General features: G+C 47.5%; 3 protein-coding genes across 7 annotated transcripts; 1 reads left to right on the forward strand and 2 right to left on the reverse strand.

Annotated features, from left to right (window-relative positions):
* Positions 1–18828: 18828 nt before the first annotated feature.
* On the reverse strand, positions 18829–94107 carry USP10 (ubiquitin specific peptidase 10). The gene is made up of 14 exons (XM_027620326.1): positions 93987–94107; positions 59645–59713; positions 52419–52479; positions 46386–47426; positions 35801–35892; positions 35162–35271; positions 34689–34744; positions 34354–34457; positions 31891–31990; positions 30777–30954; positions 27981–28146; positions 24966–25110; positions 23122–23187; positions 18829–19857 (listed from the first exon to the last, which is right to left on the reverse strand). The coding sequence occupies exons 1-14, from the start codon at positions 94005–94007 to the stop codon at positions 19670–19672; spliced, it is 2397 nt and encodes a 798-aa protein (XP_027476127.1). The 5' UTR covers positions 94008–94107; the 3' UTR covers positions 18829–19669.
* LOC113936755 (ATP synthase F(0) complex subunit C2, mitochondrial) lies at positions 51478–52105 on the forward strand. Its single transcript, XM_027620327.2, has one exon. The coding sequence runs from the start codon at positions 51521–51523 to the stop codon at positions 51944–51946; it is 426 nt and encodes a 141-aa protein (XP_027476128.1). The 5' UTR covers positions 51478–51520; the 3' UTR covers positions 51947–52105.
* A 23366-nt stretch (positions 94108–117473) lies between the features above and the next one.
* Positions 117474–138860, reverse strand: KLHL36 (kelch like family member 36). Of its 5 annotated transcripts, none has more exons than XM_027618668.1 (5): positions 138750–138860; positions 128246–128324; positions 122200–123273; positions 120483–120640; positions 117474–118255 (listed from the first exon to the last, which is right to left on the reverse strand). In XM_027618668.1, exons 2-5 carry the CDS (start codon positions 128306–128308, stop codon positions 117700–117702), a joined length of 1851 nt encoding a protein of 616 aa, XP_027474469.1. In that variant the 5' UTR covers positions 128309–128324; positions 138750–138860; the 3' UTR covers positions 117474–117699. The 5 variants fall into 5 exon arrangements, with proteins under 5 accessions (XP_027474469.1, XP_027474467.1, XP_027474468.1 ...); XM_027618666.1 differs by lacking the exon at positions 138750–138860 and adding an exon at positions 130849–131004; XM_027618667.1 differs by lacking the exon at positions 138750–138860 and adding an exon at positions 130643–130690.
* Positions 138861–144179: the final 5319 nt, after the last annotated feature.

Below are 144179 nucleotides of genomic sequence, written 5' to 3' on the forward strand. Positions count from 1 at the left end.
TAGTGATCGAGTAACACTTTCCAGATGCAACGCGGACAGTGGCCAGTCTCAGACTCTGCGTGGTCTGGGAGGTCCACGCAAGCCATGCCGGTGCCGGTGGGCTCTTCAAGTCCTCGTGGCCGTCACGGCACCCCCAGTGCCCTTGAGCGCCTGCAGCGTCCTGGTGGACAGCAGCCGGCCCGCCACCACCCGGGGAGCCTGGACACGCCTGCAGAAGCCCTCACCAGGCTGGACTGGCAAAGGGGCCGAGGCTGCGGGCAGAGAGCCCAGCGCGTCCTTGCTGTCTCCCCCCGAGCTGCCATCCTCTGTGCATTTCTCACTTCCTCGGGACGGGACAGCTACTCAGAGGTGTGTGTTGACCTTCTGCAAAGGGCGAGTGAGGTGGTGCCAGGAGCAGTAGTTAACTTAAACCTGACAATAAGCAGAACCCCAGTTTCTTATCTGACCTCATCTCCGTTCATGGGAAAGTCTCCAATCCCAGGTCCATGGATGTGCTATCCGGAGCCTCTCACCGCTGTGTCTCCCTCCGCTCTCCCCTTCCTGAGATGCCAACTGGGGTCGGGGGTGGGGTCCTCACGGTTTTGATGGGGGACAGCCCACCCCCGGCCCTCCAGATCTGTTTATAAGACAGGAGGCAAGATTAGTGTCCTGGGACTGCCGTAACAAACGACCACAAACTGGGGGTGCTTAACACAACACCCCCAGTTTGGGTTTACTCTCTCCCAGTTCTGGAGGCCTCAAGTCCAAAATCAAGGTGCGGGTAGGGCCATGCACTCTCCAAAGGATCTAGAGGAAAATACTTCCGGCCTTTTCCAGCTTCTGGTGGCTCCAGGCGTCCCCTGTGGCCACATCACCCCAACCTCTGCCCGCCATCCTCATGTGGCTTCCTCCTCTTCCTATAACGACACTCATCATTGCATTCAGGGCCCACCCAGGTGGTCCAGGACAAACTCAGCTTGGAACCTGCTACTGACTCACATCTGCAGACTCTTCCCAAACATGGTCACATTCAGAGATTCTGGGAATTAGCACTTGGATAGATCTTTTTAGTGGCCCCACTCAACCAGGACAGCAAGCGTGGGCTCACCTCTAGCTGGTCTTGACCCTAACCAGGCCATACCAGCAGCTAGGGCTTACGCCACCACCCCCCGTCCCCCTGCCGTTGGAGCTGGACCACGGTGCACGGGGGTCTCCCCTCTGCATCACATATCGTGGGGTGGCTCTCACTACCCCCATCTCCTGTCATCTCCCCACTCCCTGGCTGGAACCGGGAGGGAAGGATTTCCCACCTTCTTGTGCCGCAAGGATGCCTCTTCCGTGAAGCGCTGGATTTTATCTCCTCTCTGGCTGGTGGTCAGCTCGACAGTCAAGTTCATCAGGTGTGATTCCTGATGCCCAAGTGGGAAGGGAGCTGAAAGAACTTAGGAAACTCTTCTTTCACCCACTTCAGCTTTCAGGACTCGATAAGGACATAAAAGCAAAACCCACGCTCTTCGTCTCTTGCTGAGCTCCTGCTAAGGAAACCCAGTCCCCCCAAGGCAGAAGCAGCCTCCGCTGAGCGGAGAAAGGGTCATGAACCTCGAGACACAAAAGAGGAAGGCAGAATCACGTGTTCTGAAGACCTGATCCCCTTCCTCTGGCCCCCCTTCTCACCAGCAGGAGGCCTCAGGGGCAGTTTTAAATCAACCCTACAAGAGGTCACCTCTATATACAATAAAGCGCACACAGCCTGAGTTCTGACAAACGTCTCCACCTGCGTAATGGCAACCACCACACTGGATGTTTCCACCGGCTCGTGGCCCTCCGGAGTCGACCCCTAACCTCCCCCAGCTCTGCCAGGTCTCGAATGTCAAATAACTGGAATCATATGGCGTGTTGAGAGCTGCTCTTGATCTTTCCCTTCCCCTGTAAGAGAGCACATTCAAGCCTCCAGCTCATCAAGCTTGGTCCATGAGGAAAGACTTTACAATAAATAAAAATTCACTGACTTGTATGTTAAAAAAAAAAAAAAAACACCTCAAACCTGTTTCACTAAATTGTTGTAAGGTTTGGATGCAATCAGGTGTAGGAAGTACCTGACACTTACTTAAAAGCTTATAAATGACAGCCGTCATTATTGCGCCTGCTCTTTGCTCACTTTGCAGCCAGAAATATCATTGGAAGACCCAAGCCCAACTGAGACACCTCAGCGCTTACAGACCTTGGCTGGCTTCATTACTGGTAGCTTTCTGGGATCATCTCCCTCTCCTGCAGCCAACCCCTTACCCTGCCCGCAGATGCTTACACCCAACTTCCTCCTGCCCTCTGAACCCACGGGGGCCTTTTGCACCCCTGGGCCTTTGCACATGCTCTACCCCCTCCCCCTGGGGAACACCACCCCACTTCTTAAGACCCAGCACAAACGCGACCTGCTCTGTGAAGATATGTGGCTGGTGGGCTGCAGCTGCTGACAACTCTGTCTTCCTTAGCATCGAGCACTTCCTCTTTCTGTGCATTTATCATGCAAATTACTTTACTCAGCCGTGTAAGGTAAACTGAGTCATCGGTCCCAATTCTTCACCCTGCTAGACGACTGTTCTACAGCCCCATCACCTTGGGGCTTGCCATGGCCTTCTGGTAGGCAGAGAGTACTCTTCACCTCTCGACTTTGAATTTGGCAGTGTGACTTGTTTTGACCAATGGGCTTCTGCCATGGCCACAAGGAGACCATGCCCCCCACGTGACCCTTGGAGAACTGGGCACAGAACTAAGATGTGTGGAGTAGAACTGGATCCAACCTGCAGCTCGGAGGCAAGCCCTGCTGAACCTGGCCTAGACCGGGTGACCCCACTGTCCTCACTCTCAGCTGAGCTGCACACCTGGGAGCAAGACAGAGGCACAGAGTTACAGGTGCCTCATTACTCAGCATCACTATGCAACAGCTGCCTGTCCCCTCACCTCTTTTTATGACAAGCATGTGTAAGAAACCGTGTCTCACCCCCTCTGCCTCCTGAGCACCAGCACAGGGCTCACAGTTGAAGGGGAAGATGTTTTAGAAGGCCTTGTGAAGTTACCCATCACTCATTTCAGCCACTGGGAAGGAAAGAGAGAACTAGGAGATCTAAGCAAGATGGGCCATCCCTGGGATAGCTCAGGGGTTAAGACCACAGGTTCTGATCGGTGGACACCCCAAGCTTAATCCCAGCAGCTTCCTTAAGGGCCTGAGCCTCATAAAGTAGGGCTAATAACAGTGTGAATCCCAGACTGTTGTTGGGAGAAGTAGATGAATTAATGTGGGTAAAGCTCTGGATAGGGCCTGGCACACTGTCAGCCCCAAAATGATCCCTAGAATTGCTATGGCAGAGAGACTTGCAAGCTCACCCAAGAACTGCGCTTAACAGTGGTAAGAACTAGAAAACTCTAGTTGAGAGAAATATCCTTTGGCAAGGGCAGTTTTGGAGCATGCGATCTGCAGCTTCCAGCCTTAGCACAAGGGAAGGAAGGAGAACCACAGGGAAGGGGAACAGAGGTGAGAACGTCATTCCCGATGACCTAGTCTCCCCCAAATTTCCAGAACTCTCCACTTTGCTCCTTTGATGATTCCAATCACAGATACCACAACTGTGAGCTTAAGGAATAAAATGCTTCTGGTGTTAAATGTACTCAGTTTCCTAATGGTAACCAGAGGCAAATCCAAATATGCATCGTTACTGTTGACCTTTTCCTTAACCAATCTTCTTGTAATTGGTCTTGTTATTTTAGGGAAAACCTCTACTTCCTATACATCCCTAATGAACTTTCAACTTTTCAAATATCTCCAAGCAAATAATACAGACAAATTGGAATCAGAGAAGCCATGCAATTAATCTAAAAGAAGACAGGAAAAATGAGACCAAAGTAACAAAGAAGAGATGAGACAAACTGAAAACAAGGAGCAAGATGGCAGGTTCACCTCCAACTATGCTAGAGTTTGTATTAAATGTAAATGGTCTAAACAATCAAACTGAAATGCAGAGGTTATCAGATTGGATAAAAAGGCAGGGTGCGGTGCACCTGGGTGGCTCAGTCGTTAAGCGCCTGCCTTCGGCTCAGGTCGTGATCCCAGGGTCCTGGGATCGAGCCCCACATTGGGCTCTCTGCTCCGCGGGAAGCCTGCTTCTCCCTCTCCCACTCCCCCTGCTTGTGTTCCCTCTCTCGCTGTGTCTCTCTCTGTCAAATAAATGAAATCTTAAAAAAAAAAAAAAAGCAGGGTACAACATATGTTACCTATAAGAAACCAACTTTAGAAAGCGACAGACAGGTTAAAGGAAAGGCACAGAGGGCGCCTGGGTGGTTCAGTTGGTTAAGCGACTGCCTTTGGCTCAGGTCATGATCCTGGAGTCCCGGGATCGAGTCTCGCATCGGGCTCCCTGCTCGGCGAGGGGCCTACTTCTTCCTCTGACCCTCCCTGCTCTCATGTACTCTCTCTCTCTCAAAATAAATAAATAAATCTTTAAAAAAAAAAAAAAAAAAGGAAAGGCACAGAAAGAGGTAAGCCCACCGACACACATTGATTGAGAGAAAGCAGAGTGGTGGTATTAGCATCGAAGCCGACCTCAGAACAAGGAATATTTCCAGGGATGAAAAGGAACTTATTATAATGATAACAAGGCCAACTCATTAAGAATATATAAAATCCCTATTTCATAATGGAGCTTTAAAATACATAAAGCAAAAACTTGTAAAACTGAAAGGAGGAATCAACAAATCTAAAATCACAGCTGGAAATTGAAATTTCCAAATTAGCATTTATTATTGTTTATGAAATATGATGAAACACTTAGGTCTAAATCTCACAAAAGATGATCGAGACCTATATACCAAAAACTGAGCTGCTAAGAGAGATTAATGACCTAAATAAATGGAGAAATACATTGTGTTCACAGACCAAAATCTGAGGAACTCGAATTGATCTTTACGTTAAATGCAATTCCAATCAAAGTCCCAGCAAGTTTTTGTGGTTTTTTTGACAGAAATTAATGAGCACATCCTAAAATACATATGGAAATACAATGATCATAAAGTAGTCAAAACAACTTTGAGAAAAGCACAAAGTGAGAAGATTTACACTGCAGCTCAACACTGTAATTACAGGACAGGGCACAAGGCTGTGTGGTACTAGTGTGAAGAGAGACAAACAGGTCAAATGAATAGAACAGAGAGTCTAGAATCAGATCCACATGTAAATGGTCAAGTCTTTTTGCAAAGGTGAAAGATATATTTGATGGGGAAAGGAGAGTATTTTTGACAAAAGGTGCTAGAACGATTGCCATGTGCAGAAAATTAACCTTGATCCACACTTCGCACCACACACGAAAGTTAACTCCACCCACTCTCAGACCTAAACGTAAAACCTAAAACAATAGAAGAAAACATAGGAGAAAGTCTTTGTGACCGTGTGGTTAGGCAAGGATTTCTTAGATACAATATCAAAAGCACAATCAATAAAAGAACAGACTGATAAACCGGACTGTTCAAAGCAAATACTGTAACAGTGCCTTGTGGGGCTTACAGTGTGTGGACTATAAGAGCACAAAGTCAGGGGGCGGGGTACGTGGAAATATACTGTTGCAAAGGCCCTGCTTTTTCTGGAGTAATTCAACAGTAACCCTAACTAGGTTGCAATAAGTTAAAGATGCACACTGAGATCCCAGAACAACCACAAAAAATGATGGTTCTTTCCATGGCCCTGGGGGGTGGGGGGGAGGGAAGTTACTGAAATATACTAGGCAAAAATACAGGAGAGCAGCATCATATCAAGGGTATAATCCTAAATATATAAAGAAATCCTAAATATAGGGGCGCCTGGGTGGCTCAGTCGGTTAAGCAGCCAACTCTTGATTTTGGCTCAAGTCATGATCTCGGGGGTCCTGGGATTGAGCTCTGCCTTGGGCTCTGCGCTCAGCAGGGAGACTGCCTGAGGATTCTCTCTCCCTCTCCTTTTGCCCCTCCCCCTGCTCACACACACTCTCTCTCAAATAAATAAATCTTTAAAAAAAAAAGAAAAAAGAAATCCTAAATATATAGAAGGAATATAAAAAGGCCAAAAAGAAATATGCAGTCAGGGGCACCTAGGGGGCTAAGTCAGTTGATCATCTGACTCCTGAGCTGACTCAGGTCATGATCCTGGGGTCCCAGATTCGAGCCCTGTGTTGGGCTCTGTGTTCAGTGGGGGGGGGGTCTGCTTGAGGATTCTCTCTCTCTCAAAATAAATCTTGAAAAAAAAAAGGGAAAGAAATGTACACTCATGTGGATGATGATACTATGGGGGTAGTTCTTTTCTTCTGTTCCATGCCTAACAAAAATGTTTACAGTGAGCGTGTATTACTTCAGAGGGAAATGTGCCAAACAGGAAAATGAAAGAAAAATGAGTGGGAGGCACGAGGAGAACAAAAACAAGAAGGGAGAGAGGACGGGACAGAGGGAGCGAAGGAAAACACATGGAGGGGATCTTGCAGAGCAGAGAGAGGAGGGAGAGGCTGGTGGGGCATTTGCATGCAAGCCAGGAGCCTCCCCCCAGCACCCCGCCAAGGCCCTGTTAAATGTAGGACGATGGCTGCATCCCATGAACTTGGAGCAGAAGGAAATCCCCCTGTTAAACAGTCCACATCTAGAGTTGCACAGTCCGTGCCCACTATGAACCGAGGACAGAAGGAAGCATGCTAACTATTTACTGACCGCAACCAAATCGACCTCTGGCAGCTGAACAAGTGTGTGAGCAGCGGACGAAGTGCACACACTCACAGCCTCAGTAAGGTCAAGGGGCAGCCACCTGTGACCTGTTCCTGAGATTCATCCAAATGACGGAGTCGAGGAAATTTCCGGTTCCAACTCCTTACAGTCGGATCTCTCTGAGTCAGTGTTGCTGACCGAGCCTGTGACGGGTCAGCGGAAGGGAAGGTTAAAAAGTTCTCATGAGTGACGTGATCTTGCTCCATCTGGAGAAAGAGCCAACTCTGGCGGGGAAAATGGCAGCTTTCTCCACAGAAAGATGTCTCCAGCTTCCCAGAACTCTTCATCAAAACGGAACACCATAAACGTACTAACATTTCCCACCAATAAATTAAAGTCATCCGAGCCCAGGCTACTTTGCTTCTATCTGAGGTCACTGCGGAGTGCCTGCTCACATGGAGGCAGATGGGCCGATGAGTCAGTAGGAAAGGGGAGCTTGGTCACCAATTGAAATTCTGGAAGTACGTCAGCAAAAGGTAAGCTAGCCTGCTGTGTTTACCTGGGAGACTTTGGAATTTTATTATTTTTTTTTAATCCTGGCTAAGAGGCACCATAAAAAAGGGGCTGTGTTTGAGTCTTTGCCATAGCACTTCCTTGCTGTGTGCCCCAGGGAAAGTCACTGCCCTTCTCTGGGCCTCCCTCCTCATGCCTGTAAATGAGGATACTAAGCCCGATCCACCACACAGGGCTGCTGGGCAGACACATGAGAGAATCATCAGGTGCTTAGTAACTGGTGAGTGCCCAACGGTCAGGATGCAAGTCTGTGTTTAAGGAGCAATGGCGCTTACTATTAATACTAAAAATAGAGATTCCCAGCTGTGCATGCTTGACCCAAGGGCATTTGCTCCCTGGATGAGTCACGCTCTGTAAGCAAGCTCAAGGAAGGAAATAATAAAGGTGAGAGGCAAAAATCAATGACATTGAAAACAGAAAAATGGAGGAAAGCAATGAAACCAGAAACTGGTACTTCAAAATGACCAGTAAAATTTGACAGACCTCTAGCACGACTGACCAAAAAAGAGAGAGAGAGAGAGAGAGGGGAGAGAGAGGAAGGAAGACACACAAAACCAATATCCAGAATAAAAAGGAGCTATGACCAGACCACACAGACACTAAAAGGCTAATGAAGTTAATAGTTTGAGCACCTCTGTGCATATAAACTCAACAACACAGATGAATGAGAAAGTTTCCTGATAAACCACAGATGACCAGAACTCATCCAAGATTAGACAGACCATCCAAGAGTCCTCTATCTACTAAAGAAATTGAACTTGTCGTTAAAAACCTTCCAGGGGCACCTGGGTGGTTCAGTCGGTTAGGCATCTGACTCTTGATCTCAGCTCTGGTCTTGATATCAGGGTCATGAGTTCACGTCCCATGTTGGAAAATAAAAATTAAAAATTAAAAAAAAACTTTCCAAACAAGAAATCTTCAGGCCCAGATGGTTTTACTGGTGAATTCTACTAAATGTTTAATGAAGAAACAACACCAATCCTACCTAGCGTCTTGTAGGAAATAAAAGAGGAAGAAATCCTCATCAATTCATTTTATGAGACCAGTATTATTCTGATACCCAAACCATATGGAGACAGTACAAGAAATGTGTACAGACCAGGAACATAGACACAAAAATCATCAACAGATATTAGCAAATTGAATCCAGCAATATATAAAAAATATACCATGACCAAATGGTGTTTATCCCAGGAATGCATGGCTGGTGAAGTATTTAAATTTTATTTTTTAAAAAAGTATTTACTCAATCAGCATACTCCATCATATTAACAGACTAAAAAAGAAAACACACGTGATTGTATCAAAATTGAGGAGAAGGTGCAGAAAAACATATGACGAAGTTCAACATCCATTCATGACAAAAATGCTCAGAAAACTGATAGAAAAGGGAACTTCCTTAATTTGACAACGGACATCTACAAAAATCCCTTAGCTAGCATTGTAACTGATGGGGAAAGACCAAATTACCTCCCTTAAGACTGGAAACAAAGCAAGTATATATATTCTTACCATATTCCTTTGCTACATTTTACTAGAAGGCCTAACCAGTGAGATATTCTAAGAAAAGGAAATCACTAGCAGACAGACTAGAAAAGAAGAAAAAGAACTATCCCCCTTTGCATACATCATCTTCTACGTAGAGAATTTTAAGTAACCTATAAATGAATGATAGAAATAATGAGATTAGCAAGGCCACAGGATATAAGGTCAACATATAAAATTCAATCATATTTCTATGATTAGATAACTCATAGCAGAAATAGACAACTAATAGCAGAAACCCTGAAAATAATACCCTTTACAATTGCTCCTCCAAAATGAAATACTTAGGTATAAATCTAACTAAACTTGTACATGACTTGTAGGTTTCATCAAGTGCCAATGAAAGAAATAAAAAAAGGCCTAAATAAAGTGAGAGAGATACTGTGTGTATGGACTGGAAGATTCAATGTAATTAAGTTGCAAATTCTCCCCAAACTGATCTCTAGGTCTTGACACATTTCCAAACAAAATGCCAGCACACCTTTTGTAGACAGAGGCAAGCTGAAACATGTGGAAAGCAAAGGACCCGGAAGACAGAAAATAAGTTTGAGAAAGAGTAAGACTGAACTCACCCTGCACAGTCTGCCCTTCTCTGGGCTCTCCCAGCCCCAGCTCCTGTCCTATGACCCGAGCACTCATGCTGCATCCTTCCTTCCCACTCCCTGGGCCCAGCATCCTCCCACTGACTGTGAACTCATCAAAATGGTCAAAATTCAAAGTTGTCCAAATTCTCACCTCCTTTCACTTCTGATCTCCCCGCAACTACAAACCAAATTTAAAATACCTGGCATGGAGTTGGTGCTCAATAATGGTTTGAAGAATGAATAAATACACTTGAAACTGACCCAAGATCTGATTCTGGTACTGGTTAATAGTGACTTCAGGCAAGTATTTTTTGGGGGGGGGGGGGAGGCTGGTTTATGATGATGGAGAGATTGGGCAGCGAGACCCTCAGACCCCATCTGTACCAGTACAAATCCTCAGTACAGATGTCTCCTTAGCCATTTACAGTACTAAGAATAGACTGGCAAAGCCCCTATAGACATAGTTATTAAGTATCAATTAGGATTCAGGCTGGAACCATCCAGGGTTTGGAAAATTTTTCAGATTACTTTCCAAGTGTTTGATGAAACCCCAAAGATATTTTTCCCAGGCATGCTTTCCCCAGAAGTTGGAAACCCATAAGTATTTAAAGGAGAATTTAATCCTTAAGTTTAGCCTTTGTTTGTGCTGAGCTCATCCCAACGGAACGGCACACGATGCCCAGGAGGCTCGCACGCCCCGTATTTGAAACGTGCAATTAGACACTTGCGCTTCGGGATGCACAGTGAATCCCATGGTCCTTCTCAAACCAGGACTTGAATTCCAAGAGGGTGTAGACTTGGCAGATGTGCTCCTCGATTACTGGAATCAAAATAAGCCCCTTGGGTTGCAACAAAACCAAACTGCAGGTCTTGGAGAACCAGGACCCTTTGTCTTCAGGAAGCGAAGAACAGGAGGGCTCCAGCCATCCTGGGCTGGCAACTCAAGCTCAAGACAAAGTATTTTAAACTTAGAAAGGAAAGGGGCACCTGGGTGGCTCAGTCAGTGAAGCGTCTGCCTTCAGCTCAGGTCATGATCCCATGGTCCTGGGAGGGGGTCCCACACTGGGCTCCCTGCTCAGTGGGGAGCCTGCTTCTTCCTCTCCCTCTCCACCTGCTTGTGTGCTCTCTCTGTGTCAGATTAAATAAATAAAACCTTAAAAAAAATTAAATAACCTTAGAAAGTAAAAAACACCCATTGGGGAAAACTCGGAATACACATACAGATAGATTTTAAAAAGCAACCTACAAAGACAAGCAGTGGTGATGGTTTTAGATGAGGGTATTTGCTTTCAGGGTTTTGTCCTGGGCTTTGGGAACTGGCTCTGAGGGTGGCAAGTGTGTCTCTGAAAGGGGTGGTGCAGCTGCCTGAGCATCGGCATGGGCCCCTCTGGGAAAGATGCAGGCACAGGAGACAGGTAGGGCTGCCCTCCCGGTGGGCAGCGGGATGGTGAGCTGGCCAGCCTTGTCACTCACGCAAACTTCATCCACGGTAAGTAGACACCACTCTCTGCCCATCCCCCAGAGGCTGTGACACCAGGGTGGGAGCCAAGCAGAGGACAGACAAGCTATGGACCAAATGTGGGGACTCTGCAAAGCCCCGCTAGCTAAGCTTCATCTTCCTTGTTTTCGAACGGGACAAATCCTGCCCCACCACCCCTAAGGATTAGGAAGATGTGTGTCAAGACTCAGTGTTACCTGGTTAGCCTGGCATCTGATTACTCAGCACGCCTTCAAAAAATGGTAAACAGGAAGAAAAGGGTTTTATGTTGTTCTGAGCTATGAGACTTTATCCTTTTGAGAATAACTTAGGAGTGGACACAGCATTATTAAAACTGGCACACTCTGGATATATTCCTGTGACCTTAAGTCCTCCTACTGTGAATTTCAACACAAAGTGGCTTTGAGCACATCAAAAGTGTTGCATTAACCCTGCAGCGCGTTTAAAATCGGGACAATAGCCCCCACGACTGGCATCCTCTCTTATGGCAGGGAGGAATAAAAATCGGTATAACTATTTTGGAAAACTGTGTGGTGGTGTCCACAAACGCTCAACACAGGCCTACCCTAAGACCCTGGACCCTGCACTTCCCCCTCCTGAGTGCACACCCCAGAGAAACAAGCACACACATGTACCGAAGACAAGGAGACTCTACAGAGCTCTGGGCGCCCCTCTGTCAAAACACATGCACCCATACAGAGTGGTCCGGTTACACCGTGGAATATTACCCAGTGATGAAAAGGGGCAAGCGACTGGAACCAACCACCGTGTTGGTTAATTTTAGAGAAATAACATCAGTTAAAAGAAGACATGAAGAGTGCATACCCTGTGATGGCATTTATAGGAAGTCCCAAACAGCAAAACTGTCTCCGGCAGCAGTCCTCGGCCGGGGGTGACTGAGGCCATGGAGAGAGAAATGTGAGGGTGTCACAGCGGGAAGGGGTTCTGGAAACCAGATGCTAAGCCCCCTGCGATGCACAGGATGGCCGGGCCACAGAGGCCCCACGTGTCCACAGTGTCCAGCATGAGAGCCCCGGGGGGCCTTGGGGAGCTGGAGCAGCTCAACACATCCACACGGGTGTGTGAATAGGCAAGAAGCCACAGAGCGGCACATTTCCAGGCGATGTGCTCTGCCGCGAGTGAGCCCTCCCTCCCTCTCCAGTGCCACACAGCCTGGCCGTCGCCCCCACTTAAGTAGGACGGGACATTTCAGTCAATGTATCACTTTGACTCAAGTGAAATTAAAGGGCTTGGTTTTCGGGTATTCCAAGGCAAACACGAACCATATGAACATGCAGACTCACGGTAGCCACTTGGTTCTGTTTCTCAATATTTTCCAAACCACGGCCATCGCAACAAAGCACAGAAGCGTCTGGAGTTGATGCTCCCCCTCCCCCCAAGATTTTATTGCTCTGGCACCATTGCCCGGGAGAGCTCATCATTTCCGTGAAAGGGGGGCCTGTCCCCCATTTCCTGCTCAACCAGCCGCAAACCTGCTCAGGGGTGTCCACGCTTGGAGGGGGGGCGGTGTTGAAAGACCTAGGGTGGGTCATCTGCTCAGTGGGCCGGGAGGTCACTTCAAAAGGGCCGGCTTACAGCGCAAGTCCTGAGCCATGACTTAATCCCATCCAGTCCGGGCGAGAGTGGGCCAGCGATGCGCCTGCGAGACCCCACAAGGAGGTCCTGCGGGGGCCACCACTCCAGGAAGAGAACACTGAGGCTCTGACCGGGGAGCCGTCTGTCCCATTAATTCTCATTTTTTTTTCAGTGAATTTTATTTTCCCTTTGATTCCTATTGTATACGGCCACCGTTAGGACTGGCACTAACACACTGAGAAAGGTTTGGTTGTGGGAGAAGAACACTCAGGAGTCGGAGTAAACGTGGGTTCTTTGGGCACTGGGGACAGAAACGACTCCATGCCCCAAGAAGAAAAATCAGGCAACCACTTGCTTGTGAACAATGAGGGTGCTTGCGGGCCAAGGAGATGGACACCTCCAAATTTCTAAAATCAGTTTCTAAAATGCAAACCATTCTTCAGACACTGAGACTTCCAGAATTCAAGTAAGCTCTGTTTCCAGGAGAAATCATGACAGGTGAGGCTCTTACCTGCAGAGATTAGGGGATTAGGGCTAAGGAAGCCGGTTGCAGCGGCTGGGGGCGAGCACCACAGCCCAGCACTATGACCCGCGGTCATGGTCAGCGCCATCTCACGGAGGGCCAGGCTGCCCCAAGGTGCCCCCGGGCCCATGCCCCTGCCAGCCTCGGTGCTCGTACCCCTCTCCTCTGCCCTCTCTCCTCCCCTGCATCTCCTCTCCCTTCCCACAGCCTCACCACCCCTTCTGTGCCCTTAATTGGTCCCAAAACAGAATTAAAGCACATTTTAAAGTGCTGTGTTTATAGAATGAAATGTGTGCTTTCTTCTTGTCCTAAGTGTTGCATTGAAAATCTTTATTTATTTGGAAACAAGTCTTTGGTTGCTCCAAATCTTAGGTTGGACTAGTCTTTGGTTTATTTTTCCTGTACTCTAGTGACTCTGAGTTGTTTTTTTTTTTTTAAAGTCCCCTTAAAGCTATAAAGTAGACATAAAAACAAAACAAAACAAAACAAAAAAAACCCAAGGCATGTGTGCAGCCGGCCCTTGACTCTGCCTCTGAACCAAAGAAAGGCAGTGGGGACAATACACTTTCAATGGAGTTCAGGACGACTTCCCTGAGACAGTCTGTGATGGGGTTGCCCACCACCCACTCACGCTGGTTTTTTTAGTGGAAATCAGGCCGCAAACGTCTCTCCACCCTGGTGGGCCGTAACCAGGCAGAAGAGCCCGCCCAGCTGTCTGGGTTGAACAGAAGCATCCAAAATGGACAAGATGGCAGAATTCAAATGAGGGACCAAGGAAGCAGAGTCAAAGTGGGAGGCAGGTCAAAGGCGGAAGTGCAAAGGTGAGTTATGAGAAACGAGGCCCCAGCCAGCAGCCCTGCAATGACACCAGGAAGGCTACCAGCGTCTGGGGCTGCTGACCCCAGGGCCGTGCTGGGAGAGCACATCTATTAACCTGCCTAATCCTGTCCCTGATGCAACGTGGCAGTGTCACCCCTGGCCATTTCCGACCAGATGCTAGGCCAGCTTCCCAAGGTCAGCAACTGGTTAGTGCAAGGGAGTTTGGAAACAGGCTGTGTGGCCTCAGTACCCTTTCTATCATCGTTACTTTGCTGCTTTTGTTTTAATTGCTACAAGCATGGACAGCTCATGCACATGTTCCCTTCCATTTCGCGGCAATATCCACGGGCCTCTGCCACTCCAGTTTACTCCTGGGGGCTGAGCTCAGTAAAGCAGGGCAGGCCACAGGGACGGGGCCAGGAGCACCTGCACACAGCACAGACTGGAGCCAGCCCCACTGGTGCCAACTCCCCAACCACACAAGGCAGATACAGACATACTCAAGGCGGCGCCAGAGGGCCAACCGCCTGCAAAGAACTCAGAAGCAGGCCTGGTCCCCAGCAAGTCTGAGCTACCACAGACATCTTAAATAGGAACGAAACGAAGCCCTGGGCCAAAGGAGAATCTGTGTGCCTGAGAAGGGAGGGCAGGCAGGGAAGCCAGAGAGAAGTGCTGAGGGCACAGCAAGCAGGAGCACCCAAGGGGGACCAGAGAGGACGCTGTGGTGACTTGCTAGTCCTGGCACCCAAGGGGGGGTCCCCGTCGGCAGCCCAGGTGGCGGCTCGATCTAAGTCTGCACCTCTTGTACTGGGTGGCAGGGTGCATTTGAAGCCACAGGAAATGGGATAGCCTCCTAGAAAGCACATGTTTCTCAATGCCAAGTTAATTACACCTTTCCAAAATGAGAACACATCTTCTGTCACTGCATCACCCGCTCGGAGGGCTCACGTGCGGGCCTCAGGTGGGAGGGTGGGCATCTGCTGGGAAGCTGGGGCACCAGCTTATTCTCCGGAGCGCACGGGAGGACACCGCTCCAAGCTGCATGTGGTGAAATAAAGCAGGAAGCACGTCCAGCCCCACAGGGGTCAGAGGCTACCCAGACAGCCGTCAATAGAGGACTCCCTGCGCCAACACAGACATGCAGCTCCGGTGCAGAGGTGAGTGACTGAATGAGGAGAGTCAGTGCTCAGATCAGAAAGGGAATCCACATCTTACACGAGAGGCTTTCAATCTTTTTTTTAAAGCAGAGTAATAGTTTTTTCTTAAATCACATAAAGAATCCCAATATTTTCAGAAAATACACGAAGAGGTTTGCTTTCTTTGAAGGACAGGGGGGAAACCCAAGGTCCATTCACCAGACCCAATCCCAGAATCTTGGGTGATCCCGAACACTGAAAAAACCACACAGATGGCCAGGCAGCAGAGACCAAAACACCTTCTGGGTGCGTTAAAATGCTAAAACAAACAAAAAAAACAAAAGCAAACAAAAAACACCCTTGTATTAAAAAAAAAAAAAAAAGACAAAAACCACAGTGTTGAGGTTTCTCTGGTTCCCAAATGTGCCGAGAGCAACATGGGCATTCCTAAGCCCGAAGCTACCCCAATATTTTACTTGTTAGAAAACAAACAGGAAACTTCTCCAACAAATGATAAATAAGACAAAGGGCAAGCCCTTAAACGGGAATCTCAGAGAAAGTAGTTTATAAACAAATGAGAATATCTTCAGCACTATCACTCGGCGTGGAGTCCTAGAGTTGGAAAACAGCACTGCACAAATACCACGGCCGTCAGGACCGAGTGCATTTCCTTTCATGCACACACAGGGATTTAAAAGCGTGCTTGCCAGTTATTTCTCCAAGGAAAGATCACTTGACAAAATGCTCTTGTGTTCAGCAAATCAGGACTTAGCAAATGATCCCAATCACAACCAGCGAACGGCAAGAGACAACCAAGTCTGAGAAACAGAATGCATGTGCAACTCGGAGAGAACCGTGTGGAACAAATCCTCTGGAGGAAGGCCCCCTTCTCCTCCCCCCACCAGCTACCCCAGGGTGCCCCTCCTGTGGGGGGGGGGGGGGCACAGACAAACAGGTGAAGGACTGTACCAGGAGATGAAGCACTTGGGTGCTGGTTCATCGTTTACTCCTCAAAATTCATAACAAACATCCCCACAGAGTGAAGCTGGGCTATGAGGTCAATTTCAGGTTTCAAGCAAATACATTTTTCTCCAAAAGATATAAATAAGATGGGAAGGGCTAGTCCAGAAGTTGAATACCAACACTTAAAAAAAAAATCCTAGGAAGCAAGGGAAAAGGCTTGCTTAAGAAAAGCCATGCCTGCTTAGCAATGTACTTGACTGGTTTTAAAGGAAAAACACGATGTCCAGTGTAGAGTTGGCTGTGAGCAGGTGGTCTTGCTGGTCACTATTTTTTTAAAAGTCACATTTTTAAATGTTTTCCAAGTCCAATGACCCTCAGGAAATTGGTGAAATGGGCACGGTCTTCACTAGGGACAGTCAACGAGCCAGAGCGGTAACAGGAAAGCCGGGGGCTATTCTGTCCGGTCCTGAGGAACTAAACAGACCACGAGATCCATGTATCCACACTGATAATGCAACTCACTGATAATGCACTTTTGTTTGACAGCTGTGCAGTACTAAACCCACCGGTTTATTTGCTTAACCTAAAGCATCCCACTCTGATTGCAATCTTAAGCTTCCTAACCAGTTGGCCTAGTCAAATGCAAGCAGCCTATGGGAGTAATAAACAGAAATTTCCACGAAGGGAAAGACAGAAGATGGTGCATCTGCTGATCACAAAGTTCCTGCTCATGGGACCCACGAATCAGACCATGAGGATGTGACTAACTGCGCTGAGAAATGAAAGCAGAATGCTTCCATTAGCCACTTGGGCAACTGAACTGTGTATTACAAAAAGGGCAATGAGATGACCACCATTTCTCATTCTGACAGGGTGCACTTTCTCGGCTACTGGGCAAACACACTAACCAGATAAACTTCGGTACATTCTTCCCTGTAAGAGAACTTCCAAGTCATGTTAGTAATCATTCACACATTAAAGAAAAGCCTCCCTGTAATACACTTCCAACAGTTCCCTAGCATTCACATTGGTTTAAAAGAGGCCTATAAAGACAAGTCATATGCTAATGAAGGAAAATCACTTAATCTCTATCCCCAGCACCAAGGTTAATGGTCCAAGTTCGAAGTGTAAATGACCTACAACCTGGTTAAGAGTCTATGAAACTTACAAAAATACTAAACACTGCAGCATAAAATACTGAACGTTGAGTTCAAAATCTCAAGAACAGATAACACGTGGATAACAATTCACTTGGGACCCTAGAAAATGTTGGATTTGCTAGAATGATCTTGTTCTCTATCCAGGGGCCAATTATTCACTCCAGGGACAAAATGATAACTCTTGATTCCGGGCTGACGTCCCCTCGTGACATACTCTGTCTGCAGCCGGGTGTGCTGATCCAAGCAAAGAGAATAGGGGAGCTCCACCTGTCTCGTACACTTAGGATCGGAGGAGGTAGGTGTCAGGTGTGAGATTACACATGCCGCCTCTTTCAAACAAAGTTAGCGCTTATCTTAAAGGACATATGCACACAAAGGGTAACGGAGGAGCCCTTTGCTGGCTACCAGAAGGCTGAACTGAGAAGTCCGGATTCCCATACGGGGCAGCAACCTCCAGAAGGAATGTGGTATTGCTACACAACGCACACGGACCAAGATGCCCAAGGCCCTACTGGACTAATTCATCTCTACCACTCTTGAGATCTTTCAAAGTTTCTCAATACCTCAGTCATTTCCAGTGGATTTTGGCCTAGATGAAATGTATGCCTTAGCAACCTAAAGACTGTATAGAAACCCGTCAATGGTACTTGCGGGGACATTTTCTCATCTAGATACATAGGATGTGTTCTGAGACTTGGAAGCAGGTACCAACAAGTACGTTCTTTCACCTCCTGTTCCAGATTCCTGTGAAAAGGCATTCTCAGATCAGAGGGCCTTGTTCTTGAGAGGGCACCCAGTCTGACTTACAAGGGACAGTCCAGCGACAGAGCCACTGACCCTGCTAGGGGTGAAGGACCAGAACGGGTTAGAGGCTAGGTGTGTACTGGGACAGGTAAGCCATTCGCACAGCAAGGACATGACCTGGATCACAGTATCACAACCCAGAGCTCAACGAAGTGCTCCAAGATAGAGCTCAACGTCATCGTTGGCTGGGTTATTGCTGGTAGGGGGCTGCTTCCCCCAAAGTGAATTTGGACTCCACACACCATGTGTTCCTAAAAGCCGTACGTTGTTTTAGTGAGAACCTAACTATAACTTGTAAGTCAGCCAAGCCAATCAGATTAGGGTGACAACAGGTGAGTGGGCTAAGTGGACAGTGTTAGGACTGTGATTTTAAGAGTAAGCTATGAATGCGGGTGGCACAAGGCAATGATTAAGAACACCAGCTGCTCAAAGAGGACGCTTGGGGTTAAAGGCTGGCTTGTCTGCGGACCCCAGTGCAATACCATGAATCGTCTGCATGGGCCGAAAGCGGGGGCCCCCCAGGCACGAGAGCCACCAAGGGGGGGCCTGACGGCACATGGCCCCTCTCCTCCCCATCTCTTCTTTCTGGGAAGGCCTCCTTTCCACAACCCAAGGGGAGTGCCTGAGTCGCTGCTGAGATGCCCGAGTAGCACGACGTTCAGCTGTGATCTGAGGCCGCCATTCTGGTGATGCTGACCGTGGTGGGGGCCAGGAACAGCGCAGGGACACTTTACCTCCCCTGTTCTGCTACTGGAAGATTCAAAAACTCCATCTCCCCAAATGACTAGTAACTAACATTGGAGATATTAAACGAGTACAACCCGAGTCTCGGTTCATCTGGTTGGAGGGCTCGCTGTAATTCTGGGGGTGTCCTCGCACCCCCCAGAACTCCAGCGACAGGAAGAGGCAACTGCAGTCAAAGAAACACCACACACAGCTTTAAACCAACTTTGTGATTTTTATTGATGGGTGACAACTTCTGTACTCCTAGAGATCACTAAACTGTGTACAATTAGAGACGCAGCATTATAGAAGAGCAGACAGCAGAATTAAACAGAGCGACTTAGGGAAATATCAATCTTCATTATTTTGCCCATTGTTCATTACGTGTACACAGAAGCATGAATGCAATTTGAAATCTTTTAATAGCAATAAAGTTTACAATCACCCATCTATGTGGACTAACATCTTAACTCCAAATATCTGATCTGCATTGTGTACGTAAGCAGCTTCTCATCGCACAATTATTAAAATGTATTTTTCCTGTTAGGAACCAGCAACTTATTTTTTGTATTTACGTTTCTTTTGAAGTAAGAACTATTTCTTCTCAGATAACTGGCTCATTTTTATCGTTTATCAAAAACTAAAGGGTGGGAAGGAAAGTGTGATGGATTAAAAAATTTATTTTTTTTAAGGAAAGATAAAATTCATTTTCACAAATTTACAAGTGTTGCTGGTGCAGGATTTATTCTACTAAGCAATTAGACTGGGAATCAAATGCAAGTCCCCTTTCTTACTCAGGAATCAGCATTATTTCAGAAACACGGGTTTTGTGTATTTTCTTAAATCAAGCGACAGTCTGTTTGAACCGAATGATTTTGATTTGGAAGGTAGACGTGAATGTGAACTGTTGCGCACAAACCCCGAGGCGTCTGCCTTCCATTCCAGCCCATTTCTGCAAAGGAGAAAGAGTTTCTCTCTAGAGAGCCACTAAAGAGAGGGAGGAAGTCAGAGGGAGTCGGTGTCTGCAAGCGGGCGTCGGGCACACACACAGGCGGCTACAGCAGGTCCACACGGCGGTAATACAGGAGGTAGGCTGTGCGCTCTGCAGTGGGCTTCACCACCTGGTACTGGTTGATCACCTTGACTGCCTGGTCATCGATGCGCAGCCAGCCGTTGAGGCCGATCTGGAAGACATCCGTGGTGTAGTGGCCGCCCGTCGCACTGCTGCCGTGGTGGTAGACCACTGCAAGAGAGGCCCGCGGGCGCCCCAGTGAGAGAACCGCACCCCAGCAGCCAAGGGCGCCCGCCTGACCGCCCCCCACAAGGCCACTGCATGTGACACCCCTCACCGAGGCAGGCGGGACACAGAGACGTCACTACACAAAGCTATATCACATAATCAAAAACTCCGCACAATTTACAAGATAAAGTCACACGCGTGTATCTCAATAATGTTTTTAAAATGTTTAACGCCTCACAAACACAAGAGACGCCAGCTTGGTGGGGCTGTCCCACATGCCAGCCCCTCGGGTGAGGACTGCCCACCATTTCGCGTCCACTGCTGATGAGAGCACACAGGGACAGAGCGCGAAAGACCCCCCAGCCCCCACCGAGCCGCCAGCACCACACACCCCCAGAAACGCCACCCAGAGACCCAAAACGCTCGTGCCCTTGAGCTAGCCAATCCTACTTCTAGACGGCTCTAAAGAGAGCATCTGAATCTCGGACAAAGAGGTCATAATGGTGAAAAAACAGAAAAACCTAAATACTTGTGCTAGAAGGAATAATTAGCGGATTATATCACAATGAGATGGACAGAGAGAGGGACTGGGGACATAGGAATATGCCTGTGGAAAAAACAATGAAAAACCGAGAACCCCAGCATTTCTGTGATTGTCATCACAATGAGTGGACCCCACCGTCTCGGGAGGGACAGCAGGGCTGTGACGTGGGCTGACTGTGTAGCAGCCCCACTGACACGGCACTAGTCATCACCCTTTTTCCTTTTAAAAAACGTTTTAATTTTCTATGTCTTAACAAATAATGCCAAAATAATAATAAAAAAATACCACTTGTTACCTACTTAAAAAAATATCCTGCAATTCAATCAAGAAGCCTTAGTCAAAGGCCTAACACACAGACAACCGTTGGAAGCTGCCGTCAAGTCATCGGAAGACACCAAAGGCTGCATCCTCCCCTCCGTGAGGAGGGGCACCAAGAGGCCCGGGCAGCAGTCAGGAGCCTGGGTGAGGGAAACATCCAGGGGGCCAGCAGTGCGGCCAGGCGAGCTGGGTGCCACCACCAGGGGCAAAAAGGACAGTCATGTGGAGAGGCACAACACTTGGGCGGTGGGACCGTCACCAGGCTCTGGTGGCAGTGGTCACTCCTGAGGAGGACCCGGCCGGTTCCGGGCCTGTGGCCACTGCTGGTGGGAGGACAGCCCCTCTGGCAAAGCAGCCTCTCGGGGCTCAGAGGACGCCACGGCTCTAGCCCTGGGCATCCCCATGACAAACACGACTGGCCACCCGAGGGCGGACGACTGCAAGCCGACCGGGCAGGACACCAGCAGCAGGACCAGCACAGGCGCTGCTGGTCACAACGGTCAAACAGCCGTCAAGGGCGTGGACGAGGCTCGACACAAGCAGTCCCTCTGACCCCAAATCTGCTTTAGGGCTTTTGTTCTGGATTTTCCCAACACCTACGTGACTTGGGCAAGAGTTTATATAAAGCGACCGATCAGTGGGATTTAAAGAACCTGTGGTCTAACTCATCTGTATTTCCTTCCAGACACCTCCATTTGAAAACCTCCAGAGCAGGCACGGCACACGGCTGGGGTCTTGGAAGCGGAGGCCCGGTGACCAGGAAGGTGCACCAGGACTGCAGGTGAGCCCCTGACTGAACGGGCCTGGGCAGCACCGCACTCATTTGCTCTCTCGGTCCCGCAATCAAAATCATTTGCACCAAGTGCTTCCTTACCCACATTTTACAGAAAATTCCAACCAATCGAATCCAGTACCCTCATTTCTGAGATCAGAAGCTGTGAGAGGAGGAATCAGGAATGCAAGTGACAGCCCCAGTTCAGATGCTGGGCCACGGCCAGCAGGCGGAACAGGACCACACTGGGGCTCCTTGAGCAGGAGACGGGGGATTCCTGCACCTCGCCCTGGATCATCAGCCTTCCCCGGCAATGGCCTCAAGGGGTAGAGCGGCAGGGAGGCAGCAAAGCAGCACTTCGTTTCCCCCTGGGACCTCGGTGCCAAGCTCCCTGAGTGGGCCAGACCCTAGAGCTCCTCCGGCCTCAGAGGCAGTCTGCAGAGCCTGAGTGCCAGCCAACGTGGCATGGCTTCCATGACAAGGCAGGGCAAGGGAAGGGCTAGAGACACCACAGGAGTGCGTGGCCACCCTGTCAGGGGAAGACCCATGATCAGCTGCCTTGGGGGGAGAAGACAAAGTCAAGGGCAGAGCTGCAGGAAGATAGACCCGACTGGGCCAAACCCCTACCAGTGCGGCACAGGCACCTGACCCACTGATCAGGACCCAACCCAACTTCCAAAACACACAGGAGGGACCGGCGGTTGCAGGGTGAAGCCCAGCCATGCCACCGTGGATCAGAGTGGAGTGTGTGTCTCTCAGAACTTGGGTTTCTTGTTTTGGAAGATGGGGACACCACCACACATCTCTCAGGATAGCTGCGAGGAATAAATGAGATACTACAAAAAAAAAAAGGTACCTAGTAGAAAGGTTCAATAAAAGTGTGAGGGTCAATGAACGGTCATGTTATTTTAAACTACAGACAGGCTCACCAAAGCCCACACAAAAGGAAGGATAACAAAGGAGTTAGGAAATTCTAATAAAAAAGGCCAGAAAGTACACACAGTCATTGTAAATGGTGACTACCAAAAGAGACATAAAGCCTCAAAGGCCCAAAAGACTCAGGCTATAAAAGAGGAAGGACGGCAGAAGGAAGGACACAAGGGGCCAGGAGGTGAGAGGTGTTAGGGCCCCCAGTTCTGGGGGGCCCTCGGAGGGCTCGGAGGGCTCTGAGCCAGAGTGTGGCGGCCCAAGAGCCCAGGTGAGCCAGCGCACTGCGGGAGATCATCCGGCGGAGCATGCGTGCGGGACCCGCTCTCCTAACCTAAGCAGGCCGCTCCACAGTACCACCCTGACAGGCAGCGCTGCCCGCAGCTGCCACGACAGCCGCAGCAAAGGTTGCACCCTCAAACTGCCAGCCTGGTGGCCTCACACTTGCCCCTCTGACTCAAGGACAGATACGATGCTAAACAAGGACTGGATTCAACTTAGAGCCAAAAGGACATTCTGTCAAATTTCAAGCACCGGATGTCAGGACAAACACACATTTTCAAAAGGTATGGACTTAGCAAGCCCCATGGGGACAGCAGTAGAGAAGTCTATTCTCTGTATTAGGTGGTATTATAGCCAAACTGTGCTTGGGCATAAGCCCTTTTATCACTGCTTTAGTAAGGAAATGAGAGACAAATTTACTTACCTGCAAACAGCCTATAGGTTCTGTGGCATTTAAAATTCTTATTTTTAACCCCTGGAGAAAGCAGTTCTGAAAAACAAAATACCGACAGCTGCAGTCTATAAAAGCACTTAGAGAAAGGCTCAGAGCGACAGAATCAAAGAGGGGACGACAGCCCCCATGCACACGCACCACCTGGCAAAGCAGGAAAACGAACCCACGGCCTCCCCTCAGGTACGCAGGCCCTGCCCCTGGGGGGCCAGTTGGGCAGTGCAGCCACGCACGTCACCAGCAACCAGCGGGTGCAAAGAGAGAGGAAATACACTGAGCTCACCGAGCTCACGCTAGAAGCCCCTTAGAAGCAGATATTCTAAACACTGGAAAAGAAGAACACTGCCCACTTTGCAACAAAACAAAATAGCCCCAGGAAACCTTAGAATTAAAACATTTTATTCGTCAGTCAGACCAGAAAACTTCCACTGTGTGAGAGTCAGATGGTCTCTCCCAAGAGGCACTGGTCCACCAGCTGGGCAGGCGGGCAGCCCTGTTCTCGGGGCCCCGGGGCGACCTGAAGGAGGAGCGCGCCTGCAGACGGACCCGTCACCGCCGTTACCGCCGGCCCCTCTCATCCCCCACCCACGACCCCCACCAGGGCCTCTGGTTCTCCCTTCGCTCATTTCTCTTTCTAGAAAGCATTTAAAGTGGCAGCTGATATAAAAACACATATAACCAGCAAGAAAAGATCTGTAAGTAAAATCCATGTAGTCAGTCCAAACGGTTAATCTGGGCATGAGGGAAGATGCAAGAGTACGGGGCACAGGATGCCCACTGGGCTCGGTGCGTGCTCCCCATTCCCTGACAGCACAGATGACTCAGCATGTGGTTCTCAGCTGGCATTTCTTACCCTTTCTGGTTCTCAAACGGGATCAGGAAAACACGCTGCCTGTGAACGAAGCAGCTCCACGTGTGAAGGTGGGAGGGGCAGGAGCCTGGCCCAGGGCTCAGAGCCGCCAGCTGCAGACTGGCTGCGGAAATGCAGCGTCCCTGCCTGGGCTCAGGTGAGGCCCACTACCCCCAGTTCTGGAGTCACCGGGCCCGGGAAGGAGTGGAGCGTGGTCGTGCTGTGTGGTGGGGACGCGAGGGGTGGGGGACGCGGCAGCTTCGTTCCTCTGCAAGACCCAGGGATGATGTCCCACAGCCTCTTTCCCGTCTTCCACACTCCTCACTATTTGGAGGTCTGCCTCCAGCTTGTTCCCCATCAAGCCCAGGACTGCATGGCACCTTTTTCACAAATCCCGAAACTTTCAAGGAAAGTTTTCCTTCAAGCTGCGCTTTTACCAAGACAAGCTGAACCTGGTGCTCTGGGCAAAATGCGTCAAGGCTGCTGAGCCCCGGTTACCTGCAGAGACTTGTGGCTGACAGAATGCCACAGACCTGACCCAGTGTCACTGCAATGAGAGGCTGGGAGGAACCCCCAGGGGCCTATGGGCAACATTCTCTCACTTCACTGAAAAAGCTTACTTCACCAGGCTGGGCGGGAGATGTTAACACCTAGTATAAAGAAAATGATTTTGTACCACTAATCCATAAAACGTTTCTAAAAAAATGATGCTCATTTTGATGGACAAAATCTCTACTTTTCTAATCTAGTAAGATCATATGGTTTATTCATTTTTGCCTTTATTTTTCAAGAGCTACTTTGGTGCCAATTTTAATAGAGGTCTGTTGTAAACGAAGAAACGTAAAACCAGAAAGTCCTAAAAGAGAACTTCCTTACTCTCGACATTATACAGAAATACTAAGTGCCAAGTTCACAGATTCCCGGGACAACCGTCACCATGAATGCTTTCGCCCTGCATGTTTGTTACCTTTACTGATTTCCAAGTCCACAGGATATTCAATATTTTTGATGAGCTTCTGGCATCCACCAGTCTTCTCGTAAACAAACCGTTTGAGGTGCAGCACCAGAACAGGGGGCAGCTTCTCCAGAGTCACTCTGCGACTTATCTCCACCTGAGGCACAAAGCAGAGCAGGACCCACGGCACCTTACTTCACGCAGCAGCAGACGCATGTCTGTCATACAAGGACCCTCTCTGAGAGCCGACGGCCCGAGGGTGCAGGACAGCACTGCTCAATCCTTGCTGAGTGGAGGGAGCTCCTGAAAATCTAACTTTCTGCTAAGAGGCCTTTTGAGAGCTACTAACACTCCTCTTAGAAAACGGCAAACATCCCTCTAAACACAACTGCAGAAGATCCCATGGATCCCTGAGCCCATGTGTGAACTCCACATTAAGAACCTTTGCTCTGTGACATTCATGACGAATTGGCACAAAAATTAAAAAGCTAAGTGTCAGGACTTTACATTATGTATGTATTAACATGCTTTTCAGTAAGTCCTACAGCATTAATCAAACTGAGGCCAGAGTGTTTCTCAACTTAAGTGTTCTAAATAACCCAAAAGCCATCTCTTCTAACCATTAGTTTTACAAGTTTCAGTTTTATCAATTTATGTGCTCCTTATATGCTTTCACAGGTCTAACAAATGCTGCTTTTCATTAAAACGCATCCTCACAAACAATTCTTATTCCCTTTATTTACTGTTCTTTGTACTTATAAACCCTTTGATGCTTCCTGTATTTACATGAAGAATACTTCTGACACCAATAGTTGTTTGAGTCACAATCCAAAAGATTGCACAGATAAGAAACCAGGAAAGCTTTTGGAAGACCACACACCCATCTGGGTGGGGGTGTCTTAATGGGCACCTGGCTTCCCATCCAGACTCTGACCCCAGGTGTGGGACCACCCAACACGCCTCCAGATTCCCATCCTGTGTCTGTATCCTGGTGTCTCCACACCCAACAAGAATGTGTGAACGATGGAAAAGTGTGGCTACAGCTCAACAGTTAAAAACCAGGACTCTGACAAGTGGACTCCAGCTTCATCTGTGAATCGAGAGTTGGACCAATGTGTCTCTGGGATGCTTCTCAGTGTTGGCAACCCAGGATTCTGACCTCAAGCTTTCAGGCAATTCATTAAGTGACTAATCTGAAATTCTTCCATGTGTTTAGGGTTTCCAGACAAACTGAGACACACTTTTCTTCGTCCAACAAAACCAGACCTTTTCTATACAGCAAGTATTTTGTATAATCATATTTTCCCATGGACTTTCATTGTGTGTTCCCACAGCAAAAAGTCTTATGACCTTAAAATATAAATATATTAAACTAGGTATTCTAAAAAGTAAGTTTAAAGAAATCACATTCCAGAAAATGTGATACTTGCTCTTTCCAGATATCCCCACCCCATACGAACTGTCTAAACTCTTCCTTTCTCAAGTATCTGCTTTTCTGAGTGTTCTTGCTCTTGATCTGGTAACACACCACCACCATCACGGAGCCGGGACAGTGAGCAGTTCCATTTTCTTCCTCAAGGCTCCACTGAATTGCCTCTTCTTTCCTGCATCCTTCCGCCACCTGCCATCTAGAATAAGCCACCTTCTCCTCACGCTCTCCACCTCTATCTCATCTGCACCCTCCCCAAAGTCCACAGCTAACTGCAGCAGGAGCGAGATGAAAACCGCCACGTGAGGGGGCTTTCCTGGCAGCCCGGGAAAGGTAGAAAGCCACCTGCAGGAGGAGAGCCCAACAACCCCCACGGGTGTCCACAGGAAAGCAAGTGAGAAGAGAGGCACAGGGACCAGGACAGCGACGCCACCTCCGGAGCCACAGCAGCCACACAAACCAACCTCCCCCAAAACAAATACCCACTCTTTCTCATTAAGTTCCACCGCCAGACTCAGCTTATTCACTTAAGCCAAGTGCCAAGATTCTGTCTCTCGCTCCTACCACTTTTATTTTTTAAACAAAAGCGCCCGTGGGAAGCAAGTCAGAAAACATGGTGGAGGATTAGGCATAACTACGTGTGGATCTCCCAAGAGGCTGGCTTGATCAGTCCAAGCAGGAGGCCCCACATGGACCGAAGGGTCTCCACGTCCTCCTCCGCTCTGCTCTCCCAGTGTGAGCCACCCAGCCAGGGGAGGACCGTTGGGCTCTGAAGGTGCTGGCAACAACCACTCTTCGTGCACCTTCAGCTGCCACACAGTCTCCTTACAGCAAGCTCCCTAGGGACACAAGGGACTGTTCACACAAGCGCTGCCCCTAGCTAGCCTGCAGTGCCCTCCCGGTACGTTTTTCTGCATTCACCAGCACCATCTCAGCAGAGAAGACCCCCATCGACCACAGAGTGGAAAACAGGCGTCAGCTGGTACATCTGGACCCCAGGGGCCAGTAAGCTCTCCGAGAGCAGAATATTCTCCCCGTCCCCTGACTCGGCTGACAAGTACACCCCATGAGGGTGTACTTCCCTTGACTGCGGAACACTAAAAGACTCAGGCTTTTATCCTTTTCAGATCAAATGAAAGACCTAACAGACATGAAAACAGCTACTTTCTATTCGCTGATGTCCCTGAAGACCTACCATTAAATGCAAAATAGCTATGTTTGGAATCCCTTTTCTCTCCTAACTAATCTCAGGAAACTGTGCTCTATGACAGGGATGTAAAGAAGCTATCTGGCCTCTGTGAGAGGTAGTACTGATTTTTTTCCACATCGTGATTAGACTACCAGAAAATTAAATGTAGCTCAGGATAAATAATCCCAATGATCATTACCTCGGGTTACATGGTTTAGAGGTAAAGGAGGTCAATAGGAGCATCTGTTTCAACCATTTCATTCTAAAAATGTGGAAACTTTTAGTCCAAAACAGTTAAGCAATGGGGTTAAGAGGCAGAATGCAAAAGCACTTTTCCTCGCTCTTCTGTGCTCTTTCCACCATGCCAGAGTGCCTCAGCACAAACGTTCAACATCAACTATTAGTATACCTCTTGTTTGGTTTTTGTGGTATAACCCTGGACAGATTCTCTTGCGACCAAGCTCTCCAATGCATCCTGGACTGTCCGGATCCTGTCAGACTGGATGTCCAGCTGCAAGGTGAAGAATGGCTGCAAAGTGGCCGACTCCTTTGAACTCTGCTGGTAAACCACAGACCTAAGAGGCAGAGACAAAAACAGAACACTGTTAAGAGACCACTCCTTCCCATTCTCCGTTAAGATGAGCCAGCAGGAGAAGAGGCATTAACTGAAAACGAGACTGCTCAGAATCATTTTCAGAAAACCAGAGAGAACAGAAACGACAAAAATATACTGAATTTAAAAATAATCCTGCTAAATACCACCTCCTAAGTGTTTCTAGCAACTATCCACCAGCTGATCACTCTCCCAGCACAAGCATGCTAGAAGAAAACATAGTTCATCTTCCCAATTCCTTCACCTCCACTCCAGACTTTATTTCACACACCAGTCAGTAAATGTGCCTATCCTGCCGTGGCCTCGAAATGCTGACACTCTCCATTTTCTCAAAGTATCATAGCCTGTTCTAATAAAATAGAGGAAACCCCAAGGTAAACAGAGTATTTTTAATGGCACTTTTCCCCTACAAAAATGACTTACAAAAGAAGAGGAGTAGGGTGTGTATAATAAAAAATAAGTTAACATTCCAGGAAACAAGGCTACCTACCACCCTCAAGAAGAAGGGTGCCAATTCAACCTTGTTTTCTTAGCTGGATTTTCATTTCATTTTTCTTTTTCTAAGTTTTTCTGAGTAAAACTTGTGTGCTCGGCCCATCTCTCATTTAGCCCCAGCAAGGAAACATTCCAGGAGCTCAACAAGGAATTCCATTTCTGCAGTCTGAGTGACCTAGTTTATGAACAGAATCAAATGGGTGTGCGTGGGTATTGAGGCTTTATGGAGCAGACGCCGTGAAGAGCAAGCTGAAGGGCGTCCTGTTCACACGCTGCTCTCCTAAAGCGCGGTGTTAGGATGCACCGTGACGCGCCCTCCCTTCGAGTGTCCGGACGTGGGAGCAACAGCCACTCCGCTGGTTCCGAGAGCAGCAGTGGGAGCAGAAGGTACTAAAACTGGTGAGGGAATCAAGAGGCGGTCCTCTTGACTCCAATATCCTGGACTTTTTACTCACGTGGCTGAGGGGAAAGGTGAAGAAAGGTGCTGGTTTTTCTGGGGAAAGTGAAAACCCACCCAAAGAGGGTGAATTTTAAAAGAAAAACCTTCCGGCTGTCTGAACAAGGAAGCGCTTCATGATGGCTACTGCACACAGAAGTTTCCTAAATTATAAAAAATAATTCCTATCTTTGCTTTATCGTTTCTCAAAAATATCAACAATCAATTTCAACATAAAAAGACCACCGAGGCTAGAGGCCTGGCAGAGCCACACAGGCCAAGCTAGAAATTTCTCCAAAGTGGATTCTGGTTTTTCCCACTGGTTATTTTCAAACATGTGTAGGCTCTTCCGGAATGTTGGCCTCAGTGGCCTTGCAATTTTGATACTCTACCTATGGCCAGGTGTGGCGCTGCTATTATACCCACCAGGCTGTTCCTTCAGCCTCTCTCCCATCCCTAAGGGACCAGCCCACGAATGCTAACATCAGAGGTCTAATGCAGAGCTAAGGGCACAGGACAGCCTCCTCTCACTGCTGTCACCTGACCTGGATCCCTGCTTCCCTTCCCAAAACGGCCCAGCCCAAGGAATCGCATCTGGCAAAGGCAAGTTACAGCGGGAGCGGTCAGGGGCTGGGCGTTTCCCCAGAGCACACCTGACCACAAGGCTGACGTGGGGAGAGTCCAGAACAGAAAGGGGCCCACAGGCTCTAGCGCACACACTGAAGAGCACAGAAATGACTTGTTCAGGGTGACAAGGTGGCATAACTGGCTTCTGAATCCTGTCCGACACAGCAGCACTGACTGGCTTGTGAAGGAGCCAGAGGACATGCTGAGGTTTTATTAGCCTATTGAAAGGGGCTCAACCTAAGTTGTATCAGAGCAGAGAAAGACCCAACTAACTTTCCATGCCTTGGAAAGGGCGTTACTTCTTTTGGATACAAAGTATTTGGGACAAGCGAAGACTGAGTCTCACTAAAAAAACCACCCTTGTAGGATACAACTCGAGGCCTTCCGAGAGGAAATCCTGCCCTAACAAGGCCCTCTGGGACTTGGTATGACTGAACAGCCTTGGAAACGGCCCCCATGCTCCTGAGTCCCACATCACGGTGGTCCTGAACAGCTCCAAACGCAATCAAATAAAAGCCTTCTAGAAGGACGTCATGAAAGAGCAAGGAGCAGCTGGTTTACGGGAACTGGGACAGAGGAGGGGCCCAGGCACTCTAGGAGGTCCCATGTGCCCCTTTACGTAGAACTATCTCCCTCCACACTCCCTTACCTTTCTAGCGCCCTTGGTTCTGGCGCCTAATATTCCTCCAGTAGACACAAAACATGTATTTCAACTTAAGTCTTTCTCTTCCTACCTAGGGGTGAGCAGCTGGCCTGAGGGAATGCACTGCTGACGGAGTGAGGGAGCAGGGGTGACCGGCGGCCGCCGAGCCCTAGGGGCCAGCGCCCTGTGCCGAGGGGCCGTGCGGGGCGGGAGCAGGGAAAGCACTAGGCAGGAGAAGCATAGAGAAGTGCAGGGACAGAGTGGGCACAGAGGCGTAAAGGCAAGCCATCGAGTCCAAAATTTCTTAGACACGTCTTATACCTTCCCCCTTCAGTAAAACGGCCAAACCCTGAAAAAGGCAAGCACTAAAGTATTCCAGAAAAGCATAAACCTGATGTGTCCACCAAAAATGCCAGTGATTGGGGTCTGAACAAACTCCGCATGGCGAGTGACTGAAGTCTTATTTCTGGGGCCCACTTGCTCCCATTCGTCCTCACTTCCTTCGCCTGGTTCTTCCTGCTCGTCTTCATTCACTAAGTGGCTTTTGGGTCCATTGGAAATGGTGAGTTCTGAAAAGGAGACAGTTCACTTAAACTACCACCGGCAACAATAACAGCAAAAAAATGTTTTAAAGTAAGGTTCTACATAAGCCACCTGCACAGAGTTAGATTTAAAAGTGAAATCAGGGTGTGTCCTACATTCAGAACAAATGCAGCACGTACATCCGCTGGACCCCTGGTTGCATGAACCACCAAAGACAGCATGCTTAGAACTGAGAAATCTGAAGGTGCACTGGAAAGTAGGCATTACTGTGTAATCAAAGCCAGTTTTCCTAATTCGATAAGGGGCTTTGGTCATGCGGGAGAATATCCTCATCTTCAGGAAATGCATGCTTTGGCATTTAGGGGCGAACTGGTATCTGCAACTTAATTTGTGTCACTCAGGAAACTGTGCTTGGGGACAGAGAGACAAAGCATGACATGTTAGCAGACGCAGAATCCAGCGCTGATACAGGTATTCACCAACTATTCTCCCAGCTTTTCTGTATGTTTCATCATTTTCCTAATTAAGAGTTGAAGGGAAAAAAGCAAAGGTTCTGGATATATTTTAATTTATCCAAGTAGAACATTCGCAATGGCCTATAAAGTAAGCAATGTAAAGATACCAGACTCGCCCTAGTGAGAGAGTGACTCGAAGGGTCAATGACCGGGGGTGGGGGAAAGCAACATACTACATGAGCAGGTGACATCTGTTCAAAAGGAATTTTTTTTTCGAAAGATTTTATTTGACAGAGACAGACACAGCGAGAGAGAGAACACAAGCAAGGGCAGTGGGAGAGGGAGAAGCAGGCCTCCCGCCGAGCAGGGAGCCCGATCCCAGGACCCTGGGACCATGACCTGAGCCGAAGGCAGACGCCCAACAACTGAGCCACCCAGGCGCCCCTCAAAAGGAATTCTTAAGGAAAAGTTCTCACACAGTTTTGTGGCAAATAGACCACAACCTACTTTCATTATTTGGTGATAGGAGTTTCTTTAGGTTCAGCATTTCCTCATGAAGTCCATTTAGAATGAAGCCTAAGTACTCCTCAGCATCTTCTTGTCGACCCTGAAAAAGCCAGACGTGAGCACATTAATTTTAACTGATCACCATGCAAGGACTGCAGGGAATATTATACCTGCATATTCACACTAGGTCTCCTCTTAAATTTTCAACAAGATTTAATGTAAAGTGTTTCCCAAAATCATATGAGCTCTCCTTTGGACCACTGAAATGGGTAGGCTGAGAGGAATGAGGATGGGGGGGCAAGTACACCTTTATGTCTGAGTACAGAATGAGTAGGGATTTTTATTTATTGGGGTTTTTTTTGTATTTTTAAATTTTCTACAATAAATATACATTACCTATCTGATAAAAAAAAGTTATTTAACAGTTGCTCTCTTGTTGACATGAAATAGAAGAACAGGAACTAGAGGTCTAGGGCCACCACACTGCACAACCTCAGGGGCTAACGGTCACACTAGGAGTTGTGAATAGCAGCCCTGTGTGTCTCCTTCTATTTTTGATGATGGGCAACTATAGAGGAAAGGACCCAAATTATATGTGAAAAGCTCTATTGATTCAAAGATTTAGCTAACAGTTGTATACACACACACACACACACACCAGCAAAATCATTTATAGATGAGTCATGCAACAGTCACTTATTTGTCTTATAATCTTGGGATTAGTTCCCGTTTCATTCTTTGGAGAATAACCACATGTTCCAAGGATTTTCAAAGTCGTCTTCTTGCAGTCTCCGGGCATATGTGTTCCACACAGGACTGCAGCTCTAAACAGACAGATGTTCAGAGTTGAGTACGCCCTGCGTGTGTGGAAAAGGGCAGAAACTGGCTAGCTCAAGATGCAGAAAGAGTTGACAGAGCAGGCACGAGGCTACAGTTCCTGGAAAGGCCTGCTTGCTGGGTTGGTCCCTGGTTGGCGTCTGGGAAGTTGGATTTGGGGAGGGATCCCCCCCCCCCATTCCAAGAAGTGAAAAGGGACTATGCCGAAATGGCGCAGTGTGGTTTATGGTGCACACCTGCTTTCCCTCTGCAAGTATGGAATTTTGGTTTGCGCTAGGCAGAGGATGCCTACGTGACCAGCCCTTGGTAAAACCCCTGGGAGTCTCCCATGCACTTCCACAGCAGACATTTTCACATGTGCTGTCACACACTGATGCTGAGAAATTAAGTGCGTTCTCCTGCTGCACCGGGAGAGGAGTTTCAAGGTTTCCCATGGATGTCTGATCTTGCTTTAGTGTCCCTGCACTAAATCCTGTGAGAACAACAGCTTCTGAGTCCTGTGAGTCCTTCCATCGAATCACTAAATCGGAGGGTGGTGTGAGGGACCCAACAGAGCCAATATTCATGTAACTCTGAAAGACACCTCTCTCCATGAACATAACTTCGGAGCAGGATCTCGGTGGGGCTTGACCACAGGATGCCCCCCTAAAATTCACTGCTTTACCTCTGCCTCCACCTGAGCTGGACGGCCCTCCTCTGGCTTCTAAAGCATCGGCGTCTGCATCTATTTTAGTACTTCTCTTGCAGGTCTGTTTCCTTGGATGATAGATCTAATTCCCCTATCGGACAGGTGAGGTCTTTGAGGGCAGAGGGCACAGTTTAATCCATTTCTGCATTCCTAACATTCTGTACCTTTCTCACTACCTGGGAAACGTAAATTTCAAGCTAAGCACCAACAGCTACAACAGGAGCAGTAAAGCATCCCCGGTGGTACCCCACTACACTGTCCTGGCCATTCACCCTTCCTCAGAACAAGGAGCTTCAGTATTGCTTTACTCAGCTTTAACGCAATTGTTTTGATGATTTTTCTTTCTGAATAATTTCCCTAAACATCATTTCAAATGCTTATACTGACTCATCACAATCTCTACACAGACCTCCTTGGCCCTCGGTCCCATGCCTTCAGGAGCAAAGCGTATGACCACAGATGTAGATGAAAGAGGCAAGCAGCTACTAGAAACGTGTGAGTATGATGAAGACCTAGCTCTCCTGAAGGCTGCCCTGATTCCACGCACAATGACCAAACTCTAAGAGGCAGCGCAGTGATTAAGGAGCTGACTATAACGCCAGGCTCTGTACTTAGGAGCTGTGTGACCTTGGACAAGGATCTCACTTTTCTCAAATGTAAAGGAGACAACCACACTTTACTCACAGGGTTAAGCAAGCTAACATATGGAAAGAACTTACAAGAGTACTTGGTGCACAGTAAATGACGCATGAGCTGGCCCTGATGATACTTTTAATATTCATTCAAGCAACTGACCCCGTTAACAGGCCCAGATCTACTGAAGACCCACCCAACCCCAGCACTGACAGCGCAGAACGAGCACTGAACAGGCAATGGTATGGGCACAGATCGAAGCAAGAGGCCAACTTTCTACGGGCTACATGAGAGCAATGCCAAACCTTCTCAGACAGGCTCGACTTGATGACTGTCAGAAGTCTGTAAATATACGTAGGTTCGAAAGCAGCTCCAGGGCGGATATCTCTCACGATTTTATCCCCAAGAGCTGCAGTGGAAACAGGACACAGATTTTCATAATGAAAACCAAGTCAAGATGATGAAAAGCAGCATGACCAGAACTCCCCTCCACCCGCACGCAGTGCTGAGAAGAGCACAGGTGTAACATCTCGCATTTTGAAGACATTTTCTTTCCAACAAGACCGAACTTATGACAGTCAGTCATCTTATCTCCTAACAGTCCATATGTAATGGGCATGAAGACCTCATTTTTACTCACCTTGTCTGGGTTTTGGAGGTACTGGCATATTAGTAAACTCATTCATTAGCCGAACACTATAAACATGGGGGAAAACAAAAGTTTAGTACATTTCTTTTAAAAAGACATACTTTTACTAAAGAGCCTCGATGGCTAAGTAGAGTATTTTAGTATGAAGATGGCAAATTTTAAGTAACCAATGCTATAATAGCTAGTGAGTTCTTCAATCTTTTCTCTGTAAGGGTTTGGTACATTTTATGTAACATACACACACCGGTAAGCACTACACTTACGTTACTGAATCTGAAGAACACAAACAATGCTCCGATTCCATTTCTGGTTAACTTCCACATAAAAACAACAGTACATTTTAAAAAAATAAAATTATAGGACTCACTTGCAAGAAATTAAGAACCTTGCTAAACCATTTGAGTTCAAATTATCAGAGGTGTAAAAACCCAGCCCATTAACACATTTGTAAGCACCTTACTTACAAGCTATCTATCATGGGTGTCGACGTACAAGGCCTTTGCACTTTTGAATAGAGAGGAATGAACTTCATCAGGTGATACATCGGAGGGCAAGCAACCAGTGCCTGCAGTGTCTAAGTATTGGCAGTAAGGAAGTGTAAAGGAAATGAAACAGGCACTCCAAATTTCTGAAAGGTACATTAAACCCAAAGCATATAAAACTAAATAAGCCAATGACACTGAAAGACTTACATATGTAAACATAAAAAGGAATAAACTAAATAACCATGAGGATAACTGCCCTGTGACTTCCACATAAGGGTTTACTCTGCAATCAGCATTTACATACAAAAACTTGATTCGACCAAGATAAACCAATTAAAACATTTCCAATTGTAAGTGGACACGCTGCCCCATTCATCAGGGCCATGCTAATGAAAATAAAAGTCGCCTGATTCTGTCACTCACCAGTCAACAATCATCTTTTTTTGCGGTCAGGAATAACTCTGTTTATAAGCAAGGTAGGCAGACTAAGCAAGGAACCAAGTTCTTGGACTCAAACTTTAGGGGAGAGGCCCCTCTGCAGCTGCACGAAGTCAAAGGCACGGGAGGAAGAGAGAAGTGCAGCCAGCCGGCCTTGGGGACAGCACTTGAGAAGGATACAGCATTAATGTAGCACCAGTTTCCTTTATTGATCAGCCCACGGGGTTGCAATGACACTGGTTTATGTATTAGGGTTACATTCTCCAGTAACTCTGAAAGAGTGAAGAAGCATATTTAAAGAAGTTAATGACATCTAGTGAATAACATGGAAGTAAATTTATACTCTGGCGGAGTGATAAAAACCCCTTCGAGAGACCACATATCCAAAGAGGAGGCACATTGTGTGGAAGCTGCATGCTGTCCAACACCAGGTACGATACCTAAGGATTAAAAATTTTAAAAAGTATCTCCCCCCCCCCCCCACCGGAAAGAACACCAACATTTATTTATCTTTCTGTGGGAATGTAACTGCGGAACACAACAACTATTTTAACAAGAAGCAGAAAAGACTGAGATACATGGCTAACAGAGGTGAAAGAGATCTGAGAGACACAGGCTTCTCCCGGGCGCGCTGAGGGCGAGGCGGGCCTTGCTAACAGTGCAGGCCCTCAGACACCAGCTACGGAGGAGTCCACAGGCAGAACCCTAGCCTCAGCCAGTGGGAACCCCCAGCACCTACTAGGGCACCCAACGCACCACAGTGGGCGATCGACCACTGTTCAGTGAGGGACAATACTCCTTTTCGAGACAACTGTCTCATACTAAATTGTATTTTTCAATAGAATTCCAATTTATGGAACGTTGGAGGACGGAATGCCCTTACTCCATTTAGAAACACGTTTATCCCCAGATTCATCCTCTGACATCCCTCTTCTCTACAGCCTTCAGAAGATGTGAATGCCATGTTCATATGATGCTTTAATACTTTCATTAAATGCTTTAAATATTTTTTCCAGAAATACTTTAAAACAAGACAAAGTCTCCCATGTCTCATTATGAATCTTGTACCAGTGACAGCTACAAGTTATGGACACCTTCTACACTCAACAAGCACTTTACAACTTACGCTTGTAAACTGGCTGCACTTAATCCTTAGTAATCCAGGAGAACCACAACTATCCCCCTTTCACCAGTAAGGAAACGGAGTCTCGGAAACGGAGTCTCGGAAACGTTAACTAGCTTGCCTGTGATCACTCAGCAGCTATGTAGTGCAGCCAGGGCCTAAAATCCATGATCTGTGGCCATTCCACACTGCCTCCCTTTACTTTTAAACTGTATACCAGAAAAGAAAAAGTAAGTACGTGTACATGTGATGCCAGCATCCATCCAAGGCATCACTCAAACAAAAGTAGCTTTTCAATTCCAAAACACAGCTGGACTGGGAGGTCTCAAACTTAAGCATTAGCTGAAGAAGTTAATTTGCAAAATTCTAATGTCCGCATGCACACACATACACACACTCCCTCCCTCCCTCCCTCCTCTGAGAGTAAATGCCCTCTTTCCTCTAACTGAGGAAGCACAGAGAATAATTTTCCCATTTATGAAAAGTAAAGCATTACAGGCTCAAAAAACCCCAATGGGATCTATTCAATTAGTCTGGGCTTATAAAGCTCTTCTCATCTGTCTCCTACCATGGGGCACAGTACCGGACTTCAGTGCGGACCACATCAGTGAGAACTGAACTACAAGCTCCACGTGCAGCCCCCCCAGCCCAGACAGTACGAGGCATGTGGTGAAACTGTGCTGGGGGGCCGCATCTACACTGTTCATAATCATCCTCACGACCCTATCAAGGAGACATGGTTATCCTCCTCGCTTTACAGGTGAGAACACAGAGGTCCAGACGGTTAGGGAACTGGTAAAGGCTGTGCACCCGAGCAGACATGGGACCCAGGTCTGTACTCCCTCTCACAAGGTAACAGGCTCCGCTCTACCACCCTTTCACTCAAAGGTTTCTGTACTAACTTGCCTCACGGGCTTGAGACCTCCCACTTACAATGGAGCTGTCCACTTGTCTCTGACGCATGTTGCCACAACAGTCCACTCTCTCCAGTGTGTGCCAAAGACTGGCAATTATTTAATATAATTACTCCGTAAAAAAAATCTGTGCATTTTCAAATAAGCATCAATCCCAAATGAGTACTCTAGCATGACCCTGTGAATCTTTGCCATAGCACTTTTATATCTACAGTCATATCAAGTTTTTATATAACCATGAGACTCAAAATCAACTGCCCTCCTACCACAAGGACCTCTTGTTAAATGACCCGCTATCATTCGCTGAGCCCGGCCTGGGCACTGGGTCCTGGAAGCACAGAGGTGACTAAGAGGCAGCCCTGCGGCAGGAGAGCTTATGGCCCAGTGAAGAAGGGAAAACCCAGTGCAGGCTAAGCTGAAGGGGGATCCGTGGAGGGGATGCTCAGCCCAATCCATAGACTGGAGAAACCGTGAGGTGGCCAGAGGCCAACGACAGCAAAGAGCAGCTGACACCACAAGGGCCCTGGCTGGGGTGATGGTGCCTTCCATCCGGAGTAGGTTTTTTTTTGTTTTGTACAGTGATGAGATCACAAGTTTAGTTTCAGAGGCGCTGATAAGAGGTACCCAGATTACACCAGTCAACAGTGTACTTACACCCATAGAGCAGCAAGTAACAGATCTACACACACACACACACACACACACACACCAAAACTTGGGGCTGGCACTATACATCCTGACGACACATATGTCAAGAGGAGTGATGTGTCAGGAGTCCTAAGTACCAGCCATGTCTAAGGGACAAGCCAAGAAGAACCTGTACCATCTAGAAGGACAGGGCAGTTTGAATTCGTAGTGGAGGTGGAAGCAGGTTCTAGGGCTCCAAAGAGGGAAGCACAGAGTGGAGCCGCCCGAAGCAGGCCCGAGTGAGACAGGATGGGGTCACTAAGAGGCTCACAGGACTGTGTGAGGGAGGGAGCCGGGAAGGGGAGACTCACCACAGTTTATGGTGGGGGAACACAGGAAACAGTAGCCTCAATTTCTTCTGATGATAGGAAAAGAGCAACATCTTCTAGGGTGGGGGTAGGGGCAAAGACGGGGGGGGTGCGTAGTTTAGGGACAGTAATCCCTATTTAGTACAGACACTGAAGGAAAACGGAAAGAAAATGACCAGGGACTGAAATATAAGGTCTGAAACTTCCCTCCCACGTTAACTGTCTCAACAGATTCAAAAACATGTTTATAGCTGGTCAAAAGTACTTTGAATTAGTATCTTATGAAACAAAAAAAAATAACTTATGACAAGGCCAACTCCATTCTCAAGAGGGAAACAGGTGCAAAAATATCAAGAACTAACTGCTCTAAGCTCCACAGGAAAACACATCTCCTCTTAGGTTTGTTACTGAGCTACATGCCCAGAATAACGCGCACACCTGCAGGGTGAAACACTCAAGCCTACGGAATCAGAATATATCCAATTTAAAACTAACCAGTAGCTGACTTCTTTCCATCATTTATCTGGGAAGCAGCGTGTACTGGTTGGACAGAAACCTTTAGTTTCTACATCAACCCTTCCCTTGAAGCAATACCAGCTTCTGGCCATTGTTTTGGGTTCACTTATTTTAAGGAACAGGCAGGAAAAAAGCAGTTTCACTGTTTGGTTTCTACAATCTTAAACTCAAGTCTCTCAGCATCACCTAGTGGTTTGCTCAATAACTGCAAGTAACAAAACATTCCAAATAGCCATCTATCCACAAAATGAACAAGGCCAAAACTCAGACACACAATGTGGAACAATATGACACTCGGGACATTTATCAGAGAATGTACTGAACTAGCTTCAAGTCTTTAACATTCTTCCAAAAGAGCCTCTGGTACAGGGGTACCTGGTGGGTCAGTTAAGCGTCTGCCTTTGAAAGGCTCAGGTCATGATCCTGGAGTTCCAGGACTGAGTCCTGCATCAGACTCCCCGCTCAGAAGGGAGTCTGCTTCTCCCTCTGGCCCTCCCCCCTCTCATGCTCTCTTGCTCTCTCTCAGTCTCTCAAATAAATATTTTTAAATTAAAATAAATAAATAAATAAAAGAGCCTCTGGTACGGGGCGCCTAGTGGCTCGGTCGGTTGAGCAGCCAACTCTTGATTTCACTTCTGGCCGTGATCTCAGGGTCCCGGGGATCGAGCCCCGCGTTGGGCTCTCTGCGCTCAGTGGGGAGTCTGCTTGAGATTTTCTTTCTCCCTCTGGTCCTCCCCCTGTTCACTCACTCTCTCAGTGCTCTCTAAAATAAATCTTTTAAAAAAGAGCCTCTGGTATAATAGTCATAAGTTTGTAGATTAGTATCTTTATAGACTCAGAACATGCAGAGAACACTGAACAATCTAGATTTTCCTTAATCATTATGGTACTATTCTAGAAAAACTTTCTCTACACTGGAAAGTCTTACATAAGCTAAAATAGAGTGTCACTCTGTCGTTAGTGTCTTCCAGCTAGCCTAAACACTACTCTCAAAGTAAGACGGACAGACTAGAATGGAAGCAGCCTTCCCTGAAGGCACCTAGAGCAGGACATGGCCTTCCTCCATGGCAGCAGGCACCATGGACTCCACCTTGTATCAGAGGTGTGCAGCTCCTTCCAGGCAACTCCCTCACACTGCTCACTGCTCTGCTGAGTCCTCCCTGGCCAGGTAACAGAACTTCCAGGCCTTCTTTGTCCCAGCCTCATCCTGCCATCCCAAGGTTCCAGCAGATCTCCTACTGGCCCCTGGACCCCAAACTCCTCTGCGAATGATTACTGCTCTTTCTGCTACTAAGAGGAGACATCTGTGCCTGCCCTTATTCTTTAGACGACACTCATGACAAGGCCGATCATTACTCACTGACCCGAGATAGTGGGCGGCCTACAAAAAGTACTTATTAAGAGTACAGGGGGTGCATTAAACACCTGGAGACTAAAGTTGTTGGTTATGGTAAATGACTCCATTCGAGCTTATTAGAAATGACCCAGGGAACTTTGAAAGTCATTCTTCGTTCACAAAGCCTCCAGGTGCCCCCATGAAGGAGACAAGAGCCCAGGAAGACAAACCAGACAACCAGAGTTCAAAGCCTGGCTCTGCCACTTCATTCCGCAACCTGGAACGGAAGACCTCTCTCCTCCCTTATAACAGAGCCAGCAAGCCGCACCATTCCCAGCTGCAGTGAAGACACGAAACAATGTAATAGATGTCTAGAGAACACCTAGCAGGACGGCCAGCTCATCACAGGCGCTAATAATCCTTATGAGAAAATGAAGAACTGGGGTGCCTGGGTGGCTCAGTCGGTTAAGCATCCAGCTCTTGATTTCAGCTCAGGTCATGATCTCAGGGTCCTGGGACTGAGTCCCGTATCGAACCCGTCAGGCTCTGTGCTCATGGCGGAGTCAGCTTGAGGATTTCTCCCCTGCTCCCTCTGCCCCTCCCTACCACTCACTCTCACGGGATCCCCCTCTCTCTCTCTCTAAAATAAATAAATCAGGGGTGCCTGGGTGGCTCAGTCGTTAAGCATCTGCCTTTGGCTCAGGTCATGATCTCAGGTTCCTGGGATTGAGCCCCACGTCGGGCTCCCTGCTCAGCAGAAAGCCTGCTTCTCCCTCTCCCACTCCCCCTGCTTGTGTTCCCTCTCTCGCTGTGTCTCCCTCTGTAAAATAAATAAATAAAATCTTTAAAAATCAATCTAGGGGAAAAAACTGATGTAGATGGGAAGAGAAAGAGAAAGAAAATTTATGGGAAACTTTAAGTGAACCAACCGTTTTCAGTACTCTAATAAGTTACATTACTTAAAGTATAAAACATTTTGTGACTATACATAGTTCTATTTCAAAAGATATAAAAGCTTGTAAAAAATATTTTGTCTAGGATTTTCTCTTAAGAAGCAAATATCGAAACAATATCAAGTTTTGGTTTTGTAACATAGCATATATTGGGCCTTTCCCCCTCAAGAATTTCAGTAACCATAAACTGAGCCAGACACCAATATTTGACAAAGTATGTCAGTGTGCTCCCTCCTCTTCTCCCGCCTAGTGAAACACACACATGCGCACGTGCATATACTGATAATCCTTATTCTTGTCCACAGTCACCTGTCACTATTACTGAATCCTGCTGCTATAATTCAAGTGAATTATTCTGGACTTGCAGACAAGCCAGGATGATAACTGCTTTTAATGTTTTGGTATAACTCTTGGCTCCAGTTCCATTTACTATTGTATTCCTATCCTAAAGTCCAACAAGCACTGTAATTACTGAGGTCAAAAGCATTAAAGCCAGGCAGGGCGCTGCCAAAGGACAGAAGGCAGGGTACTTCCTGAGCTTGAAGCTCGAAGACTGACCTGTGCTGCAAGCAAAGTCATCACTGCTGGTTCTCTATCTCACCTTCTTTTAGGACAAAAAATCAGAAGTTGACTGTAATAAAACTTCTCCAGAGGCCTTTCCAATTCATTATTGTCCATGTGACTTACTACTTAGATCCACTGAGACAGCAACCTTAGGGAGGACGGCCTCCTCGACCCACCCTCTCACACGGCCGGTGGGGCTGCCCAGAACAATGTAACCAGAGCCGCACAGAAGGCCAGAATGACTCCATAACACATGAAAGGTACAAAACTGAAACTGGTGTCTTCACTTTCGTAACAATTTAAATATTAGATGGCTGAATTAAAATTCAACTTTCTTATGAAATCTGCCAACGTACAGAAAACCCTGAGTGGTTAAACAGCCTTTCTCATAATTCAAGACATACACAGTAGCCCACATATGTTGCCACAAATCATTCCAATGAAATGATTTACAAACTCAGTGGCAACACTTGCACTGTGAACTTTTAAGTCAATATAAGGTAGGATTATTTTTACATGTACTTTACGCATCAAATTTTGTTTTCCTAAAATCGGATATAGAGGTCACATTACCATTTAAGTCCTATGAAAATACAAGGTTAAGAACTCTCCTTGATTCTTAAGGCCAAATATGTGGCCTGTAATCAACATTCTGATGCTGCTGACCTGCTTTTCTGTCCCCTTCCTCAACTACCCAGAACATCCTGCAAGTGTTTCTGTTTTCCTCCTTACCTCACTTCTAGCTAGCTTGGCTACCTAATCAGGTGGAGGACAGCAAAGTAACCAATAAGTACCGCTGTCTACTGGCTGTAGCTGTCTACTGGCTGTAAATCAACGTATGCTTTATAACTGGAGGGGTCTCAATTCAGTTCTAGAAGACAGAGACATCATAAATACCAGCAAGAATAAACACACACTGAATCAGATAGGGACCGAACTCTCCACGCACAGGCATGGATTCCTACAAACAGGTGCTATACCTTTTCAGCTTAGGGTATGCTACATTATCACTACCTTTGCTATTTTGGACAATTTGAAAAGGAAATGAAAAATATTTAAGAAAACATTTACCAAAGAAGACGTTAAGTATAAATATAAGCCACCAAAAATGATCACAAGGTTTGTATTTGTTTACATTTAAAATAAATACAGACACAGGAATTCATTTTTCTGAGCAGATCCAACTTATAATGATTTTGTTGCTCTCTAGGAACAAATCTTCGATATAAAACTACTGTGCAAAATCATATATTAAATAGGTTTTGACTAAAACTCGTAATAAATGGTATGACTAGGTGTTTCAATTCCCTCACAGAAAAGATTTTTTTAGAGCTGTCAAAGACCTCAGTTTACTTCGTTCTCTTTCCACTGAAATTGTGACTCATTTTATGTGGGCCTTCAGCCTAGTCCTTCTCCTTGCCCACCATTACTTCCACTCCTGTAAAACAAAATACATGGATGCGAGATTTTGAAAGCAAAACATAAAATACAAAGTAGCTCTTTTTGTGATTCAAAAGCCTTTGATACAATTTAGGTTTGGGATATGACAAACGTTTCTTAGTAAAAACCCAGGAAGGCAAGCGTTCATCACAAGGACACGTGTGCTTCACCGCAAGGTCACATGCGTGGCCCCGGCTACGGGTGCCGGCGATCCCCGTGCTACCTGCGTTCGTCACACTTACTCTCGAACGTGGACAAATCTAGTATTTTGCAACCACTTTCAAATACAAACTACTAAGATTTTCAAGTTTCTTGTTCTCATCTCCTGGTTCAGTTGTTCCTACTGAAAAGTGGAAAATACTCCCTCTCCGAATGACAATAACCACTCGCTGAAACAAGGACCCCTCTGCAAGTCCATGCAGGCTTCTGTGTCACTGCCTACTTCCCGCGGGGCTGGGCAAGGCACTCAGCACCTCAGGACAAGTCCTCTGCCCTTCCAACTCCTTAAATCAGAGTTTACACTTAAGAAGAAACAGCCAATGGAAGCAAAATGTTGACAGTCTAAACCAAGAAAGTGAAAGCAGAACCCGCTAAAGTAATGGATAAACAGTTACAAGTAATCACGAGCTGGCTGTATTTCCGTTCAAAATGCCTTATATGGTGTTCTTATTCTTTGTTTACAGTTGGTGTGTCCTATTTTGTATTTCACTGGTGGTTATACAAAAATTAGTTGGCATTCATGAAGCACAGACTTAATGATAGGGCAGAGAATGCAGAAATGTGGACATCCAAAATAAATGAATCTGGGCTTAAAAAAAAAATCAACTGTGGATATTGATATTATTCTAAGAATTCAAAAAAACCAAACTTGATGTCTGAAATGCTCCCTCTTTCCCCATAGTTAATAAATATAATCAACAAACATAAAAATTACTCTCTTAGTAGAACCAGTTAGATGCTCATGCTAATTCTAGGAAAACCAACATCAATCAAGAGATCTTTTAATGGAACTAGAATCTCACACAGTTAAGTGCTGTTTAAAACAAGTGAGCCTACACTTAAAAGCATGCCGATTCAAGGGAAGTTTGTGGTAGTGGATCTTACTTATAACAAACTGAATATAGTTCATCATTTTTATAAAGTAAACCTCTACGTAGGAGAATATGACAAAGAGGAAAACTTCTAAGCAGCACCACTTCACCTAAGTTGTGTGTGATCCCAAGAGTCATTTAGTGTCGGCGCCGCTGCTGCGTGGTTTTATAGGAAGCACCACTCAAAACTGTCAGCAGCTACGTTCCAGATTTCTAAGGCTCCATAAAAAGGCTCAAAAGAATGAAGTATTTTAAAAAGAACTACAGTTTTGCTCAGATAAGTAAAACATCTTCTTAAGTGGACTAATCATAGGATTAAGGAAATAAACCTGCTGGGGAGGCACTGCCTCAACTCACAAATACTTGGACTGTGCCCAGCAATGCTCTCCCCCGCCCCCATACGAGTAGCTGAGAGCCTCCACAGCAGGTTACCTGCAAGTGAACAGATATGAGCAGGTGAGATTTTAACAAATGTACAACATAGCAAACTATGTATCAAACCACCTTTAAAGTCACAGGATTAAAATGTTTCAAAACATTCAAAATGAAGTTTTTCTTATTTTAAACAGTGAGAAAATATCCTAGAAATGGGAGGTTTTTAGGAACAGAAGTATAACACCTTCATAACTTTGAACTTAGAATGCACATTTTTAAAAGCATCCCACTAATGCATTTCTCATACAGAGTTTAAAAATAAAACTTTTAACATACTGATCTATATGAAGGTTTACACCACCTTATCCTGTGACAGCTTTCTCTTGCAATGAATACATTCCAAAAGTTGTCCACCTAACTTTAAAAAACATATATATAAAGCCCAAAATGACTGGCCTACCAATTTTCTTATTTCAAGAGAACTCGAGGCACCAAGATTATTCAAAAGGATGTGTTGATGGAACTGGGACCACTCATAAAAGGGTGTGTACTGTGCAGCTTGCTACTGGAACTGATCCTCATCCTGGGAACAGATGCTGTCAGATGCTCCAAATGCTGAATCAGTACGTTTCATATAAAGCCTAAATGAGACAGCTTATTTCAACTCAGCTAATGAGGCAAGAATCTGAAGAGCTTGCTGCTGAACCTCTTGGTGTGGTGAAACCGGAAGAAATACTCTGGCTTCTGAGACATGTATACAGGTGCACAGTCTCTGCATTTCTGACTTCCTAGTTTAACTTAGAAACAACTGCAGATTATGCAGCTATTTTTACTGAAATCCACCCTCCTTCTGAGCCTGAGTGCTCGAAACAAAGCATAAACTTGGGCCTAAATTGTTGCAGTTTTTCTTTTCCTGTCAACAGCTAACCTTGGTGTTCTACAACTGAGTAAAATCCATTTACTCAATCCAAAACAGGCAATAATAAGAAAAAAAAAACCCAAATGCCTTCTTACATCCTCAGAAATACAGGGCAGAAACAGCGCAAAGTGAGTCCAACTCAAGGATTACAAAGCAAAGGTGAACAACAGCTGTGACACGGACAGGACAAGGGCATTCAGCCCCTCGCTGGAGCAGAATTACTGGATCAAAAGGGAAGGACGTGGAAATGCCCTCTGTCCACAGAGAAGGACTGGTAATAGACATGGAGTGTTCACTTAACAGAAAGGTATGAGCCCCCCAACCCACCCGCATTGTGAAGTATCATTTTATTTCTAGACAGAAAGCATTTAAGGCACAGACAGTCTTGAGAAATTCCTACTGACACACAGGTCACCAACTACTGCTCTGGGTAACAGTCTAGCACACAGTTTTATCAGCCCAGACAGCCTCAAACTTATTCAACAGGAGCAGAGATCTGCTCCCACCTTCACTTTCAACCTGTATCTTCTGAACTATACCTGCAATCTTTATGGCTACGGGATCCTCTGAAACTGGAACAAGCCCTTCTTTGACTTCAATCTGCTTTTCAGAGACCAGGGGAGATGTGGCGGGAGGGGAATACTTAGTTTCCACAGAAGCCACGGGCGAGGAGGAAGAGGGCTTAGAATCATGAAACAGACTGGCCCATGACTTAGGCTGGCTAGCGGGAGCGGTGCCCGCCGCAGAGGCCGGGGCGTCGGCAGCAGGGGAAGCACTCTCGGCTTTAGCTGGGTCCGAGTCTGTGCTTTCCACAGTGTGCAACTCGACTCCATTGGCAGCTGAGCCCTCACCGGAGGATTCAAGTATTTGTCCATTAGCAACTCCAAGGTTTTCAGTAGTATGAGTTCCCATGTAAGGCTGAGCCACCGCTGTCCTCAACAGGCTGTCCCTGCCAGTCTCTGCAGGGAGGCAGGACTGTTCCAGGTCAGCCCCATGGCAGCCCTCAGGCTGCCCTGCAGTCCTGGCATCACTGTCGAGGGCTCCGGGGAAAGGCCCACCAGGCACAGCGTCACTGACGAAGTCCATGGAATCCTGAAGGCTGTTGAAAGTCCTGCGTGTCCCCGACAGGGGCACATCGCCCACTAACTCTGCATCCTCTGAGCCTACGCTGTTTGGGACTGCTGGATTGGCATGGCCATTGACCAGGGCTTCCGTGGGAATACCACCCTCACCACCATCCTTCAAGTAACTGTAATATCCTGGGGGACGTTTTTTCTTCTTTTTACGCTCCCTTTGTCCAAGACCACCCGCGACACCATCACTTTCTAAAACTTCCACCTCTGCACTCGAACTGCCATCCAGGGCAAGAGCAGAGCCTGGGTACTGGCAGTCAACAGAGCTGTAGGTCACTTCTTTATCTAGGTCATCAGGGGTCTTTTTGGAAGTTGTGCAACTGAGAATAAATTCAGGGGCCTGAGGATTCAATGTGCTTGAAATACTGTAGTTGGGAGTTCTCGGCAAAGTGTCATTGGGTTCAATTACTTCATTAACGCCAAATTCAATTCTCTGATATTCTTGTCCTGTTTAGAAAGAAAATGATCAGTAAATATGGCATTAGTTAAGAACACAGCTACACAATCTATAAGAGTCTCAATAATTTTCTTTTTGAAGGTAAAACCTTAAAGTCTTCTAATTAACACAGCTATGACATTTCATTTCTGTGACAAATAATTTGCCAAAAATAAGTAGTGACTATAAAACCGTATTTAATGTTAGAGCTATGAAAACCAGAAACCGGTCTTCATTTTCCACTCTCCGGGTAGCTAAGGGAGACTTTCAGAAAGTAGAAATTTAAATGAAATTGTAATAAAAAGCAAATAATATTTTGCCTGTCTAAAAACACCCCTCAATGAAATCTGACTTTATTGGCTTACTTTCTGAGACTAGGGTATAGTTAGTTATTTTGGACAACTTAAAAAGAAAATCATGACAACTAACTTAGGGATTTAAAGTCACTGCTATATTTATGGCTTCCCTAATTAGTGTAACTTAGTAATTCAGAAAGTATGCATTATGCCAAGAGTTCATCCTCTCTCTAAAAGAGCTCTTCAGAGCCATGCTCTCAAATTCTCCATCTCCTGACCTCCTCCACTGACAACCTCAGCTGCAGTCTGCAGACAGCCTTGCATGAATGCACGTAAATGTGCGCTAAATGAACTCATAGTGGATCAACTCCAAGGCTGGTAGACAATACTTCCAAAAATACCAAAGGACAATTAGGACTGCAAACTTTTAAAAATTTCTTTGGAACCCTTCAGTACTTCCTGCCAACTGGCTAGCGGGAGTATAGACCATCTACACATTCCACCCATCCCAAAATGTACATTTTTTTCATAGCTCACATTTCTGAAATTAGGTTAAGTTGTAGAATCGGCTGCATCTTTCAACAGATGTCAAGCATCAGTGTCATCTTATATCTGATGAAACAGTTATAAACTCTGAAGTTACGGAAAGGACACATGCCTTTTCACCTAACTGTAATGCATAATTGAAGATCTCTCTGAATCTAGCACAAGAGGCCAACTTCTTCTCAAGACATTAAAAAAAAAAAAATCATACTACCGCAAGGACTGTGCTCTACTACAAGTAACTTAATATTTTTCACCTTGGAAGTTTTTCAACAAGCAGCCCCTAAGAGAGGCCCGTTATATGCAAGGTAGTTGGGGACAGGGTCGCCACCAGTCTCCTAATTCTTCATCTGCTTTGTGATTACACCTGGGAGGCGGGGGATACACCTTCCCCCCAACAACAAAATGTTCCTGAAAAAGAAATACTAATGATGGCTATACCTAACAGCACACTTTCATATAAAGTCACCAAGATGAGCATTTGAATCCTTTGGCCTCTGAGCACTGGTCTTTTTTTCCTTATTTTGAAAAGAATCACCAAAGAGAAATTAATTTCTCTATTATTACACCAGAAGTAAACTGTCCATTTTGATTTGAGGCATTACCTATTCCATGACACTTGAAGGGTGCAATGCCACTACATGGACTGACATGGATGTACTTGAGGAAATGAAGAACACTCCACAGGGGGGAGGCTACCCTTTGGAGACTATAGTGTGCAATGTGAAATCAAAACAGACATGCGTTGTGGCATGCAGCCTGTGCGAGAGTTTAATTATTTCCAATAGATACAGTGCCTTCCACATTTCAATCCTTAATCTTATCGTATCACAGAATATTCTAGAACGTGATAGGACATTTCAATATACTAAGGTTATTACCAAGACATTCAGCCCGTATAGGGTCTCACTGTACCACTGAAGGGCAGAGAGTCCTACCCAGAACAGTTCCTCTTCTTATCCACAACACGTCTCATGGACACAACGTGCGCACTGCACTGCACAGCAGAAGAGTCAGCACGAAGCCCAGTCTGTGGGCTGAAGGAGTGGTGAAGCCTGCAAACCCAGGCTTGAAACAACAAAGTCGATGGACTGAGTGAATGGGGCCTCTGTGCTCAGGCCACGCAGACAGTGGGCTGTTGAGAAGGAAAACTAGCTCAAATAAGACAATGCCATCCCAACACGGCACTCTGCCAAGCGTGCTCCTGCAGCGCCCAGGGTGCTGGACAGGCCCCCCAGTCTGCAACGCTCGGGGGCCCCCAGAGACTGTCATGCCCTCCAGGTCTGAGAACTGCTGCTGAAGTGGCCTCCTCAGCTGATTTCTCCAATTAAGAGAGCACCTAGCTGTGTGCAAAGTGATTATCACAGAGGGCACAAAGATTAGTATGGCCAAGTCCCTGCCTCAGGGAGTGACACTGACCAGGAGAAAACCACCCTGGGCAGCAGCTGCCGGGGCAGAGGAAGGGCAAGACAAGGCCCGGACAGCTGCGCAGAAGGAGTGCTTCCAGACACAGAGAGCCACGGCCAACTTCAGTCGGAAGCTACAGAGAAGTCAGTGGGACCGGCAGGACAGCTGGCGGGGCAGGGAGTAGAGGCTATTTCCAGCTCTAGGATCAGACTAAAAAAAAGCAGAAGTATAGAAGGCACGCTGTGATGAGGAGCCCCTGCAAAGAGCTTCCTGTAGCTGCCTACAGCGGGAGGCAGAACAAATCATCCTAAATCGTTCATCCAAAACCATACTGAAGGTTTACAACACTCCAGATCCTACGGTGTGCGGCTGCTGAGCACACAGAAATCGATGATTATGATCTCTGCCACCCAGAGCCGAACTCTGTCTAAAGAGGGAGGCAGACCCATTACTGGACAGCGGGACAGGCACTGTAAACGAAATAACCGTCATAGAAACACAAGAGAACAGAAAAGGCCCCAGAGAAATGGGATTTTAAGCTGGCCTGTCACTGCCAGCGTGAGCAGGTGGCAAGATCCCAGCTGTGTTTTCGGCAGATTAAAAGATGGACTTGAGAGGACAGACAATGGAGAAAAGGAGCCACGAAGCAGGAAGTAAGGAGACAGGACAGCCCAGAAGGAGGGGTGCGGTGTGAGCCAGGGAACGAGAGGGGCTGGAGAAGTAGCCAAACTGCAGCCCGGGCCCCTGCGAGGATGGTGAGGCCATGAACCGAATGAGAAAGAAAGGAATAACACGAAAGGGGAAAGAACAAAACATTTTAAAGCACTGAGCAGACATCCGTAGCATGCTTACTATGTGCAAAGTACTTGGAGAGAGAAATCTGACAGACTCGGAACCCAGCTGCTCTGAAGGCTGGGCAGCCAGGGAGGGCGTCTGGACCCCTCCAGCTCACTCCATTTCGCTCTTGTCCAGAGCCACCACTAGAACTGCTCTTTTTTTTTTTTTTAAAGATTATTTATCTATTTGACAGAGAGAGAGAGAGTGCGAGCACACAAGCAGGGGAAGCAGCAGGCAGAGGGAGAGGGAGAAGCAGGCTCCCCACTGATCAGGGAGCCCAATGTGGGACTCAATCCCAGGACCCCGGGATCATGACCTGAGCCAAAAAGCAGACGCTTAACTGACCAAGCCACCCAGGTGCCCCTAGAACTGCTCTTTCCCTCAGGCCCCCAGATCACAGTTTCCTACAAAATGCTAAGAATGTTAGATACTATCAGCTCTCTAATTATACTGTATATAAAAAGTCTGGACACGTTCTCCAAGGTTTATGTTTAAATTATAATGAAAACCCCGATCACAGGTCTGACCATGCTAATGAAACAGGGAACCAGGCCCCTGGCTCTCAAAGCAAAGGGTCAGCATCTGCTTCTCCAAGGCCAGCAAGGGCCTTTAATGATCCAAACCGTACACTGGGCCACACAGATCGGACCTGCGCCCCGGCAACCTGCAGTAACCAAAAAACCCACCATTACTCAACCATACAAAATCACTGCATCTCAGTAAGCATCGTCCCCAGTAATGAGCTCTGTGTCTGTGACAGAGACCAAAAAGTAACAGACTGGGAAGTGAAAAAGTCCTTTGACTTCCCGAGAGCATTAAGTGACAGACTAGGACATAAATGTAAACTGTAGAACAGATCTGAGCTGTCACTGAGCCGTGCAAAGAACACATTCTCAGAGAATCACCAGCTCTGGGCCCAGGAGCCTCGACAACCAGAAGAAAGGCCACTGGAGAACTTTTACAAAAAGCACTGGCTAGGCACTGGGAGGAGCTCTCCAGCCACAGCCCCTCATCCCCTGAAAATGTACGCCTGTGCAAAGTTCGTCTCCACCCCCTTCTTGGTCAGGAGCACCTCTCAGCTGTTGAGCCGATCACTGTCTGCAGTGGTGCTAAAACCACCAGAGACACTGACAGATGAGAGCCTCAGCAGCTTGGCAGCCCCAAGTCCCCTAACCTCACGTATTCCTAACCGCAGCTTCCAAACCAGCGCCATTTCAAGGGACATCGACACAGCAGCCAAGTTCATTGGGGCTGGGGCTGCCACAGTAGGGGTGGCTGGCTCTGGGGCTGGAATTGGGACTGTGTTTGGGAGCCTCATCATTGGTTATGCCAGGAATCCCTCTCTGAAGCAGCAGCTCTTCTCCTACGCCATTTTGGGCTTTGCCCTCTCGGAGGCCATGGGGCTCTTTTGCCTGATGGTGGCCTTTCTCATCCTCTTCGCCATGTGAAGGAGTCGTCTCCACCTCCCATAGGTCTTTCTCCCGTGTCTTGTCTGCCCTGTATGTTCCTTTTCCTATACCTCCCCAGGCAGCCTGGGGAAAGTGGTTGGCTCAGGGTTTGACAGAGGGAAGACAAATAAATACTGTATTATTAAGAAAAAAAAAAAAAAAAAAGCACTGGCTACAAAAGATACACGTGTGCCACTGAGAATGGTCAAGAAAAAACAGGATCAAACAACTATTTCCTTAACTAAACCTTGAACATCTGACACTTCGAAGCACAGAATATACTTCATTAATCAAAATGGTTCAGAGATTAAACATGCTATAGTTTATAGCAAAAACCTCAAGCAGTAAGAGAATGTTTATTCGAAAAGTATGAACCAGCAGGAAAACATGACTTCCAAAGAGACTGCCCCCTCCCCCACAGCACACATGGCCAGAAAGCACGTCAGAGAGATAAAGGAGAGAACCAGCTTACCATCGGGTAGTTCATCTGTAGCTTGTGTGCCACACAGAACTGTTCCATTGTATGGAGGAAGCTGCACAGGGAATTGGAAAACAAATTTTAATTCAACAAAATGTTAAAACCCAACACATTCTTTTTCATTAAAACTCTTTATCCAACTTTTCTCATGACATTTTTTAAACAAAGTAACATACATTGAGACAGTAAAATTAAATCACCTTCATTTAAGATAAAAATACCATAGGAATCGTTTTAAATATTGTCATTAAGATCCAAAAATGAGGCAAAAAATAAAAATAAAAAAGATTCCAATGGACGTGTAAGTCAACTACAATAAAATGCCACAATAAACCCTTCATTTCGTAGGATGTGAGAGACTGCCCACAGATACCAGAGCCACTGTTCTGGGCCACTAACAGAGGTGAGTCTTAGTGACCGCATGCATGTTACCCTCGCAGCACTGCATGTCCGCACAGCAGGGCAGGCCAGGACCGGGCCCCCGGGAAAAGTGCAGAGAGCCCACAGAGAAGTCTGGGAACCACGGCTCCCTTTTTACCACAGTGCCTTATGTAACTGAATTAATGGCTGAAATCACATTCCTTGTTTGGGAGAGAGAAAGCAAAATGGCAAGTAAATGACCTCTTTGTAAAAACCAGGAAGGTATTATGAATATTCCCAATTTTTCTTCTTCCTAGCCATCCCGTAATATTTAAGAACTGGAAATGTTTCCAACGGACACACTGGGGATGAGAAAGTTCGGGATGGAAGGGATAAGGTAAGTAGACTTAAAAGAGAGAACAAAAGAAAAAAGCCATGACATCCTAACACAGCACTTCTCCAAGTGTGCCCCCCACAACACCTGGGGTTCCCGGATGGGCCCCGCAGTGTGCGACGCTCAGGGGCCCCAGCAATTCTCAGGCTGGCTACGGTCTGGGAACTGCTGCGAAAGGGACCTCCTCAGCTGATTGTTCCAATTAACTCTTAACAAGTTGATTCAATGATCACAGTAAAGAAGTTCTCTCCCCCAGGGAATGAATGACAAGTAAGAACCTAAGGAAACAAAGGGCAGTTCAAAACGAACTGAAGGCTTGCAGGACCTGAGAGCTGCACGTTTGTCCACTGGGGGTCGCCCCGTGACCATCATGCTGACGCAAAAGAAGCCATTCTGAGTGCTGCCAACGGCTACACCTGGCCTTGCACCTGCAGCACAAAGATCAGTCAAACGCTCGCACACGGTGCTCCAGCATTTACCGTTGGCACAGACACATGGAGCAAAAAAGGTGCATCTGAGAACCAATTTCAGGTTCATGTCCCCCTGCAGTCACAGAAGAAGTTTAGCAAACTCCCAGATGCAGAATACCTTTTCTTTTTCTATCAGTGACACCAGGGTGCCCCCTGGTGATGGAAATCTATACAACTGTGAGACACTAAAGTGCTTGTTTTTTGTTTTTGTTTTTTTTAAATCATGCTGCAGTTACACAAAATGTGGTTAAGTGGTAGAGACAGGACCTGAAAACAGACTCCCCACCCCAGCAGACCCCACAGCAACACTGCCATTTTCTGTTCGTGTTTACAACATTTATTCAGAGTTACTAAGCTGGTAAGAAGTTAACCGTGGGGGGGGCGCCTGGGTGGTTCAGTCCTTAGGCGTCTGCCTTCAGCTCAGGTCATGATCCCAGGGTCCTGGGATGGAGCCCCGCATCGCATCAGGCTCCCTGCTCGGTGGGAAGCCTGCTTCTCCCTCCCCCACTCACCCTGCTTGTGTTCCCTCTCTCACTGTGTCTCTGTCAAATAAATAAAATCTTTAAAAAAAAAAAAAAAGGTAACCGTGGGAATTAGTGCTATGATGAGTTCAGGTACAAAAGGGGTGTGTGTGTATCTTTTTTACTCTATAAGCACATGGCACCTTTAACTCAACAAACCTGTCATTTATGAGATACTCCCTAGTCTGTGGTAAATGTGTATTTATTACAGACAGCAGAATGAAACTGTAAGAACTGCTCAAAGTTCCCTCCTTAACTATATAGCTACTTGAAAGAACATTAAATTATAAAATCAAAGCAAAAAAAAGTCTCACACATGAATTCAAGGCGAGCAATGTAAAAAACTGAAACCTAGTTATATTAGATACAAAGTCCAATCACCTTGGTCTGAAAACAGTGCTACCATCTTGTGAAGTCAGTACTTAGGCCCTTTGATTATGAAGGTAATATTTGAAACAAATACTGTATGATATCCCTACCTCTGGAATCTAACAAAAACCAAAACACAAAACTCCAATCAAAAACACGAACAGTGCCTGGCACCAGCGAAGGCTGAGGAAGGGGGCAGGGGAGCCGCGCACGGGATCAGGACTTCACTTGTAACCAGCAGAGAAACAAGTCCGAGGGCTCTAACGCACAGTATGGGGGTTACAGACAGCACACCTTATTATAAACTTTAAGCATGCTAAAAAGCCAGACTTTAATTGTTCCCACCACTAAAAGAAATGGTAGCTATTAAATGCTACAATAGCAATCTTGCAATAGAAATGTATCAAATCAGTATGGCGTACACCTTAGACTTACAGGATTTTATATGTCAATTATCTTTCATAAAATAAAATGAAATGTTTTTGACACCGCCACTATTTGTTCTACTGTCTAAAAGACCCTCATGAACCTTAAATCTCTCCTTCGAAATCCCACGAAGAGGGGCACCTGGGGGGCTCAGTCGTTAAGCATCTGCCTTCAGCTCGGGTCATGGTCCCAGGGTCCTGGGATCCAGCCCCACATGGGGCTCCCTGCTCAGCGGGAAGCCTCCTTCTCCCTCTCCCACTCCCCCTGCTTGTGTTCCCTCTCTCGCTGTGTGTGTGTCTCTCTCTCTCTCTCTGTCAAATAAATAAATAAAATCCTAAAAAAAAAAAAAAGAAAGAAAAGAAATCCCACAAAGACACCAAGCCACCAAGAATAACAGCGCACCTGCAGCTGAACCATGCTATCCTGGGCTTGTGTGTTCAGTAACACATTAAAGTGTGCATGTGTTGCCTCAAATATTGAGTTCTGGAAGTCTCAAGAACAATGAGCGTTCTCTCCTTATTTCTGAACACTAATGACATGATTATCACTGGGGTTCAAAACATGCTTATTCAATAAACTATTTTTTCCATTTGGAGAAATTCACCTTTAAATCACAATGGCTTATAAACTAGGGCACAGCTTTAGAAAAGATACGTTACCTTCAAATTTATACTAATATTTAGGACCACAGGCAGAAATCAGCTGAGGTTGTCTCTTCTGATTCTGTTAAACTGCTGACCTATCTGGCCTATGGCAAGCTTTCAAACAGGCAAACTAAAACTCAGCTGAGAGGATCAGTGCTTTAGCTGAAAGGTAGAATGTTTTTACATTTTAACACCTGCTGTTTCTCAAATTTTGTTTTATCAGTTCTGGGCCCCAAGTAGAGAAAAAATGTTGTATCAAGTTCCCAGCAGCCGAAGAAGTATATGGACACCAGGGAGGAGTTCTAGTTCGTGCCAGGGGCACAGGGCAGGGGAGCGCTGGTCGGGGCTGCAGTCATTCTCAGTGAGAGAGAAAAGGCCCAGCCACACGTCACAGTTCGGGGAAGAGAATATCACGCCCACACCCAATGATCCAGCTACACATCACCCCATGAAACAGCCTGTGTCCCATGTGATCATATTATTAGATACTCCAGACTCCTAAATTATAATAATTACAATACTGAGAAAGATAGCTTGGCCCAGTCACGTTAATTTGCCTGCACTTCCCTTTTGTAGGTTACGGAACCGACCATATGTGCTTTTGATAGACAACATCTGTCAATGCATTCTCAAAAGCAAAAATACAGAAGACCCCAAAATAAGCAAAACTTAAATTTCTGGCTATAATTCATTCTGATAAGACAGAGCCATTATTTCTGCAATAAGAAGTCTGACATAACTTTACCACCAACACCGTCCCCGCTACACTGGTTACCCACTAGGTACCCCACCATACCCTAATGACTTCCCAGCATTTCCGTGAGGTAAGTACACATTCTCCGTGCTCTCGTTTAAGAAAGCACAATGCGACGGAGGAACGGCCCAAGACTGCCCAGCCTGCTTACGTAGCAGAGTGAGGAAGGAGCCCAGCTTCCTCAGACTTAAATATGGTACCTCTTCCACTTTCACATCCCAGGAAAACCCAAGGTTTTATTCTGACACTTACTTTCAAACAGGCACTCACAAACCCCCACAAATGCACACACTTGAGAAAAGTTTTTGTAAAACACACAAGTTGGGCTTTAACATTTTTTAAAAACCGTAACCGCAAAGAGCACAGACTGTCCCCTTCCTGGCAGGTGTCTCTGTATCTTACCATGATTTGAAGACAGAAATGATTTAAAATTCAAACCATTAGAAGAGTATATAGAGTAGAACTTCAGTTAACACTAACGCTTGGGAAATATGGGATCTGGTTATGTTTTGCCTAAATAACTATTGTTGTTTTTTGGTTTGTTTGGTTTTTTTTGGTCAGGAAACACTAAACTTCAAGCCTTATTCTACAGAATCTAAAATGCACAGATAACATTTTATTGCCTTAGGAAATATATCATACAATTTAGCTTCACGGTTTCCTGGCTCGTATCTTTATATTCCTTAAAATCCTGTTACCATCAATGAACGCAAAACAGACGGAGATGGCATGGAACTTGATTTACTCGTTTTTTAAAATAAAACCTGATACAAGCTTTGTATTCTTTGATTTCCTCCCTTTTCCTAAAATGAAAGAGGAGAAACCAATAAATCTCTCTCCCGTCTGTGCAGGTGAAATAACGCTTTCAACGCGCTGTCATTTAATCCTTTCTCCACAGCTCCAGAAAGAGCCTAGAGTCAGAAGCCAAGGCAAAGCGGGAAGGACCGGCCAAGGCCACAGGCAACGCTGGCCCTGTCGCTCCAAATCTAAGGAGTCAGCCTCTCCTGCTCCAGTTTGAGAAATAAAAGAACTCCGGGCAAAAACACTTCACATGAGTTCAAACCTACCATGGACATTAAGGGATCTAAGTGGCTGGTTAGGTCTCATTAAAGTTAAGTACAGTTTTACTTGATTCACACCTACTCCGTCCCCCACCCCCCGCCCTTTCTCCTCTTCAGTGCAATTTCAACAGTTTTCACATTTACAATACGAATATGTACAAATGTTCCAGGTAAGCTTTTATTAAACTAAAACGGATACCATTACTCACATTGAGAGTGGACATAAAAGAAGACCTGAATGGAGAAATACACCAAAATCATGTTTAGGAAAACTAGCATAGAGATTCTAATTCTCCTATAAATTAACCCATAATTTTAACACAATTCCAACTGAAATTTCAATAGGATTCTTCATAAAACTTGACATGCTGCTCATAAATTCCTAAGGAAGAGTTGAGGATGAAGGAGAATCAAAATACTTCTGAATAAGTATAAGAGGGTATGTGCCCTCCCAGAAGACGGATTATAGAGTTGCAGCCATTAAAACGAGTGCTAACGATAGATAAAGCAGGGGGCCACAGCCACAGGGCACTGCAACTAATGGCCCAGCGCTCAGCGGCATGCTGGGACCACTCACTCCTGCCTGAGAGAAGACAAGTCAGAGCCCCACCCCACAGACACAGCAGAGTCCGTTCCAACTGCATACCCACTACAGTGAAAACAAAACCTTAAAGCTTTTAGAAGAAAACCAGTGTCTTTATTACCTCAGAGAAAGGAAATATTTCTTAGAGATTTACAAACCATGAGGAAAAAAGCCAATACATTTGGCATTAAAGTTAAAAACGTACTTCCTTTATGCAGCAAAAGAAATAAAAGTGCATCATATATGAAGTTTAAAAGCCCTCATGCTAGAAAAAGATACCTGTAACATGCAAAACCCAAAATTATTAATCATATAAGCAATAAGAAAAAGACAAGCCACTTAATAAAAAATGTGGACAGGGGAGATAGGGTTAATTCACAGAAGTGGAAATCTGTATCATCAACAGGCACATGCAAGTAATGAAACAGTTCTCAAGTCTGTCACCTGGGAATTGTAAATTAAAACAATGAGAATCCATTCATACCCAACAGACTAACAAAAATTTTCAGTAAGCCTATACTGAGAATAAGCAACAATTTTTTTTCTTCAAACGAGATGGTGAGAACACTCATGCACTGCTCACGGGGATGCAGACTGCTAAACCGCCTCGAAAGCAGATCAGCAGTCTCCAGTAAAACTACAGACGCTTACTCCTTGCAGGCTGACCAGTTCCATTCCTAGGGCCATATCCTGGAGAAACCCACAGAGGCACGTAAAATATGTTTACTGCAACATTTTTTTAACTAAAGACCTAAATGGTCCTCGAGAGGAAAAAAGCCAAATGAGCTGTGACAGTTGTTGATCGCTGTTCTATCAGCAGTACTTAGCAATTAAAATTGAAGAACAAAAAACAAAACAAAAGAGCATAGATAAACGTAAAGAATATGTCAGTATGAAACAAACCTCAAAATGATGACTATACAGTTGACCCTTGAACAAGAAGGGTTTCAACTGTGCAGGTCCACTTCACAGGCAGATTTATTTCTATAAACACAGTACAGTACTATAAATGTATTTTCTCTTCCTTATTATTTTCCTAACATTTTCTTTTCTCTAGCTTACTTTATTCTAAGAATAACTACATAATACTTATAACACACAAAATGTGCTAATCAACTGTCCATATTATCAGTAAGGCTTCTGGTCATCAGTAGGCTATTAGTTAAGTTTTGGGGGAATCAAAAATTATACACAGATTTTCAAATGAACTGGGGCTGGCGTTCCTAACCCCTGCATCGTTCAAGAGTCAACTTCAGTATGAAACCATTTATCATTTAAACCACGTAAAACATGACGTTACTATCTGCTGATACCCATGCATGTAGTAAAAGGTGAAAACCATAGTCAGTAAACAATACCAATTCAGCAGAGCTGTTACTTCTGCGGAGGGAGAGGGATGAGATGGGAGAGGGGTACAAAGGAGGCTTCAACTAAATCTGTGATGTTTTGCTATTTATAAATACAGCAAAACGTTAGTATCAGTCAAATCTGGTTGGTGGGTTTGGGCATTTCTCCTATTAGTCCCTGTACTTTTCTGTACATTGGATTTATCAAAAAAGCATAAATTAAAAAAATCAAAACTAAAATATAGCCATTACTTATATCTACACATCTACTCAATAAAATGTTTTGTCTTACCTCAACTGAAGAGCGAGGAGTCACAAAGAACTGATTGAATTCATCAGGGCTAAAATCTCCAAAAATATACTGGAAAAGAAAAAAAAAAAGTCACTGATCACATAAAATATACAATTTATATACTTTCAGGAAAAATGCCACATATTATACCAATCCTATGAAATGTGTAGGCCAGAAGCCCCACGACCCTTTCTTAATTAAACAGATCAAGGGTCTGCAAAATGGAGATTTCCAATTACCAACAAGAAAATACTACTTAGCCTTTTCCATAAATTGTCAGAGAACACTGAAATCGATAAAGCTTATTTTGAAACAGGCCAATTGAGTACACCAAACGTGTAAGCAGAGTCCTGCCTGAAGAACGTTCTGGCTCACAGACACTTCAAGGTGTCCCATTTACCCTTCTGCGGACTCATTCACTGCCTCCGTTTCAGTGTTCTCTGCCACATGCAGTACTGTAAAGCAGAAAACGTGGTTCACACGAGAAGACAGAGTAATCCAAAAAAAGAAAAATGTTAATGATCCTGATGAATGATCTTTAAGATATGTATGTACCTTTTTATCCTGAAATTTCATTTAAACATGATGTATAAACATATTATTGAACAGACAAAGTCTAGTTGTAAACCCTCACTTCCCAGAATTCTGAATGTTGACTTTATGGAAAAACAACTGGTTCAACTGCATGGAAGCAAGTTTGGCAAGTGCCTAGCAGTTCATATTCTCCCCGGAGCTTTAAAAACTAAGTCATTGACAAGAATCAGTAGGACTAGATTTCTACAGCAGAGAACCGCTCACTAAATTATTCATTCATCTAATCAATAATTATTTAGAGCCTACTAATGCCATGCACAATGATCAGTACTGGGGATAAAAATGGAAAGCAGAGTTGTGGCTCCTCTGCTCAAATGGGGCTGAGTAACCTGCAGGGAAATGTATAAGCATGTGATTCAAAAATAACCAGTAACTACATATTATATATTTGGATAATGCCTATTATTATCGTAAATGTGAATAAATGAGAACTAACTCTCACAGCCTATTAGTAAGACTGCACCAGGGACTGCCTGGGTGGTACAGTCAGTTATGTGGCCGACTCCTGATTTTGGCTCAGGTCATGATCTCAGGGTCCTAGAATCGAGCCCCAGGTTGGGTGCCAGTTCAGCGGGGAGTCTGCTTGGGATTCTCCCTCTCCCCCTCTGTGTGCACGCACTCTCTCTCTTTCAAATAAATCTTTAAAAAAAAAAAATCACTGATATTTAAGGTTTATTTATTTATTAATTTTAGAGAGAGTGTGCACATGTGAGCAGAGGGAGGAGCAGAAAGGGAGGGGAGAGGGAGGAGAGAGAATCCTAAGCAGACTCCCCGATGAGCACAGAGCCCTATGGGGGCTTGATCTCAGGACTCTGAGATCATAACCTGAGCCTAAACCAAGAGTCAGACACTCAATGACTCAGCTGCCCAGGTGCCCCAACGCACGAATATTTCAAGGGAAAACACTGCTGGAGGGCTCTTTGGCAATAGCTAGCAACACTGCAAATATGTATTAAAAACAAGAACACCATCACATAATACTCACATATACTCGTAAAAATCCACAAGGAAACTGTCCATTGATAGTAACGGTGAAAATAAGCAGAGTCCCAAAACAATTTAGAAATCATCGTCTGCAATACTTTCACTGTGAACTCAGACCCTCTTACCATTTCCAACACCAGGGAACAAAGCCTGTATTAACTGTGGTCAGGGTAATAGCAAGCTATGGAAGGGAAGGTATCCCTCAGTGAAAGGGAAGCGGAAGGAAGGGTGGGGTGAAGAGACGACATGGCTGACCCGCCTTCTTTTACAGCCCCGCTGCAGAAATCTCGAAGTCTACATATACAACTTCAAAATTCACTCAGCAGGAAAGGAAAAGACAAGCCATAAACTGGGAGAAAATATTCCCAACAATACCAAATGCTGACGAGGATAAGGAAGGACAGAAACTTTCTACGTGGCTGACACAGATGCAGAACGGTATAGCCACTTTGGGAAAGTGTTTGGCAGTTTACTACCAAGTTATCCCACACCTACTCACTCCCCCAAGAGAAAGAAAGACCTATGTCCATGAAAAAAACCTGTGTGCTGATGTTTACAGCAGCTCTATTCATAATCACTAAGAACAACCCAAATGTCCATCAAGAGGTGAATGTGCGGGGCGCCTGGGTGGCTCAGTCGTTAAGCGTCTGCCTTCGGCTCAGGTCATGATCCCAGGGTCCTGGGATCGAGCCCCACATCGGGCTCCCTGCTCCATGGGAAGCCTGCTTCTCCCTCTCCCAACTCCCCCTGCTTGTGTTTCCTCTCTCGTTGTGTCTCTCTCTGTCAAATAAATAAATAAAATCTTTAAAAAAAAAAAAAAAAGAAATTTTAAGAGGTGAATGTGGTACATCTATAAAAAGAAATGCTACTCAACGGCTCTCAAAAGTGTCACGCTAAAGGAAAGAAGTCCGACTATAAAAAGCTACATGTGGTATAATTACATTTATGTAACATTCTATGGCAAAACCACAAGGACAGAAAACAGATCAGTGGCTGTCAAAGGCTGGAGAAGGGCTGATCACAAAGAGGCACAAGAAAACTTTTGGGGGTGATGAAATATTCACAGGGGAAGCCTGTTGGAAAAACAGTAACCATCTTAATTGCCAAGAAAACACACAACCCGCTAAAACACTAATGATTTCAGTCCCCATACAGGAATGGACATGGGAGGACAGTTGAATGAAAAGAATTACTGTTAAAAATGAGTCAACGCAGCAAAGACAGGAAAAAGAAGAGAAAGCAAAGAAATTCTAATCTACCCTTCCAGAATTCTGGCCGATGAAATAAACCCAGATAGCCATGACAAAGGAGCTAGGAGGGGCACCTGGCTGGCTCAGTCGGAAGAGCATGCTACTCTTGATCTCAGGGTTGTGCGTTTGAGCTGTATTGGGCATAGAGCCTACTTATTCAAAAAGGGGGTGGGGGAGTGCTATCAGAGAACAAGGAAGTGTTCGTGCACATCAGAAAGTTATTCAATTTAAATTACTAAATTTAAAAACTCAGGTCTTAACAGTAGAATCAGTAAGACTATAAAGCAATGAAGCAATGTTTTTAAATTTCCAAGAAAAAGGTATTACGTCTGCAGAATTCTTAAGCATTTTGTTTGTTTTCATAGAATTCTATTCTACAGTTAAGATTACTCCTCAAATAACAAAAGAGAAATAATTCTCTGACATCCACACACCTTTCTGTTGGGGGATGGGTGCTTAAGAATTCCAGAAAATGAATTCAAGAGATACAAGAGTTGTAAACAAAGAAGCAGGACCCAAGAAACTGCTGATACTGCAGCTGTGAAGTCCAATGCAGATAGTAAGAGTCACGAAACTGGATTCCTGGTGCTTAATATAAATAGTAAAAACATCCATTTTATCTTCTCTTACAAAGAAGGACCCCTATTTTATTTCAGAATGTAGAGAAGACATATAAGGATGAGAACTGGAGGGTTCGACAGGATCATTAGTTTATTTTCTTGAGGCATATTTTCTTCCTGGGTCTGAAAATAAAAACAAAACGCTCAATTAAATCACACTTCTAAGTACACATTCTTATTTCGGTTCACATACAATCTAAAGTCTTAAAAATAGAGATATGGGTAGCGCAGTAAGAGAACTAAAATTCTGGACGATTTAATAATACCGTGTCAATAAAGAGGACGTGCCACTCCCAGTATGACCTGTGAGTGCCACATCCCTGCACCAGGCGGCTGGGAGGAGCCTCACCGCCAACCACAGCAATGCTCAGAAAGGTTCCAAGGAAAAACGTTCTGTTACTTTCAGTTTTACTGTTTTTACTGCTTTATTCATTATTTATTTATTTTAAGAGAGGGAGAGACACAGAGAGAGAGAGAGAATCCCAAGCAGGCTCCATGCCTACCACAGAGCCCAATACGGGGCTCGATCTCATGACCCCAAGACCATGACCTAAGCTGAAATCAAGAGTTAGATGCTCAACCAACTGAGCCACCCAGTGGCTTTCTTTATTTTTAAAGTATTATTTGAGGGGCACCTGGGTGGCTCAGAGGGGAAAGCGTCTGCCCGCTTGGGTCATAGCCTCAGGGTCCTGGGACAGAGCCCCTGCATCGGGCTCCCTGCTCTGCGGGGAATCTGCTTCTCCCTCTCTCTCTCTGCTTGCTCTCTCTCTTTCGTTCTCTCTCGAGTAAATAAATACAATCTTTAAAAAAATTTTTTTAAATAAAGTATTATTTGAATGATTTTCAGGACGCCTGTGTGGCTCTGTCGGTTAAGCATCTGCCTTCGGCTCGGGTCATGATCCCAAGGTCCTGGGATCGTGAGTTCCGGGTCAGGCTCCTTGCTCAGCAGGGAAGCCTGCTTCTCCCTCTGCCTGTCACACCCCCTGCTTGTGCGTGAGCTCTGACAAATGGATAAATAAAATCTTAAAAACAAAAAAGGAAAGAAAACTTTCCTATAGATTTTAAATGTTTTTATTTTTTTAATATGTATTTTATATAGAGTGCAGGGGGAGGGGAAGAGAGAATCCTCAAGCAGACACCCCACTGAGCAAGAACCCCATCGCAGGGCTCAATCCTAGGACCCTGAGATCATGACCTGAGCTGAAATCAAGAGTCAAATGCTCAACCAACGGAACCACCCAGAAGCCCCTAAATGTGTACAACTTCATGCCAATCATTTCTCTACCAGATGCACACCCTCAATCTGATCACAAATCTAACTGGAGAAAAATGTGGAAGAGCTTGCTGTACAGGTGGGGAGAAAAATCTCCGAAGAGAACACTCTGAGTATAAAAGGGAAGAAAAGCCGGAGCGTGAGGGAAAGCCAAGTGGAGGCAGTGCAACCACACCAGATTCCTAGTGTGTCTCTTGTCAGAATTCTCTTACTTCTGAACCATATAAATAACTTATCTATTCAAAAAATTACTTCAGAAATCACTATACAATTATTCAAAGATACCCATTTTGCAGAGAAATTACAAGCTGGCACCTAAATTTGGGCCTGTGTTCGTTTCAAGATCTCACTGACAACAGATTAGGACTTGATGAAAACATTTAATCTAAAAAAGCCGTCGTAAGCAACTGCTAACTATCAACTATGCAACACTAAAATATCACTTAGCACTCAACAAATGGCTAGCTGGGGCTGCAGTTACTGCAATGTGATCTCCTGAACGCGCCGGCTCCCACACGTCAATAAACAAGGCCATCAAAGGACCTGTGAATCACATCCTCCAGCCACAATCAGACCAATTTTCTTTTTTCTTTTTTTTTTTTTTAAAGATTTTATTTATTTGAGACAGAGAGAATGAGAGAGAGAGAGCACATGAGAGGGGGGAGGGTCAGAGGGAGAAGCAGACTCCCCGCTGAGCGGGGAGCCCGATGCGGGACTCGATCCAGGGACTCCAGGATCATGACCTGAGCCGAAGGCAGTCGCTTAGCCGACTGAGCCACCCAGGCGCCCAATCAGACCAATTTTCAACCCTTCAAATGCACGAGCCTTTGAAAGTGAGCGGCTACACCTCCACAAGATAAACAATGGTCGTTTCAGTTGTGTGACCAAGATGACGGAGAGGACTGCTGGGAAGTTGGTGCCCAGGACGGGTGGCGCTTGTCCAAGGTGCTCACCTCCCCAAGGAGCTTGGTTAGGATGTTTCCTAGAGAATGAGCATTTCCCTTATGTTCATGGCAGAGAAACGACCCAGATCTTCTTCCTATGTGTCTGTACATACATACTGCTTTATGCTTAACCAGAAAGGCAAATGCAAAGGAGGAACAGTGCAGGAGGGAGCTCAGTCTCACAGATCAGCAGAGCTCAAGCCCCTGGGGTCTCAGGCAAGGGAAAGCTTCCTGAAAGCCAATTCCCACCCTTCGCAGTGCATGCAACAAAACAGACAATTCTTTCTTTCTAGGCACGGTAACGAATGCCTCTTTGGTAACCATTCAAATGTTCACTTGGAACGATTTAACAAAATATCCCATAAAAATTCTGAGGCTATGACATCATTTCAGTGTTTAACAAAATCATCTACATCATTCAAAACTGACTACAGGAAGCATTACCATGAATAAGCATATACTATCCACACTGTTCCAGAAAGGCAAATAGGAGAGTTGCTTACAAAATAAAAGTTCAAATTAAAAAAAACATAAATTCAATGGGAGAGAAAAAAATGTATATTTTTAATATCCTGGGGCGCCTGGGTGGCTCAGTCGTTATGCTTCTGCCTTTGGCTCGGGTCATGATCCCAGGGTCCTGGGATAGAGCCCCGCACTGGGCTCCCTGCTCTGCGGGAAGCCTGCTTCTCCCTCTCCCACTCCCCCTGCTTATGTTCCCTCTCTCACTGTCTCTTTCTGTCAAATAAATAAAATCTTTAAAAAAATTTTTTTTTTTAATATCCTGATAAAAACTACAAAGACAAAGGCCAAATATTTATTCAAGAGCAAATCCCAGGGTATGGACACAGAATATGCTGCCCTGCATCTTACTGACAAGTATTTAGCTAAATATTCCTGACCAAAGGCTGAAGCCATGTAGTGCTGTGACACTGAAGCGTCTGTCACAGAAATTCAGGACAGCCAATTGCCGCTACGCGTTTAGGTTCTACCACCCCCTTGTCCAAAAGCCTGCTTAATTTTCACTCACAAATTATTCTAGGTGTTTGGCAAAATGAAGAATGTGACCAAACAGAGAGGGGCAGGACTATGTTCTTCAAAAAAGTCAGTTATGAAAGACTGTAGAAACGTCCCAGATGACAAGCTAAAGAGACACGACAAGTAAACGAAGTGCCTGACCCCAGACTGGACCCCCTCCTGGAGGGAAATGCTATATAGGAGATTATTAGGCCAAATTAGAATATGGACAGTAGGTTATAAAAAGTATTGCACCAGTGTAGATTTATGAAAGTGGTAACTGACTGTGGTTATGTAAGAGAATATTCCTATTCTTAGGAAATACATTCACGCGTATGGGGGTAAAAGATCATGGTGCATAATCTCTCAAATCTTAGAGGGTGGAGGAAAAAGTGTGTGTCCACGTGTGTGTGCAAAGTTTGGGAATATGTGTGTATGCGAAGAGAGAACTCAAGTAAACACCAATGATTAAGCAAAGGGGGTTAAATCTTAACTGGTCAATCTGGGTAAAGGAGTAAATGGGGATTTTTCATACTATTTTTATTTTTGCAAATTTGCAAATTTGAAATGATGTATTTTTTTTAAAAGCCAAAGCAGAAAATACTCAGTTGTGAGGAAAACCCTTACCCTCTCTTTATGTGAGTGTGAGACATTCTTCCTCTGGAGGATTATTAATAAATGTATTTTAAAGTCTTTTTAGGGAAAAAAATACTATAGGAGTCTGGGTTAAAAAAGATAAAAATGATTCTGCCTGACTTCACAGGATTTATAATTTAGTGCAGAAGAAAATGCCAGTGACCTCATGAATTAGTTTTGTCTTATAAGAGCACAGAAAGATTAAACAGGACAACTGAGTCTGTGTGGGAGAAGAAACAGTAGGAACAAGTGCATTCTTTCTTGCATTTCCAAAGCCCGGTGCAGGGCCCAGCACAGACAGATGCTCACTTGGTCCACGAGCTCAGTAAGGATAAAACAAAAGAAGGTGCCTAAAGGCCCTCTGTCGGTCCAACTGCATTACAAAAATGTTTATATTGTCCTTTATAATTTCACTCTTCTAAAAGTTATAGCAAATACTGTTTAAGGCAAAGCTGGAAACTCCCTCTAGGTTTTAAGCAACCTCCACCAGAGTTGGCTGAATAACGGAGTCACACGGAGAAACAAGAAAGCAAAATGGAATGCTCCCTTCCCAGCAGCCATGATGCCCAACGGAAAGGCATGCGGTCAGGGGGCATGCCCCAAAGGGCTTTCAGCCTCTCCATACCCCTCTTAGGGAGGCAAGCCAGTGAGGTGCAGAGGCTCTTGCCCACCACCAGGGACATAGCTGACTTTCCCTCATTTCCAACTACCTTCAGCTCAGGCTTTCAGAACTCCCAATGTTTGCATGTTTGATTATTTTCTGATCCTAGAGAGAATATGATAAAAATAGATCTAAGAAGTGCTTCAGGAAAAGGGGGCAAGCCCACAACACAGGATGGAGACAAGACACCGTTCTGGAACGCAGCCCCTGGACATGGCTGCTCTGGATCTCATTTTCCAGAGACCCTAGGCCACGGCCCTTAAGAGTGTCTGGCTTTGTAAACCCCAGGGAAGAGGCTGGGCAAACGTGGAAATACTGCGTTCGTGCTATAGGTAAAGCCACAGTGCCATCTCCACGCAGGGAAGGTGCCATCTCCACGCAGGGAAGGTGCCATCTCCACACAGGGAAGGTTCCCCGCCGCACGGCCAGCTCTGCACAGATCTGCGGCAGCGCAGATGGGAGAAACGGCGCACATGCACTCCAGCGCAGCGCTAGGGGGCGCGGGAGCACAGCACACCGTGCCTCCAGTCCAACTTTGTAAACCTCCCGTCTAAAAGCACCAATACATATGCAGGGCACCACCAAAGCTTGTTCTCTGCCTTCAAAAGGACTAGTGGAAATAGGAGATCAGCGTCTGAGGGAAAAAAATGAAGATACAAGGCAGTGCTCCATGAACGCGCGGCTGCATGCGCACTGTCCCTCAGCCTCCCGAGGCAGGCAGGCAACCTCCGGCATCCAGGCCTAACTCAAGCCTCACAGGATGGAAGGACAGAAGCAGGCACCGCCAACAAGACGCGGAGAGGCACAAAGTCTCCTTCTCCCTCATTTCCCAACTCAAGAAAGCTGAATTTGGGAGAGAAGACGAAACTAACAAACTGTTCCGAGGGAGAGGTTAAGTCTTAATTTCATCTCTAACATGAGGGTGTGCTGGACTAGGTGGCCTCCAGAGCTCTCCCAAGTATCTCCTGGATCTAACAAGGACAAAGAAGCAGGGGTTTTGGGGCGCCTGGGTGGCTCAGTCATTGGGCGTCTGCCTCCGGCTCAGGTCATGATCCCAGGGTCCTGGGATTGAGCCCCGCGTCAGGCTCCCTGCTTGGCAGGAAGCCTGCTTCTCCCTCTCCCACTTCCCCTGCTTGTGTTCCCTCTCTGTCTCTCTCTCTGCCAAATAAATAAATAAAATATTCAAAAAAAATAAAAATAAAAAGCAGGAGTCTGGAAATGTCCTCAGGCGAATCCATGCTACCACATGGATGAAGCCTGAAAACGTCAGGCTGATTAAAAGAAGTCACACATGACAGGACCACAAGTTGTAGCATTCCATTCATACGAAATGTCTAGCAGAGGCAAATTTCTAGAGACAGAAAGTAAACTGTGGTTGTCAGGGGTTCAGAGAAAGGGGAAATGGGAAGTCACTGCTAATGGATATGGGGTTTCTTTTTGGAGTGACGAAATGTTCTAAAATTGACTGTGGTGGTGGTTACACAACTCTGTGAACACACTAAAAACCACTAAAATGTACTCTTATTGAAATGGGTGAATTCTATGGTATGTGAACCGTATCTCAATAAAGTAAAAAAAGGTCAATGCTTGCATAAAAAGTATAATTTCTTTACTAAACCCTTTTTAAACAGTTTTTTATTTATTTGAGAGAGAGCACTTGCACAAGTGGGAAGGGGGCAGAGGAAGAGAGAGAAGGTTCCCCACTGAGCAGGGAGCCTGATGTGGGGCTCGATCCCAGGACCCTGGAACCATGACCTGAACTGAAGGCAGACACTTAACCAACTGAGCCACCCAGGTACCCCCGTCCTAAACTTTACTGATCATACCTCCTCCTTGATGGATGCTAACTGACATCTACTGAACGGTCGGTCACAGCACACTTTCAACTCTACAGAGTGGTGTGGGTGGTTTGGGGATACGTGGAGATGACACTGGGCGGTCGAAGCACAGCAGGAATTTCATTGATTTAACCATATGTACTGAGCACCGACTATCCACACTCAGCTGTGCTAGATTATAAGAAGAAACTGAATAAAACAGACACAGGGTTCAGGACACCACGACATTTACAGTTTTGTCACAGTGCGAGTGGACTGCAAGTTGCAGCGCGTGTTACAAGGGGCAAGAGCAGACAAAGAGGGAGGCAGAGGAATGCCTGATCCTTAATGGACTGGGTTGGAGCAGAAGGGTCCCAAGAAGGGGACAGAATGGACAAACTGTGTTACAAAGCCACTCCTACAGGCAGTACCCTCTTCTTACATTTCAAGCATCAAAAGAGCACAATGTAGTGTCGGTTTCATGTGGTTTGTGTATTTTATGTGACTACTAAAGTCCTATCAGAAGATCGCCTCTCACCTTCCGAAGCGGGATCTGTAATGGGTTGGCTATATACTCTCTGAGTGCTTTCACGGAGATTCTGAGCGAAAACTTGTCCCCACCAAATGCATTTCCAAATTAGAAAACATGATGCATCTAAAAGAAATCCATTTTTTACCAACTTTCCAGTCCTATGTCTACATTAGTTAGTTACTTCACATAAAGGCAGTTAAATTTTAACTTGCTTTGCTGTAACTAATACTAAACAGCAAGATAAAGAGTCCACATTATACAATAACTTGCTATCTAGAATTTTTATCACATGGGAAAGACCTGATAAATTATTAGGGAGTGAATTTAGTGCATGTTATCTAGGATAGCTCTGGTAGAAGTTCAAGATTTCACCTACTTTAATTTTCATTACAATCACCTAGGTGCTAATCTAGGAAGGAAGGTACGGAAGAGAGGCAGGAAGGAGGGAAGGGAAAAAAAAGAGAGAAGATAAGGGGAAACAGGCAGAACACCAATAAACAAGAAACTTTAGCAGTAGTTGTACCTTTGCTGGGGCCCAGGGTGAATGAGGAGACAGGATGTAGGGGGCACAAGGGGAAGTTCTGGGAGCCAGAGAAAGGGTTGAAAGGTATCTTACCTGTGGAGGTAATTACACAAATGTGTGCATTTGTTAAGATTCATCATATATACTTTAAAAGGGTGAAATTCACTGCAGATATATTATGTCCCCATAAAGATTTGTGTTGTTTTTTTTAAGAACAGGAACCAAGTTAAATTCATCTTTGTATTGCCAGCAGTTAATGCAGTACTTGGCATATAGTAGGTGCTCAAAAAAGCCTTGCTGAACAAGTGAATTCAGGAAGAGGAAGATGGAGAGAAAACCCTACAGCAGATATAAGTTCTAGGGATAAGGAATAACAGCCTCCCCATCCTCCACATCAGGAAACTTCCCACAAGTCAGTGCCATCCAATCACCTGGACTGCTCTGACTGGTTTTTGTTCTCCTGTTTTTAAGATCAGAGATGTTCCAGCCAGAAGAACAATTTTCACTTTTATCTTTAAATATAACCAAGACATAACCTTTACTATTTAAATATAACATTTAAACATAATCAAGACAATCTGAATTAAGCTTTACAGAAAACTTATATTAAGACCATGTATTCTGACCCAGAGGAAAATCATTCACAATTACCATGTGGTCTTCCAAACTAAAGAAAAATCAACTTTCACATTTTAAATCCAGAAGGGAAAAAAAGGGTAAAACCATAGATGTGATCAAAAAGTATCAGGGCAGGTCAACCTTTAAAAATCCAGTTTCAGGGGCACCTGGGTGGCTCAGTCAGTTAAGAGTCTGCCTTTGGCTCAGGTCATGGTCCCAGGGTCCTGGGATCAAGCCCCGCGTCAGGCTCCCTGCTCGGTGGGAAGCCTGCTTCTCCTCACCCTCTGCTCCTCCCCTCCACTCATGCTCTCTCTCTAATAAATAAATAAAATCTTTAAATAATAATAAAAATCCAGTTTCATTCCCTAGCCCTACTTGCCTACCAACAAGTCCCCTGTGTCCAGACTCTCCCAGTCTTTACTGTCCCCCTCTCTTTTTGGCTCAAATTTTTTTAAAAAACATGTTTCACTAAGAACCACCTATCTGCACTCAGATTCACTTTTCTGTCATCAACGTGGATTCTTGTTCTCATGGACGAAAAAATTCTTCCCTTTTGAACTGATGCACAATAAAATTAAGACCGACAATACCAAGTGCAGGTGAGGATACAGAAGATGGGGGATTCTCATGATTGCTGGTGCAGGTGTCCAACAACATAGACACTCTGGAGAAACTTGGCAGCTTCCTATAAAATAAAACACACACTTACCACATGACCCAACAATTCCACTTTCAGGTAGTTTACCCACAAGAAGTGAAAACCTATGTCCACCAAAGACTCGCACATGAATGCAGACCACAGCTTCAATCATAACAAACACCAGAACAAGAAATGTGCATCAAGAGGTGAAGAAAGAAACTGTGGTACAGCCATGTGATGAAATACTACTCCACACTGAAAGGGAGAGAATTCTTACAGTATGGACAAATCTCAAAATGTTGTGCAGAGTGAGAGAAGTCAGACAGAAGAGTACACGCCATATAATTGCACCTCCACAAAATTCTAGAAAAGGGGAACAGCCTCAAATGACAGGAGATCAGGAACTGCCTGGTTACAGGGTAGAGATTCATGGCAAAGGGGCAGGAGGGAACTTTTGGAGCAAGAGACTGATTGTGGGAGTAGTTACCTTGGCATGTATTTATCAAAGGTCAAACTGAAAACTTAAAATTTTGAGTACACTTATTGTATTAAATTACACCTCAAAATGGTTGATTTTCAATGCACAATCAGTGCACACCTACAAATAAGGTGGTTGGGGCAGCTATATTATCAAAGCAGCTCTTGAAGACCAAAGACCACAGCATTAATCTTTCATTTACATAAGGAGTATTCTTAAATACTCTGTCTGTAAACATCCATGCACTGGGATTTTTTTTTAACGATTTCACGGGGCGCCTGGGTGGCTCAGGTGGTTAAGTGACTGCCTTCGGCTCAGGTCATGATCCTGGAGTCCCGGGATCGAGTCCCCACATCGGGCTCCCTGCTCAGCAGGGGGTCTGCTTCTCCCTCTGACCCTCCCCCCTCTCATGTGCTCTCTCTCTCTTAAGTAAATAAAACCTTTAAAAAAAAAAAAGATGTCACGTTCCTTGGTCCAAAGACTCTTACTGGTAGCATTCAACAGCACCCACGATACTGTGCGTGACACCTGTATTTTGCTGCCTGTTGTCACCGTAAGGGTGTCCACTCTTGTGGTTCTCCAATCACTACACCTCAGATTGTTCTGGCCCGGCTCGGCCTTTCTAAGTGCCTAGATCCCTAACCACCTACTCAAACCCCACACGACACACAGACAATTACTGCCAATAACACTGAGTCAAACCTCAAGTGTTTCATTAAACAGAGTGCTACATGGCAAGAAACTTGTAAGTGCATCTGTTCTACAGGATTTTTCACTTAATGAAATATGCTGGAACCAAACCAACAGAAGCTGGGCTACCAAAGGCCACCTGCCAGAAAGGAAAGTGTATCACTAAACCAGAGCTTCAAGTTTAAACACATCTGGAAAAAAGCAGTGTTACTACATAATGACTTTCTTCAATTTGCTGGCCATTGCCAATGGTTTCTTAATACCTTGCAAGATCTAGACCTGCCAAACTTACACCCCTGTATCCCATACCTCCAGAGGAAGGAAGATACCTTCAACTCTTTCTATGGCTCCCAAAACTTCCCCGTGTTCCCCTAAATGAGTCACTTTGTTAATGAAGACCAAAGTTACTTAGAAGATTTGGTCCAAGCAGTAAAAGCTGCTAAATTACAATATGCTAAAAATAAAAGAACACAAATACGGTGCTGACAGCTAAGGCCAGCCAAGCCCGCTGAGGAAGCCGTCCACTTGCCTTTTCAGCTTTACTTCCACCTAACGATCTGCTGAAAATGAAGACTGCAACTATGCAGAAATAGTTTACTTTACCAGCCAAAACAACAGGTTGAACCTCATTCCTGAATTACGTATTTAAGTTCACTGTTATGATTAAAAATCTTTTAAGATTTATTTTAGAGAAAGAGTGAGCAAGCACACACGAGTGGGAGAGGGAGAGAGAACCTTAAGCAGACTCTGCGCTGAGCACGGAGCCGGACGTTGGGCTTGACCTCACAACCCTGAGATCATGATCTAAGCCAAAACCAAGAGTCAAGGACACTCAACTGACTACGCCACCCAGGGGCCCCTAAAAATCTTTTATTAGAGAAAACAAAACCTGAGACTTCAGAAAGTCCCCCTTACGGTAAATATGTGCAGCTCGAAACTTGAGTATCCTGTAAAAGAGGTATTTCACCCAATTAGCTCACAATACTGTTTCCCATACAGAAGGAGAAAACCAACCTGGGGGAGGGGGTCTCACCTAGCAGGGAAGCAGGGTCAGCTATGCAGGTCAAAGGCCCATGGCAGTGATGCTCAGCCCAGGCTACCCCCTAGAATCACCTGAGGATCCTCAGGTCATAGCTGCAAAAATTCGGAGTTCACTGGGGGTAAGGATGCGCCCAGGCTTCAATCAACATTTTATTTTAAACACTTTCTGTGTAATTCTGATGTGCAGTTAGGGATCAGAATCACTGTACAGGGGTGTTCCCGTAAGCCAAGAAAAAGCTCTACCACTATAGGCAATTGAGGGGTGGGAGAAATTAAGCAGACAACAGGAGGAAAGGTGAGCAGAGCCACTTTGCCACTCAGTTATACCCCCCAAACCAGAGAGAAGCAACTATGAAACAATTTGAAATGATTATTCACTTTATAAGAGGACCTACTGCTTGATGAACAACCACCAGGGCAGATGTTTTTAAAATGGGAACTCTTGGGGCACCTGGGTGGTTCAGTTGATTAAGTGTCTACCTTTGGCTCGGGTTGTGATCCCAGGGTCCTGGGATCAAGCCCCACATCAGGCTCCCTGCTCAGTGAAGAGTCGGCTTCTCCCTCTCCCTCTGCCCCTCTCCACACTCAAGCTCACATACATGTGCTCTCATAAATAAACAAAATCTTAAAATAAAAAATAACAAAATAAAATGGGAACTCAGTGCTTTTAAGGGTTTACTGATCACTAACAACTTAAAGGCAACAAAGCTAAATGTCGGAAGGAAAAATATCATGCGACTGGAAATAATTTAATAAAAAAAATTCCACTCATTCCCATGCAACTTTTTAAAAACTTTATTTGAGAGAGAGTATGAGCAAAGGGAGGGAGAGGGATGGGGAAAGAATCTCAAGCAGATTCCTCACTGAGTGCAGAGCCCTATGTGGGTGGGGCATGACCTCATAAAACCGAGATCGCGACCTGAGCCACAACCAAGAGTCGGACGCTCAACCCACTGAGCCAGCCAGGTGCCCCCCATGCAACTTTTTAGACACGTCTTTCCCCGAAGACAATTCTTTCTTTTTCTTTTCTTTTTTTAAGATTTTATTTATTTATTTGTTAGAGAGAGAGAGTACAATCAAGGGGAAGGGCAGGCAGAGGGAGAAGCAGGCTCCCAGCTGAGGAGGGAGCCCCATGTGGGACTCAATCCCAGGACCCTAGGATCACGACCTGAGCCAAAGGCAGACGCTCAACTGACTGAGCCACCCAGGCATCCCAAAGACAATTCTTTTATAACTGAGCTCATTTCCATTTGCTCTTAACTAAATGAAATCTAACACTCACCTCCAATACTCTGCTTTTTCAGAAATAACCTCCCATCCAATCCAGCATCCTCTTACAGTCTCCAGCTAGCCCGCCTCTCTGTCAAGCATCAATGTGTTAACATCAAGAGCTCTCTCTCACACATACACTCCATCTGCCAGTGGCTCCCGCACCCTGCCTCCCACCACTCCCTCCTCTCCTTTCAGCTGGCCCCTCAATATCCCCCACAAGAAGTTCTCCTGCGCTCCCAGCTTCAACTGTGTTGGTAAAGTCCAAATTCACATCTTCCATGTGGACTGCTCAATCATATTGCGGTTCCATTTTCCAGGCTGCCAGCCCCACAGCACTTCATTTTTATGTTCTTGTTTAACCTTAAATTCAAAGGCCCATTATTTTCTCAAAACCAGCTTCTACACTTATGCCGATGGCATACTTCACTGTTCTGCCAACCTCCTAGATGAGAAATTTTGAAGATTATCTTTTTTTTAAGATTTTGTTTGTTTATTTGACCGACAGAGTGAGACAGCGAGAGAGGGAACACAAGCAGGGGGAATGGGAGAGGGAGAAGCAGGCTTCCTGCGGAGCAAGGAGCCCAATGTGGGGCTCGATCCCAGGACCGTGGGATCATGACCTGAGCCAAAGGCAGACGCCCAACGACTGAGCCACCCAGGCGCCCCTGAAGATTATCTTAAATCAGGTACCCTTTCCATCTCAAATTTCTGGGACAATCAACAAAGTATCAAAATGTTCAGAAAGCTCTACTTGCCAAGAACAAGGCAACTACATGAAGTGAAAGCAGCATTCTAACTGATGCCTACCAACATCCCACACCACGGAGACCCAGAGAACAGTATCTCAATGGATCAAAGGCAGGAGTAGCACCTTTTTGAACATACACCTCAACAGTAAGATTATAAAAATATGATTCATCCCCTCTTCAATCCTGTTTCTGTTACTATCCAACCCAAGCCCTGATGACCCTCCCTCCACGCCTGGCTGCCTGCAAGATCAAACAGCAGCCTCTCAACACCTCATAAAATAGCTGACACACAAGGGACCCTCAAATGCCATCAGGACGGCTAACATTCCTAAAAGAGTTTGTCACCAAACTAAACAGATTTTTGTTAAGCACTAATAGTATAGAGGATAATAAAAAGTTACTTTAAACGTTTAAGCAATGTTTCCTGCCTCAAAGAACTTGGCCGTGGGAGGAGGAGAGGGAGGGAAGGAAGACAGATACCTAATGTATTCTGAATTACTCTCATGAGTTAGGCACTGCCTTAAAAACATTTAATGTATAGATGTCATTTCATCATTACATTATTTCTAAAAGGCACTGATTTCTAACTGTTTTGGGGTGGTAGCAGAGCCTCTGAAAATCTGATAGAAGCAAATTAGGCCCACTCCCTGAAGAATGCACACACCCACATTTTTGCATATGATTCCAGGGACTTTAGAGACCCTCTGACACTCCTAATGTCCTATCCTACCCTGCTACTCAAAGGGTGGTCCCCAGGCCAGTAACAAGGGCATCACTCAAGAGCTTATGCAGCTCTGAGCCCCACCTCACACCTATCACAGCCAAATGTTCCATCAAAAAGACCCCCAGCTGAGTTTTTCTGTAGTTTAGGTTTGAGAAGTACTGCTGTATTTCATGTAACCCCAGGATCCTACTCCAAGGTAAGCACTGCTCCTGTATACCACCATCACGTAGCTCTGAACTCCTACTTTAAGTCAGGGAACAATTTATCATCCAAACTGGAGGCACAGTTCAGTGTCAAAGAATTACATTAATTATCCTGGAACAACAGATCTAAGCCAGGATTTATGGTCAACTCCTAATTGTACAGTATACAGAGATAGAATCTAAACTCTAGCTTGGTATAAGGGCCATCCCCACCTAAACAATCCAGCCCCACCTCGTTGTGCAGCGAAGACCCCAGCTATTCTCCTGCCCTGAAGCCTTCATGCAAGCAGCTCACTCGTCCCTCGCTGCTGTGACCACTGCTTGCCTGTCAAGGGTCAACACAGGCATCACCTCCTCAGGGAAGTCTTCCCAACTCCTTATTTCTGTTAAAGCAATGTCACATCTCATGGTAATTTCTCATTTACCTGTATGTCTCTGTAAACGAATTGTGATCTCCTTGTGTCTTTCGGTTCTGGATCCCAACCACTTAAGTGCTTAAGTACAATACTTAGAATCTAATAAATATCTGTTGACTGTGTTAAGATGAAAAAACTTCAAGTTCAGAGAACTAACTGCCCAAGATCCCAGGAACAGAAGTGGGAAAGCCAGGATTGGAACCTGGGGCTTGGAGCTACCCCAAAAAGAATACATGAATAGTAAAGGTACAATAAAATTTAATGAAGACTAACATACAACAGGATGCCATCAGACTGTGCAGGATGACTTGCCAGGAAAAAAGGACAGAGTCTTTAGTCAGAGAAGTCCAGAAGGAGAAGGAACTGACAAACCTGGAAAAGGAGAGTGGGAAGGAATGGTCCTCCCAGATGGGACGGTAATGGACTTTGCAGCCATCCTCTGAAAGTTCATTTTCCTCCTCCCCTGCTGGTGAGCGGTCACCTAGCTCAGAAGGCTGACACACACCCACTCCCAGCTCTAGGTGGGAGCCTGACCTGGCATGCCACCCTCCCTTGCCCACAGTGTTTGCTTCAAGGGGGACCCAAAGGGCACAAACCCCAGGACACAGTCAAGAATTCTGGAACACACAGGCACTCTCTTGTTCTGGTTGATGTGGTGTAGGCTGGACACAACTGTGAAGCCTGCATCTGCTGTGATCATGGTGTCATTTGAAGGAGAACTAACCTTAGGAAAATGCTGACACATCAGAAGTGAGAAGAAACCAGGTCCTCAAAGACACTGCTGGACTCACTCAGCAGACCAACCCTGAAGCCTGGCCTCCCTCTGGGATTTCTAGTTCCATGAGCCACTATGTCTCTAGTGTATGGTGCAAGCCAGTTAGTGCTGGCCTTTCTTTTACTTGTTATCAAAAGCATCCTAACTAAAACAGGAATGAAGTGAGCAATGAAGGAGATAAAAGGCTTATTCCAAGTTCCGTGGCAGCAACCAGGGGATGCACAGAAAGTAAGATCACTCCAAAAGCCAAAACCAGGTTAATTTGAAATCTAAGCCCTACTCATTCTGTTTCCCCACACGGAATGCCCTCCTCCTCCCTCTCCATTCGCCAAAATCCTCTTTCACTGTCAAGGTTACTTGTCACTCATCTCCTTCACTCTCTGAATTACTGCTGCAGAACTTAACACGTGCACCACACAAGCACTTGGCACTTAACTACACACCTCACAACGTGCCCCGGCTGTTCCCTATGCCTCAAACACGTGCTTAGTCACCCACTGCCCACACAGGGTAAGAGCACTGCGGTTACCCTCCTGAATAGCTCTAGCAGCAGCTAAAATAGTTGGCCTTCACCATACATTAACCAGCTTATTGACATATATTTTATGAAAAGATCTTTCTCAATCTTTTTCAAGCATTTCACATGTATAACTTGCCTATGATCAAATCAGCATGCAGTTCTAAAATTCAAACATTTAGGGGCACCTGGGTGGCTCAGGCAATTAAATGTCTGCTCAGGGGCACCTGGGTGGCTCAGGTTGGTTAAGCGACTGCCTTCAGCTCAGGTCATGATCCTGGAGTCCTGGGATCGAGCCCCGCATCGGGCTCCCTGCTCAGCACGGAGTCTGCTTCTCCCTCTGACCCTCCCCCCTCTCATGCTCTATCTCATTCTCTCTCTCAAATAAATAAATAAAATCTTTAAAAAAAAAAAAAAAGTCTGCTCAGGTCGTGATCCCAAGTGATCCCAGAGTCCTGGGACAGAGCCCTGCCTCTGGCTCTCTGCTCAGCTGCAAGTCGGCTTCTCTCTCTCCCTCTGCCCCTCCCCCTGCTCATGTGCACGCTCTCTCTCTCTCTGCTCTTTCTCTCTCTCTCAAAATCTTTTAAAATTTTTTTAAAAATTAAAAAATTAAAATAAAAAATAAAATCCAAACATTAAAAAAACTTCATGTTTTCGGGGCACCTGAGTGGATCCGTCAGTAGAGCATCAAGACTCTTGATCTCAGGATTGTTGACTGTGAGCCCAATTGGGTGTAGAGATTACATAAAAATAAAATCTTAAAAAAAAACTTCGAGGTGCCTGGGTGGCTCAGTTGGTTAAGCCTTCGGCTTGGGTCATGGTCCTGAAGTCCTGGGATCGAGTCCAGTGTCGGGCACCCTGCTCAGTGGGGAGTCTGCTTCTCCCTCTGACCTCCCCCTTCTCGTGCTCTCTTTCTCTCGAATAAATAAAAATCTTTAAAAAAAAAAACTTCATTTTAAATTACCACTAATTGGGGCGCCTGGGTGGCTCAGTTAGTTAAGTGACCACCTTCGGCTCAGGCCATGATCCTGGAGTCCCGGGATCGAGTCCACCTCGGGCTCCCTGCTCAGCGGGGAGTCTGCTTTTTCCTCTGACATCCCCGCTCTCATGCTCTATCTCATTCTCTCTCTCAAATAAATAAGATCTTTTAAAAATAAATAAATAAATTACCACTAATTACTTAATATTACTTAGCAAAATATATCCCCCCACCCCTAAGATTATCAATGATTTAAATTCACCTTTCCGTTTACGTCAATGCTTTAATTAGTTGTGGGAAACAAGACAATTTACAATCAGAAACAACTAAAAAATGTATCCAAAAAATGCCCATCGCTGTTTTTTGTTGTTGTTGTTTTTTAAAGATTTTATTTGTGTGTGTGTGTGTGTGTGTGAGAGAGAGAGAGAGAGAGCGCGCACAAGCAGGGGGAGCTGCAGAGGGAGAAGCAGGCTCCTGCTGAACAAGGAGCCTGATGTGGGACTCAAGCCCAGGACCCTGGGATCATGACCTAATCAGAAGGCAAACACTTAACCGACTGAGCCACCCAGGCGTCCCCCATTACTGTTGTTAGCATGTATAAAACATAACTTGTGAATGCACCACAGTACTTAAAAATAATACTTAAGAAAAAGTTTAATAATGGAGAATATTCACAATATAAGTGGGAAAAAAACACTTCACTAAACAACAAACAGTATTTCACTAAAGAAGAAAATGCGTTATTAAAATACATTACAGTGAAGCTGCCTGGTTCCCTCTGCATCCCATTTCAACTGGTCACCCAAAGCCTCATTTCCCCTCCCCACCCCTTTAGTGCTTCTCAGTAGGCCAGCCCTCCCTGCCTCCAGGCTCAACCTCCACCCTCCAAACCACAGGCAGCCACCACAGCACTTTCTCTAAAATGGGAATGTGATTTTGGTCCCTAGGAACAGCCTGCCACAACTCTTCAGGAGAAAAGGCTCCAGCAGAGCATATAAGAGCTCAGGGTTTGGCAGTCACGCACCTAGCCAGACCCATCGGCAAGTTCCCCCACAGCTGGTGCCGCGGCTCTCTCTGCGCGTTTCCACGCTGCTGTGCACACTGGGGTCTCTTGCATCAGTGCCCTTCTCTCTGGCCTCGAGGACTTCTCACACCACAGAACTCCGTCACTTCCAGAGTCTCAGCTATACCAACTATTTTCCCAACAAACCTGCAGAGTTACTCACTCTAGATTTTAAGTTGATTAGTCTCTCCCACACTCAACTGTGAACTTCCTCAATATATGGACTGTGCTGTATCTTTCACCAATTTGTTCATCAATACATACTTATTGAGCACTGATATGTTCGAGGCCCTGGAGATGTATCAAAGAAATCCCTGCTCTGGTTAAAGTTATGCTCATCTCTGACATACAATTAGGCTCTCTACCTGGAAGGCTGACAGCTCTGTGGCTCTTGAATTGCAGGAATTAATGGCATCTGCTCTGACCGGGTCAACAAAGGATGGCTGCCATGGTCCACTAACAGGGCATGGCGGGGGGGGGGGGGGGGGGGGGGGGCTGAAAGCACTGTATTGGCATCAGTAACTATCCTCTGATCTCAGGATTACATTTACTGAGAGACAACCCAGAAAATGAAACAAAATACCAGATTATCTGATACAGAGGATTCAAGAAACTACACAACAGAGATAAAGAGAACCATGAAAAACCTTAAAAGATGCTTAGAGGTCACCCATGCATTCTTTTTTTTTTTTTGGAAACTCTACACCCAATGTGGGGCTTGAACTCACAACCCTGAGATCAAGAGTCACATGCTCCGCCAACTAAGCCAGCCAGGTGCCCCACCCACTCATTCTTTTCTCTTTTTTAAGATTCTATTTATTTATTTGACAGAGAGAGAGAAAGAGAGCGTGCGCACACACACACAAGCAGGGGGCACAACGGAGGGAGAGGGAGAAGCAAGCTCCCTGCTGAGCAGGGGCCTGATGCACCTGATCCCAGGACCCCAGGATCATGATGTGAGCCAAAGGCAGACGATACTCAACCGAATGAGCCACCCAGGCACGCACCACCCACTCATTCTTAAGACAGAAATTCTAATCAATCTGAATACTTCATCAGCAGCCTATCCTTCTTATTCAGGTGTCATTACTAAAAGGTATTTCTATGGAAGACCAATCTGTCCCTCACGGTTCTGTACACTGTGGTCCTAATCTTCATTTCCAGAATGAGAAACACCAGAACAAACCCATACGCAGTCCTGAACAAACTGAATGACAACCAGGTGTTCTCTTTATTTCCTCCAACTGGTTCCTCCGTCAAGTAACTTACCCACTGCACACACAGTAGGGGCAAGATGCTGTGCTGACAGTGGAGGTGCTGGAGGAGAACCAGACCTCAAGAGAGCCTTCTTGCGCCACCGGCTCACTCCCAGGGTCCTTACTCTTACTTCAGACCACCTGCCAAGGCTCTAGTTAGACAACCACGTGTGTGGTGCTCCCCTCCACCAGGCAGGGCCCTCTCTGGGCACAGTGCCCACACAGGGCCCAGAAGGCTGCAGGCCTCCATAAACGGCTGACCGACTCTCAGAGGAAAGATAGGGCATCTACAAAATCAAAGTTCACAGGGGCCTCAAAGCTCACTGTGCACATTACATACATGGCATTCCTTTCCTTTTTCATAGGACAGTGAAGGACTAATTAACAAAGCTAATTCAAATCTTTCAACCCAAAAAGAAATCAATGTCAAAGAAACAAAATGACAGGGGCGCCCGGGTGGCTCAGTCGTTAAGCGTCTGCCTTCGGCTCAGGTCATGGTCCCAGGGTCCCGGGATCGAGCCCCGCATCGGGCTCCCTGCTCCGCGGGGAGCCTGCTTCTCCCTCTCCCACTCCCCCTGCTTGTGCTCCCTCTCTGGCTGTCTCTCTGTCAAATAAATAAATAAAATCTTTAAAAAAAAAAAAGATGGAACCAAGAGTAATTATTTTAGGGACATCTGGGTGGCTCAGTCGGTTGAGCATCTGACTCTTGATTTTGGCTCAGGTCATGATCTTGGGGTCATGGGATGGAGCCCTAAGTTGGGCTCCAAGCTCCGCATGTAGTCTGCATGAGATTGTCTCCCTCGCCCTCTGCCCCTCCCCCACTCTCCCGATCTCTCTCCCTCTCTCACCCTCTCTCTAAAATAAGTGAATTAATAAAATCTTTAAAAAAAAATTATTTTAGCACGTTTGTGAAGAATTGGAGGCAAGAATTTCCTAAACTGACAAATCCATGACTGGCAACAAAAAAAGGTAACAAGAATTTCTGAAAACAAATTGGCTTAATACTGTACATACAACCTCAGAGAAATTTTGACTACGACCAGACTTCAGGATGAATCAGAAAGCTCACCCCAGCTCTCTGGGACATCAGATGGTCACAGTTCGTTTGAGCCGTGCGGCAGTCTGGGCTGTTCCCACACCATCCACACTGGGTCCCACCCACAACACAGAGCAGCTCTACAGCTCTGGGGAATGGATCTCTACTTAGATACTTTAGTACCATACGAACCTCAACACAGGCGCTAGCACACAGCAAGAGCTGGATAAATGTTGCTGAAAAGGAATTAGTCAGAAATCCCCATCTGAAGTCCCAATGTGAGAGATCTTCAAAGGGGCAAAATTTTCAGGTTTTTCAAGCTAGTTCTGTTCCAACGATTCATTCCACTCAGTGCTAAAATTACATAATATCACCTCTCACAGCGGTACGTACATGTATTTTTGTTGTTGTTCACACCTAACCTAGACTGAATAAGTTAAAAAATTTTACCCAAAATATGATTTAGTTAATCTTATGGTAAAATGCTCAACAAGTTAAGTGAAATAAGCTGGAAACAAAGCCATATGGAGGCTCTGAAACCTGAGCATGGCTGCACTATCCCGGGGGAACTGCCTAAAACCCAGATCCCAAGCCCTGCCCAGGAGGTCTGGCTGGCCATCAGGGTGCCAGATGATTCCCAAAGGAGAAGACTATGACCAAGAGTCACAACGTAAGAAATACTATCACATAAGATGATTCCAAATTTCTAACATCTACTATAAAAAGGACTGCAGGGAAGCATTTCAAATTATTAACCTCATTAAGTCACCTCAGGGTTGTGGGACACTATGGGTGACATGTGTTTCTTGTATTTTCTTTATTTCCAAGGATCATAAGGAACAAATGCTTGTTTTTATAAAGATGCTCCCCCAAAATAAAGTGAATAATGTCCCCAAATGGCCTTCCCTAATTAATCTATCCAATTCTATCACTGAGGACAGTCAAGAGCTATTTGCCTAGGGGTGCCTGGGTGGCTCAGTCGTTAAGCGTCTGCCTTTAGCTCAGGCCATGATCCTAGGGTCCTGGGATCGAGCCCCACATCGGACTCCCTGCCTGCTTCTCCCTCTCCCACTCCCCCTGCTTGTGTTCCCTCTCTCGCTGTGTCTCTCTCTGTCAAATACATAAATAAAATCTTAAAAAAAAAAGCTATTTGCCTTGCATTAATCTGCCTCAGATGTCCCCAAAAGAATGCCCTACCTTTTTCCCCTCAAAGTTCTGGGGTTTAACATGCTTGGGGTGCTGAAGTGAGCAGAGAGTATATTCCCCGATCTGGAGGACAGCCAAAAGAGTGAAACCTCTGACAGCCCATGAAGTACCTCAACTAAGCCCCTGGAAACCATCTCCACCAGCAATGCTAACACAGAGTGGTACTACCACTTTTTAAAACCTGTGGTTTTATTACAAAAACTGTGGGTTCCCACAGAACGCCACCTGCTTAGAAGATCAAAGGCAGTCTTTGGCTTGGACTCTCTTGAGGTCCTTCAGCTCTCCTCTGACTCCTGCCCCATCACTTCACCCTAAACATCATTTTAGCCAAAAACCTCTCCCAGGTCCCTAAACAAGCCTCAGGTTTTGGGACTTGGTTCCTCTGCATACTCTCTCCCACATGCCCTTGTCCTCTTGTTTCTCTGCCCAAATGTCACCTTTTCAGAAGAGACATCTTCCCAGCTTTCCCAGACACTCACTCAGTCACTCTCTTCCTGTTCAATCCATCTTCCACCTCAATATCTCTTGAACCATGCCACCTCTCTCCACTGCACTCTTCCCATTTTTTTAAAAAGATTTATTTATTTATTTCCAGATAGAGAATGAAAGAGAGGGAGGGAGAGTACAAAGGGAGTGGCAGGCAGAGGAAGAAGCAGGCTCCCCACTTGAGCAAGGAGCCTGATGATGCGGCACTCGATCCCAGGACACTGGGATCATGACCTGAGCTGAAGGCAGTTGCTTAACTGACTGAGCCATTCAGGCGTCCCCACTGCACTCTCTCTAAACAAAAATCCAGAAACCCTCCTACCTGATCTTCCGATGGCCACTGTGACCCCATTATAGACAGTCTATTCTACACAGGGCTGTCAGAGAGTGAGCCCACACTGCAACGTGACTATGTGGTTCCATGCTATATAAGCCCCTCCTTCCAGGTTTTTCTCAGGATAAAGACATTAACACCTAAGAAAGCCTACAAGGTTGGATAGACCCTGGTCTGCCTCTCCGCTTGGGCACTGAGCTCTGCATACACAGGCTTTCTCTGAGTCCTCTTATGTGCTCTCAAGGCCCTCCAGCCACAGGGCCTGTGCACAGGCAGTCCGCACTGTCTCACACAGTGCATCTGCCCTAAGGAGCCACTGCCAGGGAAACACTTCCCTGATTTCCCCAGGCCATGCCAACACGCTGTGTCCCCTTCCTTTAGAACACACTTCGCAGCTTGGAATGACACATGCATTACTGTGATTCTCTGATCAGCAACTGTGTCCCTCACCAGACAGTAAGCTCCCTGGTAGGAAGGACAATGTTTTTGCTTGTCACCCGAATCCACAGTAGCCCCTCAATAACTATTTGCTGAATGAATGAATGAATGAATGAAAATTCTTAACAATGTTCTTCACACTTCCGTTACAGGAATTACCACCCGAAATCAGGATTCACCAATTGGCCTGTTTCTCTCCCCACTGCTACCCCATGAACTTTTTCTGAAGCACAGGAACTCTCTTCAGCTCTATATTCCTAATGCCCAGGCGCCAGAAATTTTTGTTTGAACAATCACAAAAGATACAAAGTCCTTTATATGTGGTTCTGAATAAAAGTGTCCGAGAGCCTACAAATTAATTCCAAATCAAACAGAATGTTACCCTTGGAAGACCTGATTTTGCATTTTATTAGAGTCAGAAGTGGTTGAATGCTGTTACCTCTGGGGAGAGGGATCTGAGGTGGGCAACGGGAGAGTGTTTTATTTCTGCCATTGTAGCGCTTTGATTAAAACAAAGGGGGATGGGGCGCCCGGGTGGCCCAGTCATTAAGCGTCTGCCTTCGGCTCAGGTCATGATCCCAGGGTCCTGGGATCCAGCCCCACATCGGGCTCTCTGCTCAGCCGGAAGCCTGCTTCTCCCTCTCCCACTCCCCCTGCTTGTGTTCCCTCTCTCGCTGTCTCTTTCTCTGTCAAATAAATAAAATCTTAAAAAAAAAAAAAAAAACTTTCCTTTTAAAAACAAAAAAAAAAAAACAAGGGGAGAAGAAAACCTGATTTTAATAGAAGACGGGAAAACCCAGGCTAACTGCCAATTCCCCCACTATTCACTCGAGCTGGTAACTTACCAATCTCTCCAACTAAGGAAAGGTTCATCCTCTCAACAACCTCTAGTGAAGAGGGGGGACCAAGAGACAAGAATCTGAATTTGATTCAGATCTCTTTTTACTATGTAAAAACTGGATGGCATGGCTGCTGTTAACTGAGGGGTTGAATTCTTCAAAATACCATTTCTTAAAAAAAAAAAGTGGACATTTTATTACTCAGAAATTTCTAGAACACTTCCACAGTTTTCAGTATACTTTAACCTCCAGAATATCTGCTCCATTCCCTGGCAAAAATCAGGTAAAAAGAAGAAAATTACTATGCTTGAAGAGATGCCTTCTAAAATTTTAAAAACAAGATTTGCTCCAAACAGTTCAGCTCAGTGACCATCTGGCTAAACAGACCATACAATGGAACAACAAAAACACCCAGCAGGAAAAAGCATGGAAAACATATATCACCCCTGGAGTTTGTGTTTAAAAAAATCAATACTGGGGCACCTGGGTGGCTCAGTCATTAAGCGTCTGCCTTCAGGGGCACCTGGGTGGCTCAGTCACTTGAGCATCTGCCATAGGCTCAGATCATGATCCCAGGGACCTGAGATCGAGTCCCGCATCCAGCTCCTTGCTCAGCGGGGAGTCTGCTTCTGCCTCCCTCTCTTGCTGTTTCTCTATCTCAAGTAAATAAATAAAATCTTTAAAAAAAAAAAAAGTGTCTGCCTTCAGCTCAGGTCATGATCCCAAGGTCCTGGGATCGAGCCCCGCATCAGGTTCCCTGCTACGTGGGAAGCCTGCTTCTCCCTCTCCCACTCCCCCTGCTTGTGTTCCCTCTCTCGCTGTCTCTCTCTGTCAAATGAATAAATAAAATCTTTAAAAAAAAACAAAATCAATACAGACACACCCCACACAAAATTTAGTAATGAATAACGTATTAGCAACTCTTAGTAAGATTACTATCTTTAAACGTTTCAATTTGGGAGGGGGGGAACCTGGGTGGCTCAATCGGTTGAGCATCCAACTCTCGATTTGGGGTCAGGCCATGATCTCAGGGTCCTGGGATGGAGCCCCTCGTTGGACTCCGTGCTCAGCGGAGAGTCTGTTTCTCCCTCTACCCCTCCCCCTGCTCATGTGTGCACGTGTACTCTCTCTCAAATTAATAAAATCTTTAAACATTTCAGGGGTGCCTGGGTGGCTCAGTCAGTTATGTCTGCCTTTGGCTCGGGTCATGATCCCAGGGTCCTGGGATCAAGCCCCGCATGGGGCTCCCTGCTCCATAGGAGGCCTGTTCTCCCTCTCCCACTCCCCCTGCTTGTGTTCCCTCTCTCGCCTTGTCTCTCTCTGTCAAAGAATAAATTTAAAAAATCTTTAAAAAAAAATCTTTAAACGTTTCAATTTTTATTTCATGCATTCACCCATTCCATAAACTTTCACTGAGGAAGTGCTATGGCAAAGTCAACATGTGAAGCACTATGTCTTTACCAGTCTCTTGTAGAAAAGCAGTTTGGCAAAGCAGAAAAAACAAAGAATTCAGAAGTCCAAAGACCTGCTTGCAAGGCCCTGATCACACACTCAACAGCCATGGGACTTCAAGTCACAAGCCGTCAGGGTCTCACTTCATGCATCTGTAAAATGGTGATGACAACACAGTCGCCATAAGGATCAAACAAGGCACTTATAAACTATGAAGCTTACACACTGCACAACATGCCTCAAATATGTTGATTACTGCAACATTTAGTGTTTTATTATTAATATGTTCTTCCTCGTCCAATTATGGGATCTACTCAGAAGACCTATTTCAGGTCTCAAATAAATATACACATCTTGGCAGCCATCTAAGTGGAATTACTACTTAAAATATCAAGAGACATACTTTACAACACCGGGCAAGACACAAAAAACTCCAGAATAGGGGCACCTGGGTGGCTCAGTCAGTTAAGCTTCTGCTTTCAGCCCAGGTCATGACCCCACCATCTTGGAATCTTCTTGGAATGAACCTAGGCGGGCTCCCTGCTCCTGCTCTAGCGCTCTCCCTCTCGCACACTCTCTTTCTCTAACTCTCAAATAAATAAATAAAACCTTTAAAAAAATAACACTCTAGAATTAAATTTCACTGTCAAATTCTCTTCCATTTTCCCTAAAGCTTCAACACATCATATCAAAAGGAAAAAAAATTAAGATTTTCAGAAAGAAGAGGGAGAGTATTTTAATGACATAAGAGAAAGTCTCTCAAGAGAGGCACTGCTTCTCTAGAGTTAGGTCTAAAATAGGAGAAACCCAAAAAAACACTAAAATCCTCTTAACAACTATTAGAATACCAAATAAATTCGTAAGTTAATTAGTCCTAACTAAATTTAAATGAATATAATAAAATTGAAAATGCACTTCTTATATCCAGGGCAAAGGACGTCATCATGTTTCTGTGAGAACAAGTAAACAATGCAGACTGTAACCTGTTACACCAAAATGCAAATCAAAATTTTCTACACAGAATCATCTTAAATGTTCTTGAGCAGTTCCATTTCACAAGGTCTGTGGCTTGCAAATGTAACTTATACAGACACCTAGCTTTATTTGATACATTTTATGGGAGACCCAAGTGGAGAAAATAGTCTGGAAAGCTGTCCCCACCACTTCTAGCACAACCAACAGGTCTCATCTCAGAACAACAGCTCCAGGGAGGTGCACCATTCACGGCACTCTGCCTTTCCCACCCCAGCCAGCAAGCTGTCTGCATACAGTACAGAGAAATGAAACAATTTTCTTTTTTTAAAGATTTATTTATTGGGGCGCCTGGGTGGCTCAGTTGGTTAAGTGACTGCCTTCGGCTCAGGTCATGATCCTGGAGTCCCGGGATCGAGTCCCACATCGGGCTTCCTGCTCAGCGGGGAGTCTGCTTCTCCCTCTGACCCTCTTCCCTCTCGTGCTTTCCATCTCTCATTCTCTCTCTCTCTCAAATAAATAAATAAAATCTTTAAAAAAAAAAGATTTATTTATTTATTTGAGAGAGAGAAAATACAAGCAGGAGGGGGGAGAGAGAGAGAATCTCAAGCAGACTCCATGCTGCGCACAGAGGCCAACGCAGGCCTTGATCTCACAACCTTAAGAAATGACCAGAGCTGAAACCAAGAGCCGGACGCATAATCGACTGTGCCACCCAGGATCCCCGAAAAAATTTACCTCATAAAACAAGAACAAATGGGGTAAGAAAATCTGCCACCATCATATATGATGAAAAGGGAGCAAAGAAAGAGGGAGGAAAGGAAAAAGGCAACTAGATGTAAAAATCACGTACCAAAGATACAAGAGTAGGGATCCCAGCCTTTCTACTGGGAGCTACTTTCACTTGTAGTGCACCAGTTATGAGACTCTTGAATCAGACAGTGTAGGCTTAGGAGATGTCCCTCAAGCCGATACCAAAAACATAAGGAATTAATCTGGGGGCGCCTGGGTGGCTCAGTTGGTTAAGCGACTGCCTTCGGCTCAGGTCATGATCCTGGAGTCCCGGGATCGAGTCCCGCATCGGGCTCCCTGCTCAGCAGGGAGTATGCTTCTCCCTCTGACCCTTCCCCCTCTCATGTGCTCTCTCATTCTCTCTCAAATAAATAAATAAAATCTTTAAAAAAAAAAAAGAATTAATCTGAAGAATGACAACCAATAAAGCTGCAGACAAAGCCCAAAAGGGAGGGGTCTGAGAATCACAAGAGTAACACATGGACACATGGCGGCAAGCACCGGGGTAACACTCCATGCACGTTACCATCTAACAATTCTCCAGCAAGCCTGAAAAGGAAACTCTAGGAAAATATGCTCTAATCCTCTCTGCACTACCTTACTCTCCCAGTCCTAAGCCACACCTCTAGCGTCTCTATACCTCACCTACTCTATTCCCAGAAGACGGCACCCGAAGAACCCTATGTGTCAAGGCAGAGGGCAGAATGGAGTTATTGGCCAAGAGATTCTGGTTTCTCAGGTCTTCTGCTGGAATGGGATCACAGCTGAGGAGCTTTCAAATAGAAAAGAGCCAGCTCATCAAAAGTCTACATTTTGAAGATCCTCATCCAGGTTTATGACCAATTCTACGATGTCTGATCCTTGAAACAAATACTATGAACATACCCCACGGGCTACCTTTATGTCGCCTACACTAGTTCTTAATCCAGCCTGTAGTGACAAAAATGGTCACAAACAGACCTCGGGGGGGGGGGGGAGGGATCACTTCAATAAACGGGCAAACTGCAATCCAAGCACACATAAGTCTTTGGAAATGAACATCTACACTGCTGAAGTAGCACTAAAGGGACAAATGACAGTAATCCAATGGCCCAAGGCCAATAAATTCCACTTCAAACATTTATCTGTTTTGTGCCACTGTGATACTTGCATGGGAGGCAGTAAATAGAACTGTAACAGCCTAATTACAAATCCAAAAGCGAGCTCTTCCTACAATTTCTCATACTTTAGTATATTATCAGTAAGAAGTGTCCTCAGCAAACACCTTTAATAATCCACTTGAAAAACCAGATCCATTAACAGCAAATACTCACATGTCTGCAATCAGTAAAAACACAAACAAAAAAGAAACTTGATGTAACTAATAATTCAAGTAGAGATGATACAACTTTTCTCAATTACCTGAATATTACACTCTGAACATGGCACAAAGTAAATGTGCCACTAGGTTTGTCATTAAATAATCATTAAACCTTGTAATCCTTTCCTCCTTTCAGTTTTCCTACGTGAACCACTATTTAAATCATGCGGGTTCCACATAAAAGTGCACTGTAATGTATGTCCTAACTTTTGCTCTACAGAGGAATTTGGAATGAGGCAGATCCGCTTAGCATTCACTGTAATTTCAATAAACAGGGGTCCCAACAAGATGGCTCAAGAGCATGAGGTCAGGGCCCTGGATACACCTCACCAGCACTGCTGCTCTGTAAACCACAACAGCAACCATCAACTCACAAACTTTAAATGGCATATCTACTCTTAGGACATGTCTGGATATTTTGCTGTCACTGTGCAAAGGAAAATCAGGATCTCCAAATATCCTGCATTTCAGATAATTTTATTTACTTCAGCTGCTATGTGATAAAAATGTATCTTTTGAGAATTACTAATAGAGCTGTCAGTTATAAACAGATATTCAACGACACAGTAACACCCTGCCATATGCTGTAAATTGGATCCAAGAAATTCCATAGTATAAAATGTGGGGGATCCGCTACTGTGAGGTAATGAAAAGACTGGAGTGAGCCCGCTTCAGAGCACCAGGACAGAAGCAGCCCCGGTGATATTCAAACAGGGGGTAGGAGGCGCTGTTGAGGGAATCTCACTACAAACAACTTCAATGACCACAAAAATCTCTTCTGGTTTAAGGAAGAACTGGTCAGTTCAAACTAATTATGCCAGATCATTTCATCGCACAACAAATATTCATAAATGAGAGATGTACTTACACTTCAATTGTAAAGTTCATCCTTTGTACTTGTTACAATGTTGAAAGCTACTGGCATTAGAAATGTTTCCAAGTTCTGCACTGGTTCACTTCAATCCAGGGAACACGATTCAATCAGTAATAGGGAAACAGTATATAATCTAAATGAATTTTCAAAACTTACCAGTAACAATTCAATTTTAATATAAAACCCTTACTATTAATTTGTGGTTTTCATTCCCAATGATAAACAAGTAATACACTACCACCACGATTAGCACATGGTAAGTGATCACTATTTGTTGAATGAATGAACGGATGACCACTGACGTTGCAGGATCCTCAGGACGAAAGGTAAATGAATGAAAATAAATTTCTTAAAATGCTCAGCCTAACTCAAGCAGGATACAATCATGAAAGCCTGTCACATGATTTCATTACTTGTTTTCATTACTATTCTTTTAAAAAGAAAATTTAGAGAAATCAAACTAATCCTCTGCCACCTTCTCCATGCTAGAACTTAAAACATTTAGATCACTCTTAAAAATAAACCCAACAAAAGAATAAACTCAAAGAGTTGCTACTATTTATGTTCAGCTGACTTCGGCCACTGCAATTTTCTAAGGATGTGTATAAGCAGTATTGTAGTATAAAACGTAAATACTACAACAATGAATGCAAACGAAATTACAATTAAGTTTACATACTGTCACAGCTAATTATCATTTCAATCAATTTGCATTGTAATGGATGTTTATAATAATGGACTGAATTAGGGGCGCCTGGCTGGCTCAGTTGGTGGAGTGTGCAACTCTTGATCTTGGGGTTGTGAGTTCGAGCCCCACAGTGGGTGTAAAGGCTACTTACAAAAATAAAATCTTGAAAAAAAATAATGGACTAAATTATCCCTAAACAAATTATCCCTAAACATGCCTTCTTCGTTTCCCAAAATCACTATGCATATTACATTACACATCAGTCCACAATCTTGTACCTGTTCTTACTAATTTTAATGAGCTATGCACATTAATATTTAAGTTGAGAAAGCTGCAAATACCAAATCTCTTAAGAAAATCTTTCAATTATACATGTGTAAAAATTATTCAAATACTAAATCCCTTTTTGTGTGTTCAAAGAACCATACTAAATACTCACGAAAGTAGATGTACAAGCGAACAAAAAGTTAAAGGGGGAAACTTCTGCAAACTACAGTACCAAAAATGTGACAGAATTCCAGCCTCCTGTAAGATCTCATTAAAAAAAAAAAAGGTTCTCGCGTTTTAAATTTCACGACACACGTTAATTCAATAGCTATTAAAATTGACTTCATTTCCTAAAGAGCGAGAAAAACCAACTTACAGAGGGTCAGTGTTTACCGGCCACCAGTTTTCCCAGTAGCTACTTTGTTCCACTTTCCCATATTTAACTTGAAAGCACCCCGGGATGGTATAAAGTGCAGTAATTTCTAGGGATTAGATGTCAAAAAACCAGGGGTCTAAAGCAAACTTGAAAGATACCACACATGAGTAATTATAATGGGGGGAGGGGGGCTCGACTCTATACGTACATCTCCCTAGAAGAGAAAGGCGCGTTCTACCCTTCTTCCCACTACGGCATTATAATAAACGGCCCCTAAACTTTAGATACAGCTGAGACACGGCGCGTTAGTGTCAGCCAGGCTGAGATGGATTCGTGCAAAAGATGTCACTCTGATGCAAGTAAAAGTACGGTCCTGGCGACTCAATTTCCAGTTCTCTTTGCAACAGTAACCTAAGACTGCTCCTCAGTGACTCGAGTCCATAAACCAGAAAGGCAGCAAACCCCCCGCGGTCAATCAAGCTGAGGAAGCAACCTTCGGGGGCATGTGGGCAGCGAGGCACCCCCACGCCCTGGGGTCCCGCTCGGCGAGGAGCAGCGAGCCAAGCGCCTAGAGGGCCCTTGCCGCTGCGGGGCCTCCCGAAGCCCCCCCACGCCGGCTGCCACTCCGGGGCGCCCAGGGCCCCCTCCGCACCCCCAGCTCCCCCGCGGTCCACCCAGAGGTTAACCCCTTCGCGCCCCCGTGCCCTCCGCAGGCGGCCCGGCGCCCCTCCCCGGGGCTCCCCCGCGGCAAGGCCCTGAGAGCTCCGCGCGGGGCGGCGGCGGGCGGCTGGGGCGCGCCGGCGGCGGGAGGCCGGGGCCTAGTCCGGGGCAGCGTGTCCCAGCGCCCTCCCCCACTCCCACACGCTCGCTCCGGGCAGGGTGCGCCCGCCCGCCCCGGCGCCGCCCGCCGCGGCCCGGGGCCGCTCCCGCCCAGGACGCGGGCCGCCGGCTACCTGCGGGTTGCGGAGGGCCATGGCGGCCCGTTTCAATGAGCCTCGGCGCTCGTCCGACTCCTCACGCTGCTTCCCCCGCCGCCGCCATCTTCTCGCCCGCACATACACACTCGCATCGGCCGCCGCGCCTGCGCACTGGCTGCGCGCCGCGGGGCGCGGGGAGGCCGGGCGCGCCGGGCGCATGCTGCGCCTGCGCGGCCGACAGGTGGGCGTGCGCGGCGGGAGCCGGCCTGGTGGCCTGTGAGCCCGCGCCCCTCCGCGCTGCGGGCTGCGGGGCCGCGCACCGGGAGCCCCGGGCGCTGGCAGCGATGCCGGAAAGGGAAAGGACAGGGGACGGAGGTGATAACGCCAAGTCGCCTAGCCGGGCCGGGCTTCTCACCTGCTAGAAGGCCACCCGGGTGCCAGCTGGGCGAGACTCAGGACAGTCCGGAGCCTGAGGTCGGCCCGGGCCCCGGAGCCGCAAAGTCTCCCTAGGCCGGGGTCTCCCAAGTGAGCGCCGAAGGGCCGGGAGGAGTCCTCCTGTTGATGGCGATAACACTTCCGTCCATTCATTCATTTATTCACTCTTCATTCCACAAACATTGTCTGCGCGCCCACTCTGTGCCACACCTATTGCCAGGCAGTGGAGAAAATTCAAATAAAACGCACGCGTAAAGCGCTCAGCATTGGGGCCTGGCAAATAGTAGGCACTCAGGAAGTGCTACCTATTACACACATACTTGCACGTATGCAGACAGACCCAACTTTTGGGTCACTGAACCCAGAAACAGTGAGCCCCCTACCCGACCACGCAGTTTACCATCTGATTTGGCCCCCTTTCTGGGTGTGTGACTGCAGACATGTTACTTCTCTTTCTTCGGCTTTGTTTTCCTCACCTACGAAAGAGACCAATGCAATTTCTTAACTCAAAGGATTTCGGTGAGGATTGTATTAGATGAGTGTGAACAAACTGGCCAAGAGAGCCAGCCCTCAAAAAAAAAAAAAAAAAAAAGTAGCTACTGTGATTATTCACACTCCTTATCATTGGTTTCACTTGTTCAACAAACGTACACAGAGAGCCTACTATTGCCAGACCCGAGCTAAGCAGCAGAGATCAACAGTAAGATCCATTGCTACATTCTGTTAAGACAGAGGGCCTGGTCTTTTCAAAAATAGGACGCCAAAGGGGCGCCTGGGTGGCTCAGTTGGTTGAGCGACTGCCTTCGGCTCAGGTCATGATCCTGGAGTCCCGGGATCGAGTCCTGCATCGGGCTCCCTGCTCAGCGGGGAGTCCGCCTCTCCCTCTGACCCTCTCCCCTCTCGTGCTCTCTCTTTCTCTCTCTCTCAAATAAATAAATAAAATCTTAAAAAAAAAAAAATGGGACGCCATGAAAAATATCAGGGGGAGGGAGGAAATTGCTCTAAAATAAAAGAGCTAAAAATATAACCAAATACAATGGGTGAATCTCGATGGAATCCTGGTGTGTTTTTTAAGTGAGTGGATATCTTTTGACAATCAGAGAAATTTGAGTATGGCTTGTTATTGGTATTTGTAATGGTATACTAATGATATTGTGCAAGTGTGAGAGAATGTTCTTATTGTTAGAATATGCCTCTGAAGAGTTTAGGGATGAATGTCATAATACCTGTGAATTCTTTTTATTTTTTTTTAGTATTTTATTTATTTGACAGAGAGAGACAAGGCGAGAGAGGAAACACAAGCAGGGGGAGTGAGAGAGGGAGAAGCAGGCTTCCAGCCAAGTGGGAAGCCTGATGCGGGGCTCGATCCCAGGACCCCAGGATCATGACCCGAGCCGACTGTCGCTTAACCAACTGAGCCACCCAGGCGCCCCTGTGAGTTCCTTTTTAATAGTTCAACAAAAAACAGTGTATAAAGACAGGCAACTATACATAGAAAGCAAATGAGGCAAATGTGAACAATTGGATCAAAGTGGTACTATCAACTTTTCTGTATGTTTGAAAAAGTATATAACAAAAAGCTGAGAGAACAATATAATATTGTATCCATGCTTTGGTTACAACAGAAAAATTATATCTGCATGTGGATAAAGACAAAGGGATACAAAAACCGAGTGGTGTGTTATGGTGGTTGATGTCTGATTTTTATCATAATCGTGCATAAAAATTAAATGGGACCTAATTCTAATTTTCAAATCACCCGCACAGATATTAACACATGGTTTCAATACAAGGAGGTAGATGGTAAAGAGAAAATATCAACAGTTACCCTGGGCCCCCCAGTGCTGAGTAGGCCCTGGTATTTGCAACCAGTGTAGTGGCCTTGGAGGAACCCAGAGTCAACATAGGCCTAAATTAAAATCCCGACTCCTTCACTCACTGGTTGTGTGAATGTCAGCAGGTTACTTAACCTTTCTGCAAATGTTTTGTGAAAAGAGGTATGGTAGGGAAAATAATACCAGCCCCCTTCCCAACCCAAAAATATCTATGTCCTAATCCCGGGATTCTATGAATACATGACCTCACATGACAAAAAGAACTTTGCAGATGTGATCAGATCAAAGACCTTAAAATGAAGAGATCATTCTGGATTATCTGGGTGGGCCCAGGTAAGCACAAGGATCTGTGTAAGGGAAAGAGGGAGGACGCTGGAGCGTCAAACAATCAGACAAGGAAACATGGCAACAGAAGCAGAGTGGGGGGGGGGGAGAGAGAGAGAGAGAGAGAGAGAGAGTGATCTGAAGATGCTGTGCCGCTAGCTTTGAAGGTGGAGGAAGGGGCCAGGAGCCAAGGAATGCAGGCAGCCTCTAGAAGTTGGAAAACACAAAGAAACAGCTTTCTTCCTAGTTCTTCCAGAAGGAACATAGCCTTGCCCACACCTGGATTTCAGTAAATCTTCTGACCTACAAAATTGTAAAATAATCATTTGTAAACCAGTAAATTTGTGGTCATTTCTTACAGCAACAATAGGAAATTAACACAGGGAATAATATCCCCTACTTTGCAAATATGTTGCCAGGAGGACATGAAGTGATGGCTCAGTACATGGAATATGGTGCCTGGCAATTTTTAACTACTGTTCAACAAATAGAAGGGACTTTTTGTTATATCTAGGGAGGGTGTAAGTGTTCTCCAAAGAGGTAATATTTGAGCAAAGTCTTGAGGAATATGTCTAGAGAAGGGATCCGTATTTCCCCATCTAAACCAGCAGATAGGGGCACCTGGGTGGCTTAGTTATTACGTGTGTGCCTTCGGCTCAGGTCATGATCCCGGGGTCCTGGGATCTAGCCCAGCATCGGGCTCCCTGCTCAGCGGGGAGTCTGCTTCTCCCTCTCCCTCTGCCCCTCACCCTCACTCATGCGCTCTCTCTCTCAAATAAATAAAATCTTTAAAAATAAATAAATAAATAAATAAACCAGTGGATACATGGTCTGACAAGCAGGAGTTAATTCTTGGATTCCCAGAGGACAGGCTATTTTTTTTTTTAAGATTTTATTTATTTATTTGACAGAGAGAGAGAGACAGTGAGAGAGGGAACACAAGCAGGGGGAGTGGGAGAGGGAGAAGCAGGCTTCCCGCTGAGGGGCTTGATCCCAGGACCCTGGGATCATGACCTGAGCCGAAGGCAGACGCTTAACACCTGACCCACCCAGGCGCCCCAGGACAGGCTCTTTCTATTAGGCCTTTCCTACCTGGAAAATTCTTTTCTGGAATCCTGAGGGTATAGAGGAATACCACTAGCTCTATGGCCTTGGGCAAGTACGTAACCTTTCTGGATCTCAGTTTCCTCATCTGAAAAATGGGAGAAACAATACCTGGCAGAGATGTAGTGAAAATGAATATAGTAACAAGATAACATATGTAAATTGCTTGGTAAAATATCCAGCAAACAGCAAGAGCTCAGTAAATGGTGGAAACTACCATTATCCCCAGACTCCTCGGAAAAGAAAGTGATGTTTGCACAGGAAGGATGTAGTGCATTTGATGGAATTTATTGCTGATAATGAAATTCAAGCTTTCAAACAAAAATTGGAATTTTGGAAAACATATCCACCATTGTGAGCTGGGCAGCTTCCCAATACTTAAAGATTTTTCTGGTGGGATTAGTGGTGATAGTAACAAACATGATTTTTTTTTTTTAATAATGAATAATGGAATGTTTCAGCATTTGGAAGATCTGCATAACTCAGTGAGTCAATATTTTCCAAAAGACCCATGTGGGATATTATAAAATCATGCATGAGTGAAAGATCCAGTCAAAGTACAAGACAGACAAATGGATATTAATCTAACAGTACAAAAAAGCTCATAGATATGATTTCACATTCCACTTTGCAGTTTTCCTTTAAGAAATCTGTCTGCTTTTGGCAGCGATGAAGAAAAATATCCACAATTATCTAAAAACATCACTCTTAAAAAATAAATAATAAAATAAAATAGATTAAGAATTAAAAACATCACTCCTTTTGAGGAATATACTTTTTAGGAAAATACCCCTCCCTCCCTTTCCTAACCACATTCTCTGTGTGAGGCTGGATTTTCTTCATACACCTCAGTCAAAGCAACATATTGCTACAGACTGAATTCAGCAGCAGATATGAGAACCCAGCTGTTTTCCTTTAAGCCAGACATTAAAGAGCTTTACAAAAATCCACCACATGGGGTCCCTGGGTGGCTCAGTTAGTTAAGCAATACTCTTGATCTAAGCCCAGGTCTTGAGTCTCAGGGTCGTGAGTTCAAGCCCTGCAGGCTCCACATTGGGCGTGGAGTCTACTTAAAAAAAGAAAAATCTACCATCATGCCATTCTTCTCATCCAAATTATTTGCTTCGGAAAATAGTTATTTTTCATTTAAAAAAATGTTATGGGGTGCTTGGGTGGCTCAGTCAGTTAAGCGTCTGGCTTCAGCCCGGAGTCATGATCTCAGGGTCCTGAATTGGAGCCCAAGTCGGGCTCCCTGCCTAGCAGAGAGTCTGCTTGTCCTTTTGCCCCTCATGCTCGCTCGCTCTCTCTCTCAAATAAAATCATTTAAAAATCTATTATTTTTATGTTGATGTACAATGTGTTTATGATTAATACATTACTATACTTATTTTTTAAATGTCTCAGTTTTCATTCCTAAATGGTAAAAAACAGTGGACATAACTTATAAAAGGAAAGGCTTTCTGAGGTCAGCAATAATTCTGAAGAATGTAAGGAGGTTTGAGAATGACAGCTCCCAAGCACCAGGCAGGCTGCTTCTTTGCTTTGCTCATCTGCCCAGAACTTTCTTTCCTCTCACTCACTCTGCTCTCTGATGGCCACCATCTCTGAAAGGAGGTCTCTGGCCACTCTGACCCTAATGGCCACCTCTCCACCTCCCCACCTGTTATCCTGCCTTTTTTTTTTTTTTTCCTCCAAAGCACTTACCACTAGCTACCAGTCTGTGGAGTCTTGTCTTCATGTGTGGATCATCTGTCTCCTCCCCTAGGACCCTAAGCTCCGGGAAGCCCAGGTCCTATTCCCTGATATTTTCCCAGCATCTACAACAGCTTCAGACATATGCCAGCCACTCAATAAATATCTGTTGAATGAATGAATGAACGAATGGCCTCATTTAATTCTCACAAGACCCAGTGAGGTGGATGTTATTGGCTTCCCCGTTTTAGGGCTGGGGAAACCAAAAGAAGTCAAGCAACCTGCCTAAACCTGTACCTCTAATAAGTGGGGCAGATTGAGATGAAAAACATGGGTGTGTCAAATGCAGAATTGGGATCTTATTTGGAAATTGAGTCAAGCCAAGTACCATACAAAGACGTTTTTGAGACAACGTGGGAATATAAGCGAAGCGTAGAGGAGACCATGGAATTACTTATCAATAAATGTGTTAGGTGTGCTAACGGCATCGAGGCTATGTTCAAAAATACCCCTTCTGGTTTTAGGAGATGTATGCTCAAGTACGTAGAGGTGAAGGATGTGATGTATGATGCTTTAAAATATTTGAGGAAAGCACAGAAAGAAGAGAGGAGAGGATGAAGCCAACATGGCAGACTGTTGGTAGCTGGGGATCATGGGATGTAGGGGCGTCCGTTCGGGTCTTCTGAGAAGCCAGAGTGAATATATGCCGGAGGGAAGCTCCTGCGGGGCGAACGGGAGGGAGCTGGCCGAGGCGGGGAGCCTGCAGCCTGGGCGGTAGGGCTGTCCCCTGGGAGCAGAGGCGGACCAAGAAGGCCTGGGTAGGAGTCGCCTTCGGCTACAGCTCGATCTTTAAAAAGTTTCCGTGGGGGCTGCCTGGGTGGCTCAGTCGGTTACGCGACAGCCTTCGGCTCAGGTCAGGATCCTGGAGTCCCGGGATCGAGTCCCACATCAGGCTCCCTGCTCGGCAGGGAGTCTGCTTCTCCCTCTGACCCTCTTCCCTCTCGTGCTCTCTATCTCTCATTCTCTCTCTCAAATAAATAAATAAAATCTTAAAAAGAAAAAGTTTCCGTGGGGCCGTTGAGGGGCCCCTGAGCCACATTTCCCATCAGGGGGTCCCATGTGTCTCAGGAAAGAACCTGCCTAGTGTGAGCATCCTACAGCTGCTGTATCACAGACCAGGGGCTTACCCCACGGGGAATTTGTCCTCTCACAGCTGTGGAGGCCAGAAGTCTGGAATCAATGTGTGGGCAGCAGATGTGGGCTCCTTCTGGAAGCTCTGGGGAGAATCTGCCCCAGGCTTCCCTCCAGCCTCTGGGGTTGGCACGCCTCGGCTTGTGACTGCATGGCTCCCATCTCTGCCTCCGTGGTCACCTGGCCTTCCACTGTGGGACTCTGTCTCTGTGTCCCTTAATAAAACCAACACGGGGGCGCCTGGGTGGCTCAGTTGGTTAAGCGACTGCCTTCGGCTCAGGTCATGATCCTGGAGTCTCGGGATCGAGTCCCGCATCGGGCTCCCTGCTCAGCAGGGAGTCTGCTTCTCCCTCTGACCCTCTTCCCTCTCGTGCTCTCTCTCTCTCTCTCTATCTCATTCTCGCTCTCAAATAAATAAATAAAATCTTTAAAAAAAAAAAAAAAAAAAAAAAAAAAAAACCAACACGGGGGCGCCTGGGTGGCTCGGTCGTTAAGCATCTGGCTTCGGATCAGGTCATGGTCCCAGGGTCCTGGGATCGAGCCCCGCATCGGGCTCCCTGCTACGTGGGAAGCCTGCTTCTCCCTCCCCCACTCCCCCTGCTTGTGTTCCCTCTTTCGCTGTGTCTCTCCCTGTAAAATAAATAAATAAATAAATAAATAAATAAATAAATAAATAAATAAATAATCTTTAAAAAAATAAATAAAACCAACACGGAGGACGTCATCCCGAACCCAGTGGAACCTCAGGTGGTGCGCTTGAGCCCCTGATTGCAGCTTACTCCGCAGGACACATTATGTGAAACCTGTTTAGCACTAAACATCAAGGCCACACTTGGCCAGGCTGCTCTGGGAGCACACGGGGACCCGGCCCGTGCCCTGGCCCTGGCATCCCGAGCACATCCGCTCACCTTTTTATTTCTTCTCATTCTCTTGTTCTCCCTTTCGTTTTCAGTGGCAGAACTCACAGATGAAGTGTCTTAAGGATCCATACAGCGCAGCTCCTCACCCACACATCATCCTAAAGTCCTCGTTCCTGCCCTCCTCCAGGTCTGGCATAGCCCCAGACAAGGACGCCACCACGGCCAGGGGAGACCCTGCTAAGGAAGCACAGTGAAGACAAGGTGAGAAGAACTGCTGGTCTGGATCGCGTCTTCAATGCTGAGGGCAAGCCATCAGGAGACCGTGGCAGAACCACTGATTTTCTGGAGCTCGGATCCCAGGTAATGGGGGAAGTCCTCCCACCTCAGGGGTTGGATCCCAGGATCAGTTGAGACACGAATGTGACATGACTCCAGTCTCGTAAAATGAGCCATTAGCCACAGTGGGTGCACTCACATTAGTAATGAGTTCAAGTGGCAACCTTGCAATTTGATGCCTTTCATTTGACTCGGTCCAGTCCCCCTTACAAGCCTTCCCTTTTCTTTCCCACTCAGCCAAGAATTGCTTGTTTTTCATTGACTTTCAGCTACCTTAGGTTTTTCTTGTCTGCCAGACAGCTCAGAGGGAACACAACACACACACACACACACACACACACACACACACACACACACACACGCATGCACACACTCTTCCAATCTCCTGTAGCCTACAAAAATAAGTAACTTGTCTACTCCAAAGGCAAGGTTAATTTTTATGACAAAATCAAAAAATAAAAAAAATAATCCATGACCCCAGCACTCCGGCACAAACACTATGACATCTGGATTTTTTTTCTCCGTAAGCCTGTGGTTAACACAGATGGGACGGGATTCTCCAGAGCGGACTTGGAGTCCACCAGTCTGAGTTCAGCTCTCAGCTACCCACTCGGCAGCGGGGGATCTATGAGCAAGCTGGCTGCTGGAAGCTTCCATTTCCCTTCTCACACGGTCAACAGGATTAAATGAACTCATATATATCAGCTAGAGTGCAATAACCTAGGGATGGGAGAGAGGAGTCAGCCAAGGCACCCCGAGCAGCCGATACCAAATGACCCTGTAAGGGATGTGGTGGGGCATGAGCTGGCAGGGAGAGGAGCTCGGTCCAGGAAAAACTAGAGGAGTCCACGCAGTACCTGGAAAATAGGGCTGGACTGTCTGAGAGTCTTGGCAGAGATAATATCGGAGAAACAGGCAGGGGGCGGGTCATATAATGACATCTACCAGGTATTGAGGATTGTGTGTTAGGCACTTGGATTACATTTTTTTATATGCATCCGTCCATCATTTGACAAAAGGGCATTGAGCTGCTACCATTTGCAAGTATTAATTTAGATGCTGGAGATGGGAGGGAAAGTGACACAGAATGTATCCATTTACCATGTACAGATACACACATGCTCTGAGCTCATGCTGTCCGTGCAGGTTGTCCCCAGCATTTCACCATCACTGAGAACACTGCCATGAAATGTGGGGTTCTTAACACATCTCCTTCCGACTTTATTCTTTATTATGAATTGAATAAGCAATCACTTGGTGGCCGGGGCACACATTTCAGCCGGGGGATCACCCTAGGGTTTCCCGACAGGTGTGACTCCCCATAAGGGAGGCCACTTACTGCTGACAACACTGAGCAGGAGACTGCTTGTCCTTGTCCCATCGAGTGCTGGTCAGTCAAAGCCACGAGGTTCCCCCATTCTGCCCCAATAATTATGATTTTGCTCTGTGGAGGCGAGGTCTGCACACGCCTTGCTTTCCATTAGAGACTCAACCCTAGGCATAATCCCTGACACGTGGTGAGTGTTCTACTGATACTTGATGAATGAATGAACAGCTGGGGCCCTGAGAATATTCGAACCATACCTCGAGTCTCCAGACATGGAGGCAACAGCTTTGAGCCTTCAAAGCCCACCCTCACGTTTTCTCCGAAGCAGAGATTCTCTTTCTTCTGATCCATGACAAACTCGGTGTTCGAAACATGACAAGGTGATCTGGCTAGTTAAAAACAGGAAAATCGGGGCACCTGGGTGGTTCAGTCGGTTAGGCGACTGCCTTCGGCTCGGGTCATGATCCTGGAGTCCCGGGATCGAGTCCCACATCGGGCTCCCTGCTCAGCGGGGAGCCTGCTTCTCCCTCTGACCCTCCCCCCCTCTCATGTACTCTCTCTCTCATTCTCACTCTCTCAAAATAAATAAATAAATCTTAAAAAAAAAAAAAAGGAAAATCAGTGCCTCGAACCTTGCCTGGACAATAACAATACCCTACTAATGCAATATCCTCCCACTCTACCCTGTCGCTTCCGTCTACTGTCCACACAGCAGCCAGAGAGCCTGTTAAAACTCACACTTGAGGGATCCCTGGGTGGCTCAGTCGTTAAGCGTCTGCCTTCTGCTCAGGTCATGACCCCAGGGTCCTGGGATTGAGTCCCACATTGGGTGGGGAACTTCATAAAACACCTGGCTGGCCAGCCACTAGAGGCAACATGATCTCTCACAGCCCCGTCGCTTAGCAGTGCCCTTCTCTCTGTCTAAAACACCCTTCCCTAACGCTGCAGGCTAGCAAACTCCCACTGACTCATCGTGTGCACCCCAGCCCCAGCATTGCTGGAAACCACACAAGCTTTGGATTCAGGTAGACGTGGATCACAGTCCTGCCACCGATTCGCTGTGTGAACTTGGGTGAAGTACTTTGCGTTTCCAAACCTCAGTGTCTTCATCCACAAAATGGAGCTAATTCCAGGGGGCGTTATGTGGAGCTATTTGTGTCAGGCATCCGGCACAGTGCTGGGTCCTTAGCATGAACTCAATCAACACAAGAGTAGTGGTGGCAGGGAGGAGTCCTTGTCGTTGTAGTAGACACAGTGACACGAGTAATAGTCTGTAGCAGCAGCAGAAATGTGCTGGTCTGCCCTGCACCCTATCCCCTTTCTAGAATAATCTTGCTCCTTCCAGCAGGTGGCTTCCAATGGCACAGGCCTCAGCTAATCAGAGGATGATTCTCATCAGCTGGGCTCAGTGCTTTGCGCCCGGAGGCCCCTGGCCCAAGCTAGTCAGTAACATTGTTACTATTGTTGCGCAAGGATCATTTTTGGAAAGTTAAAGCCACGACCTCATGCAAATATAGGGCGAGCCACGTTGGGGGCTGACTTAGCTCAGGAGCGAGGGAAGCGGCAGGATGGGAAGTGGGTTCAGGGGAGGACACAGGAGATTGAAGTGGATAAGGTTAATGAAAGGAAGAAAAACTGTTGAGGCCGACACGGAAGGGTTAATGCCCTATAAGGCAATAAGAGGCTCACATCTGGGGCTACATTTTCTTCCAGATGTAAATCATTCTCATCTCTATGGGACAAAAGTCCTCCGTAACTTACTAATACTCTACAAGTTAACATCTCACCCGAAGAGTCTAGGCCCTAATAGCAAATAGCAAGTCCAACACAATGACCTTTCTCTAGAGCAGTCAACTGCTATGACCTATATGGGCCAAATACACCCCCGCTTGTTTATGGAAATAGGGTTTTATTAGAACACGGTCATGCCCATGTGTTTACATGTTATCTGTGGCTGATTTCTCACTGGAACAGCAGAACTGAGTAGCTGCAACAGAGACCCTCTGACCCACAAAGTTTAAAATCACTACTATCACATCTTTTCCAGGAAAGTTTCCTGAACCTTGGCCTAGAACTGTGGTTCTCAAAGTGTGGTCCCCGAACCATGAGCAAAAGCAGTGGGGCATTGTTAGAAATGTAAATACTCGAGCTCCCTCCAGATTCAGACCCACTGAATCAAAAACTCCAAAAGCAGGCTCTCTAGGGTTCTAATGCCTTTAAGCGTCAGGTTACCTTTGGGTAGATTTGAGGACGTTGCTAGTAGCCTGATGTGACATCTGAAGGGCATTCAGTGTTCCAAGTTCAGAATAATTTTTCCTTTTTTATCCCCCGAGACTTATTTATTTATTTTAGAGAAAGAGAGAGAATGTGAGCAGTGGAAGGGGCAGAGGGAGAGGGAGAGAGAATCTCAAGCAGACTCTGTGCTAAGCACAGAGCCCAAGGTGGGGCTTGATCCCAGGACCCTGAGATCGTGACCTGAGCTGAAACCAAGAATCAGACCCTTAACCAACTGCACCACCCAGGCGCCCCTAGAATAATTTTTCTTTAAATGGCATATGGGGAAAAGTGGTGGGAGGTAAGATTGGGGAGCTAGGCAGATGACAGATCGTGCTAAAGCAGGAAGTTAAACTATTGTCCTGCACTGAAGCCTTTGGCACAGGAATGGTGATCAGATTTTCATTTTAGAAAGGTATTTCAGGCATCAGCGTGTAAACCAGTGGGGGTAGGGGTGGGAAGGTAGTGAGGCTAGAGGAACACAAAAAAATGGGAGGACTTGTAGCTAGTTAAGAACCTGTAAACAAATCCCAGGCTGGAGATACTTTGTGAACTCCTGGATACAGCCATACCTGAAGCTAGACAAAATTCATAGACTTCCCAATTAGGCCATCCTGAATAGGATGCTGGAGAGAAGCTGGGTAACAGGGGGCAGAATTGGAAGATACGTAGGTGATGAAGTCCAACGACTGCTGTGCAAGATGAGAGTTAGGCACTGTTATCCTAATGCCGTATTTTTGATTTGTTGGATTGGGTATATGGGGCAGCCCAGGAGGAGGTGTTTAACTGCATGCAGAACCTCTCTGGTTGCTTTCAGAATGACGGGAGAGAGAAACATAGGCCAAGAGAATGACAGTGTTCCTCTCGAGGCACAGTATACATGTCTTGTCTTACTCTTCATTTCCACCCACACACCCTTGTGAACACCACAACACAAGTTAAGAACACCCCTCTACCGGCAATAGCCTGGTGGCTGAGGGCGCCTCGCTTCTGAGTTCAATGCTCCTAGGCTTAAATTCTAGCTCTGCAGCCACAACAAGCAATTTCATCTGACTCAGTCCTTGCTTCTTCATCTGTAATTTGGTGACAGCAAGATGAAACTCCAGCACAGCGGTGAAGAATACATATTGAGAGGCTGAATGCAAACTGCTTTGCAGGGTGCCTGGTGTGCGTTAAGTGTCTTGTCAGAGGTGGGTGTTAGGAGGATCATTCTGGGAATTCCAAACAGACAAACATTTTTTGACTAACTGGCTTGTGACATGGGTTGTTTCTTTCCAATTTAAGATGTTTTTTAAAAAAATGAAAGTTTAAAAAATAATAAAAGCCTAATTACCACCATTTGATAGGTAATTACTATGCTCTGCTTGCTCTAGGATTAAATAAAAGTAATTTGCATATAAGATAATATTGCTCCTGTTAGCACTACTGATATATTAGTTATGCAATAATTTTGACTTTAACTTCATGGATAGATGCTGGGGATGGTGGCCTCCCAGGAGAGGGAGAGCGGCGCCCCGCCACCTGCCATTGCTGTCCCTGCCAATGCTGTGACCTCAGATTAATGGGAAGAAGAATCAGAGGCAGGAGACTGAGGCTCCAACCTAGTTTTTAAAAATCCAGTTTGTTCTAATTCTTTCCAATCATAAAGGCACTTCAAACTCAATGTGGTAAACAGGGTAAAGCAAAGTAGAAAGAAGAAAAACCTCATTTCTCTTCAAAAAACAAACGCTGTTTGCTTTTTGGTATAACCTCCAAACCAAACCAAAAAATATGTTTTTAAAATATATATTTTTTAACGTAATAGAATTTCATTGAGTTCAATGATGCATAGAAAACATCCAAGACAGTGCCTGGCACTTAGCTTCTGCTCAGGAAATAAGTGTTAACATTATTATTAGATATATGATTTTGTATCCTGGCTGTTTCCATGCAACTATTTTTCCATTTTATTAAAAAGGAAAAAAAAAAACACCTCATAAACATTATTTTAAGCGCTTGTACAATATTCTGTCCTGTGCACATTTCCTGTATTTAAATTGCATTACTCCTTCATTCTTCTGAATATTAATAAGCATCTTCATGCTTAAGGTGGTCTCTACATTTCAAGTTATCACATTGTATTAGTCAGGGTTTTCCAGAGGAAGAGTCAATAGGGTGTATATATACAGAGACAGAAATTTTTTTCTTTTTTCTTTTCTCTTCCATGCCCTGAGACAGACATTTATTTTAAGGAATTGATTCATGTGATTGTGGAGGCTGGAAGTCCAAAATCTGCAGGATAGGCTGGCAGGCTGGGGACCCTGGGGAGGGGCTGATGTTGCAGTTCAAGCCTGAAGACAATCTACTGGAGAATTCCCTCGTGCTCTAGGAAGTTCCGTCTTTGTTCTAGTAAGGCCTTCACTTGATTGGATGAAGCCCATGCACAGGATGGAGGGCGATCTGCTTTACTTCACTGTCTGCCAATTTACGTGTCAATCTCACCAAAAAACACTTCCACAGAAACAGTCACAGTAATGTTTGACCAAATACCTGGACACTGCGGCTCAGCCAAGTTTACACATAAAAATTAACCCGCACAGATGCATTAACTGAACCAAGATTCTAGACCTGCAAAATTCAAAGCCAGACCTTGCAACATAGTAACCACATCAAACCACTGTCCTGGGTGGGGAGGGAATGTATCTTACAAAGTCAGCTGACCATTTTCTTTGCTATTTCGTGGCATCTTTCCATGTAGGTGATGAGACATGGGACACAAATCTTTCAGGCTTCCATTTCCCAAAGGGTAATGTGCTGACACATAGTCTCTGGTATTAGTAGAGCACAAAGGGGGAGGGGGCCAGGGGCAAACAAGCTTAGAAGATACTGGTTTAAGCCAAGTTAGATGGGTATCTGATGGGCCTTTTGGAAGCTGTGATATACAAATGTGTAGCCTGGTGTGAATCTCCAAGAGGTGGATATTGTCTCCAGGATTTCCCAAACCTTTCCTGACCAGCACTCCTTTATTTAAAAACAAAACAAAACAAAACTTTCAAAACCCATGCGTGACTTTAGTCACTGACATAGATCTGACCTTCTCGTGGAGCGTCAGCAAAATTCGAGTGTGCAAACAGAGTTTCTTTAGGTAGCTGCTTAGGGGACAAGGGTTCTGCAGGTCACACCGAGGGACACGAGTCTCCTCCAGCCATCTCCTCTTACAGCCCCAGAAGATTTGAGGGGGGATGTGACTGAGCCAAAGCTAAAATCCGCCTTCCTGACTCGTAGCCCACGCTCTGTGGACATCACAGGGATGAGATCTGTCCCATTCTACAAATAGGAGATACCGAGCGAAGCCTTGCTCCAGGCTCCCGCGTTAGGAACACTGGATTGGGATCCAGATCTCTTGACCCTCAGCCTGGAACAAAAAAAGGCCTACAGCTTAGAAGTTTGGAGCTGCCTAGGGGACTTAGTATTTTTAGCGCCTTTCGATGACTGAAGGAGTGGGACCGCGGCCCCTGGGGAAGATGAGTCACTTCTGTGGCGTGCCTGGTCAAATGATTCCGTGCAGCCAGAGGAGGCTGGAGATCATTCAAAGGGCTGGGCCACACCAGAGCTTCCTGCCCACGTCAGCAGGAAGCCCACAGACGAGGTTCACTTTCTCCGGGAGGCAGCAGGTGCATGGCCCGGCCGAAGTTTGCTCCGAGACATTTTCCAGCCTTTGAAGCCAGAAGCTGCAGCTACCCCTAGCCTGGGTTGTGTGCTTAACCAGAGAGAAGCCCCGGGGTTCAGGTTTTGGCCAGGGCAAACCGGCACAAGTGTCACTAAACTGGCAGAGAACCGCGGCCCGGGAAGGCCTGTGGCTGGAGACAGGAGACAGACACCTCTGGAGAGACTGGTCCTCAACCGAGCAAGCATCACACTGGTTTGTGAAAACACGCATTGCCAGGTCCAACCCCAGGAGGGCTGACTCAGCAGATCTGGGGTGTTCCCTGTGATGGTGATGCTGCTGGTCCAGGGGACCACGGGTTGAGGTGCTCTTGGGAGGATGACCTGAGGCGCCCCCCCCCCAGAGTTGCCGCCCGACAGGCCTAGAAGGAATGCTGCCTCTATTCTCATCATTTTGTCCCCAGTTTTAGAACCAAAGCAGGGAGCTTTGTCTCCCAGCTCTCAACCTGGAACTATCTGGGACACCAAGCTCGGAACTCAGAGAACGGGCTGAATTATGGCTTTGATACTTTCACCAGCTCTATCGAGATAGAATGCCCATCACACAGAATTCGCCCTGTTGAAGTGTACAATTCAGTGATTTTTTGTGGGCGCAGATACGTGCCACCAGAACCACAATCGATTGTAGGACATTTTCATCACTGCGAGGAGGAAGCCGGTACCCACGAGCTATTGCTCCCTACCCCAGCCCTGAACAACCCTTAACCTACCTCCTGGCTCTCTAAATTTGCCCATTCTGGCCCTTGTATTGTAGTCTGGATCAGAGCTTCATTCCTGTTCATGGCTGAGTAATAGTTCGTTGTATGGTTAGAGCCCATTTTGTTTCTCCGTTCATCCAGTGCTGGGCTTTGGTTTCTGCGGTAAATAATTCACTGGCCTTTCATTAAAATTCATGGAACTGTACACACAGAGTACATTTTATTGCATGTTAATTTTTAGGAAAAGGACATAGGCACCTTCCACTTCCTGTCTCGGAACAGGGTTGGCCTGAGCCGCCAGGTGGGAAAGGCCAGGTGGGCGGGGCCAGCGGGGGCCAGCCTCCCCTCTGGAGCAGGTGCAGAGTGGGGCCGTGCCCCCCAAGAGACCCTGGCCAAGCCGCCATGGGGAGTAGAACCTCCTAGATGGGCCCCGGCCGCCCTCCTGGCCCACAGAGCTCTGAGCTACAACGAAGATGTCCTTGTGAGCCCCCAAGTCCGTGTGTCATTTGTTTTAGGGAGTTAGGTGATGGGGCAGCTGCGGCCCCTCCCTATGGGGGGGTCTGGCAGGGAATTCTCCCTGGCCAGCACTGTCCACACGCAGACAGCCGGCTCCCCCCCTCCTACCCTTGCCCCACGTCCCTGCTCTCCACCATGGCCCAGGCTTTGCTTTGAAAACAGGGGACAGGTCACTTCCCTCCTCTGTCCAAGCCCTCTGTGACTTGCCCCAGCTCCCAAACCTCTCGCCACTTCCTACCTCTCTCAGTGCCTTGGTCTCCCTCGCCTGCCACGCACACTCCTCGTGCGGAGATTTAAAAATAAGCAGCTTTGGGGCGCCTGGGTGGCTCAGTTGGTGAAGCATCTGCCTTCGGCTTAGGTCGTGATCCCAAGGGCCCGGGATCAAGCCCCGCACCGGGCTCCCTGCTCAGCGGGAAGCCTGCTTCTCCCTCTCCCTCTCCCTCTCCCACTCCCCCTGCTTGTGTTCCCTCTCTCTGTCAAATAAACTTTTAAGAAAAAAAATGAACAGCTTTCTTGAGCTAGAACTCATATCTCAAAAAACTGACCCCTTTAAAGAGTAGAGTTCAATGGGTTTTAGTGCATTCGGATCAGTGTGTCTGTGTCAGACCAAGCTGACCTGTGTTTGTTGGTCCTTGTCTTCCCACTGGGAGGCAAGGCCTTGGGGCTTGATGGCCACCGTGTCCCCAGCCCCCCGCAGCAGTGCCTGGCGGGCACGGTGCAGAAGCCAAGCTGTTCGGGTGCACAGAGAAGGTGATCTCAAGGATGAGAACAGGTCCTTGAGATGATGGCCCCGCCTCGGCTGACCTGTGGGGAGGGCCTTATCCGTGTGGGGCTCCAAAGAGATGGGCCTGTGTCCCCAGTCTGCCTTCCACCCAGCCCCACACAGACTTCCCTGTCACTCGCTCACGGCCACCTCTGAGGCAGGGAACAGCTAAGAGTCTCCCTGCTTAGCCCCTGAGGTCACACATCTGCATCCTAGGGGGGGTCCTGGGGGGACACAATACCTCACCTGCAGACTCCGGATGGTGGTCATTCTCAAGTAGTTGAAGGAGTAGCAAGAGCCCGGGCTGGCCGAGCTGGGCGACGGTCCAGCTGCAGCCATGGCAGGTGTCTCCGGCGGGTGACTCACGCCCGCCACCGTCCTCCGAGTCTACCCCAGTGGCTGCTCCGTCCTCCCCCAAGGTCTCCCAGACACGGAAGAGCCAGCTCAGGCTGCACGGTGCAGGAGCCGCCCTGACCGAGGAGGCAAAGGCCGGTAGATGCTCCCGCTCTCCTTCCCGGGGCAGACGTGCACGAACACATCCGCTGCTCCAACTCACCGACACTCTTCGAGCAACGGGCGCCCGCTCTGCTTCGCACCCCCGAACTTGGGCGGCGCAGCCTTTGTGTGCTGGCCTCCAGGAGCGGCGCGTGGCAGACATGCTCCCTGGCGCTCCAGGCTGTTAGGAGGCCGTGCAGCTGCTGCTCGTCACACTGGGGACGCTGGCTCTGGGAGCCTCTGGCTGCCATGTGAGAGAAGTGGGTAAGGTCACCGTGTGGAGAAACCAGAGGGACAGCAAGGGGGCAGGAGGAGGAGGGGGCGCTGAGGGAGGGGTGCTGGAGGAGCCCCATCTTGCAGTGAGCCCCGCTCGTGCGTGAGGCCCAGGGCAGAGCTGCCTAGCGGACCCCAGGCAACCTTCCGATGCGTCCGCAAGGTAAATGCTCATGCTTGCTCACAACCCCTGCTTGGAGGGGTTTATTCCTCGGCTGTAGATAAAGCTCCTTCTCCTCAGCCTTTCCTCCTTCCTGTCTCACTCCAGCTTCTTGGGGACCACCTCCCCATATAAATCACCTGCCTGGTCTGAAGTTCTGGGTTCCAGAGAACCCAAGGCAAGACAAGCACTGAGCAGCGGGGCAGGTAAGGTCATTCAACTTAGGGAAGATAATGTAACCCGAGCCTTGGATTCCTCACCTGGAAAATGGGAAGAGTGCCGATTCCAACCTAAGATTCTCCTGAGGTTGAAAGAAAGAATCCCGGTGAATTTAGCGTCTGGTGGCCAGGGGCCTGTTTGGGGCAGCTCACTGGCTCAGAGGCAAATTCTGGTCCAGGTTCCAGGGGCAATGGGTACGCCAGGGACCTCCCTCTGTCCTCCCAATGCTGAACTGCCAAAGGTACGGAGAAGAGGTGTCCCAACTGTGACTGGGCTTGTCCGCTGGGGGTGGGGGTGGGGGCTTGTGAACCCCCTGGGGGGCAGTGGGGCCACACTTTCTTCTTGGGCCCCATGGCACAGAGAGCCAACTCTGTTCTTATAGAAATGTTATGCTATTTTCCTGATAAAGATAATAAACTGCTTGTCATAAGCCAGGTTTTTCCCTGGTTTCTGTTTTTCTTCTCTAATCAAATTACCCCAACTGACACAAATTTAAGCAAATAGCTTCATTTCAGGTCACAGGACTTTGTCCTGCAATCAAGGATTTGAATGAAATTCCTGGCAAAATATAGTAATTACAAGCACCATGAAAGCTGCCTTGAAACGTCCCAGCCTCCCGCACTAAAAGGCAGTCTGGTTAATTTCCAAATTATATTTGGGCTTAACATGCAAAGGGTTCTTTTTCATTCGGGCAGAGAAAACAGGCCTGAAGATCATTACAATAACCACACAAGACTAGGAATGTAATTATAAAATAAACCATACCCTAGCAGGCAAATCATTTTAATGTGTTTTGAGAATTGAATATTCTGTATGGAATTAAAAACAAAGAAAAAAAATCAACGTGCAGAAAATTAATTAAAAAGAGGTAAGACACAGAAAACCTTCGAGTGTCATAAAATTACAAATACGAGAGCAACAAATTAAAACACACGCACACACAATTACAGATTTTGGTAACATTAGTAGCCAGAACATACCCAAGGAATTGCTTGATCGTCAAATATCTTACTAATTTTGAAAGCAGGGGGTGGGGGCTGGTGGTGATGACTGACTTCAGTTGACCCCAAAGGATGTGAGCCTTCCTTCCACTGCAAGCAAACCACTTTGAGAAGTGGAGCGCCTTTTGTCAAAGAAAACGGACACGGAAGGTTGATCCCCTCTGCCCCGTTCCATCACATTTGTACATTCATTGACCTCTTTTAACTAAGGCAACTGAAAGACAGTTTCTTGAGACCCCAACACACCCTCAGAAGGATAGAACATAAATTCTATTCCTGTTACAAAAGAGCGAAACTCACTTCCAAGCTGAGGGTAGTCATTCTGTAAAACGCAGGATGGTTCGCTGTTAGAGACTTCGTGTTGAAGACGTCTTTAGGCGGGGTGGACGGGAGCGGATGGGGACCCGGGCAAGCCCTGGGTTGAGCAATGACCCGTGTGAGAAAGGTGACACGTGGGTCAGTCCTCAGGGATGGTTTCACCTCTGTGCACACCGCTGAGGTAGGAGCTTCGGGAGAAATGCAGAATATCTTAAGGGAATGAGAATGTCTTCTTGGCAAATCCGTGCCCTCTTGCTCAGTTGGGGGCCTAAGGCGGTCATAGTCACAGGCCGCGCAGGGCCAGGTGGGCCATGCAGGACCTTACAAAATTCAAGAGTTGTATCAGATCGCAGCCACAGAGGACAGCAAGATCCAAGACAAAGCCACTGGAGGCAGGCGAGGTCCCAGTGCTGACCCCGGGGCACCTGCTGTCTAGTGCAAGCTTAAGGGGGTGGGGATGGGGGGCGGGGGCAGGGAGTGGGGGGGACGTGAAGTGGAAAACCCCGGCAGCAATCTACAAAACGGTTATTAGCAAATGGTATCAAAAAGTATCAAAACATTTCAAAAAACTTTAAAAACTGCCAGGCTTGGCAGACGCACAGGGCAGGATCTCCAAGGGCCTTGTGGAGCTGCCCTACACTCCAGAGGTTTATTCTGGGGGCCAGCACACGGCCCCCGCCCCGCCCCTCTGAAGACACTCGGAATCCATGGAGAAGCCAAGGATGGAACTGCCCCTCCAGGGGCAGGGCCAGTGGTCTGAGATCCCAGCCGAAAGCTCTGAGAGACAGAAGGCCCAGGAGGTACTCCTTCGGCAGGTGCTGGGCTAAGCCACATGCCATGGGAGGACCAGGGTAAAGATGAAGCCTGACAACTCTACCAGGGGCTGGGGGTGGGGTTGGGGGATCTTTCACTTTCCACATTGCTGCAAACCACTGAAAGGTCACCTGGCTGAGAGGCCAGGTACTTGGAACCGCAGGTTAACTCACCTGAGCTCACCGAGTGGGATCTTGGAGCTCAGAGGAGGGACTGGGACCCCACTCCCTTTGGCATTTCAGTCTCCACCCAAAACTGAACACCCCTTAGGGTTGCCTTCTGGGGTTTCTACTAAGTCACCATGAGGTCACTTTATCATTAAAGAGCAAGGGGAGGGGCATTCAGAGTATGATTCACACACGAGGTTTCCTGCTCAGATCAAGATCTGAAAGTCCTACCTGGCAGTCTTTCTAAAATGCTAAAACGTTAACACTTAACATCGAAAACGTTAAAAATACCAACTGAGCTGTATGAACACACGAGTTGCTAAGACAACCTCCGTATATTTAAACAGCAGGAAGACCTCTGTAAGTACCCATAACTCTTCAGCCTTCTATTCTCCTCCCTTCTAGCATGACAGTCATGTCTTAAGCAAACAAGGTTCCAACTTGGCTGAGGATCAAACTCAAAACGTACAACTGACATGAAGTGCAAACTCTAGTTCTTTAAAAGTGAGAAAAAAACCCAAAAAACCTGAATGAAAGCCCACTATGCTTATTTGAAAGGTCAAAAGAAATGATTCCAGTGTTCTCCAAGTGCTCAGAGGCAGCAGAAGGTGCTGCTATGTCTCAAGATGGTGGCCCACAAGAACCCAACCTTTGTCCCTGGGGCTGGAAACCACACCACTGTGATTCTGCCGCTCAGATGGCCACCTGCAGGAGTGCATCCCCAAGCTGACTGCCCATCTGGGTTAAACAGCATCTTCTCCCATTCTCCGTTGGACGGCACAGCAGGGTGACTGCCATCTTAAAAACATCGGACAGCAGCTACCTGTCATGGGTCCCACCACCGTGCTGCCCGGCTGCCCACTGGTCACTGACGCTCCTTTCCCTTGACACCGAAAGGCTCAACAACCTTTCTTCGCACAGAGAAACCACCACCAATCATGTGAAGCCAGTCCATGAGAAGAAACTGATCAACCTTACCTTTGAAAGAACACTCCCAACCCTAACAATATTGGATTCTAAACCCCGCAAATGACAAGTCAGCCTTCAGAGTGGCAAGAGTGACACCACGAAGTATGAGGTGCAGGACACTGTACGGAACCCACAGGCACAAGAGAGTTGAGTAGCGACCAGCACTGCACCCTTATCCAGGGACACATCATGGTAGTCAAAAATAAGAGAGCTGGCTTAAGCTAAAAACTGACGTCTCTCCTCTTCCCAAGGTCAAAGCCATCCTGCTCCCCAAAGCACACATGGAATCTACGTGCTGTTCTCCCCACCTTCCCCTGGACTCTGGTTGAACAACCACCTCTTTATGACTGAGCACAGACCACATGTTCCATGCCTTCTAAGGGGTTCTCTAATAGTAACATCTTCCTTGCAACAGGAAGGGGGTAAGCTATCCCAAAGTTGGCAGAAGTTTTGCAAAACATTTTGTGGAGGGCTGGACAAGGTATGAGCCAAAAAAAGAGTTTCGGGCTCAGTGAAGCTTGGAAACACTGGACTGATGGAAGGTTAACAGTTAATGCAGGACTTCCCAGAGACTTTAATACACTGATGTACTGTGGAGCTCCATAAAGAGTGTACAGGTTTTGGTTTGATTGTTTGCATGCCCTGCAGAACCTCTCAACAGTTTGGAAGCCTCTAGGGACTTCCACATGCTCAGAACTAGCCAAGTCAGCAGACCGCTCGCCCCACTAACGACAGAGGGCACCGATTTAGGTACTGAAGCTTTCAACACCCAAGCCACTCAAAATCACAGTAATCCTTTAAGGGAAAGGAAAGGAAGTAAAGAGATTTTTTTTTTTTTAAGGAAATAAGTTAACGGAGATTCATAGTCTAATACCAAGGTTAACAATAAATCTTGAGGTGTTCTCATCTCTGCAATCTGATCTTTGTCAAGGCAAAGATCGTGAACGCCTCCCTGGGCAAGCACGCTTCTCTTCCCATATCCTTGAGTCCACAGCAGCTGGGGCAGGGGTCCCCAGCTCACCTCTGAAGGCACACCGTTAGTGATACCTGCAGGAATCAGCGTGGGGCGGTCACACATCGCAAGAGAAAGTACTGAATACACATTAATAGCTTATACGGACTGAAGGCGCCGAGCCCTGGGAGGCAGTGATTTTGACCCACCGCGTGATGAATGAGGGAACTAGGACTTGTTAAAGAATTGCCCAGCAGCACAAAACGACTTCGCAGTGGACAGCTGAGTTGGGGAGGGGGTGGGTACCTGACATCCTCCTTAGGGAGCAAGATGTGCTCGGCTCACTCATGGAGGGGCTGTCGAGGGCTTCTTGGAGCCAAGCCAGAGAAAACAATGGCAAATTCTAGGATGGCCACTTTTTCTTTCCTGAGAAATGAACAGATTTTGGGGACTCAGTATGACAGTAACATAAGAAAATAGTGGGTTCAGGGAAAAAAAAGCACGCTACAGAAAAATGTTTAAGAGTTTCATGCTTTTTTTTTTTTTTTTAAGTTTCTTGATTACCTGGACCCTTTTAGAATTTAGGAAGATTACCCATCAGGAAAACGGGACTACTGAGAAACAATAGTCACCAGATCAGGAAATCCTGGTGGGAACATCTGCCTGGTGAGAAGTCCCAGGTGTTGCCCTGTTGGGGGCTCAGAGTCCGCACTCATAAACATGAATGCACTTGACGTTGCCTGTGATCGCCAAACGTGGACGGTGCTCAGTCATTCCAGAAATTGGTTAGTTTCCAGGCACCCCCTCTGCCCCTACTCCTGGTAGTTTTAGAATGGATAATTCTGAGGTGGGGCCAAGAATCTAACAGCTCAGCCAAGCTGAGAGAGGCATGGCCTGGGGGGTCCCAACTGTCCCCATCACGGCCCCTAGTTTCGCTCACAAAAATTTCTGCATAAGCCCTGCCCTAGGTACTCTCGGGGGGGATGGTGCGGGGGCATCCTCGGGGAGACTCAGAACGAAGGAAGAAGCCCTGCACAGAGATGAGGGGCTAGCTCCTGCCTGGGCCCGGATTTAATTATTCAAGCAAGATAATATGTAAAATTATATAGAATATTTAATCGGTTACTGTGATATCATAGAAATACCAAGAATCATAAAAGTAAAAAAAGCTGCTAAGAAGTACATCATGGTTCCAGGATGCTACGAAGTTGGTGCTGGTCTAGACGCTCTGGCAGGTGGTGGCGGGGAGCAGGTCCCCGCCAGGCGCAGGCAGGGCGGGGGTGGGGGGGGACACGGGGGCGTCACTGGCCCCGGTCCTGGTGTCACTGGCCCCGGTCCTGGTGCCTCTTGCCCTTGCCCTTCTTCTTCTTGTCCTCCAGCCGTGGCTTCAGGGCGCACACACAGGCGGACACGCCGGCGATGGCCTTGGGCAGGTCGGGGCCCTTGCTCCACTTGTCCTTGTCACGGTCATACACCTGCACCGTCTTGGAGAAGGCCGTGCTCTCCCAGCTGTAGCCGCCCAGGATGTAGATGCGGCCCTCCCACACGGCCACCCCCGACTCGCTGTTGGCGTGCAGCAGGGGCGCCACGCGGGTCCACTGGTTGCACTGTGGGCTGTAGGCCTCGACGCCCAGCACGTCGAAGCGCTCCATGGACTCGATGCTGTCATCGCTGCCGCCGATGCAGTAGATGCTGTCCCCCAGGCTACACATGCTGTGCCAGCCGCGCGCCGTGCTCATGGGCCGCCGCTCCTCCCACACGTCCGTCCGGTGGTCGTAGCACAGCAGGTTCTTGCGGTAGGGGCCGATCTGGTAGTCGTGGCCCCCCGAGATGTATACGAAATCTTTGTAGATGGTGCCCGCGTGGCCGTAGGTGAACCTGCGGGGAGACAGGGTGGGGATGGACAGAGGCGGAAAGGGGCTCAGGGCCGTGCCCGGGGCAGGACCTCCCGGTGCCGGACCTCCCGGTGCCGGGCCTGCGCTCTCTTCCTCTGAGTAAGGTGGGGGGGGGGGGCAACCCACTCTCTGGGAAGACGGGGGGCAGTGGGGACCTGAGGGGACCATGCAGGGAGCAGGCATGCCATGCACACTTTACAGACACGGGGCAAGGTCACGGGACAAGACGTGCCAGAGCCAGGCAGGGAAATGGACATGCGGCTCGGCATCACGCCGCCTGGGCTCTGCCCCGCGCTCCGTTTCCCCCACTCAGGAGTGGGGAGAATCATGAGGCTGACCCTTCCTGGAGGAGCTGAAAACAACGAGGCGGTGCGATGGAGGCACACAGAGGCGCCTAATCAAATTATACCGCAAACGGGAACCAAACAAAGTACAATTCAACTCTGTGACATTCTGGAAAAGATCAGAGGGACAGCGAAATATCCGAGGGGCTCACGGTAAGGGTGGGACGAATGGGTGGCGCACAAGAGAGCCTCAGGACCGTGAACCTCCTCTGTGCGACGCTGGGGACACGTGTCCCCGCACTTTTGTCCCGAGCCACAGAACGTACAACACAGACAGTGAGTCCTCACTCGGGGTGACCCCCCTTCAGGTACTGCAGCCACTCGGGCTGTAACACGTGCGACTGCTTGTGACTTCAAGATGTTACCAACAGGGAAAGATGCTCTGCGGGGAAGGTCTATGGAGCAATCTGGACCTTCTGCTCAGTTTTTAATTTTCTCTAAAAAGTGCAGTTGACATAAAAACAAGAAGAGAAAAGAACAGAACCCAACTGCAAACACAGGTGACAGGAGAAGGGGAGGTGACTCAGGGGAGTGGCTGCACGGGGCAGGCCGGGGGCAGCAGGAGGGGAGAGTCTGGGGGGCAGCCCGGGGCGACTCTTGGGTTGGGCTGCAGGTTCGTGGAGGTCCCGTTACACGCACACACCAATGACCACGGCGTCATGGGCTACGTTGACTCCAACCCCGTGCAGCTCAGGCCCGTTTAGAATGAAAAAACCAGGGTGGTTGTAGTGTTGAGGTACGTAAGTCACACCACCTGCCCCAGAGAAAGTGACGGCAGCAGATGCTCTTATGACTACCGTGAAGCCCCACTTCTCCGTCTGTGAAATGGGATGATAAAACAACAGTACCTAAACCTAGGGAGACCAGAGGTCTTGGTTTACCTACGACACCGTCGGTATCTACACTGTTAACCTCCCCAGTTCACTGCCATCCTAGTTTGGATGACAAATTATGTGGGCGCCTACCTCCACCCCACCAGGTCACTGTGGGGCTCAAGGGATTCGTCACTTAAAGCACCTGGCCCAAGAGATGGCACGTGCTAATCAGAAGCCACTATCCCGATTGTCTGAGGTGTTACTCCATCGCCTTTTTAGAACCTCTACGCGAAGGTGGTAGCAGCTAGAGACTGCAGAACCGCGATTCACAACCTGCGGCGTACGCCACATGTCCTTCTAGCTCCCGGGGAGCTGTGCAAGACAGCTGCCTGTGCCCCACGGCAAGACTGTTCACAAAGCGTGCCTGCAGGTTCAACTACAAGGAGCTGGTAAAATCGGCGGCAAGCACCTTCTGTTGGATCTGCGATGATGACCAGTGCTCCTAAGTGCAGACCTCGATGTGGAGCGACTGAGGAGGAGCGAGGGCACCGGGCGCTCCCCGGGCACTGGATGCTGCGTGTCGAGGGGTGGGGCTTCCAAGGACCATCTCACCCTGACAGCCCTATGGGGCAGGCGTTATCATGGCCGCTGGGTCCACCTTCCCTTCCCTTACAGATGGAGTAAGAGAGAGCGGGCTGAAGACTCTGGCTCGTGTCACAGATCTGTCACCTCTTGGAACAACCCAAGCCCACACTCAGGGACATTCCTAGGGAAAGCTCTTGATATCTCAACTTAATACCCTCTCCCTGAAACTCCAAACAGACTCGGAAACTGAGGGAGATCTGCCTGATCGGCAGAGCTGACACGTGCACCCGGATGGTCTGAAACCAGAGCCCTGACTGGTCACCACCACGCCCTCTGCCCCCCTGGTCTGCCCACCATTATTTATAAGCCAGGAGATTTTTTCCTGGATTTGAAGGTCAAGATATCTAGAAAATGAGGTGGACAAAATCATCACGTTTGCAGAGTCCACCACGGAGGCCCCCATCACCTTGGCAAGCCGGCCACGTAGGACCAGGAGTCGGTCTTGGGGCTGTAAGTCTCCACCGAGGAAAGAGCTCCATTCTCGTTCCGGCCACCGACAGCCACCAGCATGTCTTCAATGGAGGCCAGGTAGAAATCCACGCGGCGCTGGTTCATGGAGGCCACCTGTGGAGGCGGGACACCTGTACCTTCCCTTGCCCATACCTGGACCATGTCAACATCGAGCACAGAGTTCCCACATGGGTTCTATGGAACACACAGCCCAGGAAGGTCAAGCAGTGGCCAAGTGTGTTTGGGAGAAGGAAGTCGAACTTGAAGAAAAGGGGGCTCTTGAGAGGGACTTCTCAGAGCTCCCAGGACCCTAGAGGCACTGCAAGTCCCCAAGAAGGGGACGGAGAACACAGTTCCCCTAACTTGTTTGGTCATGTGGCTGACCTCGTGGGCTTGAGTTCCACAGAACATACAGTTCAGAAACTGGTTTCGTGGTGTCCTGGAATAAAAATTCATCTTTCCTTTTGCTCCTCCCCACATCAGATACTTTTAAAATTAATGCCAATTGCTGTCGTGTTAAGAGCAATCAACAGGAAACTAAAAAGCAGACCATTTTGTTTGTTTGTTTGTTTAAATAATTCAGGTAGAACACAGAAACGAACACAGTCCCGGAGGAGACCACACCTTCAGGCTACCGCCACTACAAAGCTTTTGAGGACGGGCTCCAAAGCTGGGAGCCACTTTCCAGTGGCAGGACATAGACTTTGGACGGGGATTTTTAGGTTTTTTTTTTTAAGAATAAAACAGAAAGGTCATTGGAGTCCCTTCTGTGTTTTGCGCCCAGGAAAAAACCCCATCAAGTTAAATAAGAACACTGAGGTGTGAGTATAAAGGCAGACTGATTTTCTAGGGTGGTGGCCTGGGGAGGTGTTCACGAGAGAAGGGTCCACCTTCCCTGTGCCAGGCGTTTGCCAACCGCCCTGAGCAACATACAGCCTCTGATTGTAGAATGACAACGCCCTCCCACCCCATTTCCAGAGGCAGAAGCTGAAATTCGGAGGGCAAGGACCAGTCTGAAATCCACCACAGCTATGACTTAGCCAAGTTGGGGTGTGAACTCAGGTCCGATATGCCAAGACCCACAGTTCCCAGAATTCACCACCCCTGCCAGCAGGCGTGAGCCTTGGTGACCTCCCTCCACGAGCTCCAAACACTTCCCAAAGAGGGAGCTGCAGGGAGACTCTGAGACAGGGGAAAGGGCTTTGAACTCTGGGTCAAATCTCGAGACCGGCACTATCCAGCATGGCAGCTCTAGCCTCCCGTGGCCCTTTCTGCTTGGACGTAAATCAGTTAAAATGAAATAAAATAGAGAATTCAGTGTTTCAGTCCCACTGGCCACATTTTGAGTGCTCCATCGCCACGTGTGGCCAGCGGCTCGGGTATCGGCCAGCACAGGTGTGGAGCGTTTCTACTGCCATAGAACATTCTACCAGCGAGCAAGCACCGCTCCAGACAATGACCGGGCCTGCACCCGGAGGCCAGTCGACCCTCACGCGCCCCTTGCAGGGTGCGGGCACCCGGGAGCGTGGGAATCACAGGGCTCGTCACTTTATCGTCACGCCTCGTTCAGAAGCGGGACGGTGGCCAAGGCCTGAGAGGAGGGGGCAGTCAAGGCTAGGTTAAGTGACCAAAAAGCCATCAAGAGTAAAGAAATAATCTGGCTTTAATCTCACCTTGATCCACTGTTTACAGCGGGGGTCATACCTATAAAGAAGATTGGACGCCGCATCCCCTCCATTGTCCCGGGAGAAGCTGCCGCCAGCGATGAAGATGAACCCCCCCAGCACGGCGACACAGTGGTGGCTCCGCCGGGCCGGCAGGGGCGTCTCCTTGACCCACTGCTCGCTCTTAGCGTCCAGGTAGCAGGTGTCATCGCTGAGCTCCAGACACCGCTCGGAGACCTCGCCGCCCACGAAGAGCAGGCGCTCCTCGTTGGTGCGGAGCGCCGTGCGCTTGGTCTGCATGACCGGCTGGGCTGCCAGGTTGTTGTGGTAGCGCACCGCCTCCTCGATGAAGCCCTCGCAGTTGGCCTCCCGCGGCAGCAGCGAGCACACGGCCGGCTTGACGCGGTGCAGCAGGTCGTTCTTGGGGATGAGCGGGAAGTGGATGTTCTCCAGCACCTGGTAGGCATGGGCCTCACGCTCGGGCTGCTGTGTGAGCCACTGCAGGGCAGCCTGCAGCAGGTCGTGCTCGCACTCCCGCTGCACCTCGCTGCTGCTCAGGTAGACGCACAGCTTCTGCATGGAGACGTTCTGCAGGAAGTCGGGCGTGAAGGACAGCGTGCCGAAGCGGCTCAGGATGAAGCCGTCGATGAAGGCGTCGAGCCGCTTGAGGCTGTAGATGGAGGCCAGCTCCTGTAGGTACAGGTAGTTGTCCTCACTCACCTCCTGCTCCAGGTACTCACAGCAGAAGTCCACTGCCGTCCAGATCTGCAGCAGGTGGGCTGTCTCCAGGATGTAGTCGATGTTGCCACCGTCCAGGGCCAGCTCCCCGCCGTACAGGAAGTCCACCACGGCCTTGAGCCCGACGTAGGAGGCGCCGACCAGCTCCACCTCCTTCTGGAAGGCCTCACGCATGCCAATGGTGAACATGGAGTTGAAGTAGTCGCTGCACACGGCCAGCAGGTTGCGGTGGGCCGGCACGCGCTGCTCGTCCGCCACCAGGACAACATCGCAGAAGAGCCCGCGCAGACGCTGCTCGTTCAGCCGCTGCAGCACCGTGCTCGAGTGGTCGGCCCAGCGGTACACCTGCGGCAGCAGAGACCACGGCTCAGGGGTCAGCTCCCGGGGGGAGCATGCCAAGCCCCTCCCCCCCACGCCCCTGCTCCCCGCTGCAGGGCCCTGGGGTCCATCTCGTGCCCCACGACCAGCACGTACAATACAATGAAAGAGAAGGGGGAACAGCAGATCAGAGAGCTTGCAGGAAGTAAGGGTGTGTGTGTGTGGGGGGGAACAGCAGATCAGAGAGCCTGCAGGAAGTGTGTGTGTGTGTGTGTGTGTGTGTGTGTGTGTGTGTGTGTCTCTCTCTCTCTCTCTCTCTCCCTCTCTCTCTATTGTAGCTTTCCTTCTTCCTTTTCAAATGCAAGTCCTGGCTCAGTCGGAAGAAAGAGCAGGAGACTCCTGATCTCAGGGTTGTGAGTTCAAGCCCCATGTTGGGTGTAGATTACTTAAAAATAAAATCTTAAAAAAAAAAAATGATGGGGCACCTGGGTGGCTCAGTCGTTAAGCGTCTGCCTTCGGCTCAGGTCATGATCCCAGGGTCCTGGGATCGAGCCCCGCATCGGGCTCCCTGCTCGGCAGGAAGCCTGCTTCTCCCTCTCCCACTCCCCCTGCTTGTGTTCCCTCTCTCGCTGTGTCTCTCTCCGTCAAATAAATAAAATCTTAAAAAAAAAAAAAGTGATACATCAAATGCAGTTCCTAAAAACTAACTTACCATTTTCCCTTCCTTCCTACTTTCTTTCTTTATATACACGATTCTTAAAATCTTACTTTCTCTCTCTCTCTCTTGTCCTTCCTCTCTTCTTTCTGCATAGAATTCCTGGAACTTTTCTTTCTTCTCTCCCTGCCCCCTTCCTTTCTTACTGTGGGCCATGAGCAAATAGGTCTAAAAACTGCTGTCCTTTAAGGAGGGCATGTAATGCAATGAACACTGGGTATTGTATAAGACTCTGAAACCAATAATACATGTTAATTAAAAAAAGGAGAAGAAAACGAAATCTGCTGTCCTATCAGAATGGTGAAGTTGCTCAAATGTAGCCTAGTCAACACTCGGACAGAATCTGCGTTTGAATTCCAGCTCTGCTACTCACAAGCTGTGTGATCTCAGGAAAGCCACAAGCCACCTCTCAGCCCCCTTTTCCTGGTCTCACGAGTGAGGATGAGGGCGTTTAGGATGAGGCATGGGGAGTACAGGAGACAGAATGTGGCAAAGAGATGCTTCCAGTAGAGCTGGAGCTCCCACCGAGGCCTCACCCTGAAGACTGCTCTATGTTTTAGAAAGTGCTCAGCATCCAGCCATGCTACAGAGAACCCTGTTTCTTTCTTTTTTTAAAAGATTTTTTATTTTATTTATTTGACAGAGAAAGACACGGCGAGAGAAGGAACACAAGCAGGGGGAGTGGGAGAGGGAGAAGCAGGCTTCCCGTGGAGCAGGGAGCCCAACGCGGGGCTCAATCCCAGAACCCCGGGATCACGACCCGAGCCGAAGGCAGATGCCTAACGACTGAGCCACCCAAGGCACCCCGAGACCACCGTTTCTACAGATGGGTCCAGGGATGTGGGCGGTCCCAGACACTGCAATGCTTCCAGACTAAGGTGCTCTGGGGCTCCTACTTTCAGAAACATGGCCTCACTAGTCGTCGCCGAGACTAAAAGCGAGAAATCACAAAACGTGCAGGAACGTGGTCTTTTCCCAGGGCAGGGCTTATATGTGTCCTGCACTGCGCCCTGGATATGCGCTCTCTCATTCAAGGGTCACGATGACCCTTCAAGGGAAGGTCTGTTACCATGCCCATTTCCCAGATGAGGAAAAGTGAGGTTTGGAGAGATGAAGAAACTTGCCCGAAGTCCCACAGTGACTCAGTGACAGGGCTGGGATTTGAAGCTAGGTCTGATTCCAGAGCCGAAACTTTTCATCACCATACAGCATCGGAATTAACAAAATAATGAAAAAATATGAACAATTAAAATGGATTAATTCAATCAATTGGGAGACACTGACTGAATGCTGTAGGCCTGCCATGTGCTTTGGAGGATGCAAAGATCTGTCAGACCAAGACAGCAGCCCTTCCATCTTTAGAAGACCGATCAGGCTCTGAGCATTCAGGATCTGCACGCTGCTTATTTACCTCGGAAACACCACAAAATTCAGCACAGGGAGACAGAGGCTGTCCAGACACATCTGCGAGGCCACTGGCCTATTTGAGGGTGTTTGAGGAAAGGGGCTAGCTGGGCTCTAAGGCTGCAAGGGGAAGCGGTGGGGCGAGGGGTGACAGGCTGAGGGCTCCCTGCATTCCTGCAGGTCACCTCTCAAGCCATGCCCTACTGCATGGGTCTCATCTCCTTCTTTGCTTCCTGCCTCCAACGCATTTGTGATTGTGATACTTTATTTCCCTCCGGTCCCTCCTGGTCCAGACACTTCCCACACCAATCACCCCATCTAGACTACAGGTGCAGGCCACGTTCTCACACTCCACTGAAGACACCAGACAGATATTGCCCAAAGCTTCCTTCCAAGTGTGCCGAGCTCCAGGCTCTGCGGCTGTCACATTACAGGATGGTTCCTCCAAGGTCCCGTACACGGTCTCTCGGTCTATTCTGGTTACTGGCAGAGAGAGCCAGGCTGGCCTGGTTTGGGCTTCTAATGAAGCAGAAATGGCCAGGGCTCCAACGCACCCTGGCCTGGGGCCCCTCTTGGGCGTGGACTAAAGGAAGGAAGTATAAAAGCACCAGGGCAGTGCAGGCTATCTCGTGACAGTGAAGGCTCAAAATCCTGAGAAGTGAGGGGCATTGAGTGGGCAGCCTGCCCAACCTGGCCCCCCGTTTGTCTCTAAGCTGGTGGGAATGTGGCACCACCACACTTAAATGGGTGTATACAGGACCCCCATCTGCAGTGCAAAAAGAGAAAGAGCCCTCCAGGGGGCGGGGGGACGGGGGAGGGACAGCCCCAGATGACAGCTGCCGAGGGGACCATCTGCTCCAGTGAGCCAGGGCAGGGAGAAGAGCAGCCACTCTTTCTAAAACTGGGTCTCCATGCTAAGTAGGCACGTTTCATTCTTCACCTGGGTCTCAACTACAACCCCGTTTCTGGTTATTTTCGTGTAGCTGCAGAGATGAACACTTTCAAAAAAAAAAAAAAATCCAGAGCAACGTGACTTCCCAATTTTAAAGGGACATGAGTAACAGTCTCGAAGCATTTCCTATAATTTGGAAGGCCCGACCCCTACATTCTTTGATGGTATTAACCCTATTCATTCCTTTATTTCCTTGCCTTCATCAGAGGCAAGGCAAGGTGGGTGAAGACACACAGCCACTCAGCAGCTAACCTAGCCAGAATGCAGCAGGTATGGGGTATTTCATATTAAAAAAAAAAATCATCATCAAAATGGATGAAGACATTTCAGAGCAGATAAATGAACAGTGGCCGTCACACAAGGGAAGACTCTAGCGCAGGGGGAAGGAACCACCACCCACTACACACAGCAACCAGGATGAACCTCGGAAGCGTACTAACCCGTAAAGGAGCCAGGCACACGGGTTTACCTACCCCCTGGTCCCATTTACAGTAAGTTCAGGGCAGATAAAATGCCAGTCCTGGAAGCTGGAGACTGGAAGGGGAGGGTCTGGTAACATTCTTTTGTAACCTGGGTGCTGGCTACAGAGATGTGTTTAATGTCTAGAAAACTGAAGATACACTTACCATTTGGGTTCTTTAATACAAAAAATTAGAAACATAAATACAATCTAACCAAGGGATAGGTTCAGACAGAAACAAACTCAGGATGTGGCTTTAAAGAACAAAGATTTCTAGCACTATCACACTGAGAAGGCTACACTGTCTCTGCAGAGGCAGCCAGGGTCCGAAACAAAGCCTCTTTGAGACAGCCGCGAGACCTCTCTGGGTTTTCACAGCAGATAAAGCCAGGCTTGGCAAGCGCCTTCTCGGGAACTCAGATGGAAACAGGAGCCCGTTTCTCTGGAGAACCAACCTCTCCTGAAAATTACACCCCATTTTCCTATCATGCACATCTGCAGAACCTCTGTCCCTCTGTTTTCCCTTCAAATCTACAGGCTGCTCACAACTCCCTTTATCTAAAGTGCTATTCCTTAATCTTTTTTTTCAATCTTCTTGTAAAATATTTTTTTCCTAACAGTCCCATGAAATTTTTTTTTTAAAGATTTTATTTATTTATTCATGAGAGACAGAGGGGGAGAGAGAGAGAGAGAGGGAAGCAGAGGGAGAAGCAGGCTCCGAAGGAGCAGGGAGCCCGATGCGGGACTCGATCCCAGGACTCCAGGATCATGACCTGAGCCGAAGGCAGTTGCTTAACCAACTGAGCCACCCAGGTGCCCTAAAAGAGCCACTTTTAAAGAAAAGAGGTGTTATTAATATTTACAGAGGAAGAGGTATAAATACAGGCTGCCTTGCAAATCGGTCCCCCAATCCTTATTCCTCCAGTAGCTTGGGGGACAGGGGCTGCTCCAAGTCCTCTGAAGAGTCTGCTAAAGGTATAGATTCCAAGGTCCTGCTCTCAGATTTTAATTTAGCCCCTCTGGGGTGGGGCGGGGCATATGCATTTCTAATCAGATACCTTCTCCTGGGGTAATCCTGATGTGACACAGTTTGGTAGCCTGGCCCTGGGGAACCCACCCTCACTTGCTCCTAGGGTCCCAGTAAGTCACGACTGGGGGAAGAGTCTGGGTCCTTAACAGCCAGGGATGCAACATCCCATGGCTTTTCTTTTGCCTCATCTACCTCTTCAGGTTGAGGCGAAGAACAAATGGGTCGAGGTCTTATCTCTAATGTCCCCCCCGCCCCCCACTCCTCTTGAGTTTAGGACGTTTTCCATCCCGTGCCCGTGCTACCTCTCTATTCATCATTAAGGAGATTACCCCCACCACCAAGAACAGAAAGTCAGTCTGTACATTAGGAATGAACTCATCAGAAAAACACCACCCTTCTGAGGCAACTTGCACAGGTGGCGAGCGACTACTCACAGACCTTTGAGGATTCGCTGATCTTGTACGGCCGTGACACTCGCGTCTGCCGGCTTCCCTCCATCATAAAAGAGACCGCAGCCCTAGAACGAGAACAGGACCTCTGAGCTGTGATACTAAACCCTAGGCCGTCTCTCTCTGTCAAATAAATAGACAAAATCTTTAAAAAAATATAAAAGTAAACCCTAGGCCGTTCATTAATCGCAGCTCTGCTGGCAGACATCGATGACAACCGGGGCGCAGTCATACGGAGGAAAGAGAGAGAGAGAAGACCGTATGTTATCAAGAACGCTAGTACTCGGAGATGAAAAAAATCAGGTTAGAATCAGAATCAGAGTCAGATGGGACACCTAACGTTCATTTATTCACTAAAACCTGACACCGTGTGTTTTAGGCCACCTCCTACAAATATCTGCCTTTTGATGCTTGATCCCGAGGAGGGCTTCTTCTTCTTTGGCTTTGGCTGGATCAAAATTATCATGACAATAGTTATCATTTCAAAGCCCAGACTGTGACCCAGGAACCAGGCTAAGGGATGTGCGCATGCGATCTCATTTGAGCCCAACTACTCAGCCGGGCTGTCACATCCCGTTTTACAGATATGGACACTGGCCTCCAGGTCATAAAGCTAGTAAACGGCTGGGACTCAAACCTGAGCCTGTCCAGCTTCAAAGTGGGCAGTCGTGGACCCTTCACCAGGAAGCTCTGCTGAATGTGGCCCAGTGTTTGAGAGTATCTTACTTTAAAAATATGATGAAGGCCGGGATGTGATGCAGTGATGATAAGACACATATGAAATATTGTCACATTCTAGACACGGGTGCTTTCCTTCAAGTGTGTTTCTAGGTCTTCACTGATTTAATCCCCAGAAAACCCCCAGAGGCCAGCACTATTATTCTCATTTTATGGAAGAGAAAGCTGATAGTGATATGGTCACTTGCCTAGCGTCACATGGTCAGGAAGGAGCGGCAGAGGTGGGAATGCAACCCAGGGAGGCTTCCTTGCTCTCAACCCCTAAGCTACCCTGCCTGGCCATTAAAAAAACAAAACAAAACAAAACAAAAAAAACAGCCTACAGGCAGAGTGCCCTGCCTAAATCATCCAGTATAAAACTGAACATTTATGTTTACCTCTCTAGACCTCATAATCACCTCTCTGGGATGGGCTGGTGTATCAGGCAATGTGAAAGTTTCTTCCAGCTTTGAAATGCCAACTACCTCACTAATAATAGCACAGAGCCAGGCTTTGGGGGGCTTGGGGGGAATGGGAAGCACAAAGGAAGGACAACCCTAGCTACATGGGCACAAGTCACATACTGGGTTTAAGGAGGAATTTTTTCCTCTGCTGAGTTGAGATGAGTCCATTTGTTACCTACTGAACAAACAACCCAGGCTAATAACAAACAATGTCACAAGAAGCAAGCATTGTGTCAAGATAATGGGGGTCACACCGAGGAAGGGGATCCAGTGTTCCCACGGGAGTAACTTGGGGCACAATCCATCCTGTCCAGCTCCCTCGGGAAAGGAAAGGACAACTAGATTTTTTGACAAACTAGCAACTTTGTGACAAAGGCCAGCTGTACCCACCCCTGTCCCTTCTGACTGCCTGGGGGCTGCTAGAGGGTTCAAGAGGGAAAGGTAGGAAACCAATATTCATGCAGGGCTTGCTGGCTGTTCTACCTTCACCCTCTGAGACAGGTGCCCGATCATCTCTGACGCCCAGGTTCAGGTAGTAGAGAGGCCTGACCAAGGTCACACCCCAGAAAGCAGCAGGTCCCTCTCTCTCTCCACCGCCCCCCCACCCCCACCCCCCCCCACCCCCCCCGCAGCCAGCCGGGGCTCCGGTCTGCTCTCAGCGCTGAAAGCTTTCGTTTCTAGGCCAAGATTTCTTGAGAGTTTCCCCTGGTGGAGGCTCCCTTTTGTCTCGGGGCGAGTGGTTTGGGGCCAATGTGTGTGGGAGCGTTAGGTGTCAGCCGCCCCCTGGGCTTCCTGGAGGCAGATGAAAGGGTCAAGGCCAACCACAGGGGCAGGGGCGATCCCCAGTTCCGCGTTAAAGGTCTTTTAGTAAACATGGGAACAGAGGCGACGTCCGGACGGAGGGTCCCCGGGGAGCCTGCTCTTCGAACTGCTTCCCGGTTTCTACCCTGAACCTGGCCGACCTCAGCGATCGGGAAATGGACTCGGACGCCCGCCACAACTCACCAGCCCCGGGTCTCGCGGCCGCTGCGGTCGCTCGCCCGCACCCGCACCCGCACCCGCACCCACACCTCCCCCCCCACCCCCGGCCGAACTGCCGGCACAACGGCCGCCGGACAGGCTCGAGCCGGCAGCGAGGAGGCGGAGGGAGGCGGAGTCGGATCGCGGCCGGGCCCGCGCCCGCGGCGGGACGCGGGGACACTCACCTGGGCCGCGCGTGCCGGGCCGCGCAGGCCGCACCTGTCTCACCTTCGGCTCTCCCTCCGCCGCGCCCCCCAGCACCCAGGGCCGCGGGGAGGAAAAGGGGGAGGCGCAGCCGGGGGTCACCGCTCGCTCGGATGGGCGCTCCCCCCCGCCCGGCCCCCCGACCCCCCGACCCCCCGACTCCCCGACGGCGCGCGCGGAGGCCCACCTGGAGGGCGCGCTACGGAAGCGGCGCGGGGACCCCCGGCGGTGGCGGGACCGGGCGGACGCGGCGGCGGGGCCGGGTAGCCGGAGCCCCGGGTCCGGCCGGCTGCGCAGCCATGGCTCCGCCAGGAAGTGCGAAGCCGAGGGCGGAGGCGGCGCGCGCGGCCAATGGCGGCGGCCGCGAGGAGGTGGGCTCAGGCGGCGCCGAGGCGGGGCCTGCGCCCGGGAGGTGGGGGGGGCCTGCGCCCGGGATGGGGGGGGGGCCCGCGCCCGGGACGGGGGGGCGGCGCGCAGGAGGGGGCGTGCGCGGCCGGAGGAGGGGGCGGCGCGAGGGGGAGGGGGCAGTGCGTGGGGTCCTGTCGGGGTGGGGGGGGCGGCGCGCGGGGTGAAGGGGGAGCGCGCGGGCCGAAGAAGGGGGTGGCGCGCGGGGCCGGGGGGGAGGGGGCGGTGTGTGGGGGCTGGGGGGAGGGGGTCAAAGCGCGGGGTCGCGGGGGGGCGCCCACCTCGGCCACAGAGCCCCGTCGCCCAACTCGTTCCCGCGTGCGCGGGGGCCCCAGCCTCGCACCTGGAAACGCCCGCTCTGGTCCGCCACCGTCCCTGGTGCAGCCCTTAGGTACCGACCCGAGTACTGCGAGGGGTCATCGCGGCAGCCTCCTGGCTCCCTCACTTCCTCCCAAGTCTTAACTCATAGGTACGCTGCGCTCACCCTAAGGTGAGGCCTCCGCTGGCCCCTCTAGGTAAGGACAGCCCCCCACGCCCCCCCCCCCACCCATCGCTCTGGCCATTTCCAGCTTTGCACTTCACGTAGCTCTTAGCCCGTCGAATATTACAAATCACTTTCTTATTCATTTGGCTATTGTCTCTCTTCCCCCCTAGAAACCTCCCAGGAAAGAGTTTACTGTTGGTTTTATTCCTGGCTGGGCCCCCAGGACTACTACACAGTAGGTGCTCAATAATCAGTAAATATTTGTGGAACGAATGAATTTAAGCATCACCCACCAATCTATGAATTGTCAAACTTATGTCATGCTACAGCATGGATGAACCTGGAAAGCATTAGGCTCGGTGAAGGAAGTCAGACACAAGAAAGACACAGATTGTATGATTTTAGTTATATGAAGTGTCCAGAAAAGGCAAGTCCATGGAGACAAAGTAGGCTGGTGGTTGCCTAGGTCTGGGGAATTGGGATACATGGAGGTGACTGTTTAAGTATAAGGGATTTCTTCTTGGGTGATACAAATGTTCTAGAATTAGATGATAATGATGGTTGCACAACTTGAATATACCAAATCCCACTGAATTGTACAGTTTTAAAAGGGCAAACTTACGGTACAAGAATTGTATCTCAATAAAGCTGTTACAAAAACAAAATCAAACAAAGAAACAAAAAACACCCGTCTCTCCTTGTTTCTCTACTCCCTGCCTTCTCCGGAAAGGATTCAGAGCATCCTTCAGGGCTGCATAAAGCAAGGCTAGATGCAGCCCCTGAAGGTGGGCCGGGACAGAAAAGAAAAATAGGGATGGGGAGTCAGCATGACCAGGCAAATACTCAAGGCTTGTCTTTGTTTTTTTCTGTGCTAGACACAACACTCCACTCAGGCTCCTTCCATCAGATAATTCCCAGCCAGGAACCATGTGGTCCCTGAGCAGCCTGGGTCCAGGCCCTGTCCCACCCTCACCATGCACCTCTCCCCAGAGGCTGCCTGCCCTGGGGTGTGAGGGAAGGGGGGTGGGTGGCAAAGTGCAAAATAAAGGTGCAGCTGTGACAGCTTGGCTGCAGGGCTCATGCCCACAGGAGGGGCAGACTGGCCTGGGTAAGCTCTCTCACTTTCTCCAGAGTGCACGTCCCATCCTGAGCCTGTTTCCTCACCTGTAAATGGGGTCAACTGAGCGCAGAGCCAGCCTGCCCTTCCCTCCCTAGTTCAGCCCACCGCACATTCACACCCTGCTTCTTCCTGAAAAGCATTACATTTATGGGACTTGAAAAGAAATTACTGGAGCACCTGGGTGGCTCAGTCGTTAAGCGTCTGCCTTCGGCTCAGGTCATGATCCCAAGGTCCTAGGATCAAGCCCCGCGTTGGGCTCCCTGCTGGGCGGGAAGCCTGCTTCTCCCTCTTGCACCCCCCCCCCCCGCTTGTGTTCCCTCTCTCGCTGTGTCTCTCTCTGTCAAATAAATAAATAAAATCTTAAAAAAAATTACTTTTGATAATTGGGATTTGTATTAAACATCACTAATTTGTTGAGAAACAAAAGTATAGAAAGTATCTTTTTAATTTAAAGGGAATTAGGGTAAAACTAACCCTGGAGTCACCTAGAGGATCCTTTGAACGCTATTCTCACTGTTTCTTCACCTCTCCTCCCTTTTCTGTGGGGACAAGCACACGGTCACCCTTCAAGACTTTCCTCAGGCATCATCTTTACTCTAAGCCTTACTTGCTCATCTTTGGCCCTCCCTTGACCCATCTCCACCGTAAAACAGCTAATCCCACATCTCATTCTATGTCTGTATCTTGACGCATGAATCTATGCTATTACTTGAGCACATTCATTCATTCACTTATTCATTCATTCAACAGACTATTAGGGAACTTCTACTATGTGCCAGGCACTGTGGTACGTGCCAGGGATAGAAAGACATTTTCAGGAATTTTAGGGAGGGAGGCAAACAAGTAAATGAGCAATTACTATATCATGGTCAGTCTCATGTTAGGGTTATATTCGGGGGCTATGGGTGGGAAGTATTCTTTTTTATAACTGTAGTTAAATATTCCTTTTCTCTCTATATACATATTGTATACATAGTAGAGAGACGGAGAGATAGAATACAGGTAGTTAGATGCATGTATTTATCTCTACATGTATATGGATATATCTCTATCTGAGAGATTTAGCTACAGCTATTCAATGTGAGAGTCTATCATTTGGCATTGGCATCTGTCCACCAGCTGTTGGCTCCTTTATGAATGAGAAGGTACGCAACATGATGGGAGGTCTGGAATAAGGGCCTGGGACGAGCTCCAGAATCCACTCGTGATCTTGGCCTGAAAAGCATGCAAATGTGGCTAACTTGAATTCATCCTGTTTTCCCCAACACTTAGCGCACCACCTTTTCACGGTTTTTTCTTTAATATTTTGTCTCAAGTTACAAAAGAAGTGCACGCTTAACTTGGGAAAGATGGAAAAGTCCAAAAGGAAAAATAAACCACTCACTTCTGCACCATCCAAAAATAATCATTGTTAATATTGTTGTGTCTCCAGATTTTTCTTTTATATAATTTCTTTACGACAATAACCACACTAGCTACAGCTTTACTATGTGCTAGGCATTGCTCTAAGCTCCCTGCACTTATTTACTCGTCTCCTTGCCTCTTTGAGGGAGGTAGTATTACTTTCCCTGTTTACAGGTGGGGACATTGAGGCCCAGAGAAGTTAAATCGCTTGCCCAAGGTCACAGAGCTTGTAGGGAGCAGAGCTGGGTTTTGAACCCAGGCAAGCGGGCTCCACAGTCCACAGGTCGAAACTAACCTTGCCATCTGCACCATCATGCCTCTGTGCCATGGGAAAAGTGAGGTGCACTCTGTGCATGGAAGCTGGAAACACAGACACCCACGAACGGGAAAAAAATCGCCCACCCAAGGAGAATAGCTCTCAGTACTTACGTGTAAATCAGCCCAGTACGTTCCGCATGCATAAATTCCCCCACGCAGCTATGCAAATCAAGTCATGTGGTACAGGCCCTTTGCTGACTGCCTTTTTTCCTCTTTTGCAAATACCATGAGTTTTTCTCATGCCAGTAAGTTCTGCGATATGCTTCCGACAGTGGCATCCAAGTCCTCCATCTTCATTGTGCACTTGACCCTCCCTCCCTATGGGGCATCTGGCTGCTTGCACTATTAGGATTAACGCCAGGTGAACATTCTTATACACACACTTTGTGCACGTCCCTAATGATAAAGCGGAGTTGCTGGGCCAGGGGAGTACGTGTTCGTAAGGCTCTAATCAACCTCCCAAAGGCTGTCCTAGTGGGTACCCCCTGACAGCGGCTCAACACCCTGACGCTTCTGAGATTTGGGCACCAGATGGAACCACGGCCAGCTACAGCATTTGCAGGGTCCAGGGCAAAATGAAAATGCGGGGCCCCTTGTTCAGAAAGCAGGAAAAAGCTATTTCCTTTCTTTGCAGTCTCTGATCTGTCCTGGTGCTTTTTACTGGCTGTTTTGTGCCGTGTGCCCTGGGGGGGGGGCACTTGTGGGGCACATGCAGACCCTCACAGCACCTGGGGCCATGTAATTTGGTGGGCAGGGCCCAGAAGCTCTAAGCCTTCCTGCACCTGTGCTCAAGCCCCCACTGAGCGACAGCGATGTAAACCTGTGACCCAAGCCCGCCAGCACACGCTCCATTGTCCCACCCGGCCTCGCTTACACAATCCAAACCCCAAAAATAGAATTATTAAGAATTTCAAGACAACCATCTCAGAGCGTTAAACCCCAAGTGCGGGGCCTGAGTGTGGAGCTCTTTGAGACTGCCGGCCAGATGGGGCAGGTAGGACTGTCACCAAAGAGGGACACGCGAGGCTCGTGTTATTTCTATTCTCAATACTTCAGTTCAAAGACGTGTCACAGCAGAGTGCCCCTGGTAAAGAACATGTCATCTGGATCCACAGAAGGGCGAAAAAAGGGCAGGCGAGGGGCGTAGGCAAGGGAGGCCCAGGTGAAGGGCAGGTCACACACAGGCCCTGTGCCACACTCCCTCGGGGGCCCACGTCATCCTTGCGGCGGCCTTCAGGGTCTGTGCTACTGTTCTCCCCACTTTACAGATGAGGACGCAGAGGCTCTGCAGGACTGCGTAGCACATCGATCGAGTACCACGCAGACGGTAAGTTCAGGAACCAGGACAAGACCCCGTGCCATCGTGGGCCAGTGCCCAGACTTAACTAGTGCGTTAGAAGATTCTCTGGAAGGGCTGCAAGCTGCTTCCCTTTCTGGCTCCTGAGTTGGTGCTGACCTTCTGGTGCCCACGAGGTCACAGCCCGTGGGAAGGGGAGGCAGGGAAGGGTGTCAGTGAGCTGCCAGCCAGGCTCCCCGAGAGCAGCTGGGCTTGGCAGGGGCAGACCACGAGGACTGCTCCGAGCACCCAGCCCTGCCCCCCGGCAGGGAGTTTGCAGGCTCCCCAGCCTCCTAGGGGAGGCGGGAGGGCGGAGGAGGTGGGCTTGTTCTCTAAACACTCTGTTCTTCTCACCAAGGGTTTGTCCTTGGCCCAGCTTCCCTCCCAAAGGCTGAGTAATCTAGAAAAATCGCAGCCCGGCATAAAGGAGCAGGCCCAGGGGCCAACCAGGATCACAAAGTCAAGTAGAATTCTTGGCCTGCTCACTCTTGTAAGTTTGTAACTGTTTAGACCCGAGGACAAGAAGCAACAGATGCCTCTGGAGGATCAGGCCCGCATGGTTAGAGCCGCAGCAGGAGACAGGCCCCAGTCTGTGGGTCCTCGGACCCTCATCCCAGATTAAAGAAAAAACGCCTCCCTGCAATTGGCACTTGCGCCTTCCTCCTTCCCTCTCATCCCCATCGCTTTTCTCCCCAACTCTGCCTGGGTCTGAGCCCTGGCCTGGCTTCTGACCCCCAGCTGCGAACTGGACCAGCTACTTAGCTTCAGTGTGCCTGAAGCTAATTTCAATTAGCTAGGTTTACATAAAGTTAAAAATTCAGTTTCTTAGTTGCTTGAGCCACAGTTCAAGTCCATCTCCAAATGGGGTGGCACTTGTTAAATGACGTCATGCATGACCACCACTTCCCGTGGTGCCTGCCACATACAACTGCATGCATATGAGCTTTTGCTGAGGATGCCTGACCCTCTGCGGGCCAGAGAGCAGTTCTCGGCTGAAGCCCCTGCTTCTCGTCAAAATAGAAATTGTCGGGAAGCGGACACTTCCTAGTAGTCACGGACACCTTAGCGTTCATCAACTTACGGCACCTTCTCAAGATCATGCTGTGACTAGAGGGGAAGAAAGATGCCAACCCCCGGACAGAGGTAGCGACAAGATGGAGGGGGAAGCAGGTGTCCCAGAGAAGATGTCCAGGAAGCTCCCCGCAGGTCACGGTTTCACCTGGAGCCGGACTCTGTCTTGGGTCTGGTCGCTTACCACGGAGGCCCCTAACTCAGCTGGCCTTGCCCACAGCCTGACTCCTCCGTGGCATGCCAGACGGACCATGTGCTTCTCTTCCTGCCGGTGGTTAACATGAAATGCCTGGCACTTCAGGTTTGTGAACCTGGTTTGGGTCCAAGGCCAGCAGGTAACCCTGACGGTGCCATATCCTACTCTGGAATCTTCAGATTTCTCATGTGCAAAATTAGACAACATGGAAAAAAGCCTGCCCAGAATTGTTGCGGCCGGAAGAGCACAAATGCAGTTGCTCGTAGGTCCACTCGTTGGTTACACCCCTGCCCTCCCTGGTGGAATGATCACGGAAAACGTCCCAGTGTATTCCTGCACTTCTGCGGAGAACCTGGACCACATTCTGAATCCGGCATCGGGGATCAGTGTAGGGGAGGCAAGCAAGCCCTCAGGCTCTAGAACGGTGTTGGGCTAAAACGGTCACCAACAGCCCCACGTGGGCATTTCAATTTCAATTAGCTAGGTTTACATAAAGTTAAAAATTCAGTTTCTTAGTTGCTTGAGCCACAGTTCAAGTCCGTCACAGGCACAGGCCCTAGTGGCTGTTGTCATGGGCAGAAGAGGTTACAGGACATTTCCAGCATCTCAGAAAGTTCTACAAGAGATCCGCATCTCTTGTAGCTGCAAGACTTACTAGCTTCCTAGCACTTACTAGCTGCATGACTTGAAGCAAGTTACTGCTCTGGGGCTCTGTCTCCTTACCTGCAAAATGAGAGTGAATCCACTCCACAGCAAATGCTTAATTGAGTGCCTGCCAGGTATTCTGTGAGGGGCTGGGGACACAGCACTAAACAATACAGATAAATAAAATCATGGCCCTCATGGAACTGACCTTTTTTTTTTTTTTTTTGAGAAAGAGAGAGTGGGGGAGGAGTGGAGGCAGAGAGAATCTCAAGCAGGCTCCACGCCCAGCAGCAGAGCCTGATGCAGATGCAGGGCTCAATCTCATGACCCCAAGATCATGACCAAGAAACCAAGAGTTGGATGCACAACAGACTGAACCTCCCAGGTGCCCCATGGAACTGATCTTCTAAAGGGGGGCAAAACCAGCATTTATCTCCTGGAGTTGGTTTGAGAATCAAATGAAATAGAGCAGGAGGGCGCCTGGGTGGCTCAGTTGGTTAAGCGACTGCCTTCGGCTCAGGTCATGATCCTGGAGTCCCGGGATCGAGTCCCGCATCGGGCTCCCTGCTCGGCAGGGAGCCTGCTTCTCCCTCTCATCCTCTTCCCTCTTGTGCTCTCTATCTCTTTCTCTCTCTCTCAAATAAATAAATAAAATCTTAAAAAAAAAAGAAATAGAGCAGGAAAAGCACTTTACATGATTACTGGAACATTCTAAGTGCTTAATAGATGGTAGCTACTATTACTGCTAGTAATCTGCTCAGCTCCCTTCTCCCACGGCCCTGCTAACTGGGATGGGTAAACACATAGCCTTCAGGCCTCCCCTTCTTATCCTATACCCAGTGCAGACATTGCTAATCGATCACAGCACACTTTCCACTGAACCCAGAAGTGCCTATGGGATTCTAGGAATAGAGCATCAGGCAGCACTCTCAGACACATTCTCTCAGAACTCACATCACCCTGTTCAAAATCACCTCTGCATTCTTCTACAAGCTGCCTGCCCCCCCCCCCCAGCCCTGATGCAGGGACCCCTTAGGTCCTGTGGAAGCTCAGACTCCAGGCCCAGGCCTGCCCCCACTTAGGAGAAAGAGCAAGTGTCTGGTCATTACCTTGTCAGCCAAGCAGCTGGTCCTGCTCTGACCTCCTGCCAGCAACGGGCTTCTTCCTTTACTGCCTCCTGGAGTGGGGTCTGGCCTTATTTGCACAGGGCTCCTGGGGTCTTGAATCCCATTCTTCTTTTTTGTTTGAGAAAAGTGGATTGTTTCTAAGCCGGGCAAATCAGTTCTGGCCAAAAAGGTCTTGAGTGAAGCCCAGCCCGCATCTGAAGTGGGAGAGATAGACACGTGAACGTGCAATTGCAATATGGATAAGATAAGGGGAGGGTGGAGGTGGCCCTGTGTTGCGGGGACCCAGGGGAGTGAGGAACGCTGGGTCCCTGGGAGTCCGCCTCACTGGGTGGGGGGCAGGGAGGACGCACATTCTGGACTTCAGCCCCCAGCTAGACCCTCTGAGCTGTCTGTCCTGGTCCCTTTGCCCTCTACTGCACAGACTGACCCGGATGGCCCTGCCTGACGTAGCAGGGCTGTCCTCTCTCTGGATCCTAGGTCGGTTTGGTTTTGCTGGTCCATTCAATCCTTCGTTCAGCACAGCATGTAGTAATGATACCTGGTATAAGCCTCAGAGTTCAACTCATGTGTCTACCGTTTACCAGCTGTGTGACCTTGGGTGAATTACCAAGACTCTCTGTGCCTTGCTTTTCTCGTCTGTGAAATGGGGTTTACAACAGAGCCTACCAGTGAGGGTCTGGGTCTCAGGGAGGGTTTAGCGAGTTATTGCATGTAGAGGGCTTAGCACGGTGCCTGGGTAGTAAGTGTGGTAGTAAGTATGCAATACCAGCTCACTGCTGTTGTCAGCCACACGTACATCTCAGGGTCTCCGGAGAGTTTTCTTTTTTGTTGGCATGGTACATTTCATGAACTAAAAAAAATTTTTTTTCAAATACTAAACTTTCCTGGCACCCCTGAGATAAAGCTTACCTGCTCGTGACACATAGCGATTGGGGACTGACATCTGAGCTATTTGCAAGGATAAGTGGGGGGTCAGTAGGCAGGTGAAGGAGGAAGGGTATCCCACGCAGAGGAAATAGCTGGTACAAAGGCTGGGGGGATGAGGCAGCAGGTGAGTCCAGCAAAAACCCGACCTGGCTGGAACAATGGGCACCCGACCTGCAGGGAACAGCAGGAAACAGGGTGTCCGCGAAAACAGAAACCCGTCAGCACTGAGCGGGGTGTCTGGCACTGGGTGATTGAGGCAGCTTTATTTGAAATTCTACAAGTGCACCATGAACTTCGAGAAGGAAAATCTCAGGTATCTTTTTTTTTTTTTTTGTCACACTCAGTATATATTCGTTGTCTGTGTCAAGTTTTAGCAGGTTTGAGGCTCCTTTTCATCCAAGCTACAATTCACAAGTAGAAGACGCTGCCCAGCTACCCGCCCCCCTCCCCCCATCCTGCCGGTTGTGAATATCTGGGGCTCTTACCCAGGAATGCCTGGAGGCTTTCGGCCTCCTCCCCTTGAGGGCAGCCTGCAGCCAGTGTCAATGGCTGACCAGTATCAGAGTATAAAGATATGGTCCTCTTGCCTCAAGGTGGAGGGGACGATTTTGTGGTTCTAGTCAAGCTCTTGAATCCCAGAGCTCTTTCTGGGATTAAGCTGAGAGCACCCTTCGCTGGACTTTCTCCTGCCCTGTCTTGCTTCCTCTGTTCCTTACAGGTTTCTCCTAAGAGGTCTCCCTTCATAAACCACTATAGAGAGTCCAGGTCTCAAGATCTGCTTGTTAGACACCTGACCTAAGGTGCTACAAATGAACAAGTCTGTTGACACCTGTTGTTTTGTCCTTCTTGTAAAGTGATAGCCCTGCCCTTACCAATCCTTTCCACCTTAGTCTGGCTTTCCCCAGACGCAGACCTTGAGGCTAGGATTCAAGTTCAAGTAGTGAATCTGGAAAGTGCAGAACACTAATCAGGAGGAGGAAGCAAGACAGCAAAGGGAAGCCAGCCGCTTCCGAGTGTGGCAGGAGCTTTACACACAGGGAACTCTCGGAAATACTGGAGACCACACCCTTTAGAGCTTTCCTACCCAAGGGGTGGGGCAGACAGGGTACTTACGCAACATTCCTGGCGTGTATTGGCTGACAGCTGCTCACGGGGCTCATCAGCCCGCACTTCCAGCCTGCTGGGCGGACACAACATCTCCCGTCGATCTAAGGCAAAGCCCTCAGACCCAGGGCTGCAGATACCACCAGCCGGGGGAAGTGAGGCCGGAGCAATATGGATGGACCACCTTCCTTTAGGAAACTATTCCTGCCCAAAGTCCTTTCCAGAAGCTTCTATTGAAGTTGCCAGTCTGAGAACCCCGCCCCCGCCCCCAAGCGTGGGCATAGAACCCATATTCAGCCAATCAGAGCCACCGATTCCTTGGCTTCAGTGATTGGCTGAAAGGGTGGGCATGTCCTCAAAACAGGGCCAATCAGAATCGTTCCCTGGCATTTTTATACAGTTGCCAGGAGCGAGAAGTCGTCTCTTTTCTTTGTTGCTAACTGGGGAGGATGTAAGCTCGAAGTTCTCTGCCGGAGGTGGTTACACTGTGCCAGTACATTCCCCATCTTTTTTTCTCCCCAAACTATTGGCTTAAGTCAGTGTGATTTCTGGTTCTGTCACTTGCAACAACTGAGTCCTAACTAATACGGAGTCCATGCTGATTTTAATCCCTCAGACTCACGAGGGCCAGCATTTTTGGGGATATTTTTTGATGGGGAATCTTGGATTATGAGTCTGTGTACTCAAGGCTGGGCCGTTACCATGTGGTTGGTTCCCGGAAGGCTGAGCTCAACTGGAAAGCTTCGTATTTTTCTCTTCCAAGTTATGTAATACATGTGATTCCAGGAAGTAGGAATGCAGGATGGGGGTGTGGAACAGGGAATCAGAGGGATATACCCTCAAGTTGGCCAATGCAGGGCTGACTGTGTGGTTGAGCCCATGGAGCCTCTGGGGAGCCCATATAATGAATCTCAGAACTGTCCACCCAGGAGACAAAAGGGGGACACATTTGTGTATGGGTTCCTGCACCCCACTGGTCAAGCGTAGCCCAGGGGTGTTAACCCCATCGCCAGCTACTGGGTGGTGCCTGTGTGAGTCTCCCAACGGCTCTGCAGTGTTGCACGCCATGTTGTCTGAGAAGTCTGGGGGCCAAAAGCAAGATGTAGGTGGCCTTGGCTGGGTGTCCTCATCATTTTGCTTTGACAAAGCCGGTGAGGTTTTTGGGGCTCAGAACTGCCAGGGGCATGAGTGAGAGGTAGGGGAGAGGATGTGAAGGGTGTGTACCTCCTCAAGTGACCATTTCTCATCTAGCAGATTGAGGGCCACAGTCACCCCTTACTGGGATTTTCTTGAATGGGGATGAGAGCTTTGGAGTCACGTCTATCTGCCACACCTCTCATCTGCCTTCTTGACCTTCAATCTGGGGCAAAGTCTTTTTTCTGGTCACCTCCTGGGCATCCAGAGATTTGGCTGGCCTGGTCTGTGTGTCGATTCCCTGTCCCCTGCACACTCCCTCTGACCCCGGTGGTGGGCTGGCACCCATACTGCCCTGGCTGCCACGTCCTCCTTTTGCCCCTGCCACTTCCTCTTGCATTCATTTCAGAGATTTCTCAACATTGTTAGGGCAAAAAGAATTCTGACCCCATCAACTATGCCACCTGTTGGTAAGCAGGGTGGGCTGGTTATTCCCTGTTTGCTCACCCCCCAGCTGCATTCCCCAGACGTTCCAGATCCCAGAAGTTTGACATTGGTGGACATCACCTGGGCTCTCTCCGCTAGGACTTCTTGTGGGCTTCAGCCAATGGGAGGCAGGAGGGGACACGTTGCGACATTTCTTCCCCTGCATGCTCCATGCTCTGGGCTGAGGGTCCATCCGTGCCTGCTCCTTTCCATGACCACAGCTCCTGCCAGGCCATCCTATCAAAAAGAAATCATTCTGACACTCGTTAAAGATGCAACGTAGGCTTGTTTTAAGACTATGGCAACAGGAGGGGCACCTGGGTGGCTCAGTCAGTTTTACGTCCAACTCTTGATTTTGGTCATGAGATTGAGCCCTGCATCGGACTTCATGCTGGGCGTGAGAGTCTGCTTAGGATTCTCTCTCTCCCTGTTCCTCCGCCCTTCCCCTGTTGCTCTCTCGCTCTCTAAAAATACATACATACATACATACATACATACATACATATTTTCAAAGACCACAATTTTACCCAATGTGTAAAAAAAAGCGATGGCAATAGGAGAGAGACTCTTAGCTCACCTCCAAATATAGTAGAGACAGCTGGGGGTTTACTACTAGATGGGTGTGGTGGGTGAAAACCTGCTCAGAAGAGCCATCAGGGTGGGAGGTTCTTGTTGAAGAAGTCAAGGTGGGGGATGGGGAATTTGATCAGATACCAAGGGTCCGGGGATTCTCCCCAAACTGACTTAGCAGGATTCTTTGCTAAAACTCGGTCTGGCAGGCCAAAGACAGGATGGGAGCTGAGGTCAAGGAAGAGCCTGACTATTGTCTGGTCAGGAAGGAGGCTTCGCAATGCCCACTCCTTGGCTCTAGCCCCCCAGGCCTCGGGGAATGCTCCTTCCTGCCCCCCGTGGTCTCCAGGCTCAGGGGGGGTGAGAGCTCCATTCTTGCTAGCTCCGGGTGCCTCAGTAGCCCTTGCTAGTTCTAACTTGGTTCCCCCTTAATGAAATTCTCTTCAGAATTCCATCTGATGTGCCTTCTGTTTGCTGTCAGCACTCTGGTTCCCTACCCTGGGAAAATTTGTCTTTCTGTCCATTTGTCACTTTCCAAAGTGGCTTTAGAGTTGTCCACTTTCTGCCTCATACTGTCAACGTGGAGGATCTGAACTTGCAGTCGAATGGGAAGACAAATCTGAACCCACAGCATTACAGAGCAGGAACCACATGGGATCTGGGTTTGAAGCCTGGCCCTTTTTACTGGCCACACAAGGAACAAAGGCCAACTGGCTGAGTCCCAGTCTCCCCATCAATAACAAGGGCACCGTAGTACAGACCCTGCCAATCCGTCTGCATTAAGCATTGTGTCTAGTATTATCAGATCACAAAGGAATATTTATTGAATGAGAAAAGGAATGGATGACCAAGCAAAATGAGCTAATACATAAAAGGCACCCCTAACTTCTAATGTCTAATTAATTTTAATTTTTAAACATGTATCTTTTAAGATGCTCTCTGAGCCAGTGTCCACGTACTTGACTCACTAAGTTAGCAGACATGTCCCGTCTCGTGTATGGAACACATCAGCACCCTCAGCCCTGCCCCTCTGCCCTCCTTCCCCCACCAACTGGCCTACACACTCATCTAGGGTCTGCTGGGCTTGTGCCCAAACTTGTTCCTGGCGGTTGTGTTTATTATTGTCATTAATGGATTTAATTAAGTGTTAACATACACTGTGGGAACATGAGGGTAACAAGAAGGAATGCA

This window comes from Zalophus californianus, chromosome 17, assembly GCF_009762305.2.
Source record: "Zalophus californianus isolate mZalCal1 chromosome 17, mZalCal1.pri.v2, whole genome shotgun sequence".
Lineage (NCBI taxonomy): Eukaryota > Metazoa > Chordata > Mammalia > Carnivora > Otariidae > Zalophus > Zalophus californianus.

What these genes read in the sequence shown, in the direction of transcription:
- LOC113936755 (XM_027620327.2), top strand. Translation starts at nt 51,521, where the DNA reads ATGTACGCCTGTGCAAAGTTCGTCTCCACCCCCTTCTTGGTCAGGAGC.
- USP10 (XM_027620326.1), bottom strand. Translation starts at nt 94,007, where the DNA reads ATGGCCCTCCGCAACCCGCAG. An exon ending in GGACTTGGAAATCAGTAAAG is followed by an intron (nt 23,188 to 24,965) that starts GTAACAAACATG and finishes TTTGTTTTTCAG; the next exon opens with AACTGCTTTCTCCAGGGGTT. An exon ending in AACCTATAGGCTGTTTGCAG is followed by an intron (nt 19,858 to 23,121) that starts GTAAGTAAATTT and finishes CCTCTCTTGCAG; the next exon opens with TGGTCTACCACCACGGCAGC.
- KLHL36 (XM_027618668.1), bottom strand. Translation starts at nt 128,308, where the DNA reads ATGATGGAGGGAAGCCGGCAGACGCGAGTGTCACGGCCGTACAAGATC. An exon ending in AGATCAGCGAATCCTCAAAG is followed by an intron (nt 123,274 to 128,245) that starts GTCTGTGAGTAG and finishes CTGCTGCCGCAG; the next exon opens with GTGTACCGCTGGGCCGACCA. An exon ending in GCTGTAAACAGTGGATCAAG is followed by an intron (nt 120,641 to 122,199) that starts GTGAGATTAAAG and finishes CCGCCTCCACAG; the next exon opens with GTGGCCTCCATGAACCAGCG.